At 43.7% G+C, this 144,179-nt stretch overlaps 1 protein-coding gene across 11 annotated transcripts; it reads right to left on the bottom strand.

The window, feature by feature from the left end:
* Window positions 1-57,142: 57,142 nt before the first annotated feature.
* Window positions 57,143-112,711, bottom strand: LOC115586804 (axin-2-like). Of its 11 annotated transcripts, none has more exons than XM_030426184.1 (13): window positions 112,652-112,711; window positions 108,940-109,048; window positions 93,861-93,918; window positions 71,943-72,886; window positions 69,232-69,372; window positions 66,367-66,469; window positions 64,310-64,450; window positions 63,286-63,707; window positions 63,027-63,176; window positions 62,688-62,921; window positions 62,407-62,511; window positions 61,645-61,770; window positions 57,143-59,006 (listed from the first exon to the last, which is right to left on the bottom strand). In XM_030426184.1, exons 4-13 carry the CDS (start codon window positions 72,773-72,775, stop codon window positions 58,880-58,882), a joined length of 2,382 nt encoding a protein of 793 aa, XP_030282044.1. In that variant the 5' UTR covers window positions 72,776-72,886; window positions 93,861-93,918; window positions 108,940-109,048; window positions 112,652-112,711; the 3' UTR covers window positions 57,143-58,879. The 11 variants fall into 11 exon arrangements, with proteins under 11 accessions (XP_030282044.1, XP_030282053.1, XP_030282035.1 ...); XM_030426193.1 differs by lacking the exon at window positions 112,652-112,711 and adding an exon at window positions 109,169-109,383; XM_030426175.1 differs by lacking the exons at window positions 93,861-93,918; window positions 108,940-109,048; window positions 112,652-112,711 and adding an exon at window positions 74,531-75,276.
* Between the last annotated feature and the right edge of the window lie 31,468 nt (window positions 112,712-144,179).

Below are 144,179 nucleotides of genomic sequence, written 5' to 3'. Positions count from 1 at the left end.
TGACTGTATGACTCAAATGCAGTGTTTTGGCCTAAAAAGTACCCAAAAGTAAATATATAGGCTACAATATTACTTTTGTAAAAGTGACAGTCACCAATGCAGTACTCATGTAAAAGTATTTCACATTAAATGTACTCAAGTATAAAAGTAGAGATAACACTAAATTATACACAAATGATGTATAAACTGTATACTATAGCCTATACTAGATCATCAGATTCAATATGCAGCTTAGTTTTCAGCATCAGTGTTTGTTTTCTCTGATAAATAAATTTAATTCATTCTAAAATGTGCTACTTGCTCTTATACGTCAGGTAATCTGCAAAGTAACTAGTAACTAAAGTTATCAAATAAATGTAGTGCAGAAAAAAGTAGCCTACAATATTTGCCTTCATAATGTAGTGTAGTGGAAGTATAAGGTACCTGATAACAGAAATACTCAAGTACAAGTACCTCAAAATCGTACTCAAGTATAGTGCCTGAGTTAATATAGCCTGTCCAGTTACATTCCATCACTGCCTGAGCAGCAGATGTTTTTGGGTGCAGGCTGTCTAACATGGTTTTGAAGTGATCAGAGATGTCCACTATCCCTGATCAGACCTTTGCTCAGTTCATTCTTAAGACCGTTTGTTAATTGTAACACACATGGCCATGGCCAGCGATGAGGTCACTGAGGTCTGGACCTTGGCAACTATTAACTATAAGATATTTTCATAGATACATAAAATTAGAATACACCCCCCCCCCCCCCAAAAAAAAACCAGCGCTAAATGAATATAATCAGGTGCTGTAGCATATGGTCAATCATTTAAGTGTCTGTGTGATAGCACTACTTTTATTCATCTATTGTTTTACAAATCCATGCACATTACGTTCAGAGACTGTTGTCAGCTGGTCCCAGGTCCACTGGAGCCCTGTTATTCTACCACAGCCACGCCTCCACATGACAAAGCAGCATGGCTGAAGCGGTCAGCAGGACTTTGAATCAAGCTAACCGCCAATATTAAATATTTACAGACGAATAAGCAGTGCGCAGTTCAGCAAGCTGCAGCTGTGAAGTCATCAGAGCACCGGGCAGACAGGGAGCAGTGGGTGTGTCTGTTGTGTTACAACTTATAACTTTAATATATACACACTGCTCATCCTTCAAAACTACTATTGATCCTGCTTTCTACTGTAATGTAGCTCATCTAAAGTGTTGATTTAATTATTCTTGTCATTGATTTAGCCCGATGAAGTGAAAGGCAGTGATCAAATTATGCACATTAAAAAAAAAGACAAACTGAGTGATCTGATATGAGCCATTTTCAGAAAGATAACAGACCGATTTTGCCAAATCTCTAATCTTATTGTCTTCATGTGACTGAACAGACCTATAACACACATACACACTAACTGGTACTCATTCTCTGGGTCATAATATACTGTAAGCGCTCACACTTGCTGTGATACAGTGGCGGACCTGGCAGAGGCAATGCAAAGTCCAACATAGATAGATGCTGTACACAGTTGAATAGATCTTGTTACACAATAAAGGGAAAGCAGAAGGAGTATTGAAATCCACCCCTTTATCCTCACTTTCCTCTCACCTAGTATCAAACAATGACCCCTTTACCAGAACCCATTATTCAGACTCACCCGCTCTTCCAAAACAGGTCATCTTAGTTCTTCAACTTGACAATCTCCTGCTGGTCTGGCTTATCCACACCCCATTCCTTTCTCCTTCCCTTGCTCCTAGAAGAAAAGAGAAAGAGACGAGGGGATTTGCCTCACGGTAGGTAGCTGTTTTATGTGAAGCATATGAGAAAAGAGAGAAGAAAGGAGAGAGGTTTTTTGGTGAGGCTTGGCAAAGAGAGCCAGGAGCCCACTCGAGGAGCAGTGGGTCTTAGAGCTGGATGATTTGTTTGGAGAAGCCCTCTCCAGCCAAAAGGGGGATTAGCTGCACACAGGTTCCCATGGAACCAAGACGAGGTGGAGAGGGCTTTTGGAGGTTACCACACCCCAGCACGACTGCATATGCATGAAGGCATGTAGACACACACACACACACACACACACACACACACACACACACACACACACGCATGAACAAAAACACTTTATCAATGATAATCACCACTACAGTGGAGCGTTGGAAACATTTTAAAGCAAAACACGATGAAATCAGTGATCTAGTAGAAGATCTTGACTAATACATCTGGGAATTGCAGCATTGGTTTGTATTTCAGACCGAGTTCATCCTGTGAGGCAAGTTTGTCATTGCCGTATTTGAGATGCTCTCTGAGGGCAACACTTCATCCAGATTAGAGGCTAATCTTGAAGTAAGAACATGAGCTACCTGAAACGGCTGAGGCTGAAACAAAGGTTAAGTTTTAGGTCTCAGTGGGCTCTTTTTTCCTAACTGACGACATGCTGACATGTCACAGCAGGAACTGCCCAGGTGTAAATGATACAGTTAATAATGGCTGAATTCCATTTAGTGTCTTTGGTTTCAGGGTCCTGGTTCTGAGCATGCTGAATCACTGTCAGACTGGGACACTTACTGGAATATAACAGAGCCAGCATAAAAGTTATTAGTGACACCTGTGCTAATATGACAAGGATGGACTGGATAACACGTTATAATCCATGTGTTATAATGCACCTACAGTGCCTATAATCCTAGTTATGAGCATTCATTAATATAAATGAAGCTTTTTCACAACACATTATTACACTGATGTCTCTAATGCATTTTAATCATGAGTTTAATGGACTGTATGTAAGACAGGTTAAGCAAACAATGACCACTCATAATGACTCATAACCACTTTGTTATGTATAACATCTGCCTGTAACACAGGGATTTTATTACTTTATTTATGGCACACAATGGCCACTTACGGTAACTTATTACATTACAATACATTATAATTGTGATGATAATGTGTTTTATGATTCCAGTGTATTACAACAATAATAATTTGAATCATCCTGTCCTCTCATAAATAGTGAGTGACCAGCATTTTTGAAGTATAGATGCTCAACCTTTTAAGTCTGTCATGATTATTGTAATAAGAATTTTGAATTGCTTATAACTATAGGCACTCCATATAAGCATGTTTGTATATAGACATTGGCATTATAATGAGTCTGGATTATTGTTATAAAAATAATTAATATGGGTGTATTATAACGCATTTTAAGTATGTTCATAATGTGTTACAATACAGTGTAGACATGGGCTTTGTAGAAAGTGTTGTCAAAATAATCTACATGTTTGTATTGTCTTCTAGCATATTTTGACCTTTTGACATGAATTTTTAAATTCAAGTATTTAGTACTATTTTATTTACATATTTGACCACTGAAACAAGTCGCATTGACTTAGTACCCCGCATGAAACACATCTACAGTATTACCAAGTGGAGTCCCAGAATAATCAGTCAGCTGTCTATTACAGGTGCACTATGTAGTTTTGGGGATTAAATTATAATCAGAGGAGAAAGATATTTGTTGACTGTTTTTTTTTTCATGCCAAACAAACTAAATTAACAACCTCTCTTCATTTTCGTGACTGAATAAACAAACTGACCTCTAAAGACAACACAATTTCATGCTGTTTTACTTTGTTTATATGTGGCGGACCCTGCCACCTTTCTCGTTTTAAACAGTGTTCCAGGACCTTATTTTCCCGAGAACAGCTTATTTATTCTATTAGTTAATCATATTTTTGAAATGTACTACTACCTTGCTGATATTGTTAATTTAAAATTCTGACTTTATATTATTCTCCAAAACTACATAGTGCTCCATTAATACTGGAACCCTTTCTTTAAAAAAGTTTTCACGTGCCCTCTCTCCATGGTTCCAGTATCTCCACTGTACAAGACGGCTGCCAGTTTATTAGCTACCCCTTTTCTAATACTAATGCAGCATAATTCAACAGTCCCTTCAGGAAATCCTACCTTCATAACATGGATAACTGGATTGAAATGTATATTATATTATCATGTGGCTCAGACTTATTTATTATATATTTAAGTATCACTATACTCCTCTGTAACAAAACACTCAGGGAACTATTAGCTATTATTTTCTGGCATGTAAGGCAGCCTATATGAAACTTCATGCCATTGTCTCCTCATTGTTGCACACTGGGCAACAGTAGAGGGCACTTTATCATGTTTTATCTACCATAGGGGCATCAAAGAGAGTAGAGTACCTAAGATGGAACCAGACGGCCCAACAGTGTTCATGGAGGTTATGATGTTCAGCTTCTATTGAAAATGTTTTGGAGAGTTTCAACTGATCATTTTGCAGGATATACGGATTGAACTGACGCATGTTTCTATTATTCTGACCACCCCATTTCTATCAATGAGAGCAGGCTAAAGTGCAAGGCATCATGAGGAATGTCCCCTCTGCAACCTCACAGCTGTACATTCTCAAAGCCTGCTCACAGTAAGGAGAGGTTGTTGTAGCTGCTGCCATCTGCTGGACCAGCTGCAGAATTGGATCTTTGTGAGTGAGAATGGTCCCATGTTAAAGCGTTTACCACAAAGGGAAGTTTACTATTCACAAAAATAAAAGTAAATGATAGATTGTGCTGAAACGTGCAATTTCTCAATATGTCAATTTGCCCCTGATCAACACTTTTATTGGTCGTACATGTGTTAACAGAATTTGAGATACGTTCCCACTGTCAGTCTCTGTTGTCTTGCTACACACATTTCACCTTTTTCTCTTCAAATACCTGCAAAGTTGTTGAGTAGGTTTGAGATCTGTGAAGAAAATAATGAAAATGTGCTCCTTTCTCTTCCTTGAGCCCTGATCAGCCCCGCTACCAGTGGCTTTGGTGCATCCTTTAGGTGATTGACCGACTGCAGAAGGAAGTCTCCTCCACACAGGGCAGAAGGACCTGCCACTGCAGGAAAGAGTGCAAGTCATGTGCAAGTCACCAAATGAGATATCAGCAAAACGTCCCTACACCAGCATATAACTTGTTGTGCTAGCCAGTCATTAGTTTTTGTTAATGTACTTAAACAAATTGTCCACAGGCTTGTATAGTAGGCAATGGAGAGAAGGTCTAATTTTTACATCACGACACAATCTGCTCATGTATCAAAACGTGATAATATATGTAAATCCCTACAAATTGTTACATAGAGCCCCCTTAATGTTGGCTTATACTTGCATGATGCTTTTATTCTTAACCTGTCATTCTCCCAGAATAAATCCTTCATTAGTAAATGAACAGGTTTCAAACTTGTCTCCCAATATTTCACATCACGTTTTTGTTATTAGCATTCAAGATTTGTTCAGTTAAAGTTAAAGTGTGCTGAAATCCCCCCCCCCCCCCAAAAAAAAGAAAAGGTAGAGTATATTGTATATTGTGTGTTACTGAATCATATGTGAGAAAACCTCCCCAAACATGTGTAAAAAGACATTTAGAGTTGTCACCAGCCCGGCTTTATATCAGTTGTATACACAGGAGCTCTGTTTTTTTTTTCATAAATTCATGCTTCATATCATCTGTGGCTTTACTGATTAAGTTGAAATCTGTCACTTCTTTCAAAAACCTTCTCATCTCAGTGACAGCTAGTACATGGGTTGACTTTATCAAAAAGCTGTGAAGACAAGAAAGAGTTACACACAAGCCTGAAAAACTGCCTATATGGGTCTATGACTGTAATGGTGTAGCTCGCATGTCCATTGCTGGTGGACCCCCATGGTGATACCGCCATCGAAGCAGCTGCCATGACGACTGCCCCTCCCACCGCCGTCTCACCCAGTTGCTGTTGCCATCCACGGCAACCTGGGAAATCTGTGGTGCCTTTTATCTCCCAGTACCACCGCAGCGGAGGATTGAACAACTGGTAGCACTACTGTCAACACCTCCCTGTACATGCCACGGACAGCTCAGCTTAGCCTTGTGGCAAACATAGCGCAGATTAGCATGCCAGCAGTTCTCTTCCCAAACATCTCTGACAGCATTAGCACATGCTAAGTCAAGGGCGTACGTGAGAGCCAGCTGTCAAGTGGAGGGAATTCCTAGTGCTTCACTCAAGGTCGCTCCCACCATTCAAAGCAATGGTGCTCTGTCATGGCACCCACGCTAGGTGTTAACTCGGTATCGCTAACAGTTTAGCTTGGATGTCCTGGCATGTTTGAAAGAAGGTCTTAACTGGTGCTTTACATTCACACAGCTGGGCTGCAGTGTGTGATCGTCACCTGTCACACAACACAGTGTGTGTTATGAGGAGGTCACAGGGAGGGAACTGCGACCATACGGTGCCTATTAACCATGGGAAAATGTCTAAAACTGTTTAAAGAACACAGTTGTAAGAAGTTTAAACACAGAAGGCCTCAAGCAGGTTCAGATGTTGGCAGACTGGACTAAAAGGAGGAAAAACTAAAAGTTGAGGTTTTGACCCTTGAATGCCTGTTCCATACAACTACACCAGAAACACACAAACACATGAATGCATCATATTCTTGTATACTGTGACATGTTGCATTTGTTTTGACTTAGAGATATACTGTGTGACGATATATGATATAATAAAATGTCTCTACCTGGATTTGAAGGACAGTGGTGAAGCATCATCTGCTAGGAAGAAATGTGGTCAGAAGAAAACTTTGAAGTCCAATGCTGCAGCACTGTTTCCCCCTTTGACTAAAACGCTCTGTTTTAGCTCCTGTCTCTTTAAGGCCACCCGCCTCCCAAATTCCCAGTCTGCTCTGATTGGTCAGCTTACACATACCTGAGCCAGTATTGCTAGCTCAGGTATGGGCAGAGCAGCTATGCTAAATCAATTCTTACATGCCAAACAAATGCGTGACATGGGGACTTCAGGAGCAGGGTTTTCTGCGGGAGAGAGGAGCTTCTACTTCTACTTTCACATGCACAAGAAAATGTGTAAAGCACTGGCGGAAAGGAAATAAACACAAAAGCACAAAAGAGGCAAAAACTTTTAATTTGAAAATTTGAAAATGTTTATCAAAACAGCACATTTCAGTTATGAGGGATCATGGAAGCTGTTGTCTACATTGTTTAACAGCCGACATTGCCAATGAAAATCTATCTGATGAGACTCAGACAGAAGTTTTACTCATGTTACATTCACATGCTCACCGACTTCCTTCCTCACTCTCAGACGTGTCGTCTGATGTTTCCTCAGACGCAATGCTGGCAAAATCTTTGCGCAGAAAGGTTACTTTTTTGGTATTCACACAGGTGACATTTATCACTCTGCATGCAAGTCCAACACACACCTGTGCAGTGAGCAGGGCCGGAATAGGATGGGCTGGCTTTAGACAAATTCAACAATTCATGCCGATTTTAATTACAGCCAACAGGGCAGTGCATGCAACATTAAAGGCACAAAACAGGCAGGAGTACGTTTCAGACATGTCTTCCTCTCTCTATCGCCATCCTTTGTCACTCTTTCTAGTCCTCCCACCCTCGGCTGCCCCCTCCTTCACTTTAATCCAGTGGCGGAATTTCACTCGACAAGTGATCAAAGACCAGTCGCACGATGCCAGGTGCGGCTGCAGCTTCAACCGTTGACAACCACCTAGCAATTTTTCCCCCCTTCCTTTTCCCCTCTCCGAAAAAAAAAGAGAAGAACCTAAACAAAGCTTGGCGAACTGCTGTGTGTGTTTGAGTCTGTGAAAAACAGTTTCTTTCCCCACCTCCATTATTTTTTGAGACTTTATTTTTTTTTTTTTTTCCAGAGGGGGAAGGAGGTTTGTTTTTTTTCCCGTCTTTTTGGCACTGATCTGTGCTACCTTGTATCCCGTCCCCCTCAGCGCTCTGTGTGGTGGCCGGTTTGAGGAGTTCTGTGACAGTAAATTACGGCACTCTTGAGACGGACGACCAGCAGGAGTTGCGGAACAGAGAGAGGATGCGCGGCAGGGATTAGGCTTTATTAAGACTCAGCCACCGCGGATGGGCACAACAACACAGCGTGCAGGTGTGTGTGAGTGAATAAGTGAAGGATACAGCACAAAGTATCTCTCTCAATCTATAGGTGGTCCCCCAGTGAAGTAAGATACACATCAGCTCTAATAGGTATCTCATGTCTGAAAGTGTTGCCGTACTTGTTTGGAAAATGTCACCACACTATACTATTATATCTATATAGAGCACTGGCTGTACACATAAAGTTTGTACTGGTGACGTGTTGATGCTGACACTTAAGGGAGCAGACATCCATCAGGCTGGTATGATGGTATCATTTTTAGATTTGTATTGTTTGTGAGTGATATATGCAAATATTTCTGAATAGTGAGCCAGCATTATAGAGTATAATATGATAATAAATAGAATAAACAGTTTTTTTTTGAATTTTTTTTTTAACATGTCTTAACAGCCATATTCAGCAGTTCACAATAAGCGATAGCTCTATAATATATAGATGTAAGACAAGTTAAAGTATTGCTATTATCACACATGTGAGCAGTATATACATACATATATGGGTTGATTACTGTTTCTATTAGTCAGCTGAGTATTTAGCTACATGCTCATGAATTCTGTGTGAAATGGTGAAAGCATCAGGCTGTCTGTCAGAAAACAGCTGAATTAGCAGCTTAATTACTGGATGTAAGTCTGAGCGTATCTGAAGGACTGTTTGGATGCTGCTTTCATCACATCATGACCGCATAGCTAAACACGGTTACTAAATCATCTCATGTCTTTATGATTTAATTAACTCTGTGTGGTAGCTCCTGCTAGTGTAACATACCTGGGGTAGAAGGGGAAACAGCAGAGCTAGGCTGTCAGTGACTGTGCATTTCGTGTTCCTGCCCTTACATGCAAAAGACTTGCAGCACTTGTTGCAACGAGCATTGTCTGCATGGACTCTTGTGAGGTATAACCACTCCGCCATTGCCGCTCGGAGCAGGTCTGTGTGTCTCTGCCTGTGTGTGAGAGTGACGGACACGCAGAGATCTGGTTGGTTAAATTTGTAAGGAAGTTGATTTTTGAGACTCGTTCCCAACTTCCCCTCCTGAGGCTTTGGGAAGGTGACTGACCAGACTTACAATATACACTGTGCTTTCTTTCCAAGTGGGCCTTTGAGATAGTGCTCCTGATTGAACAAACAGTTAGCTTCATAGCCCCATATCCATTTCATTTTAGGTTTAATTACAATGAATGACAGGCTGATGTGGCACATTCGTATGGAACTTGATATAGATATATCATATATCACAGCTGTCTCACTTGTAATTGTGACTTGCATATTGACATGAGACCTTTAATAACTCTGAATTACAGTAACTCCAATACGACATGAATGCATCATAAGCAGGTGGTGGGCTTCCCGAGTCGCCCTGTGCCCTCTGTAATCATTGCATGTGTGTGTGAGTGAGCCAGCTTTGCATATATCTTCATGTTAAACTTGCGTTTTGTTCTGCGTGGGGGGGGGGGGGTTTACTGACAGGTAGGGAGGCGAGTGAACCCCGGTCGGCCCTCCAGCTGTCGTTAAAACCCTCCATAACATAGTTTTTAACGCTCCCACGTCTCCTCTCTCATCTCACCACTGCTCCGTCCAGCTGGAAGCTTTAAACAATGCCAAACACACACAAATCCCTGGGCTTGAGAGAGTTGAATAAGTAGAGGTCACTTAACGTTGATGGGTCGAAACGGTATCAAAAAGAAACTAGTCCATTTTCAATTACAAAGCCTTTCACCACTCTCCCATCCTCTCATGAACTACCAGGAATAAGTGTTTGTGACTTTACTACTTCAGGTGAGGGACGATTAGGGGAAAAGCATGGTCATAGACAAATAGAATAAAATAATACACAAGATGCCCCAGTCTGCTGCATGACGGTCTTTTTAGACATTTATTCAGAAAAATTCCAAGCATTTCATGGGTCCGACTTCTTACATGTCTTGCGGAGTGACAGATAAACAAAGTGGGCACTTTTCACTTTCATTTGTTCCCCTTCCTTAAAAAAATATTTTCGCTCAACCACTTTTCTCCTTCTTCTTGAGAAGGATGGCAAGCCGGGAAACTCCACTGACCACATTGTGTTGTCCCACATTCGACGCCACACAGACAGAAGAAGTAGTCAGACGGACTGGGATGTGTCGACTTTGGGAGAACACACTGTGGGCTGAGGGTCGCCGCTGTTTCAGGTCCAAACCAAACTAAATTAACTCACTGGCCCTCGACGAAGGCACTATCAAAAAAAAAAAAAAAAATCCACATCAGTTTGAGTTTACACTAAGAACATTTTCACCACTTTACCTTGTTATCATAAAGCCCTTTGTGACCGGAAAAAAAGCTATTATATCACTCTCTCCGAAGCCAGCAAGACAACTTTGATAAAACAAAAAAACAAAACAGTAACTGTCACTACCGAGCAGATCATGGGAGCTGCTGATCTACCAGAGCTCTAGCTAGCTGCAACTTAGTTCAGTCTGTGAATCCAAAGTAACTCCTTAAAATACCAAAGTCACTCAATAACACAATCAAACAAGCCAATTGAGGCAGTGGTAGAGCAGCAACTACGTTTTGCTGCTTCCTCGTGCTGTCCGGTTCTGCTCCAGGTTTCTGCCTGTTAAAAGGCAGTTTTTTTCTCATCACTGTCACTCATGGGGGAAATGTTGGGACTCTGTAAATAACTGATCAAGGAGTATGGTTTAGACCTGCTCACTTTGGAAAGTGTTATGAGATGACTTTTGTTGTGAACTGGCATTATTAATCAACAATTCAAACATTGTTTGAATGATTGATTAAAGATGTGTTCTCCCAACTTATCAAGTACAGCAGCTTGGTAAGTGGCCTTAAACTTCAAACTTAGACTTCCACCTACCCCTCTGGCGTCAGATTTACACGTGAAGTGCTCCGTGGTCAAGTTAGCAATAATTCGTATAATATGCAACGTAGTTAAACTTTCAAAATGATGCTGGCTGACAAAATATTATGACTTTTGGACTGTTATTGACTTTGTGAAATGTTTAGCTCAGGTCTAGGCAGAAAAAGTAGACCTGGTTGAGTTTGGGAAAAGATCTTACTTTGTGTTGAAACAACTACATTCAGTCTTGTAATATAAGTTTGCATAAGTGACGCCATGTGCGTATGTTAATTTATGTAATATATCTTAAAAACTAATTACTTTTGGCTCATATTGTCACAACAGTATGACCCACCTAACCACAGCACCCATCCCCTGACCTGACTATTCCCTCTCTTTATACTCCTGCACAAGAGAGATCGACCTATATGGTAACAATACACTGGCTTGCTGTATTTGGCATGTTGGTTGTGAGAACGGGCTGCTCCGTCCACAGCTGAACATTGCTAGCCATGCTGCTACTCCAAACTGGGGTGTGCTGGCCCGCCATCTACATTAGGTATTATCCTGACTATACAGAAGTACAACAGGACGTCAAGCCATCCCTTCAAAATGTCCTGCAGAACCATGACAGTGCGCTTGAAATAAGTGTTCTCCCACCTTCTCTGTAATCTAAAAATGTCATTGTGTTTTGACCCTCGTGGCCACCTTAATTACCCGGTGCATTGACACTGAATGGGGCATTGGACATAAATCGTGAGGTGCAGCGTCATCCAATGGGAACATGTGCAAACCTAACCCTAACCCTCACCCTCATCATCTGCCTGCGACTGACAATTTAATGGAGACCATCTATGCTGTTTGACTCTGCGAAGAAAAACTCATCTGGAGGTGCGTGTGGGTTGAAAGAAACACCAAAAATGATTTTCAATTGCTATTTGAACCAGAAGTTCATAGCGGTTGAAAGGGGACATGTGCTGTAAAATTAAAGGAAAAGTTAAAACAGAGAGAAAAGACAGTGCACAAGGACCGCAGATGGTGTGGTCCTTTAGAGAAATCGCTTCTTTCCCCCCGTTTGAAGAATCGGGTATGAGAGCAATTCTGACATGAAATTACCTTACTAAAAGAATATAACTCCGACACGTTGAGCGACTGGAACAGTGATGATCACATTAGAGAAAATCAAGCAAAAATATTCAGCCACCTCCTTTCAAGTTGATATGAAAATGGATTGTTGCGAAAGAGAAAAAAGGGGGCCAAAGAAGTCTTTTCTGGCTGTTAAATTGGATGTGCATATGACAAATTTCAAAGGCTGTCAAAATAAAAAAAAAAAAAAGGAGGGGGGGGGGGTGAGGAGAAGAAAGGGTTGGAAAAAAATACATTTACATCATAAATGCACAGGTTCCCTTTCAATAGGCCTCTTCAAAACTCTGTCAGGCTTTTAATGGTAGGCAAGTTCAAAGTGGCACTAGACTCCCACTGCTTCCAGAGATAGAAGTAGAACAGTGTGTGTGCATGTGTGTGTGTGTCTGTGTGTGTGTGACTGCATCCGAATGTGGTCTCACACACACAGCAGCATGTGAACTAATACCTCTCTCCTTCTGTCCCAGATCCTCACTCCAAAACCCCTCTCGCTACTTGTGCCATTGTGTGTGTGTGTTTGTACGTGTGTGTGTGTGTGTGTGTGTTTGTGTGTGTGTGATTGAAGGGTGTATACGGAGAACTGATAGCAGCCACTTCTTTGTCACCCTCATTTTTTCCCTCCTCTGCCTCTGTGATCGCTCTTCTTTTAACCGTCCTCTTCCTCTTCCTTATCCACTTATACCACTTTCTCCGCTTCCATCCACTTCTCATTCTCAGCGTTGATTCCTGCTTCTCTACCGCTTCCACAGCTCCGCACTCCCAGTTTGTCCTGGACTGTTGGCGGGGGGATTGCTCGAAATGGTGTCTTGGGGAACGTTGCGAACACACTGAAAGCGCTCCGGATCCCAGTACCAGCCGGCGTCAGCCAACCAGCCATGCCCCACGGTGATATCCCGGCATCAAAGCCACAAATCTTCCCCTTTTTCTTTGCCTCCCTCCCCTTTTTCTCTGTCTCTTTTTCCACGGTGGCACTTCCAGCGGCTCCGAATGTTTAAACTTCATATATCAGCCTCATTACGGAGCCTCAAAGCCTTCCATCGATTCTAAAGGCGCTCATTTGAATTTTTAATCACACGTATGTACGAGTGCTGCGCTCAGCAACTATCCCGACGCGAGCGTGCACACACACACACACACACACACCCCGGCGCTCTCATCTCCGCTCCTTCAGCTCTTTCAAAGTGCTCTGCCTCTGAAGTTTTCAGGAGTTCAAACTTCCAGCCCGGCAAAAAAAAGAGAGAAAAAAAAAAAGTCTCAGCTAATATTGCTCCGATGAGTTTGAATTTGGAGTGATAAACGCGGGCACACTGCTCAGACTCCATTGTGGGCACGGTGACATTGCTTGTGGGCGGCAGGGTGCTTGACTCGAGCTAACAGTAGGATGTGATTGCCTTGCAGAGGTGTTGCTTTAGTGTCACTGTTCTCTTTGATGTCAAAACGTGTAGTTCGAGCGTAGAAAATATTATATATAAAATATACACTTACACGTCACTCAATCCCCTGGGTGGATGTACTGTAGCTATGTAGGGCCTACTCACGCTCATTTACCATGTGCATACAAAGTCCTGGCTAAGCTACAGAGAGACTTTGTCACTCAAGCAATAACAGGGAGAGGGAAAAAGAATCCTTTAGATCTTCCTGCAAGAAGTACACCTTTGAATCTGAATTTCCTTGCAGAAAAAGGCGCTTTGAAAATCTAATGCATAAACATTATCTTCTTTCCCCCACCCTTCTACTTCTTGCTCCCTCCATTCCCTCCCTTCACCTAAAGCGCACAAGCTTCTGAGCGACTTTGGAAGAACTTCCCTTTTTTTAGAGTCCTCAGTAACTTAAATAAGAGGCGGTCGGGGATTTGGATATTGTTATGTCTCATCAAAGGCAGAGATCCTCAGCTATCCTCCCTTGCCTGTTCTCCTGCTGTCTGTCAACGCCCAGTCTTCAAGAAAGATGCTTCTCCTCAAGACTGATGTACTGTAATTTGATATATCCCCCGCTCCATCTCCCCTACTCTTGGGTTTTTTTGAGAATTCTTTGTTAGGGCACAAGCTAGCTCAGGGGAGTGCAGGCGAAGATGTTAGCGCCAGTTCAGTCAGTTAGTTATCCTATTTTAGAACACAGTTACCAATGAAAAAGGTTGCCCTTGGTTACTCTACCTGCAGCCTATTCACATGAAAATACAAATTTTTTGACGAACACCACTGTTTAAAGCAGGAATGTGAAACTTTCTTTGCACAATTTTCAGGGCTCGAGACATCATTCTCTCCAAAAGTCGTTGAATGTCATGCCGGCAGAATTGGGTGCGACACCCTCCGCCAGCAGAAAGGAGAAAGCAGGCAGAGAGACGACTGCTGAGGCCACACGGAGAACACATTTCAGGTAGCGTGAAAGAATTACAGCATGTTGTTTGAAAGCGCCGCACTCACATTCTTCAGCCCGGTCGAAAATGGTTTCTTGATGTGTCTTTCCGATCGACAGCAACTGCCGTCTCCGCCTTTTTACCTGCACACAGTGGGCAACAGACAGCAGAGTGTGCGCCTTCCCGCTGTTGTCAGTGCAGTGTTGTCCAGAGCACCCAAGTTCAATGGATCATAATGAAAAAGTCTCATGGCAGTGCAGAATCAAACGGGGATTCCATTTATTGGAACCCACGCGGGGTCTCCATCTCATTGGCTTATGGGCGCCGAGTTTGATTCAGTGAATGCTACCCATATGTTCCCCCCACCCCACCCACTCCCCCCCCTCACATGCTCTCTTTCTCCTTTCTACAAAACCACTCGCACCCCCCCCCTCCCTCCCTTTGCACCTGCTGCTGTGAACAGCAGGAACCCAGTGTGTGTTTCTGTTCATCCCCCGCTCTTCTCCCTGCTCTCACTACTCCATCCCTCCATCCCTTTCTTTCATGTGTGCTCTGCTGTCAAGCCCAGCTGGATCAGGCCTGCCAGTCTAGTCACATGCAGTCTTTGTTGGTGTGGAAACAAGCAGTCCTAAACTCATGACGGTAAAAAAAAAAAAAAAAAAACCCAAAAAAACTCTGTCAATTTTGCGAGGCCCTTTCATGTCTGCGCAAGATGTAAGCCTTTACGTTAAAATAACATTGAAAGAGCTGAAAGGCACTGAGTTTTATGGTGTAATTCTTTTGCCATAGTGCTGCAGTTACAGTAATATTCTCAATTTTCTATGCATGTCACATGGCATGGTTTTTATAGAGAAGAAATGGGTTCTTATGTTGCTTTTCTCTTCCTGGAAAGTTCCTGGGGAGACGGCTCAGGAGTTATCCTTAATTCCAACCTTAGTTTCAAGAGCTTCTTCATCACTACAGAGTACGAAGCTTCTCGTCTCAGGCTAATGCAGAAATACTTTCCTGTATGTTGAACTGTTGTCGGGCTCTCCTTACTGCTCTGCCCCAAACTACAGCAGAAACATATCAAACCTGTTCAAGCCTTCGTGGGCCTTCTCCAGAGAACTTCTCCAATTACCTCCCCGATGAAGCAGCTTTGCCATGTTGCATTAGATCTGTACGTGCCAAATTTCAGCATCCCAGGGCGAAAACTGTGGCCGCCAAAGGACACGAAAGCTTTTGTTGGCGGACCGATTGACAGAGCGATCCACAGAGCTGCTGGTCACAGCTAAAAAGCTTTTATTTCATGAAACACGTGAAGAGATGACGTAAAGTGACAAAAGACAAACTAGCCACGGCCTCTTGTCACCATGCTGAATGAGCTTTGCTATTGTTACATTGAACTTTTTCACTTCTCACTTTCAACACACGGAGTATTTTAAATTTGATAAGTGTTCATCAGATCAGCCGATATCTTTGCTCATCAAACAATTGTGGCATGCATCGCTCTTACTCATCAGTCAGGACCTAGACTCATCAGCATCTCAGGTACATCTCATAAAACCAACAATATGTGTATTAACATGTGCATGAATATGTACAATACGTGTGTGTTGGGGTCATGCCAGCTGACTTCAGTCCTCAGTCCAAACTCTATTCATGGTTATTCTCCAAAAGAGAAAGGATCATTTCAGCCTTCGTCTTTCCTGACAGGTTTACAGTGCACAGGACCTCGAATGAACCGTAGCTCTCACCATGTCTGACCTACTTTTAGTCATAACGCTGCATTTGCTGATCTCAGCGATAGACCTTTCTCACAGCACACATTTGACTCATCGTAGCGGGAAACGCACAGGTGAAAGACATTTCTGTTGAAGATGGTTCCCTTCCACAAACCAGCAAGCCAGGAGGGTGAGCCACACCAGCACCCTGCAGCCAGTTCACCTCCAGTCAAAGCGCTGGTTCTGAATATCATTTACCACACCTGTCATACTCCTGCCATGACATGTTAAATTGTCCGCTGCAACAGAAGTCTATTACTTTGATGATTTAATGATATCTTTAATCGGAGTTTATTAAGCAAATGTATACCAAAAAAATCACAGAAAATCAACTTTGCGTATATTTATATCACAATTGGTCATGATTTCCTTCTGTTAGACTCAACGCCCTTATGTAAGCTTGTATCAGTTTCAATCAATAATATCATGCCTCCAGTCATTAAGCAATCGTCAACTTTAAGCGGTGAGTAAGTGGCACAGAGCTACGATTTCATGTCAGGAAGACACTGCTGCAGCGGAGGATTTCATTGATTCTGTACAAAGACCGTATAATGGATTGGTGCAGACAGGCTGTTCTCCAGTGATGGGGCAGCATCGTGGCTGTGCTTGACTAGTTTTCAGGTGACTGGCGATCACAAACGGCGCAGCTCGTTCATGTTCACTGGAACAAGGTGTTGATACTAGAACTTTAGAAGGACGTTTTAGCCTCCGCTCTTTGTCCTGACCAGTCCCAGCACTGCCAAGGCAGCGTCTCCTCAATCAGTGATGCTACGAGCATTTACTAAGTGCTGTCTTTGATCACAACTTTGAGGTACGTCAGATGGAAAGATTACATTTCTCCTCCTCTACTGTACAGTCCTCAATCAGCTATAGTTGCTACTTGCTTTTCAGATTAAACAACACATTTACATTGAAATGACAAAGTCCTCTTGTGGCCATAGTCATTATGATGTGGCAACCTTCTTGGCTTCTCACACTTACGTCTCGCAGTCTGTAGTTGGGTTGTCGCGTTTCAGACATCCATTAATTGGCAGCGGTTCCACTACATAGAGATTTCTCCGCCTGAGGATCTCAGATGAGAAAGAGTAAGAGTAAAAACTAAAAGAACTATCTTTCTTCGTCTTTCCCCCACCGTGATTATCTTTCGACCTTTTTCTTGAGGGGACTGAACCCTAGGTTGGGAGCTACTGGGATAAAATACTAACCAGCAAACGTTCTTCATCTTGACCAGCTTCAATATGATGCTGTCTGTTGCTGCCAGGTCTTTTTATGTGCCTCCCACCTCATCTGGGAGGCAGCCTGTCCACTGATGCACGCACATCCATGGAAACAGGCACACGCGCACGCACACACACACACGCACACGCGCACACACACAAACACATTTGCACATTTGCAAACTGTCCTCCTTCAAACTCCAGCTTCATCCTAATTCCTCGCGAAAACATCTGCCACGTTCTTGATGTTTCATTTACATCGGCGGAAAAAAAGAGAAAAACATCAAAGATGAACACTTCAACAATCAGCTATCACTCAATTAGCGCCCGACAATTTCTCTCTCATGCACTCCAAAAGGAATGTGCGGAGGGTGTTGGAGAGGAGCGGCAAAGTCTTTGAAAAATCATACTTTTCCCTTTATCACTTCATCTCATAGCAAAACAATTTCTTCCTATTATCCTCACAGCAGGGGGTCCACTGTCCTGTAAAGGTGTACCGTACCGCTTTATAGGCAGAGAGGAGACGGCTCTCTTTTCTTCTTTGCACCTTGTACCCCGGATACATTAAACAGAATCAAAGACGACATTTACATACCATTTGTGTTTCATGTTTGAGGAGTTGAGACAGAAACAGCGCTCATCCTGTGTGAAAGTAGGGACGCTTTGACTTTCTGAACTTTTCCAGAGAAAGACACAGGAGGGAGGGAGGATCGAGGGGTGGATGGAGAGGGAGGGAGGGACATTAGGAGAGAAAGTGCTCTCGCAAAGTTTTTTCTCTGCAATTTTCTTTTGTCATCTTGTCACCACTTCTCCTCCTTCGTATCCAACTGTACCGCGAGCATGTCGTAAATTAGTGACAACGGCTTTGAATGAGATTCCCCGTTTTCTCCCGTAGCCGTTGCCTGTAATCCAGCATCACTGAACATTCTTCATGTCTGGAGCGCTTCGTTACATACTTGACATGCTACGAGTCACATTAGCACCCGTCTTTGCTTGACTGATGCATGACAGGATGTGACTCCCACAAAATGAAAACAAGATGAACCGATGAGTTTTTTTGTTTGATTCATTTGGTGAACATCTCTCTCACACCTAGTATGGATCTGAGTAAAACGTGCATAGAATTCTTCTACAGTCTGTTGATGATGCATTACTTCCTTCATTTTGACCAATGAACTGAATCACCCCGATGGCGCACTAACAACAGCAGTCATTTCTGGATAGACGACTGGTGGTTTATTTGCATCGTGGAGATATAAGAAATCAGCAAACTTTTTTTTATGTAAAACACGTTGGTCTGACCTGTCTGAAGCACAGATAATATAAGAGAGACAGACCCCTAAAGCATTTTGAACAGAAAAGTCCATAACGCCAGAGGTGGCGGATGTACTACAAATATCCCGCCCCTTCCCCTTAAAAGCCAATTGCCTGCTTTATGGCAGCCGAACCTGGAACGATGTCAGCCAATTGCACTGTTGCATCGACAGGAGCTCACAGATGAGAATTATGACAATCTCAGTCGATTCGGTGCAGCTGCAGATGATCTTTTAAAAGCATTGAGCATTGCCGGAGTCTTTGACAAACCAAATCTACCCTATAGCGACAGCGCAATGAAAGCATTGAACGGATGAATGAGATGTACACATCGCGAAAGAACATAATCAAAAAAGCAAATTAAATTGTATGTTTACTGGTGCGGGAGGCAGCCATTGTCTACACAGAAGTTACTACAAACAAACGTTGAGACAGATTCTATAGAAGTCAAATGACACACTCATCAGTTACTGATGGGATACTTCATTGTAAGCATCACACAGTATATGTATGAAAGCTGCACTGTACTGCTGACAATGAGCCAGTATGATTTTGGTCATTTTAAACACGTTTCACCATGAATAAATACAAAACACAGTACATTTTACACACAGTACATTTTCCAGTAGTTTTTTATTGAGACCATGTAGACCATGGGGGCTGGGTGGGGTCATATACAATCAAAAAATGTAACCAACAACTGAAAAGACGATGGACAGAGGAAATCCAGAGGCACATCAGACCATAATTCAAGACAAAACAACATATTTCATAACCTGTGAGACAACAACTCACATTAACATTCAGCCATTTCTTTATTTTTTCCCGCTGTGTGAATATGGTGCACGTGTATGCGATCACTGCAAAGACCCAGCGATGCTTCTCCTCCATCGCCTTAATGTGCGTGGAATATGTTTGCCTTGGTGTAAAACCTGTTCATTGTCATTACCACTTCGTATCAAACACCCATGGCAGGGTTTGGCTACTCATGAAGAACTGTCTGGGGATTCCATATGATCAAACACAGTCACACCTCTCACAGCAGGAGATGTCCGTGTCTCCTCATAGACGTGACTCGTCTCTTATGATGCCATCACGGCCCGTCCTGTGTTGCTCCCCAGCGGCCTCGCTGTTATTTTAAAGCCTGTCATTTACGAGCTGGTGCTCTACGTTCTCCATATGGAGAGCACCGCTGTGTTTACATCCCTCCGGCTGTTTGTGGATGGTCGTTCAACATCACACAGTTGCACAGGAGTTCCCCCTCAGTCCTGTATTTGCCTTATATAAATAGTGCATTTGAACGGGCGGCGCCACTTTTAAACTTTCACTCGATAGATGAGGTGGCGTGTTTCATGTGATTTAGATAAGGGTGTAGTTCAGGCGTATACTGTAGACATACTTTGCAGATTCAAAGTAGAAAATTGTTCTTCAAGTTTTGGCAGCTACACTCCCTGGCCACTTTAACAAGTTAATGCCGTCCCAGCCCTCAGTGAGGTATGAAGCAACCTCCGGACACAGATGCAGATGAAGTCAGTTTTATTTGTATGGCTAAAAATGCACAAATCACGTTGTGTCAGCTTTACAATCTGTACAGCGGAGGGCACCGTCTGTCCTGAGACCTTTGAATCGAGTGAGGAGAAACTCCCCCCAAAAACCTTTAAGCTGGGGTAACAAGACATTTTTGACAAGTTCCATTATGAAATATTTCTAAGGAATGTGGATCCAGGAGGACAACTGAACAAGTTGAGGTGTCACCGAGTGGCGCCCGACCTCCTCTCCAGCATGGTGACCTGGAAGAGGACATTCAACATGAAAAAACTAATATGGATTTTTATAAGCTAGCTGACCGTGTCTCAACCATTTCTCGTAGCGCTCGTCTTCCTTGAGTCTGAGCTCCTCTTTCTAGCATCTGTGTATTTCTTCGCTTTCTGCCTCTGGTTGTCCAGATTCATCAACCTCTGCCTCTTCTGCTGCCCTCTCTGAGCTCGGGTCGTTGGTCGAGCCACGTGGAAGCTGAACCAGTAGACGAAGTGACCAGAGCAGAGGATTTGTGTGAGTGTGCTCCACAATGAGACATCATAGTTAAATGCTTTACAAAGACTAAAGTGATATACGTTGTTTTCAGTGGAATATGTTACTTCTGTAAATGTGATCGCCCTCCTCCATCTCTCTACTGTATGTTCTGACAATCTTCTTTGTAATGAGGCCTTGTAGCCATTCACTGAGCGATTTCAGAAAGTGCCTATGACTGCTCTTATCTATCTTTGGCTCTTCAAGCTCTTCCATCGTGTCGCCTGCAAGATCTGCAATATCTTCAAATTCATCCAGCCCTCTAGTCTGGAAACGGCGTTTCCATGTTTGGTGCAGGTTTTGCAGTTTCTGCAGATCTTCCTCTGTCTGCTCAGTCTCTTCTTTCTGCAGTGACAGTGTGCACGTCTTCCACTTGTCTTCCTTCAAGTCCATCTCAGCCTTCCCAAAATCAGTTTTAGGAAGGTAAATCTCCACATCAGAGTGCCCAGTGGATATGAGCTTCTTTTTACCAGGTTTCACCTCCCTCGGCATAGAAGAATGGACTCGTTCTTTCTCTTAGATTGCCAAAGAAAGTTCAGCAGGCAGGTACAAATACTGCTTAATACCAAATTGAGGTGTTGTTGTTGGTACTTATTATAATCTAATCATAAATCAGGTCATCCTTGTCAATGGGGTCGTTAGCTTCATTCATTAGCAGAGTTATCCGCTCGCCAAAAGCTAACTTAGGTTTAAAGGGAAATGTGGGTATTTTTAAACCTGGGCCTGACTGACTATTAGATTAATTTAATAAAATGTAACAAATCACCTTGTGAGATTTCAGTGAGAATATATCTATCAATAAATTTCTATTTCCGGAATTGTTTCCATGATGCGGTGAGACACTTATAACACTAGTCACTAAATAACCATCTCAGCCTCTGCAAGCCGCAGAAATATACTGGATTGGTCTCCTAAACTTTTGCTAAGTATGAATCAAACATAAAGGGCTCAGGTTTAAAAATACTGGAAGTTTCCTTTAAGAGATTTTCAACAAATAAATGAATAAAGGTTAAAAAAAAATTTCTCTCAAAGGTCATTTATCATTTATGAAGTACAGAATCAAATACATGTAAGATTTAATTACTGACTTCAATTTGTTTAATAGGAAGTCTTGAAGCTTAAATATGTCTTTTTTAAATTTAGCACATTATGACCACTTCTATATTTAGATACATTTGGCTGGTGAAACAAAATATGTTTTGAAGAGTCTGCAGTCGTGGTTTAAATAGATCTTATGATACCAGTACTGTACATCCATAACCATGGACTGGTTTTACTTGAAATCTGTGTTGATTTATCCCAAATAATAATATAATCCCTTTCATTGAGAAGTAACCTCAAAATAGACTGTTATTGAGATTCACTACTGTCATATAGTATATTTAATATATACTGTACTGTAATGTACTGAAGCTAATGAAGGAAATATATTCTATATTTTCAGAAAATCATATGAAAAGACTAAAGCCAACAATGAATTGATCCTATTAACACCCTTTGCGTTAAGTCTGATATTTGTTTTCCTCTGTGCCATAGACTCATTGTTGTCAGAAAACAATTTTAAAAATACCAATCAGTGTCACACTGTGTGACGTGTTCCTTCATTACTGTTTATTGCATGTCTGAAATTATCAACTAACAGCAAGAACTCTCCTTTATACTTTTTCTCTCACTTTGTTTCTCACTACTAAACTCATGTCTAACTGACACTCGGGATCAAAACTTACCCCTGTGGAACCTCGATGATGTCACAGGCTTTTCTGAACATGGCATAACAACAAATAAAAAAGAGTGTTAAAGTGCATGCAAATGTTACTCATGTATATATGAATGGATGAAAGAAGGGTTTTTCACTGACATCATATGTGGAGATCAATGAAACAAGCCGCAATTTGTTGTTTCTAATAAATGTGCACTTTATTTGCGCTATATCGTTAATGAATATATAAAAATAATATTGGATTTTTTTCAATCGTGTTTCTCCAATTTGAGCTGGCTTATAAAGTAACCTAGTAAACAACACATAGCTACCATTGTTAGCGAACTGTTAGCTACAAGAAATATTTAATTTTGCAGAGCACAATTACCACCTCGTGCTCGTAAGCCTCCACACACATTCATGTAATGTAGCCCTTAAGGAATTCAATTCAAGGTATTAAGTTAGCAGCTCATGGTGTAATGGTGGTGATATTGACATATTATTCCAGTGAATAGTTTGGGTGAGGCCTGAGAGGTATTGAGTATGGGTTGGACTGTGAACATGTTGACGGGTGTTGCGGATGCTGTGATCCCACTGACCGATGGTCTCTAGTGTTAGATAACAGCATTTAACCTTCTTCCAGCACTCACAGGAAATTCCCTCCTGTGATCTGCTTTACCAGGTCTTGCTCCAAGGTACAAACAGTTATAAAAACAGGCAAACCTACAGTGACATTCAGAGACTTAAGAGATATTTCAGGGGCAGTGTCTCAAGGAAAGGAGAGCACTCCACACTTCCACAGTACACCACCGCTTATTAAACCATTACAGTCTATAAGAACATACTTAAACTGGCAATAAATGGTTTTCGGCTACAACGTATCATTATGAGGTAAACATCTACTCCACAATGTAAAGGATACAGAACAATGAAAAAATGTGTTTGCATGTGTTCCCTTTAAACTTCCCACCACTGTACTCTTTTGTCTGGCAGGCGGTCACCAGGGAAAAGGGAGGTCAACTGGCGATCCATTTCTATATTCGACCAAATCATTAATAAACGTACATTTTGTCCTGTGTTGTTATTTATATGACTCTGAGGAAACTGGAAACAATCCAGTTGTCTTTGCAACAGCAGCACCATCAATAGTAGCACTTGGCAATGGTCGGGGGAAAAGTTGTCTGCGTCCAAGATATTTTATCACAAGATGAATTGTGTATTGATGCACCGATGTGTAAGTTGGTAAAACAAACTCCCAGCTGGAGGGCGGCAATATATATTTTCAGAGGAATATTTTAATGATCACTGTTCATTTGAATGTTTATTGTCCAGGTTTGAAGTCCTGTCAACACATACTGTGATCACCACATGCTCTGAGCCTCTCTGAAGTCTCAGATGCTGCAAGACCCAAATCAAGCTGCAGTTTCAACTACAAGCACAATCGTAATGTAACTTTGACAATAATGAATAAAGAATGACGTGCACTGAAATGGCTCACCTACACCATCTGAAACACTTTTCAAGTTTTTGCACAGCAGATATTTTGACTTGTTGTAGCAGGAAAAGCACAGGTGTGACTAATAGTCAAGTGAACTAAGTGGACAGCTGTAAGTAATTACCTCTGTACTTTTACTGCTATGAGCTGTCAATATATCTGTAGCCAATAGGCCTACAAAGGAATACAATTTTTTTTATATCATTTTATGATTAACTGTATAACATTTCAGAACAATGAGTTGAAGTTTAATAATTCTTCTCTACTTTGGAAATTTATTGTTTCATTTATGCATTTCAAATGAATTTTTAATTAATTTGATATTAAACCCTTTGGAGCCCCATAATTAGGCAGCTTGTGGTAACTCTTCAGTCTATTAGAAGTCTACTATCTGCCAGCAAGCACTACACGACAGTTTATCTCATTTTGTATTAATTTTTTTATTTAGATATTTAGGTGTTGTACAGAGGGGTCATGCTATTCAATAAAAAATCGTGCTTACCACCCGCTGGAACACTACTAAAATAATAAACTAGGTAAAATAAATGAATACATTGAAACAGCACCAAGCTTAGTTGGTGGCTGTCCCCAAGATGAAGGCTGGACCAGGCCGGCTCCAACCACACGGCTCCGGCAAGTTCAGGGCAAACGGAGCGGCCATGACGAGCTAGCTGGGTTTACTGGGGTTAAGATACGTCCTTCTTCTGGCCTTCATCCATCCAAATACATTGTCCCTTAGTTCATTACATTTGACTTAACGAGCTGGCAAAATTACCTGATAAATTTGGACATGTTCGATACAACTAAATCCCTTCTTTATTATCTAATTCTATGCTCAACTCTGCTAGAATGAATATGTTTCTATTAACAAGGGATCGGACTCCAACACCTTTTACATTACACGATGTGAAAGGTGTAGGTCATCATGACAAACCAAGCAGCTATCACCCACTATACAGTTCATCTCATTTTGCGCATTTTTACATTTTAGCATCTCTCAACTTGTTTTGGTTTTCAGGACCCAAATCCTTACGTTTTCTGTCTTATCCTATCGTCTTACCTCTTATCACTCACATCATCGTTTGCACCCAGCTGCTCAATGAATGAATTAGTAACTGATACATAAATAAGTGTACAAGGTGATAACACAAATTTACACCTTGTTGTGTTGCCTCCAAGAGGCCGAACAAAATCACTGAATTCACGTCCACAGGAGAAGCCCACGTCACGTTTAATATCTGTGCTGTGGCCTGCACTGTCATCTGATCCTCTCAAGTTTTGCACCACCTCTCCCTCAATGCCGTGCACACGGGGGATGCTTCTTGCTGAGAGCGAGTGGAGGCAAAGTGTTTGTCATGTGCAGCTGCACCTGCTGTGCATCCACAGTCACCTTGACTCCTCTGTCCTCACACACTTACATTAGTCCTCAGTCAACATTAGCTCACTTACAGACTCTAACCCTCCACCCTCCGTTTCCACTTTCCTCAGCCCCCTGCTCCTCCTGGTATTTAGCCTCTCGGTCTTCCTCTCCCCTTCCATCCTCCCATCCACGTTCCTGCACCTTCTTTTTTTTTTTTATCTCTCCCTCCTTCCCTCCATTGCCTCCCTCAGGTTTAATGAAGTCTGCTCTTGTGTAATCTTCCTGCGATCGGGCCCTCTCACCTCCCCTCTCTGACTCAGGTGTGTCCTCCAACAGAGAGCCATTGTTCTCCGGATCCTCCGCTGAAGCCTGCCTGGCACAAGCACACACCTGCAACCAACAATGATACCTTTATTCACCTTACACACACACACACACACACACACACACACAAACACGTGAACTCTTCCAGGACACGCCGACATGCGGGGGAACGAGCTCTCTGACAGCATTTTGAGTGCAGAGGGTTTGAAATCACCTCTCGTTATCTCCGGCGGAGGAATGAAAAGAGAAAAAGTAGCCGGGTGAGGGAGGAAAAGGGAAGGGGGGAGGGAGGGGAGGAAAATATGGCAGATAACATGGCCAAGTTGTTGTTTGCACATGCTGGTGTCATGTTTGATTACGTCGGACAGGGGATCAGCTGGGCCGGTGCACGGAGGAGGCAGCGCGCCGTTGATGTTTAGTACATATCAGTGGCCGAGTCATAACTCTATTAGCATTCTCTGGCTTGTAGTTTGGTTTCACATGCTCTCAGGCGATTCGTCTCAAAAATCAAAGGTGAGCTCCACTGCACAAAAGCAAGACGGGGGGGGATTTCCAATACACCTGCTGCAGTTTATGTTTAGGAAAATGGTCAACTAATCCTCTCTTTCCTGTGTCTACCACCGAAACTTGAAGTCTGCACCTCAGGGCAGAGAGGGGGGAAGGGACGTTGACGACAGAGGCAGAAGGGAGAGAAAAGAGGGGACAGAATGAGGGAAAAGGTGAAAAAAAAATAGGGGGGAAAGGACACTGCACAGGAGCTAGCACAAGATAAAGGGAGAAATAAGGGGTAATAGAAGAAAGGAAGGGGCTCTCTCTCCTGTAGCTGACATGTCACATCGGCATCACCTGTTAACGGGTGCAGGCCTGCAGGCAGGCTTTTCAAGGTCTCAGATATCTGTGTGTGTGTGTGTGTGTGTGTGTGTGTGTGCGCACTTGTGTGTGTCCATGTGTGAAAGAGAAAGACAGAGTCAGCTCCCGTTGTGATAAGATTTCACCTTTACCGTATACAGTAAACACACCGTCTTGCCGGAGGACGACACGCAGACATCAGCCCCTCCGCCCGTCCCTCGGGTTAGACGGTGAGTGTGTGAGGTGTGTTTTTCATGTCACAGCCGCACTGATCTCGAAAGGCAAGACACCGTCCCACAAGGCTGTCGCCGTGTGTGTGGAACAGTGGAGCTACAGTACGCTGGAGTGTGAGGGAGCGACAGGGGTTAAATTAGGAGATTTGCTTCAAACCAAAAGAAGTTCACAACCTCAGCTTTCCAGCTCCAGTTCTTTGCCTGAACTCCAATTTGTGGTGGGAACACTGTAAAGTTGTGAAGTATTTTCAGAATAATCTAAGTGGGTTATATGCACTCTCTGACGTTGGAACATGGGGGAAAGGGGTGGGATATGAGTGAAGAGGAGGGGTATGGGTGGGGGGTGGGTGTGTGGGGGGGGTATAGGAGGCCTTTTGTAATTCTACATGTGACAGGAGCGAAGCGAGGGATGGAAATAGAACAATGGAAGAAATGCTGAGCTTCTGAGGAGGCCCTCAAAGACTTCCAACTCAGAGGCTGATAAAAGCCCTTCTACTTCATATCCCAGCACCCCCTCTTCTGTCTCTCAGACACGCGCGCGTACACACACGCCGACGCACACACACACACACACACACCCATGCACGCAGCTCTCTGAAGAGAATATCTTCAAGCCCTGTGCGCGTGCGGCTGAGCGACAGATCGCCAGGGTGTGACAACGATGACGGTTTCAAGCTGAGGAGACGTCTTGAAACAGAGTCACGGCAGTGTCACATCCTGATCGTGGCGCGATGAAAGTAGAGTAAACATGGTAAACATGCCAGGAAATTTTGGTCAAAACTCTGGGAGTGAGCAATACAACAGGAGGATGCGAGTGTCTGAAAAGTGAAACAGTCTCTATCCACAGTTGGGTTGACAGTGGACTAACTGTACACCGTCTCTGAGGCAGTCTGTGGGTGAACGGGATGCTGATTCATCTGGAATACCGTGTAAGCTGACACCAAAATGATCTTATTAGTGCATACACTGGTGTGCTACTGGCGAAAAAGACTATTTGACTATTCTATTCTCCATACATAGGTACAGTATGTATTCTCTTTCAATATAAACACATAAAGAAATCTGGGCCGTACGTTGACAGTAAAGTAGCGTGAAAGGTGTTGCGCACATTCCTCTCTGGTTCTTAAGAAGTGGATTCAGCTCACAACTTACAAGTACGATTTTGGCAAGTTTATTTTTTTCTTTTGTTTTTGGCAGCATTACCTTTTACCACACCACAACTCAGTTCACGAGGTCCTCAGCTTCATTGAAATGTTGAATTCAAGTCAGAAGTTCTTCACTGTAAACTGGTCACATCACTGTATTCACTTTGTTTTGATTTGCCCTTTTATTAATTGCATTGATTTAGAATGTGTGATAATTTCATTATCAATTCAGTTTTCCGACTCATTAAGCTCACAGCATTTACCAGTGTAGAGCCAATTATTAGTAACATAAGAATAAAAATCAAAAAACACGACATGGACTGAAAACAAGTGTAAGAGGAGTAAATGCTGACATCAGTGCTGAATAAAAATGAATACAACTGACATACATTTAGGCAAACTAAACTAAACTAAACTAAACTAAACTGAAAAGAACGAAATAAAAAAAATTAGGATTGAAAATTATATTAAGAAATAATTAAAGGTATTATTGTACATCGTAGCAGAAGCATTGCACCTGATATTGTAAAAGTAGTTCTGTAAATGATAAAGTGAAAAAGTACGAACGTACATTATACTGATATTAATGTTTTCAAAGTCCAGTGTTTGCATATATATACACGTTACTCCTCAACAGAATAAGTAATTAGTTACATTACTTGTTGCATTTCTTTAAATTACTCAGCCTTTAAAGAAGTCAAGAGTTGCCACACCAACATATCACAGTTTTTGTATTTGACACACGTAGAAATACAAAAAAAATATTCTTGAAAAGGTTATTGAGTTTAAATGATTAATTATTATTTATCATAAGTATATACTGAGGATGGTCTTTAAATCTGTGCATCCCTGTACACCTGACTGATTGACCAGCCCCTGCTGGATGCACAAGGTCAGAAACAAAGGATCTGATGACGTCTCCAACACCCCCCCGAAACCCTGCAGGCAGAAATGCTTCATTCGAGAGCAGCCGGCCGTGCCGTGATGCCACTATCTGGAATTAGCTCGGCCGATCTTCCAGGGAACAGAACATTCTGCAGGCTTTTAAATATGAACTGTCATCCAGAATCCAGTACACAGAAGGCTGAACACACTTTTACATTTTGTAATGTTCTTTATAATAAACCGTATATACTCAGGATTCCCTGGAAATCAGTATTGGTACTGATGTTACCTGAATTTCCTGAATGTAGTGGTAGCGGAGGGTAGAGTGGCCAGGTAGCGACGTACAAAGATACAAAATGCAAATAAGACAATTTAGGAATTGCCAGGAGGAGAATTTCTTCCTCCCCAACCAAAAATGTGCATCAGACTCAACAAAAGATTTTCACAGCAGCTCTTTTTCCCCTAGAAATGTGTGATAGTGTGATGTGCGACTTGTTAGCCTGTTTCATGTGTCTGCTGCCTGACAGTGTATTTAGTGTCTGCACTTCATGCTGTTGCTAAATAACTTTTCCTCTTTATGTCTTTCTCTGTCCCCTCCTTCTGAACCATGTTGAGAGAGGGAAGCTAATTAGAGTTGCACAGCCTTGGAAGTTGAGGAGTAGGGGGGATAGTTAGCTGGCGGACTCATGGCGGCTCCCTGTGACATGATTGATTTGGACTGTCACAGCGCTCAGCTGGGTGTCATTGCATGGCGACAAATAAAGGATTACATCGTTTCACGGTAACGCCTCCCCCCCCTCCACCCCCCCACCAACGCCGCCGCCATTGTTCGCCCCACATCAAAGCACAAAGGAGACACATTAGCATTTTTAATCAGAGGCGAGGCAGGGCGCTGTGCAGGCACCCAGCGCTGGATTGGTTCTTTAATCTCTGGGCACCCCCACTTCTCCTCTTAAAATGATCTCACCCAAAACACTGGGTGCACACACACACACACACACACACACACACAGACCATCACTGCACACACATTTAGACAAACATGCACTTTCACATGTAAAGGGTCAAGCCGGGGGGTTACAGTGTGACACAGTGGTGGAATATTAACGAGACCCATCTGCAGTCAGACTTCAATTAGCACTTGAGAGTTTGCCCTCATTTCACTGGACAAAAAGTCTGCACTTTTTTCCAAATCTTTTTTTCAGCTCAACAAACGAGGGCCAGCAGAAGGCCCAGAATGCGTTTGTCCTCCTCCGCCTTGTGTACGGCCTCCTTCGGAACATGCAGATGGATAATTAGGGCTCTACTCCCGGTGAGAGGACAAAGATGATGCTAATTCCATTCATAAAGGGGTCTTCCGCTAATTACACACAGAGTTGCTCTCTCTACTGAGTGAACAATTGCACAGCTGAGTGGTTAAGGTTAAAGGGAGCAGCGTTCATGTTTGGAATCAAACGAGATTAGCTCTGATTGGTGTGTCCCTTCAGCCCTCTCAGGAATAATTTACCTAATAAAGTACCTGAACCAGCTCTTTTTTTGAAGTCAGCCTGAAAGAGACAAAGTGAAGTAAAATTCTCTGTTGACAATTTTAGATGTCCAGACACAATATCTTTTTTTTTTTTTCTCTCTCTCTCAAAACCTAGATTTAAGCAGAATAGCACAAAGTGGGGGATTTTATTTTTAATTTGGTGCAAATGAAACGCCTCACAGACTCTCTTTTGTCTGTGTTTGGGCCTAAATAATGAGTGACTCATTAATCAGGAGTTGGACGAATAAAAGAGAGGAACACAGGGGAAAGAGAGATTGGAGACTAAAGAGGAAGTGGGCAGAGAAATGTTCTAAAGCCGTTTTCTCTTTCATAAACTGTGGTTTTACATTCAACCTTTTAACAACTAATCATGTACACTGAATATTAATGCCGACTAGTTCCCAGGACACATCGTGGGCTTTAGGACTGACTTCCTGTTATTCACAGGGGCATCAATCAATCAATCAATCAATCAATCAATCAATCAATCAATCATTTCACTACAGTGTAAAAATGTACTTGAAAAGACAACTTACCTGAGATAAGAAAGATGCCCGATACTAATGTGTGATAATACTAACTGCAAGCATGCTATTTCAAAACTCTTCTTGGTGATGCATTCAAGGACACCCTGACTTCCAAGAGTTGCTAGCCATACCGGTACAGACAGGTGTAAGACACCATTCATGAGCAATATCGCAAAATCAAAGGCAATCACTCAGCAAGCATGGACGTTGTCAAGAGTAAAAAAAAAAAACGTGATGGTTCATAGGAGCTGAAAGGAATTAAATAAATGATAATCTTGTCTATATGGAATAATTCCACCTAAAACATTTTCAGAATAACCTAATAAAATATTTTTGAAATGCCCGATATGAAGTTTATCTTGGAGGTTATTCCCACAGTGCATAACAATACATGGCAGTTTACTAAGTGCTAAATAAACTGTTTTGAACATTAAAAATTATCTATCTAGTTCATCTGGTACGATAGCTCATGAAAGCTAATGATAGCTGGTTTAAAAGAACACAGGACTCATTGTTTCACATTGATTGATACTTATCAAGCAGGTTTCAAAAACCTGTCAGTCGGTTTGATAAAAGGTACCAGAGACCAGTGGCTGACTGGAAGGATGTGAAATCATCCCAGAAATGAGTCCAAGAACCCGGAAGTAAGTTAGCATTTTGCAACACTGGTTCCCTTGTCTCAAAATCAATGGGTTTTCAGTCGCATGCCAGAAAATAAGATGCTTTCACATTTTGTTTTTTACAGCACAAAATACATCAGTAAATACACCAGTTTGAATAAAAAAAAACAACAACTTTTTACTGTACAATTCCATTCAGAGGTGCTCTGTGTGACCATCTGTAATAAATTCACATGTAATGATCACTTTTTTTATAGGCTAATGTGAGCGGATAAAAATGTGACATGAAAAATGAGACCATCCCTGTTGCCTACGTGTTGGACTGTGTATTTCTTTGTCGCTAAACATCCAGAATTGAGTTCTTTACAGTCTAACCCCGAATTTCCACTGGATACCTGTCCGCTGCAACCAATCCGCTTTTGCTCCACCGTCCGCCGTCAATCCCCAATCCCCTTTGAGTCTGCCACGGCGCAGTACGGTGGACAGCTGGCGTTGCAAGGCCGAGGAGTTCCCCCGATAATCACATGATCACTCGCGAACGCTGTTATAGGACTGTGTTACAAAAATATCAACACAAAGTGTTCCCGACCACAGGATTAGCAGAAGAACCTGTGTTTGTCTCTTTTTTGAGATTTGTGTGCTGGTGTCAACACGGAGTGTTTTATTTTGAAAAGCAACCGGATGTTATATTGTTGTTTCCGTGCTTGACTTCCTGTCTGCTCGGTGCTAAATTCAGCTTAATTGCTGCGTCGCGCTCCAGCATCGCCAGATATGTTCCAGAGGGCTCCGGACTGCCGGAGCTGGGATGGAGCAGATACGCAGCACACCGGACCTGGTGGAAATGAACAACAGTGAAACCTATCAGCTCTGCTGGCGTGGTGGAGATGTAACGCAGCGGACACGTATCCAGTGGAAATTGGCCGTAAAAGGTATGAGTTTATGCCTCGTCTCAGTGCCTCTCTATGTCGCTAACAGAGAGCTACAGTAGCTAACGTTAGTTTAGAAGTGGAGCCCGCTCGCATAAAATAACAACCGGCCTGCAGTAGAGAAGGTCCAGAGAGCCCCTTTAAACTTCATAAATCATAAAAGTTGGGTTCATCTATGCAGACTATCTTGGTGAACTAAACGTGTCATAAACTGGTGTTTGCCACAGAGATTATTTTCTGAAATAATCCTGAATCGAATGTATAAATCCCACAGGCTTTCTGTCGAGGAATCCATGGCGATGCTAACTTCCCAGTTAGCCTATGAAAAATCCATCAGAGTCAGGTGTAAAGACTTACAAACACGTGGGCTAATGTGCCCGACAGAGGCCGTTTTACATAATGCCTTACTTATTGATGTCTGGCTATCTAATGTCCTCCAGTGTCAACCGTCATGTCGTTCTTCACTTTGGCTCCTGCTCCACACTTGCAATAGAGGCAAAAAAAACGAAGCTCCCGAAACAATAAAAGCAAAGGAGTTTAGTGGGGCGGCTGGAAGAAACAGGCCTAATCTGCATGATCATCACTATGGCACGCGCTAGTGATCAAATACGGAGGGGGCTAAATAATAGATCACAATGGGGCTGTCACTGCCTTTTGTTTTGATGTGTGCACTGTGATGAGGCAGGGAATGTGCCTTGCAGTTTAACTTACAGACTGCGGCTCATCTACAGTAGTGTGGCACATTTGCCCTGTCACCCGCCGCACATGACTCGATTTGGGAAGAGAAAAAGGAGCGGGATAAAGAGGGAGCTGTCACGGGGAGAGGGAGACGATATGATCGCTCCTAAAATTAGATAGTGATAACACTTTCCGGAGAGAGACTGAATGAAAGTGAACACACTGTGGCAAAGGTTGTCTCACCCCGCCGCAACTGGTAAGACGACTTTGAAACTGTGACTATGATGTGCGCGGAAATGAAAGAGACAAAAATACAGGAGGGAGCAAACGGGCGCTGATTAAAATGTTGAGGAAGAAAGAGAGGAGAGGGGGGGGGAGAAAACAAACTCGAGTCATCATCGCTAATCGTGTTATCATACTTTGATGTGTCAGCGGCATACACAATGTATTTCTATCATTTATGACTTTTAGTGAACACATGATGGCAGAGGATTACATTTGTCAGGAGGGGAGGGGGCTTTGAAAGAGATATGCTAATTTAGCCAAGGAGCAAAAGAACAACATCAAATATGTACCAATGAATAGCCAAGGGACTTTCAAGTCTTAATATCCCTCAGAAGTGCTTTATCTTCGTACCACAACCTGCATTTACAGCACAAACAGGAAAAGAGCCAGTTGTAGCTTCAAAGCGCCGCTGGTCCATGAGTTTAATTCCAGATCAGGCTCAATAAAGGTTATCAGCTGGACCACTAATGAAACAAAGGCGAGTGCACATATGCAAACGGTGTAAGCATGTTTTGCGCCGCCCCCTCTTTCTCTTCTCCTCTCCCTTCTCTTCCCCTCTTCCTCTCTCCTTCTTTCATGGCAGACGTTTGATTTCTATTTTTTTTTTTTTTCTTGCCAGCGTTTTAAGTTCTGCATCAAAGTGACTGGAAACAATACGCGACCCGCCTGACTCTGACTCTCTTCTTGCTCTCCCGCAGTCAGCGTTTGGAATCATAGCAGGGTGGTGCTTGTTTGATAGCTTGATAGTCATTTGTTTTGATCTGCGACTCCTTTGTCTCTGTTTGGGTCTGAAACAATAAGAGATTAGAACCCTAGACTGAGGGTGCAAGCGGAGAGAAAGAACAAATGCCTCCTTTCTTGTTTTCCTTTTAAGTTTGCTTCGTTTTCGCCACAAATCTTGCAATCTTTTTTTTTTTTTTCGCCTCCGAGTGACTTGCTGTGCTCTTAAAGCCCCCCAAAAAGCCTCTCTCAGAGGGTTGTTATGAGCTCGAGCAATAATGATTTTGAGCTGTTGCATACGCAAAAGGTTGCCGCGCTAACTTTCCAACACACACTGACAACAGGCAAAATTGGTTCCTGTGGTTCAGTGATGGTATCCCAATTATGAAACCATGAACACAGAGAGAAGGGATGCATCACAGTGAGGAGAGTGGTAATCGAATGGGGACCATATTAAAGATCTTTTTCTCCATCTTCACCATCAAACATCAAGGCATGAGACAAAGCAGAGCAGGAAGAGAGAGAGTGCAGTCTACCAGTAGAGGCCTTGACTGAAGATGAAAGCTTTCTAGGAATCAAAGAAGCCCCATCACTCATTATACCTTGGTGGGATGCCTCAATCTCCATTCACCACAGTCACAGCACAGGATGCCACACGAGAGGTGGACAGAGGATTCAAGGTGAAAGTCAAAACTTATCGGAATCCTTTCTTGGAACGACAGCGGTGAAGCTCAAAGCCCAGACATCTCAAGGTAGAATTTATCACGGTAGAATTCCAGCCTCACTCGGATGGGAATGGTTAAAATGGGAATTAGAATGTCCGAGCTAGAACGGCACTGATGACCATATTCACACAGCGGTACATTTTTCTCTGATGTAACAGAGCTAAAAAAATAGTTTTGCTGAGTTCCACATAGCAAGTCCAGTAAATATAGCAAATCTGACAAATCTGTCTCATTTTACTGCGTCCTGATTGATCAGCAACTGGAAATCGGGCCGTATTTCCAGGTAAAACAACGGCTTAGCAACAGATTAGCTTCGATCAGACAACACATAGCGTTAGCATTTAATTAGCACAAATTAATTCTAAAATATGAACGCACACCTTGGGTACATTTATTTGAACCTGAAATGAAACACACTGATGTAATCAAACAGTATTGCTAGCTAAAGGGGTTACATGCTAACATTAGCTAATGGCCTATCAAATATGTTGTTTTACCTTGAATTTTGGCCCAGTGTCATTCCGGGTTTTTACTATCCATTATCTTTTCAGCTGTTCTTCAGTCAGGATGTGTGTTTGGATTACATGCTACCTGGAACAGAGCAGCATAACATTATCCCAACATTCCAGCTTCCCACCCTTAGCTTGACGGCAGAGGAAAATCGAGTTCATGTGAAAATGATCCAGAGTCCCTTTTTGAACTCACTCATGAATAGATACGCACCTAAATGCGCCTGAATTTTTCATCAATCTCTATGCAATATTCCTTGAGTAATAATAATAAAAAAAAGAGACGAAAAATGCCAATGATAAAGAAAGTGAGAAAAAAATTCCTGTATTCTTCCCTTTATCCGGATCGGCACAAAAAGTAAATGGGGTCTATTTTGGGCCAAAACCCATCCTCCACCCAAGTTTCGTGGAAATATGTTCTGTAGTTTTTGTGTAATCCTGCACACAAACCAACCAACCAACAAATGGACACAGGTGAAAACAAAAAGGCAAAAATAAGTGAAGACATTCAGTGAGTAGATTCTATGGCTGAGACTGGTGGCTGCGGCGAGGCTGAAGCAGCACCTTCCCTCCCCTTCATATGAAAGAATTCAGACTCAGATTTCTCTGTCTCTTTGCACGGAAAGCCCAAAGATAAGACCGTATGGAGAGACAGAGAGCTCCACTGAGGAGAGCAGGAGTTATGGCGGGGTTGGCAGCGAGGTCAGCCATTTTAATAAGCGGGACACGCAATCTGATAAGGACGTGACTCCACATTGACACACTTTGTCTCTTGTCCCGGACAGTCACCTACCCTGCCTCATTTCCTCCCATCATGCCTTCTCCCCACTTCCCCACCTCCTCCCTCCTCCTCTTCCCCCCCCCACGTCCCCTCCCATCCCTCTGTTGTTTCGTTTTATCTCTGTGAAAAATAATGAAAGCAAGCACTTGCAACCGCGTCTCCATTGATGTTCGAATACACAACCAGCAGATTCAAAAACACATTCTGGGATCAAAGTAAAAAAGGGGAGGGGGGGGGGGGGGGGGGGGGGGTGTCTTCTTCTTTCCAATGAAATTATGAGCGCAGAGGAGTCTCGGGTGCAGAGCTCATTTGCTAAGACTGTGAGGCAAATAGTCGTTAAAGAATGGCCTATAAGTAGGCATTAAATGGAAATGCCTGCGATTCCTGTGGATTAGCATAAGAACCTTTTCTTGCCAGGCCAGCTAATAATATTCATTTAAAATAAATACATGAGAAACGAATCTGTTTGAAAAGCGGGGCGATTGCACATATTTACTGAAGGGGCCGTCGAAATGAAAGAATGGAGATTCACAGAGCGCTCGGAGGGATGTGGACTCGCGAACCGTCAGTTCTTTGAAGTTCCAGAGACTGGAAAATTAAAGTCTTTACAAAAAATTAGAGGAGGAGAAAGGTTTTATGATTCAGTAGGCTTGCCAGGGAACACAAGGCTGACGATGTCAAGTGCTCGTAGTCGCGTCCAATGAATTCATTAATCTTATTTGTGGTAATCGTGCCGCACAGCAGACGGTTAACGTGGGATCCGTCACCTTTGGCAGCAGTGACTTCCCGTTCCGAGAACTTTGCCACACTGCTGCGAGTTTGTGTCCCTGATTCAGCGTGTAATGGCATCAAAAGATGTGAAAGTTTTTATTTTGTTAGAAAAAGTCTTAAATCTTTGACACGGAAAAAAGTGACTTCTCAGTAGTCCAAACACATCAGGCCTCTGTTGCTCATAGGTTCTCTGTTGCTCGTAAGTTCGTAGGCCAAGCCAATTAAAATGACCCCCCTACCCCCCTAAAAACAAACACGCGCAACACACACTTCCGCAGGGCCTTGTTTATATACCCTGTGTCAGCAAATGTGTCAATGTGTGTCCTGTGTGCGCCGGCTTCTAATGATGCTGGCCCATCATGATGGCCCAGTCAGACACTGACAGCCAAGCGCTAAAGTGGAGGAACTCCAGCCGTTTCTATAGCTACTGTGGAGTTCAAAGGCGGCCATCTTTTTCTGAGCATAACAAGAGAAGAAAGAGGCCATCACAGAGCCGGAGACCAAAGACGACCTCCAGGGTTACACGTCAAACCTAGCCCCCCCCCGACCCACGGACCCTCGCAGCCCCCCTTACCCCATGGTGTGAAGGCATGGTCCCAGGATCTGTGGCTGGACTGTCAGAAGCCTCAGACAAGGTCAACAGAGCCAGGTAAAGATTCTCCTATCAGTATTATATTAGCCCACTTTCTTAAAGTCAAGGCTTTGAAGTGACACCAAAGTCTGTTGCAAGTATCTCTCATCTTATGTCCTTTTTTCTAAAACACTGCAGTGTCGACATTTCAAGCATCTTTCAGCGTTTAATGTTGAGCCTTTGATTTTTTTTTAAGACACTAATTTTAACATCTTCAAGGGAGAAGCGAAGTCTCTGCATTTGGGTTCCTTTGTCTGCTGTCTTCTGCCCTTTCTCTCTTTATGATATGAAAAGATCTTAAAAGGAGAACTTGTTAAAAGGCGGCTCTCCATCACAAGTAATGCAGAATGCGCTTTTCTGGTGACATTTTTGCTACTTGGCCATTTTAACATGATGCCTGTCATCCTAGGGCTACTTCTTCTGCGCTCCAAAGGAGAATTCTACAAAGCACACAGACACAAAGACTGCATTTCAAGAGGCAAACAAACTTAGATTGGGAAACCTTTGATAAATCATCATACGAAGTTGAACAGCAACCAGCACAGACTAAGACCAAAAACACTCCGCTGTGTTGTGAAATTTGGGGTATTCAGCAACGAGCGTTGAGGCATCTGCCACACATCTGGAAGAGCAATCATTTCTTTTCTTTTCATTTCTCTTCTTTTTTCCTGGGTGCAACTGAAGACTTGGATTTACAAATAGATATTGACGAGAGAGAGAGATAGATGAGTGAATGTTGAAAGAGCAAACTTTCACAGTAAACAGTTTTCGTCATTCTACTGAGTTGCAATGCGAAGCTTGGATGCTTAAAGGATAAGTTCAGCTTTTTCTTTTTCTTCTTGCCGCTCTTATACCTCACACCTCTATAATATAACTCTGATCATTCCTCTTGTCCATATGGGCTGTGGAATCAGAGGCGTTCACACAGTATCCGAATGATGAAGGAGCATGATAACATACAGAGTCAACAGTCTTAAGTTCACAGAACTGAGCCAAAAAAGCACCTAGACAAGTAGACGATTACACATGAAAATGTTTTGAACAGCTGACTCTAACATAAACGTAAAGATACAAGAAGGAATCAAATACACATCTGAGAAATCGAGCTCTGAGATCAGTCAAAGCCAACAAGAGCACACAAACACTCTACAGCACTTACTGTAGTTTGTAGGTTGCAAGCTATCTAAAGCTAACATGTATAAAGTCAACAATGGTTGTAACTTTACAGTGGACAAATATGTGCAAACAAGGCAAATTTTAACTTTGTCTTCTGCCTGTATCTTCCTATGTATATCATCCACCTTACAAATGCATATTACTCGGCACTTTACTGCTTTTTGCACTTTTGCTTGGATACTAAACTGCATTTGGTTGTCTCAGTACTTGCACTCTGTGCAATGACGATAGTATTATATTATATTGAGGGCTATTAGAATTAAACCAATAATAATGTGTTAATGAAAATTCCTCTTAAGACCTACATTTTTTAAATGTGCGAATAGCGCATGCAGGTAATGACCCTTGGTCCACCCCATAGTTTGGGATATAAGGAACCGATGCAGCAGACACTTACCTCCTTGAGCAGAAATGGATACAGAAAAGGATCTTTTGAATGGCAGGTTCAGCTTCACAGGCCTCCTGGATGGTTCTCTCCATAAGAACAAAGTTATTTGCATTTACTGTCAATGTGAACTGAGTTACCACCGGAAGATGTCAGGTCTCAAAAACCACTTGCTGGCCAAGCAAACAGCTGATGCAGAGAGCCCGCCTCCACCTCGCTGAATGCAGACCACATTGGACAGTTTTGAACAGAGATGCCTGAACAACTGTACATGCAACAAGCTCTCAACAGCGATAGCTAAATGGGTGGCTACAGCTTGCAGGCTGATTAACATTGTTCAGTTAACCTTGGCATGCCATTGTGTTAGTACTACATTCAGGTCAATATGTCCATCTGTTGCTGCTTGTTGGGCTTGAGTTTGCAGAACCTTTGTGGTTATTCTGGAGAACATTGTGGACAGTATTCATCATTGTTTTGGATTGTTGCAATAAAAATATACATACATTTGATTGTTAACCAACTAACTTGAAAAAAAATCCCTTTAAGGTACATTAAGAACATATGAAATATGTTTGAGTTACCTATGGATAATCATGCGATTAATTATTTAGTCAACTGACGGCCCCTATTATATTATATTATACATTTTCTGGCAAGGTGGCCAATCAAATACATGCTTATTGTAAGCGCCATATTTCAACTGTTAACTTTGATCATTGCACTGCAAACAAAGATCCACATTCCCACACTTGTAAAATTCTCTATCAAAAACTGCTGTGCGGCGTTTTGGCACCTGATGAGCCTTCAAACTCTTGGATCTGTCACTCCAACTTGACTTCCCGGATCGAATTTCACTTACTTGCCAGCACCTTAACAACTTGCTCACACCACAGCAGCCCTCAGTGTTGTCTTAACACAGGGCTGTTTTCTGTCCAACAGAATTCTGTGACAGATCATAACTCAGGGTATCCTTATTATTACTGGCTTACTAATATGAATATGTGTTTTTTTTTTTTTTATCAACAGTGTTTCCATGTTGAGGGTTAGTACCTCGTAGTAGGATGTAGCTTTGTTGCAATAAACTACCTATCTGATTTGGAAGAAAGGATTTTTGCAGAACAATCATTTGTGTCCCACACTAGTGTAGGCACATTAGTAATGATTGTCTTATGGCTAGTATAGAATGGAATGATTACCACTGATATACTGTATGATATATGATAGTGTCATGTACAGAAGTCTTCTGTTAAGACACACATCTAAAATGTCCTTTGAGTGGTGGTTTGCCTCAACCTCAACAGCACCTTCTGTAACAGGTGTTCTGCACCTCTAATGTCAATCTTGTCCCCTTTCCATCTCCCTCTTCCCCTCTCTGCTCCCTTTCCAGCCAAGGAGACCAGTTTGTATCTATGTATGGAATCATCAAACAAAAGTGAGCTTCACATCACATCAGGTAAAGAAGGCATGCCCGGGCACTTCTAACAGCCTCCCAAAGATGCCTGTTTTAAGTCCTCACAAGAAGGCTGCCTCTCATTGAAGTTCAAATGGATAGCTCTCGGGCACAAGCTTTCCAGGGGGGAGGGAGGGAAGCTCGCTCACCTCTATACCAAACTCACACATCCTACCAGGGAGCTACGTGAGGGGAAGAAAAAAAAAAAAAATTAAAAGAGCAGCTCGTGGGCAAAGCTACTGATTCCTTCTTTTCTGTCTCTCAAGTATCCCCCCATCGCCTTTTATCACCCAGCCGCCCTCGCTGCCCCCATCCCCTCGAGCCACTGCTGCAATGTCAACAAAATTGGGGCTGGGAATGTGGCCGTCTGATGAAAATCAGCTTGCTCAATGGGATCCTCACATGAAAAGAGCAGCGCCTCAGCACAGATTTCCGTATCTTTCATTATGAGCCCCATCTATAGTGAAAATGAACTAATTGTCTAGTTATTGGTGCCTTGTTATCCACAGTGTGCCCCAGCTGTACGGTCTTTCGCCATGAGGACCTGCCAGTGAATAAAGACAATTAAACTACAAAGGGCTCGATTACAACTCTGCCACTTTGATGAGGGAACAATAATTCCACCAATACCAATCCTGATGAGTTCCTCAGGGTTAAACATTTTGGCAGAAACAGTGTTAAGCTGTATCAAATTAAGTCAGAAGGGGGAAGTTCATTTAATAGCTTGGAACTCCCGATCTCCGACTAAGTATCTTTTCCCATGAGCCTTTGCCTGCTGCGCCCCTCCTCCTTCCCTGCAGTGAGGCCTAATTTTTCTGTTTTCACCAAGAAGATTTCACGGTTCACAAGATCAAAAGCTTGCATAAGCTCTGCGTTTGTTTACATCAGCCTACGCCCTGACAAATAAAGCAACGCTGACTATCTCTTTCGCTTCCCCGGCTTTCACTCGTCCGCCATCACACATGACCTCCCACCTCCGCTCACTTGCACATGCTCGGCACTTTCCCTCCTTCCAACGATCCCGGGTGGATGACAGGATAAAGACACCCTTTTTCCCTGGTCCATATTCATGAAGTGATTGCAAAGAGTTAAGCCGAAAGCCAACGCTAAAGTCGGAGCCTCCGAAACCGCCGTCTTAGTCTGTGAAGGCGCTGACAACTTTGTCTCCGTCTCCACATGGTGCATTTTGACACAGCCCAAATGAGGTCCTTTGACATTTGGAATGGATGTGCGTCAAGAGGGACAAAAACAACCACCAAATCAACACATGAATAAATAATCTGTTTGCCTTTTCACTGTCCCATTTTGACAAAACCACAGGCCATCCTTCCTGCAGGACGTCTGTGACTCATTTAGCGCCAAACTGTTTTGAATGAACATGTCCCTTTGATGCTCGCCTGAGGTTTGACATGTCTTTATTGTTCTATTGTTTTATAATTTTTCCACTGATTGCAGCCCCTCAAACAATAAAAATCTAATATATGCGAGCAAACATCTTGAACATCTTGAACAAACTTGAACGAGCTTGAATGTTACATATTGCAATAATCAGTTTGTGTTAAAGTCTGTAACTTTCTGCACATTATCGCCCTCTGACCTCTGTCTGTGTCTGTTTTTTTCCTCCAACACCGACAACTGCTTCTTAATGGAACCAAAAGATTCTTATCAAATGCAGAGTAAACTTTGTTTGGCCACCATAGTTGCCAAATTTGATTGTGCAAAAACAACAAATACAGTGAATCGGGGTAATGACCCAGACCGGAGTGGTTAATGTAACCTGCTCACACAACCTTGTCCCTCATCTTTGCTGTTGTTCGTGAGAGCTGGAGTAGCTGGGTGCTACTTTACAGAACCAGCTGATGGGGAATTACAGAAATATAAAGTATGACTGAGGAGGTCATACAGAGAACTGAGCTTTAAAAGGCTCTCTTAGTTCTGTTTGCTGTGGTTATTTTCTTTGGTTCCTCTGGCAATACTTGAGAATAAGTGCACTCTCTCGGTCTGCAACATTTTATTTGTCACAAAGTCAATATATTACTCACAAAATGCTTGCTTCAAGGTTCACACAGTAAATGAAAATGGACTGAAGGAGTCATACAGCGTCAAGATCCAGATTTATTACAATTGTTGGTACCACATCTGTTAGGACAGTATTTGCTCATCTGTCAACACTAGAACAGTGTTTCTTTCTTCTTGCTAGTGTCTCTCCTGCTCCACTTGTACTCACATTAAGCAATGTCAGATGCTTTAGACCAGATACTCATGAAAAAAAAAAACTCAAGACAGTTAGGAACTCATTTCACAGAAGTGATTTGCTAGCATTACTAGTGCAATGACGCAAATTGTGGAAACATCACATTTTCTAAGTGATTGTTGCATGCAATATGCAGAAACATCTGTGAGTCCTCTAGGCCTGCGGGTCACAACAGCTCGTCCTCTTCATAAAAATGACCATATAAGTTGACTGAGAAAGGAGCTCATTATGACAAAATGTTGTTCTTTTTAGGTGGAGACTTAGAACTATTACGGCAGTAAAGGAGAAGGTCAGTTGATATAGAATCCAGTGTGATACAGTTCACACAGAGAGGAGGTCGGGGACAGCTGCCATTTGTTTCCAGTGTGACTGAAATTCAACCACAAGGTACATTAAATTACTGAACTTGCGCAGGTACATCCATAACTGAAGTTACATAAGTAAATTAGTTATTTAAGCCAAACCACAGTGTTTTCCGGAACCCAACCAGGCACAGTTTCCTTGCCGGAACCAAACAGCGAGTGTACAACAAGGGCTGCCGGTACGTTGCTCAGTCATGTACTTTTGGGAACAGTGATGTACTCTGTCATCCAGGAATGAGGGTGTTTCCATTCTCAAGTAAGGAGTTGATGACCAAAATGGGCAACAGGAAATTATCTCATGCTGCAAATTAAGTGAAATGGGCCTCAGGCTGGTTCCAAATCTGCTCAACAACATTTCACATAATTAAAAAAAACCAAAAAAACATGAAACTATAACATGTAGAAACTACTGTAGATGTTTCAATAACTATTGATTCTAGATTAATAATCCTAGAAATATGGTACACATGGCAACAGTGTATTGCTAATCAGCACTGGCCCACTGATCCTACAACAGAAACACCCAGCGCATTAATTAATAACAGAAACAATTCATTTGCTCAATCAGCGTTGTGTTCTGCATGATTTTCAAAAGCTTTAAAAAGGACTTCAAACGCTGATAAATGTTTGAATCAAAGCAGAACTATTTCACCGAAGGAAGTCCGAGCGGTGACCTGAAGTAAAGGTGTGAAAGAGACACTGCCTGACATTGTGTGTTCTCTCAGAACAACTGACAGATTGTGTGCCACGCTGCGTGATCCTACAACAGGCCGATGAATGTATTAATGACTTGTTAACCACAAACACTTTTTTTGCTCGAGTCATAAAAAAGAAACACGACACGACGCCCTGTTGAGCAACTTGAATAACTGAATACTTTTTAGACGTCAGAACCGTCTTGCAGTGAGATGATTTGGTGTCCGACCCCCCAAGTCAAGAATAAGTGCCTCTTTATGACCTTGTGATTTGTGCTTTGATGTTTAACAATCGAGGGTAAAATCAACTGCAGCGGATAGAGATATTAATTTCAATAAACGCTAACATAAAACAGCTGCAAGGAGAGGTTCCATTTTAAAGGGTAACTCCACCAATTTTACACATCAAAGCGCATTTACAAGTCTTGGGGAGAACTACCATGCCAGTTTTTTGTCGCTTCAGAGGAAGCTGCATGTAATCTGGCAAATTACCTTCTTACTTTCTGGCTAAATTACATTGTGGGTAATGTAGGAACCAGGTTTTGAAAACTGATCTAGCATTGCCCTCCTGTAAAACTGTTGCACTCATGAAGGACCGTATTGCTTCATTAAATATAAGACGTCACGTTTTTATTCCACACATGCGTCCTCTTTTACAAAACTTGCCACCTACATTACCCACAATGCAGCTGAGCCAGAGTGACAGCACTGGAGGCAATTTATCAGGTTACATGCAGCTTCCTCCGGAGCCATAAACACTTTATACAACTGGTTTCACATATGCAGTAGTTCTCCCCAAGTCCTGTAAACACACTTGAATGTGTAAAATTGGTGGAGTTACCCTTTAACCAAGAGATTTGATTTGGTTTAAGGGTCTTGAAGCTTAAATCGTTAATCATTAGCGGATGAAGTACATAATTTTAAGAAGCAGACCAAATAACCTTCAAACTGCTGTTGCATCACAAAGACGTGAACACCTGGAATCAGTGATTGATGGTGTTTTACAGTGTAAGAGTATCAACGGGTGGAGTCCCCTCAATATAAAACCAGTCCGACAGGTCCAGTAAATTCACACAGGACCTGTACCTCCCACAATCTGTGGAAATTATGAGCATCTCTGTCGATAATACTTCCCACAGTGTATGTAAAGATTACAAGCCAAAGGTGTGCGAAGGAGAATGGAATGCCCCCCCCCCTCCCACCCCTACAAGGCAATTGGACAACAACCGACTCATGTGGGTAGAGGCTGGCACACCTCAGAGATAGAAGAGGAAGATGGGGGAGCAGAGTACCTGGTTCTGGTTCTCATGAAGGCTTTATAATGGCGAGGCCGGTGCCAGCAGTTGAGGTGCCCAAGGCGTACAGAGTGAAAGAGCAGCAGGGGAGTGTGCACCACAGAGGGAAACAGTCTGCGAGCGAGGGAGAGTTTGAAGATTTGTTTCTTAAGAAGTAGAAATGTTCACTTCATAAAACCTTCAGTCAATCTGAGTGAGTGTCCTTCAGAGGACCAAAACTGCAATGTGTCTGCATACAGCGTGAGAAGACAGTCTTCATGTATATTTCTGTACATGAAAACAATGTTTTGTGTGTACACTTATGTACATTTCCTGTTTCAAGGAAAAGCCTAACCACTGCCCTGGGGAGGAGTCAAATTTGAAGATGATTACGAGAACGTATTTCCCTCCGCTCATCGCAGGAAACAAACAGTCCGGCTCTGAATTTAACTCAACAAACAAGAACCATATGCTCGTCTTTCCTCTCCCGTCATCCCCTTCCCCCACCCTCTTTTCCATGAGAAACATGTAAATACAAAGACCCAGAAACACATGTGGTTAGTCATAAAGCTGCAAATGTAACCCCCCCCCCCCCACTTGTTTTTTCTCCCTCTCTCTGTTCCGCCCCCAGCCTCGACCTCCTCACCCAAGAAACAAACCCGCAAGAAGGAGGGAGAGAGGGAGAAAAGCTAAGGAACAGGAAAACAACAAAAAACAAGAACAAAGAATGTTGGAGGGGATCACAGCATTGGGAAACTGACTTAATTGCCTGTGTGTGAAAAGCAAAGGAGAAGAGGGACAAGCTGGCGACAGGGAGCCAGGAGGAAAAAAAAAAAAAAGACGGAGCTGCTGTGGGCTCCTGCAGACTGCAAAGCCTTTTTCCTCACAATGGTGGCCTCTTCTCGTGCCAGGGGGGGGCATGTTGGCCCATCAGTAAGTGGCATGTGAGATGAAGAACACAAACAAGGGAAGACAGGCCCACTACAGTCCTCATTAGGCGATGACTGAAATGTGCGGTTGTCCGTTAGCTTGTTCGGAGACGCTCAGTTTCCCTCGGAGGCTGCCGCTTTGCGCCCGCAACTTTCTACCTTCTCATCCAACTTAGTCTCTTCCCATCATCAAGGCCGATTAGCCTAATCGCTTTTGCTTCAGGGGTAGTTATCTTCTTGGGTGTTAGATGAAAATGGCTTGCAGCTGGGTTGTGTACAGCTCAATCTCTAACAGGTGCTGGGCTCTGTGGGTAAAGAGTAAACAATGGTGGCTAAGCCCTGAGCTTTGCCAGGCAGAGCGTCTACGATGGGAAACAGTCAGGCTTGAGGGCTCACACACCCACAACCCAGGTGGTTTGCCGGAGTTCATTTAGGCATGTGTGGACCCTTGGTGTGGTTTAACTTGTTTTGGAAGGGTGAAAATCTATGAAAAAAAACGAGAGGATGGTTTTGATCATTTTTTGCCACTAACTGGTCTGGTTTCCATCTTAGCTGCAAGGCAAAAGAGATGAGATGGAAGACAGAAGAGTTATGGAATCGATGCGTGAGCTATGGAACACATGCACAGTAACATGTCTCATACATCATTAATTTGAGCGAGCTGATGATCCTCTATTCACCCTTAGCCTCTCCTCTCAATGGGATACCAGTTCCGTGAGAGTCACATGACTGCGTCACATGATGGAGGCCAGTTTTTATCCCTGTGGTGCCTGGGAGGCCTCCAAACCCAGAGTGGCCTCACCACACTTCCCACAGCCGTCTGGGGAATGGACTGCGGACCTGAAGGTATGTGTGAGGCACAACACTGAAGCACTGAGGCTGTCTCAGGATAAAAGCACTGAGAAATTCCCCAGTTTCTAAAAAAGAGCTCAGTTCAATACTGTCTGCGGCAGCCACACCCAAGCTAGACAGCATGTATGGATGACAGCGTCTGGTCGCCGCTGCAGGTCCTTTGTGGTTCATGCTGGGGTCTCGGAACATTCAATTATTATTGAAACGGCTCGAGCTGTAATGTGGGGAATATGTTGTATACATAAAAAATATTACTATAACATTGTTTAATTTGTTCTGAGCGATACATTCTTAAAGCTTTCTAGTCAAAAATGTGTTTTTCTTGTTCCTACAGTGGAATGTTTGAGCTTCACTCTGTATAATGGTGTATATACAGAGTTTGATACCAGAAGCCTGATATCACAACCATCTGCTGAAAGTGTACATTTTCTCTGTGCTCATTAGAAATCTGTTTTAAAGGCAGGCCTATGTAAATGATTTGTGGCATCACAAATAGTTTGGCGTACACATGTGTGACGTGGAGAGGCTCCAGTGCTCGTAAACTGAGAATAGACTTCACAGTGAAGTAGGAGACATCTTGTGTCCAGCAGCTGTGTCATTTTAGTTTAAAATATTAAAACATGAACTAACTTTGTCAACAGAGCATGTAAACACATTGCAGACGTTACATCTCAGACATCTGTGTGCTGTAGCTGTATTGCAGAGATATCTGCTGATGTTTGCATGCTGACCGGCCAGCTCCACTTTGGAGAGCAAGAAGCAACAGTCTGATAGTCCCCATCGTTTCAGATGACCGATGTTAAATCAGCAGAGATTGCTACTTAAACAAAGTAACGTCACAAAATATCAAGAAATTACATATTTTTTTATACCTATTTCCCTCACTAATACATCTATCTTCAAAGTGGCTTCTGCCGGTTCTCAGAGGCCGTGTTCAGTCCCAGACTGGTGACCAGCCGTGTTCATCAGGAGGTGGCAGACCCCCGGTCCGCCTGATCCCTGTTGACTGCGGTGACCCTCGCGGTCGTCCTGTCAGATAATAGGGCCACTTAGCTCCACAGCAAACTGAGCTTCATTCTAACGGCAGCTAGTCTCTACAGCCAAAATAGATATAGCAAAGAGTATGGTGAGTAGCAACAGGCAAATGTTTTAGAGCTCCAGATGACACCTTTTTAATTGTTAACAGTCATTTTTTAAGAGTGAGAATGAAAAGGTGCAATTTTAAGGATTTTAATGTTGTAATTATACCTTTTTTTTTTCTTTTTACAAAAATCATGTCAGACACACATTACAGTTTTTTTGGTGTAGAGGGGATCTTTAATTTGCCAAACAAATCACAAATATAGAATATACAAAGTGTAGGTGCACATGTGCACAGTAAAAGCAATACTGAAACAATTGCATCGTGTATTTTAGCAATTTGGGTTGATTCTGTCTAAACTGAAGAGATAATTTTACGATAATCAAACTAAATCACAGATTGCACAGCCAGCTCCATGTCTTCCATCCACACTCAACGAAAAAGGAACAACCACAACAGCAAAAATATAACAAATCTTGTTCCTGCGACAACAATCTGACTGCTCGTTTATTTGAGTGGCTGTTTCGTCTTGTGAGAATTGGGCTCGGCCTTAATTCAAGTTGTTTTTTCCAGATGAGCTTTTGTACTTCTGACACCAAAGTCATATTTTTTAAAGGAGCTGTTTTGCTGCTTGTGACCGGAAAAGGAACCGAAATCACAGAAGCAGCCTTCACCTGTCAGATATTTTAGTTATCCAGATTGTCTTTGCCACCAACATGACCGGACTTCCATGGCTTCAGTGTGGCGGTGGTTTATTGGTCTCATCTGCCCCAGATATAACTTTATGACCGGAGTATGTTTAGCTTCAAAGCCTTTTCTGACCCCAAACTCCAAACCAGTTCTTTGTTTGCATACCATACTGCCCGCAATGTAATGTGGGCCAATGTGTTAACAAGACTCAAGGTTGCAATATCTTGACACATTAACATACTTTGTGTGTGTACAATGGCCCAGAGGGAGTTTGGTTCATGTATTCATGTGAAAAACCACAACGCTTGGTATTTTTAGAAATGCCGCTCCCAATACTCAGGATCATACAAGAAAAGACGAGTCTGATGGATTCAAAATACACCACAAACCCTCCAAACTGAGGCCACAGGCGAAGCCTTTCGAGGGACTGCATTCCGTTGGGTCACTGAGGAATGTGGACAAAGTTGCGTGCCACGACAAACTTGTGTTATCGGATCGTTCGGCCTTTCTTGAGTTCTAAACAATGGCGGTCCGAGTGGTGGTCGGAATAGACCAACTTTGGGCCGCATGGCATAATTCTATCTCTGTTCCTCCTCTTGAGATCTGAGACAGATACCGTCCTGTGGTGTTTACTGACGAAAGAACACTGCTAAATGGAGCTGTGGTTCACCGATCTGTAAATATGGCCCTTGCCAGCCAAATTGTTCCCCTTGTTGACAGTGGTTTGGGCCCGAAGCTCGATCTTGCCCAAAGAACACAGGCTTCCCTTGGGGGTGGTTTGAGACCCGACAGGGGGTAGTTAGACAAAATAGATAATGCCTATCCACTGCTGACACAGAGTTGGCAGAGGTAGAGAGAAAGGGAAAGAGACGGATGGATGCTCCTAAAATAAATGAACAAAAGTTGTCCAAAAAAGAGCACTCTTAAATCAGAGCAGGGAGAGCCTGAGAGCGATACGCTTTCCTTCGTTGAGTTCATGTGGACAGTCTTATAGTTTGATATTGTATGCATAGAACGACTATTGACAGATAATCAGTTCAGTGTTACTCACATTATTCAAGATTGTGGGAAAGTTCATCTGTGACCTTGACAGAAATGAGACCATGTTTAAACAGAGACACAGGTTACGACCCCCCTCCCATCAAATATTTTGACTGTCACATGATGACAACTGAGGTACGTCCATTCACTGATGAAGGATGGCAGATATTTCTCTCCCTCTTCTTCAACTTTTCTTTGTCAAAGCACTCATGATTTCACGTCTTGTGGTTGCCTCACGGCATTTTATTAGATCAGAAGGAGGTATTTTTCTGAACAACAATTTCTTTCATTTTGTTATCGCCACAGACCAACAGTTTAGAGTAAGTGTGGCTTGTGCAGATGTGCAACACAACAGCCAAGTGAAACTGGGATCTGGCATCTTCAACTTGTTGACAGATTTCTTTATGGCCTCTGTATTTTATTTGTTGCAAAATGGATAATCGCTCAATATCCAGGGGACATCTGGCTCTCAATTAACCATGCATGCATCATGATGAATAAGCAGTTTCCGATAACAAGTTCATAGAAAATTCATTTTTATTGACAGTGAAGATTAAGTCCTTTTCAATCGTTGTGTTTTTTTCACACAAAATCTTCCACTGCCAGCCTGGAGTTTCGGGTAAAGCCAGTAAAAAGAGCAGAGTTATGTATTCTCTCAACAGGCATGCATGCTAGTCAAGGTTATGTTGAATCTAGATGTTCCCTCCAGATAATGATACCCCCACAACACCCTCACACCCACATACACATCACCCTCACAACAGAATGACAGAGAAACAAGATAGTTCAGGGAAGCTGGAAAGATAAGTAAACTTGACAACGCAAGAGAAGGGGAGAGTGGGTGAGAGAGACAGACAGCCAGACTGGAGGGTGCGAGAGAGAGAGAGAGAGAGAGAGAGAGAGAAAGAGAGAGATCTCCAGCAGTGCCAGTCGAAAGAGGATCAAGGTGGTTTTGGATGAGTTTCAGAGGTAAGCTGCAGTTAAAGCCCCTAGCTTGGACCGTTCACACGCAAATGCCAAGCCCCACCGCACACATCATGAAACGCGAGACAACATTCAGGTGTTTGGTGACAGGAGAGGGGACAGCATCCACTGTTTGGGGTTCGCTTCAAGAATGCAAATGCTGTATCACACGCAGTGTCCCTCCATCCTGTGGAGGAACTATTCTCATGTTGCACTATGTGTCTTTTCCATCTAGCTGATACTGAAACTACAAAGTAGCTTAAGCGCATGTTAACAGATGATTTCCATTGTATCATTGTTCCTTTGTGTGGCTGCTGGTGACAAAATGTTCCTATATGAAGAAGATAATGGTTAGATGTACAGTATTAAGAGGCAAGGGCGGTATGAGGTAAGGTAAGGTAAGGTAAGGTAAGGTAAGGTAAGGTAACTTTATTTGAACCCGAGGGTAGATTTGGTTGCAGTTAAAAAGAATAATTGGCTGCTTACACACACACATAGACAGCATTTACAACATCAACAGAGACAGTGACATAACAGTGAAAACAGTGAAAACAGTGAAAACAGTGAAAACAGTGCTCCGGACATGGAAACATGGATAAAAAGTATACACAAAGGTATTAATAACACAAAGGTGTTAATAATCATTATTAGTAATATTAATAATATTGTTTTCACATTGATTGCGTGCGTTAAGGATTATTTTCAAAATGTATTTATTTCGGTCCAAAATTGTATGTGTATGTTTAAATTTAAATCCGCACAATAACCATTTGAGGATTTCATTTTAAAAACACCATTTGCAGTACAAACATTTTCTTACTCTGGTGCACAGTCCACAGCCCATTTGGACTTTTTCGTTTCACTTTTAAGTAATAAAAGCAGTTTCTAAACCATCATCAAGAGGATCTTGTTTTACTGTAAACTACAGTGGAAATGTGTCTTGGAACAGAAAATGCATAACAGAACTGCTGGATGCATGGGGACAAAAAATCCACGTTGAATATTTCAAACAATCTGCTCTGAATATTTCTTGGCTGAAAATGTATTTAAACAGACGACCTCGTCAGCATTAAAGGACTTGTGTAATGAAAGGTGTTGCTCGTAATGATGAACCCACAAAGAATGATCGGCAGCTCTGACATTCCTTTCAGATCAGTGGAGCATTTTACCATCTTTCAGCTCAATGTTTCGGTATCACAGACCACAAACTAAAAGTGTTGAGTCACTTTCACTACTCTTAACACTCTGATCCCAGCAGCAGGCAGCTGTTTCCAGTGAAAATCAAATCAATTCAAATCAATTTTATTTATATAGCCCAAAATCACAATCACATTGCCTCAGTGGGCTTTACAATCTGTACAGTGAAAAACATCCTCTGTCCTTAGACCCTCGATTCGAGTGAGGAAAAACTTCACATGTTGATGGAAAAAAAACCTTTTAACAGGGTAAAAAAAACAATGGAAGAAACCTCAGGAAGAGCCACAGAGGAGGGATCCCTCTTCCAGGACGGACAGACATGCAATAGATGTTGCGTGTACAGAAAAGAGCAACAATTCACAGTTTACAAGGTCATCAACAGAAGATCAGATTGAAGATCAAGATTGATTGATCAGAGAAAAGCTCTGATCAATCAATATTATGCTACCTGCCTAGCCCCAAACAGAAGACAGGCAACTTGCTGGTGACCATAGTGGAGCATTTCATCACTAATTAACCCAACATTTCCTTTGGGAGTTGGTGGAGGCCAAAACAGAGAACGGCAAAGTTAAAGGCAAGTTATACACAACCCAAAGTTAATGCTACTGGTGCTCCGTTACTGCTGGATGTGTGACTAAGCAACTGTTCATGTTCAACTTTATAGGATCACTGTTGTGTCTACAGATTGTTGCGGCGCCCCAAGTGGCCAAAAAAATCAATAAATTAAGGCTTAGGTATGTCCAGTTGGCTACTTGCCGATGGATGGAAAAAAGAAAACTAATTACAATTGAATTGATAACACAGAGGTCCAGTTTGAGACATGTTCATAAGGCAAAGATCCAGAACTACACAATTTAAAACTTTTGTTATAATTTAATGCCGTAAAATATTTTATTTCCTGACAGTTTGTTTTTCAGTTGGTATATATGCTCAAAACATACACTGTGCTGTCTAGTGCGCATCACATTCACTCTTTTAATAATCACAGAGGTCTCAGATGTGAGTCACACTGACTTTAAACTGCCAACAGCAAGAATGACCATGTTGGAGTCCATACTTGATTAAAAACTCTGTTGACTGTTGTCTCCTGTTTCCTCTGTCATCTGTGTGTGGTATCTGACTCTAATCACAGTGCTTAATTGAATTAACAATGCATGCCATAGGTCATGAATCTATGGGTTTCTTTGGCCAATAGTGCTCTAAGAGCAAGAAAATAGAAATGCTCTGTCAAAATATAACAAATCTCACTAATTACAGGTTGGGGTCCAGACAGGATGGTACCTTGGTCTGGACCAGGACAGTGGTCTGCCTATTAGACATAGTGATCTCGCCTATTCAATGTACTCGATTTGTCAAAATTTCTTCAACAAGACATCTGATATGTATATATATATATATTTATCTATATATATCTATATATCTATATCTATATCTATATCTATATAGATATATATATATATATACATATATATATATATACATATCAGATGTCTTGTTGAAGACATTTTGACATATATATATATATATATATATATATATATATATATATATATATATACATATATATATATATGTATATAAAATGCTGCTTCCTCAGATGATTCTTCGCATTGATAGTGTTGCTAAATCATTATGTGCTAATTGTTTAAGTTGTGAGGGTGACATACAACCCGATGTACTCTTCCTCGATGTCCATGACACGTCAGACTTCAGACATTCAATATTTTAATCTTCTGGTCTTTTAACCTAAATATTTAAGATGGCGATAGCCTCCTAATCACCGGCAGCCTCCAATCAGGCCATTTGACCCATCTCCTCTCTGTTACTCGCCCTTCGATTGTTACAGGAAATGAAAGTGAACAATCCAACTAGCTTCTCTCGCTCTCACTTTCTTTTTCCCTGCTCAAGCCGTCTATCTGGCACCGGGTTCCAATGTTTATGCATTTACTGAGATTGCTGGCGGGATTGTCAGAGAAAAAGGAGGGTTTATTTTTTTTTCTTTTCTCTCTTTCTTTTTTTTTTTTTCTGTGCAATCTCTTGCCTTCAGAAACCATTAATGCCCATTCAACATCAACATCAAGGCACAGCTTTGATGTCTATTCTGGCAACAGACCTCTTTCTTTCTCTGCTGCCTGCTGCTCTCTCTCTGTCTCTCTTCTTCTCTCTATCCCCCTTTATCCCTTCCTCTTCCCTTCGCTCACTCTTTACGGTTACTGTACAATCAAATAATTAAACGGATTGTCGACAAAATGATTTTACCTGGCAATTAAATATGCAAAGCGAGTCGGCAAGCGGCGTATGAGAAGGCGATTAAAAAGGGGCCCACTGCAAATCTACAAAGGCTTCACCAGCACAATAGGCAGCAGCCCCTGCCTGCCTCGCACACTAGCTTAGCCTGGGGAGTGACTGGTGCCTCTTTATACCAGTCTCACACAGCCATGTTTACAATAGCCCCAACCATGCTATGCCAATTACCACAATGCAAGGAGAAATGAATGCCAGTGTTTGGAGAAAAGACGGGGATGAAGGTAGTGGGTATCAGACATATGGGGTGCACGGGGCGGCGAGAAAGAAAAAACGCATGCTGCCGATGAAATCAAAGGCACACCACAGAAATGTTCGCCGCCGCTGAAAAGATCCTGTGAAACAATTGCGCGTTTCGCATTAGAATGTAAGTTGAAGTCTAGTCTTCCATGAAGGTAGGAACTTTGGAACCTGTGCATAACCTGTACCACGCTTCAACAATACACCTATTAGAACTGGAATACTACAGAAAGGCTGGGAGAAGATGGGGGCCCGAGCTCCTGATGTGCAAGAGAGGGAATGCGACAGTCAATGTCCATCTATCAACGCTTCAGTGGGGAAAAATGCAAGCAATTTTCCTGGATAGGTTTCCCTTCAAAGCCGGAGCCCCAAGAGGCTGTAAAAATAGAGTTGGGGAGAGGCAGGGAGGGTGGAGGGGGGGTAGAAGGGTGGAGGGTTACACCTGCCCCGTTCCAGACAGTTCAACAGAAAGTAGCTGGTTCAGCCCGATTAAACCCTCTTCATTGTAAAGTTAAAGCCATGGAGGAATGGATTTTAAGGTTTGGGGGGTATGTAATGCATTGATTATGTGCTGAAGTTTCACCGCTCTGTGCCTTTGATGAAAAGAGTCTGGGAAATTAATCTGCTATTTGTGGCGTTATGAATACAAACTGTTCAGGGATGGCTGCAGTGAAATGATTTTTAAAGCAAAAAAAAATAAAAAATTGTGTGTGTATGTGCTTTGAGATTGAGAAAACCTACAGTATCTCATAGACGTGACAAGCACTGGTGGCTTGTCTGTGTCTCTTCCTTTTTTTTTTTTTTTTTTGCCATATTGCCAGGAAAAGCTACCGGGGGAGAAAGAAACGAGAAGATCATTTTGTGGGAAGTGAGAGCTTGTCAGTAATGGCTGTTGTTATCTTTGTTACGTGGCTACCTCTGCTTTTTGCCAATTGCAAGTCTCCCTTTATGTCAACAATTTGAATTGAGCCGTAGAAGTGAGTGAGTCTGCACGCGGCCGACGGCACGCGCTCCCCACCGCTGAATTATTTCCTCGTACTAAACGATCTTTCCCCCTACAGCTGAAATAAAGCCAGATAATTGAGGCAAACATGGCTGGGCCCTCTGATAGGGGATGCAGGGTGCTTCATTAATGTTTGTGTTGACTGTCAGAGAGTAAGCGCTGGTGCTCATTGCTCTTTAATAGGACCAATTAGCCCATGCCCCCATTTCCATGCTTAATGTCTCCCATTTAAGTGCTGAATACGGAACGCACACATTTAACCACTGAGGGGCTGTAACGCATCAAAAGGTTACAGGCTTTCAGTGATTCCTGTTTACGCTGGGAATTAGCAGCTCGCAGTCATGAATTTAAACTTCATTCTTTTTTTTGTTCAGCGACGAGAGGCGATGTTCAGGTTTGCAGCCTTTCTGTGAATCTCCTCTCCGTAACGATGGCACGACGTGATTTAAAAAACGAGTTTTATTAATTTCTTCTGTAGATGTGATGTGCAGTGATCGCGGCACTACACAGCCGCGCCTCTTGAATGGTGACGACCGCAGCAACATTTCACGTTCTTCGTTACTGAGAGAGACACGGAGGTTGTACAGAGGGTACGACTGTCAAGCATAATTCTTTGGAGTATTCGACAATAGGTTCCATATACCCGTCCTGCTTAGCCAACTCAGTATATATCATTTTGCCGTAGTGTAGTGTGGAGTGTTAATTACACTATTCAGTATTTCTAATCGTTTAGTTATTGTTGCATTTTAAATTGTACAGCCAATACTGATGTTTCCTTTATGGATTTAAGACCTAAGACAAGATATTTTTCTTTTGGCTTTTTTGACCAGCATAGTGGAGTAGACATGCAGCAAAGGTGTCTGGCCAGAATCACGCCGGGGACGTTCCAATTATACGGTACGTGTCTTAAATCACTGGGCCGCTCGGACACCCTGAGTCTCCGTGTTAAACACTTGATTGGGTTAATAATACCACCAGGAGCTGAATCCGTCATTTTTGCTTTGCTAGATCTGACTAAAGAACCACCGTCTCTAAACATGTTTGTCCCAGACGAACTTGTTGCTTGAAGTGGACACAAAAGCCCAGTCCGTTCAGGTCTCCTCTGTATAGCTGTCAGAAAAAAAGAAAAAAAAAAATCTTAATTCTGAGACGTTTGCTGTGCAGTATGAACTGGCCATGATACGTTGCGATAGCTTGATGTGTGCAATTGTTTTCAGTGACAGGGTTCGTACACATTTTTCAAGGTCAAATTCAAGCACTTTTCAAGCATTTTTAAGGGTCATTTTCAAGATTTTCCAGCAACTTATGCGGGGGTAAAATACGTATCTACAGGAATATGTATTCTCATGATTTTTTTTCTTCACTTTTTTATCACAATTATGTACAGTGTATTATGCTGTAAACATCTAAAATTATGTTTCATAATAGCAAAAACTTCAGAAATTAATTATCCAGTCTGATCCCAATTTTGTGAAAGACACAGAGTTATAATGTCAAGCACTTTCAAGCACTTAAACTAAAATCCAAGCACTTTTCAGACCTTAAAAACGCAACATTGAAATTCAAGCACTTTTCAAGGATTTCAAGCACCCGTACGAACCCTGCAGTGAGAATTGCTGTTGTGAAATGGTTTAACTCTGTCAACGTCATAGCAAATGAGGGATACCTCTTATTTCTGAGGCTCAAGCAAAGGTCTGAATGAATGAATATGACAAAAGAAGCGATTTCGGGCACAAGATCTTTCATTTGAAAAATATAAAACTTTAATAAAGGCTACATCTCTCAATAATTACAATAATTATAGGTCCATGTAAATCTTTAAATGAAACTCTTTATATAATGTATAATTTACAGTTTAGATAGAATGAAACAAAACAAAACAAAAAGGCCGTGGTGTAAAAAAAAAAAACAACAACAAAATAAAAACATGATTACAGGATATTATTAAAAGCATAAAAATATCTTTTCAACATAAAACCCTTCTGAAAACCAAGGGATATATATTAAAACCCTGAAACAGGGTAGCACATGGTATGGCATCCATGTAGGCACAGGTGCTGTACTCATAAAACACCAGCGATAGTGTGTGTGTGTGTGTGTGTATTGTTTATGAGCGTGTGTGTGTGTGTGTGTACTCTATGTGTGCATCACATGTGTCAGTATCCATACTTCAGAATGCATAATTACAATGTATACAGGAGCTCTGCTATATACGATGTTACTGTAACAACATTCAAAGGATATCGGAGCCATAATTCTTCAACGTTTACATTTTTTTCATTTTTTCTGTTTTTTTTGACACGCTAGCTGACTTCCTTTTTTCGAGAAGTCATTCTCGGTGACCCAAACTGGTTCTTGTTAGCGCAAGTTATTTTGGTGTGCGGGCTGTAAACACTGCCATTATTAGATGGTACAACTTGTGCTCCAGGTCTCCTCTCTCTGTGTGTGTGTCTGCAACTGTTTTCATCCCCCCCTGTGCAATGCCTGGTTTACAAACAAAGGCACAACAAAAAAGATTGAGCTCTGTCGACAGACTGAGAGAAATAGGGAGGGAGGGGGACAACGAGAGAGAGAGAGAGGACATACTAGTGTGACAAACTTAACATTACAAACTATCAGCAGCATATAAGACTGGGATTGACCATTAGAATAGTGGAGGGAGTGCGCCTCAGACAAGACCACTGCTAAGGTTGTTAGTTCGGGTCAGACGGGGCTAACAAGGCTATGGGAGGTGCTAGGCTAGTGTCACGTCCGTCGTGTAAAGTAAAAAACAAACAGAAACAAACACTAAACAATATCACCACAGTATTCTCCCAACATTCAAAGCAGCTTGCCCATTGGCTAGAAATAGGGAGGGGGGGAGGAACACAGGTTTAAGAGGACTCAGGAAGGGACAACGGGGAAAAGAGTGGGTCTGTTTTTTTTTCAATAAATACTCAATAAAAACTTTCAACTCATTACAAAAGCATCTATATATATAATACATGTATATATACATATATGCATGTATGTATATGCACATGTACAGACGTTTTTGTAACGATGTTAGAGTGGAACATTAAGAGCAGGTTGGTGGCACTGTGTTCAGCACCTGCTAGATCGTCTCACTCGGCCCGGGAGGCCGGCGTGAATGCACCATCAGTCTCGCATTACATCACAACAAAACAGTCGTCTACATCTTCAGTGGTTATATTCAAGAAGAGGCGGGCTCCCCCCCCCCCCCACTGTCCTCCAATCATCATCATCATCATCATCATCATCATCTTCATCCTTGTATTGGTCTTTTTAAAGTCTCTCATTTCATTCCCTTGTGTTTCTAAGGCTGATTGGTTGATAAAGTCAGGGAGGGGCGGCACCTCCTCTGGGTTCGGCATACTTCATTGGCTCGTCTTCCTTCAATCACTCCTCTTGTGCTGGATATATTAACTCTGTTTAGCTTAATATTAAGAAATAGGAAAAAAAACCAAAAAACAATAAAACAAAAACAAAAAAAAGGAGTCCAGAGTGTTTTTTGTTAATTACAAAGAGTCTCTTGCTCAAAGGTTTTAGGGACAGTTTAGCTTTTGGTTGGGCGAGGAAGGGCATTGGTTGGTTGGTTGGTTTGTTGGTTGGCTGGCTGGCAACAAAGTGGCTTTTTAGTCCATCCTCTCCACCTTGCCCAGGACCTTGCCCTCATACATGGGCAACACGGTGGCATCCTCCCACACCTCTTCAAACACGGCACCACACTCAAACTCATCGCTGGCTTTCTTGAAGTAGTACCTGAGGAGGAGAAACAACGAGAGAGGTCTGTGATTAGAAAACGCTGAGCGTAGGTGTGCGTGGAAAAAAAGGAAGAGAGAACCAGAAATTGAACTCAAACGAAAACTGACAAGAATGGCAGCAGGAGTGCATCTGATACATTTCATCATGTTTTAAACCGCTTTGAGGCACCTACACGACTACTTCCATATACAGGCTCGCGCACAACTCCCTTTAGTCCAAATCAAACACAAACACACACACTCTGAGAGCCAGAAATGGATCCTGCTCAAAACAACTTAGTCATAGCCTTCAATGCCATCCCTGCACACTTCAAAGGCAGAGCCTGACTCCACATCACACCGCTGCACAAACAGAGCTGAACCCTCCGTTTAAACACTCCCTGTGATAATTCAAGCTGCTAGAAACAGCCTGTTTGTGTGTGTGTGTGTGTGTTCATCCATGTGTGCCCGTCTCCTCATCCACTTGTTCATCTTGACTGCTGGCCATTCTACAGATGCCTATCTGTCCTGCAAGGTCTTATTAAAGTTGAAGGGTTAATTAGAGGCTGTCTTAAGGCCCCCCTCAGTAGTGCACCCCCCCCCCCCCCGCTCTGTGTCTCCATGGCTTCTAATTGGGCTGGCTGTCAAATGAAGGGCCTTTCTGTCACACAGGTTGACATTTCAGGTGCCTGAGAGTCTGCCTGCGACTGCAAGAGCACACTCCGCTGCTTGCACATAAACACGGACATGTCCAATGCTTCTCTCCTACACACACTCGTCATCACAGTCACACACACACTCTTTGGGCAGTTTTCCGATCACCAACGGAGAACAGAGGAAAAAAAGAGGGAACAGGAAGGGAAGAAAGCTGGGGGAAGCGGAGCGCAGGCCTTCCCTGGCCCACTGAGTGGGTGTGATAGGTTGGACGCGGGCCGAGCCCGAGGGGCTTTATCCGGGGAGGGGGGAGGGTGGTGACCGCTCAGACGGTCTCCTGGAGGTCACAGGTCACCTAGCTAGCCCACTCTTCTTCTTCTCTCAAGCAGAGATAACTCCCAGGGTTAGCTTGGTCCCGGTGACTGTGAAGTCTCCTGGAGCTCCTAATGATTTCTCCTCTCTACTTTAAACCCAGCAAAAGATCAGCGGGAGGGGATTTAATGATAAGCTTTGTAATGGAAAAATGCCTCATTTTGCCCATGTGTGTCGGTGTTCAGAATACAAAAAAAAAAAAAAAAGCTCTCTGTTTTATGAGCAATCGCACAGCTTAGAGTCATTCAAACAACACATGTAAGGAGGGGCGTCCCGAAACATACATATACAGTTTTATTTTCCTTGTTGATTGTAATTACACAACAATGAAGAAAGGTTGCACTACGGCAGCTGCAAGACTTTCTACTCAAGTTTGCAGCGCTGTGACAGAGAACTGATGGCTTACTTTACTCTTATGGCATTTTCAGCAAAGTGTTTCTGCGTTCTCTGAGCTTGCTCGGCAGGATTTTTGCCTTTTCATTTTCATTAGTAAAAAAAAAAACAAATAAATGCATCACGCATCTCAAGTTAATTGGCCGAATTTTTTTTTTTTTTTTTTTCCAGGAGAAAATGCAACATTTTCACTCACAAATAGTTCAAAGTCATCACTTTGTTTCAGAGAGTGAGACAGAGGGAGACAGAAGGAGTCTTTCCATTGGAACATGTTTTATGTGGCAGGATTTTTCTCTCTTCGCAACATCTGGCACCAATATCGTCTGGCAGAGCCGCGGCATACTGTTCTCCACTGTACCGCTGCCATCTCCAAATTAACCAACTCCACACATTCTGCTGCCATTGAAGCCAGACGCTTCATCCCCCCCCCCCCACCTTTTTTTTTTTGCGCGATGAAGAGTTATGGGATAGCAGGGGTGCAGTGACTTGTTTGCAGGCCTTCTTCTCTCTTGCCTAACAAGCAGATGTGGCTGTAACCTAATGTTGATGTCATGGGCATGCAGGCTTTGTGTATTTTCACTGGAATAAAACCTGTGCAGAACTGAAACGGTTACTTGATAAAGCAAACCTGGATTTAAAATAGAATGGCCAGTCGCTCCGAACACACTGAACTCAGCAGCGTCTTCAGACTGACTTGCCATTTTATTTTAAATGACTTATACACTCTTACATTCCTTTGAAAATTCCCCCTCATCATTGATAGGAGGCAATTTTGCTCTTTCAACGCCGATCAGTCATTAACAGAAGAAGGTGCTTGAAGCGTTTGATTTTAATGTCTGATGCAACAGTGTGGAGGAGGAATTTGAAGGCCTCGCAATGGTCTTTGTGCACAAAATAAAATGTCCCAGGCTTCAAAGCCATATTTATTAAGGCTGCCTTACCATGGAAATCAGTACCAGATGTGAGAAAAAATTCGCTCCAGAACCCCCCCCTCCTCTTCCCTCTCTCTGTAAGCCCTGAATACAGTGGATCAGCCCATTTTTTTTTCTTCCAACTATTGAGCTCTAGTATTTCACACTCCCACTCACTAGACAAGCACATACAGGTCCAATAACAAATGCACACACATACGACACAACTAACCCTGCTGCAGTACCAAACAGCTTGGAATAAACATCTATCCAAGTGTGTGCTAGTGTACTGTGATCCGTGTGCTGTCGTCAGTGGTTCATATTTACCGGTAGTTGCCTTTCTTGCTGAGCTGTTCCTTGAAGTGTCCCAGGGTGAGGCAGTGGGTCTTCATCATGCTGCGATAAGGAATCTCCTCACCGCAGAAGAAGTAGGTGACCACGAGCTCCTTCGACCTGAAAATGCAAAATGAAAAAACTGCTTTTAAAACAACTGTACTTGGAGAAGAAGGAGCCTGACTGCTGAATGCGGACAAAGAACCTTTGGAGCATTATTAATTAAGGGTGCCAACAGACAGCTGGCTCGCCGAGGGTCAAACAATTAAAACGAAAAGAGGCCTCTCAGTCAGGTGGCTGTAGCTTAACATCAAACGCTCCCACCCATTCAACAACAAATGTACGAAGGGGGCAGATAAATTCGAGTTACCAGGGGCTACTTAACACATCTTTGTTGGGTTCCAGTGGTGAGAGTGTGTGTGTGTGTGTGTGTGTTGGGAGACGGGTGGGTAGTTAGGATTCGGTATTAAAGCATGTTTAATCTTAAATGATTAAAAGGCGAGAGAAGAGGAGTTCAAAGACATAGCTCTGCTGACTCATAACATCTCTCTTTGAAGGGAAGAGCGAGAAACTCTGCGAGGAAGCGGGTGAAAACACGAGCCTTGGAAAGAGAGGGAACGCTCGAAAAAAGCGTCGAAGTGTAAGAAAAGCTGCAGAAAGCTAGAAAGCGACTGAGAAGGATTCTAAAAAAAAAAAAAAAAATTGGGCTATAGAAATAAAGAAAACGAAAAACCTAAAAAAAGGAGAGACACATACTCGTCTGCTTGGAGTCCAGAGCTGGCTTGAGGACTGCCTCCGGTGGGAAAGGCAGCTGCTGGATGGCTCCTGTCTCTCTGAAGGCTGCTGGCTGCTGCTGATTGCCTGTCAAAATCACAGAGATCAATGGCTAATTAATACTCGCATCAATACGAAGAGAAACCACTGGGCAGCATTTTCAGTCCGTTCTGATGCGTTCAATCAAACGTGGGAGAGGAAGATATGGAATATGTGTGAATGCCAGTTTTGGTTTAAATGTAAAAAGGTGAACGTGTGCCTACCTCTGTTTCGGTGGCTTGGACACCTCTTCTAGCCGGCGACAGGCCTCCTCTAGCTGTGCCAGGGTGTTTGGCGGGGGCAGGGGTGGCATGGCCGGGTCCTGGATGAATGGATGGCCCGGGTGGTGGCCGCGGAGGTGAGCCCCGCTGCCGATGCCACCTCCACCCCAAGAGGAGTGCGTCCGACTTGTCAGAGTCTTGACGTCGAGGGGGTTGGACTTCTTTAGACCTTGAGTGCTGTGAGGATGAAAAGGGTCAGTATATACCATGAGCTGGTAACTCAAAACACTAGTGATTCTTGGTACAGTTCATTTTTGGGGGGAATTCCTGACCCACACTCACCTGTGTGGCTTGTGCTTGCCCTGCCTCTCACTTTCGAGGATCCACTGCCAAACATTCTGAGAGCGGTCGGTGGCATCTAGGGGAAGGCGCGGTGAAGAAACGCCCTCATCGGTGGCCTTGACTGACCGCCTTGACAAAGTGCTGCAGCGACTGGGGGAAAAAAAGAACAGGCAGGTTGAAATCAGAGACAGAGCAGCTTTACCACTGTGAAAATTGAAGAAATAAGGTACTATGGGCACAACACTGAGGTTACACTCACGCAGGGGTGAAGTCGGAATAATTGGCGCCCCCTGGAGGGCAGAGGCACTGCACGCGCTGAGCCGCCTCAGCCTCAATCTGCTCCTTGGTCTTGGGCCCAGCGTGGTGATGGTGGATGTAGTGGTGGTGGATGTGCTTTGTGGACTGCCTGCCTGTCACCAGAGCCTTGGTGGCCCCAGGATAAGCACCGAAGAAAGGCCCGTGGCCAGCGGACAGCGTTGCAACAGTCCGATCTGGGGAGCTCGAACGTGGTGAGTGACGGGCCACACCTGGTGACTGGCAGCCAGGTGTCTTCAAGACACGGGATAGGTGCTCATCTAGGATAGCCTGAGGGTCTTCCTCGCATTGGCTGCCGGACGGGAGCAGAGGGTGATGGAGGGCGGTGCTGCCGGCGAGGTCGCTGCTCTCCTCCCTTTCCTCCTCCTTGACAGGCAAAGGAAAAAAAGTTAAGGCAATTGACAAAACATATACAGTCACATGTGGGAAAGGCAGCAAAAGGAGGAATTTATGTCTCAACTTACACCAACTTATATCTATCGTCCTCTGAAGTCAGTGAGAGCACACGCCTGGATAACTTGATTTGAGTTTCCTTTTTGCCGCACTGTTATCTTCACTAACAGGCTTTGCGTGCGCTTCATCTATAATGCAGAGTGTGCCTGTGCTTCACAAAGAGACTGGCACTACACATACTCAGCAAACGTGCCACTGGAGAGTAGCTAAGTGCTAACTATTTGAAGGAACTTCAAGTGTGCCTAGAAACATAAGTTTGAAAGTTCCTCCAGATGAAGCAGTGTAGGACAGAGAGGAAAAGGAAAGTAGCAGCTAAACCAAGACAGACTTTCAAATCCCTTGGTCTTTTCCCTGTTCTTCGACATGCTAAAACTGGCATAAAGGCTTTTGTAGTGCAATATGGAGCCATCGTCTCAAGTTAACTTGGATACAAGTTAGAATTTCTCAGTGGGAGCTGTGCTTACTGTTGGGTAGAAGTGTCGGATTGTTTCGAACAGGTTTATGTGATTCCGTACCTCCTGGATCTGCTGCAGTCTCTCCTCCAATGAACTCATGGTGTCCTGCTCTCGCTTTAGCTTCTCCAGCCGGGCGATGAGCTGGGCAGCAAAGGCTGAAGGCTCGACGGGGGTCATCTCCTTAGGCAGCCGGTGTGTCCTCTGCAGGGTAAACAACACAACGGGAAGGACACTTTAGTGTGTGTGCGAGTGCAACTGTGTAGCGTTTCTGACGGATGCAATATGTTGCATTAATCCACTGCCCTTGCCCTAATCCTATCTTGTTCCAAAAAGCCTGCTACTATTCCAAAAGGCCTAATCCAGATGCCCTTGCCCTCGAGCTAACCTGAACCTTCTCCCGCCGCCCATCCCTACCCAGATCTTCTCATGCCCAGTGCCCTTGGCAGTGCCAGGCTGCTGGGCGAGGGGGAGAGAAGGGGGTAGTGATGGCGGGGTAGCAGTTGGTCTCGCTCGGAGGGGAGGCCCCCTGCCTGCACCCTCTGTAGCCCGACCAAGCCATCAGCTAGGCAGCCTCTGAAGTCAGCACACTTCAAAGGGCCCTTGTCAAACATCAAACGCACACTAGGGGTGGGAGGGACACGCAGCTTTAAATCTCCGAATAAAAGCCAGATATCGACAGAGAAGAGAGAGTGAGGAGAGGAGAGGGGAGGAAAAAAGGGAGAGGGGGACAAAATTAACAGCATGAAAAAAGAGGAAGAGGATTGAGATGTGCGTTAGTGAAGTGGCAATGGTGGCAGAAAGAGAGCGAGACAGAGAAGGAGGGAAAAGAGGGAGGGAGAGGATAGAGGAGTCAAATACTGGGAAGATCTAAGGGGAAGTAGTAATTTATTTCCCGGCTGCATGCAGGGCAGCTCAGAGGTACTCTAGTCACATTATCCTCCTTTTTCTTTAACTATATGCACCGGCTTCTCGCTCTCCCTTTCTTACTTTTTTGTTATTTGGCACACTGGCTTTCTTGATTTTGACTCTTTTTTTTGTTGTTCCTCTCATCTCTTTGTAGACACGATGAAGGGAGGAAGAAGAAAGGCAAGCAGAGCTGCTGGCAAAGGAGCGCCAGCCCTGCACGGGGCCCCCGCTGCCTGGGGCTGGTGCATCATGGGAGACAGAGCCATCTCCAAATCAGGAGGGAGACATTAAAGGAGCGCAAGTGGGAAAGGAAAAGAGAGAGAGAGAGATTGAGAGAGAGAGAGAGAAAAGACAGAGAGGAAGAGAGAAAAAAGGGGGAACAGACAACACTGTCAAACGCATGCACAAACACACAGACACACACACACACACAACTCTTCCACATACACATACCCGTGTTTGGATATTGAGACAAAAGAATCCCAAGTTTCTTTTCTTGTCTCAAACAAATCCATCACCTAACCGGTGTCAATCTGCTCTAACCCACTTCCTTAAACCTTCCCACAACAACGTCAGCAGGTCAACAGAGTCTTGAATTTAAAGCACTTCTGTGTATGACCCAAATACTAATGGGACCAGATATCAGGGTGGGAGTAGAGGAAAGTGGAATTGCATAGTGATGTTCCTCCAACTACATCTGCTAGGATGTAGAGTCGCTCATCGGTTATTTACTTAAAAGAGTCATTTAAAAGTTGAATTTAACAATTACAATTAACACTGTTGTGATGTCTGTTACCTATGTTAAAATCACAGCTACCACTGATGCATATAATTGATGGAGCCATGACACACTGTGACATGCTACAGATACTGAGATGGAATACAAAGATGACAACACAAGTTTATATTTGCAGCCCTACTGAAGCCACTGGGAATGGGGAAGAAGGGGGTTTGAAAAAGCGGAAGAAGAAGTGAAGCGGTATGCAAATCCTGCCTTTCATTTACTCTGACTTTTATATAAAAAACGAGCGGGGGAATGAAATATAGTATTCTGACACAACATGAGCTCGGGAAAAAAATAAAATAAAGCACAACTCCTCAAGGGAATCAGGACCCAGTTGTCTGTCAGTGTGTAAAAGTTTGAGTTTAGCAGATTAGAAAAAAAAGGAAACACTGAGACAGGAAGTAGAACTTAAGGAAGCAGGACTTACAGGAAAGTGGGGTAGCGTTATCTGGCCATTGATCTTGACACTGCGATGCATCTCACGCTGGAGCTGCTTCTTTGTGCCCAGTTTGTATGGAGGGATTCCATCTCTGTGAAAAAAAAAAAGAGTTATCACACATTTATAAAGGGAACTCCTTAAATGTTAGCAGCACACATCGAGTGGTTGTTATGTTTTAGCAATCTACCGCCGCCAATAATCATGCAGGTCACAGAACCTTCACGCCAACCGTCGGTGCATTAGCGTCATTAGGCGATCTTTGTGGAGAGGAGCCCTCAGGAGGCCGTTCATTATTGAAGTGACCGACACAACACCACCCGGTAACCACCCACCAGGCACATTACAGCTAAATCAAAAGGCTGCGGAGCCCTTGAAGCCAAGGCAACAAAAACACACATAACAAAACACACCAGGACAATGGGAGAGATATGCTAAACATCCCACTGTGGGCTTCAAAAGAAAAGCCCCACTGATAAGATTACATCAGTCCCTGTCAACTCTGGCAGTTGTTTAAAAAGCAGAAGAATTAGCGCTAACCTCGGCAGCTGGTCGGAGTAGGAAACTACAACAGGCTAAAGCAGGCTAATGCTGCTTAAGCGCCGCTAGCTTTGTAGCTCTGACATATTAATATGAAAAATAGAGATGTAGCTAGGAACACCAGAAGTCTCAGGACAATTAAGCATTTATTCTGGGAATCTTTTTCTCCCTTTTTCATTCTGTGTCTGCTAGCTTTTCCAGTCAGCTGCCACTTAAGCTGGGCCAATTATCTCGGCCGTTTTGGCTGCTCAGAAGTGTCTGACCTAGCCCAAACGCTACTTTTTCTGCTGCCTCTTTGAAATCTCACACTCATGCACATATGCACCCGCTGCCATCTTCGTTTGGCAAGCGCTGTGCTGTGAGCCTCTGATCTCAGCAACATCAAAAGGCTGGTTTGTAAGATAAGGTAATGTTTGAAGTTGGTGCAGCAGCATTCCCCAGCGTCCAAGTAAATCCATAAATAAGATATAAGCAAAAAGAGAAAAAAAAAAATCCCCCCCCCCGCCCCTTCTTCCACCCCCCCCTTCCCAAATCCTCTTCTTCTTGTTCTTTATCTGGGAAATGAGATTCAAATGTGCAGTGTGCCTTTTAACCACTGTAAAAGGACATAATAATCAAATTGTTCCCTCGAATGGGAGAGGAAGAGGCTGCGTTTTTCACTCAAATCAGTTAGAGGTGGAGAGAGATGAGAGCTGGGGACAAGGACAGGCGAGATCCCCCGTGTCAAAGACCTTGGTGAGAAACCGCTAAAAGAATATGACTTTGACACATGACGTGGTTCAACAATCGATCCTTTTTCGTCTTTATTCATCTAAACAAGTTCTGCGAGTCACATTTCAAAGTGACATTGTCGAGAAGAATAGGCAATGAAGCCAAGCTGCCGATATCACCCGAGTTGAAGCGAGCTCCTTGTGAGTGAGGCCTACTACCAAAATCAATGCATCGCAAACTGTACCCTTGAGACTACGAGCCATCGTCCCTCGAGGCGCAGGAAGTAACACGGGAAACTCTTCAAAAGTTTAACTCAACAGCCCAGAGGAACCTGTGCGCTAACAAGCACCCCAAACTTAGCTGCGAAACATCATTCCTGCGCAAAGCTCGCCAACTTCCCCGTCACTAGCTATGCTTTTATCAACCCAAACTGTCCCCGCCCTGGCGAAACATGTGATGGTTGGCCGCTTTGTCCTGGTTGGGGAAGGGAAAACAGTCGTGGACGCTTTCATGGTTTCGTGGGCCCTTACTTTATGGGGATCTCCTATTCAGTTGTGCAAGTCATTTTCAAAGCAGTCAGCCACCCTCTTATCCCCCTAAGCTCCCCTCACCTAACAATAGGCTGAAAGCGATTCAGTTAAGCCCTTTATACTCCATGCACTTTATTTTCTCACTCCCTTGCACTTCGAGCCTAACCACTCCTGCTATTGGCTCTGGAGGGTGGAGGAGAGGAGCTGTGGCGGGTTGGGTGGGTGGAGGTGATTTTTTTTTTTGGGGGGTGCCCTAGTCTGGCCAGGGGTAGTTCCTCATGCCCCGTCCCAAGGTCTAGAAATGAGTAACCCCTGTGAAAGCCTCACAGACACATGATCTCAGCACGCCGCAGAGGCCAGTGGCAGGAAACCGACCCACCATGTGAGTAAGCCTCCTTTCATTTGGTGCCAACATTTTTTCAATGAGTTTGTCTTGAGGCCCGAATGGCCATTTCCCTCCCCCTCTCCTCCAGCTCTTCAAAGGGAAAAAGCGATTAGATAATATGAAAAAAACAAGTCTGTTGTGGCAGAAGGGTGGGTGGGATGGATACATTTCAACTTTGAGGAAAATGAGGCAACGCCCCCACCCACATCAAGACGTTCTAATTTTTTTTTCTTCTCCCTTCTCTCCAGCCTCTAACACATCAGAATAAACTTCAAAAGGTCTTCAGTCATAATGACTTTCCCAGAGTTATCTCCCTGGAGGCCACAGTAACAACTACACATTAATAGAGTTACCTGGAGTCAATCATAGACGATAATTAAAATGTATTATGGCCCATTATTTTGCAACAGTGCAGTCCCCTGGCCCTGGGAAAAGCTGAGTCTGTTGAACTACAAGGCCAAATATTTTTCTTCACACCCCTGGACTTTTTCCTGGAAAGGTGTTGACTCGGATCCAAGCACGTTTGGATTCTATGGAAACAATAAAATTCACAAAGCTTTGGCCGGGCTCAGCTGAATGGAAATGAGCCGTTTGAAGTTGCTACATTATCTTCAAAGCAAGCTGGGTCGAGATGAAGCTAAAAAAAAAAAAAAAAAAAGAAGACGTTTTGGTATCAATAAAATCACTTACACACTACTGTCCGTCATGGACATGGAATCGTCTGTCGTGGCATCACTGGAGATCTCGCTGTCGTTGGCACTGGTGGCGGGGGCAAAAATGTAGCCAGAGTTGACGAAGTAGGGGCTGGCAGGGTCTCCTCGACGATGAGACCTGCAAAAGATCCAAGTTTTAAAGTGATGTCTCTCTTGGTTGCGGCGTGAACTGAAGAAAGTGTGACGAGGTATGGGAAGTGCGTTTGCTCTGTGTTTCCTTCTCTTGTTCATTTTTATCAGATTTTTAAAAGCAGTCTTGACAGCTTGGTGTTTGTTTTGTTGACGTCCTCTGCAGATTTCTGCAATTAGAGTCTCTTTCATGAGACTCCGGGGCCTGAGGAATGTGACAATTAGAAATGAGGGTATTGGTTCTCTTTTCCTTACTCTCTTTCATGTCCATCCTCCCCAACGTACAGGGATTGTGTGTCTGGTGGGGTTGAGGGGTGATGGTTGGAGTGGGTGAAGTGAGCAGCCCAGCCGTGTGCAAATGAACGACAGCATTTCCCTCCGTTTTCTCTCCTCCGCTATCTGTAAACCATTTTACTTGGCCCAGGCCCATACTCCTGCACTTTTCCACAGTGAAACTCCACTCTCTCTTTCCTCGGAGTGTGTTCTCCTCCATGCTATCCCACTTCTACCCTTCCCTCTCTATATCATCCAGTCTGGGGGCCCCCTCCTTTACCCACTCTCCCCTGCTTTCCTTTCTAAAGTCTCTCGCTCTGTCTTTCTACTCTCTCCTGCTGTGTTGCATTCCTGTTTCGGTTGTGAAGGGGGTGGACAAGGAAGAGGGAGGGAAGAAGAGGAAGGGGGAACTTGAGCTTTACAGAGGGGAGGGAGAGGGAGAGAGGGAAAGGGGGAAGGAGGGCCCCTTTCTTTATGAGAATGCCTTCTGCCGGGAGTGCTGAGAGGAGAACCCCAGCATGACTAAAGCTGTAGGCCCCAAGCACAAACCTGACCTTTGGAAGGTCCGCGCAAAGAGTCAGGTATTTAGCACAGCTGGGCTCTCTGCCCCCCTCTCTCTTTCTCCATCTCTTTCTTTCTTTCATGATCCCCCCCTTCCTGTCTTCCCCCCTTCCCCTCCTCTTGTCTCTCCCTGTCTCCTTCCAAAGCATGCTTAGTCTCTGTCAGACAGATTTTTTTTTTCTTTTTTTTTCCAAAAGGAGAGATAAAAGTGCTGGATAGAAAAGAAAGAGGAAGGAAAACACTGAGACACACACAATCTATTGCAAAGTGGGATCAGTGGTTGAAGCTGTGGAACTGAGCTGGGGATGTTTTGTTGTTGTGTTTTTCTATCACTTTGGAGTTGAGGATTGGAGGTTTCTCAAAAAAAAAGAGGGGAAAAAAGGAATCTGTGCACTGGCAAAATTAGTTCCACATGTTTGAGATGGAAATTGGTTGACCTAAAGAGATGGTGAGGGGCAGGGGAAAGGGGGAGAACGCGAGTGACGGAAGGGAGAAAAAAAAAAAGGGGGCTCTCTCCCTCTCGCTCGTCTTTGAAAAGAAAAACAAGAATGCAGGGGATCACACCAGGAAACCGGGAGATGCCCACATGTCAACAAACCGCGTGCGTATTGGTTCCTGAATCAACATGGCCACTTTCGAGCAAATGAGCAACCGTGCTATGATGTGATTCGACATCTGCTCACGCGGAGGATACAATCCTCAGGGGAGTGTTTAAGTTGAGTTATCAGACTTAATCAATTAGCCTTATACACAGTTATTGAAAAAAAGGAGACACGTTTTAATTTCGAGCCACACTAAATGTTTAGTTAACCTGACAGGGAAAGTGCGGATTATCTTAAAAATGACACTTTTCCTTCCAAACCAAACTGCGAAGACACTGACAAACCTTCAAAGTAACAACTGCGTCCAGATGTGAGGACAAACTAGTCTGAGTGAAAAAAACTTTTTGAAGTGCCCTTTGATGCAGGCTCATGCATAAAATCCAGTTTTTTTGAAAATGTTCCTGGCTTGAAAAGATTTTCAGCTGTTGGACAATGTGTGGGACGAGCTCTTAAGATAAAAGCCCGAATGCTTTCCACAAACAGCTCTGCTTTCATCTCTGACCAACACAACAATATCGCCGCTTGGCATAAGACCGACTGCACAAGTTCTTTTTTAACTCTCTATTAGCATTTCTTTGGGTTGGGGAGATTTTGCAACAGCATAACAGTTGCTATATGGCTTAGTGGGCAGAATAAAAAAAGAAAAAAAAAAAGAAAATCTAGCAGAACTTTACAATAGCATCGCACTGTTTCATGTCGCTGTAACAGTCGTGAGGCTTGGTGTCTGAATTTGTGCCTGAACCGGAGGAAGGGTTTCAAAGCACAGGAAACTTGAGCAAGCCAGCAGAGGGCTGCCTGCAAGACACCATTTACTTAAAAGGAAGGCTCAGATCCATTGATGTTTTGTATCCACCCCGCCCCTCCACCCCTCCAACCCCTTGACTAACTGCAAGGCAGGAGGGCACAAATATACAGGCATGTTCCTCTGAGACCCTTTGATCAAGTGCCTTTATCTCTCTCTCAGGCATTTGTGAAATAACTGCCAACTGCCACATATTCACTGCGGTTTATCTAATGAAGGAATACTGAATCGCGAGGAGAATGAGCAATGCTGAAACATCAACGTGCACTAAAAAGATAATAACACAGGCATGCCCGCTCCAGGTCGGGGCGCTGCTCTTACCTGCAAGTGTTCTCCAGCACCTCAGCTGCTGTCCGGATGGTAGCAGTAGCCCTCAGGGTTTTCGCAGACAGTCCAACCACAGACCCTAACGTTTTCGCCTTCAGGTCATTACAACTCCACTCCTCTTCCTCCATGAGGGGAGGAAGGTATCCACACATCAGCTTGAGGCTGCCGAGGCTGCCGTGGTTCATGTACGCTGCGTTCTCGCAGCCGGTGCGCACATATTCGAGGTATATGTCAGAGGTCAGAAACATCTGGTATGCATTGTCTTCCATGTTGGACTGAATTTCTGTCTGTGCCTGGTCAAACATGGCAGAATCGATCTGTTGCTTCTTAATACTATCCCTTATGAAGGTCTTGGTGGCGGGTTTCAGCTGCTTGGCGACGATGCTGTTGTTCTCGATGTACCGCTTGAAAATAACTTTGGCAACTCGCAAAGTTTTGGTATCCTTTAAGTCCATTTGCCTGAAGCCGTTGCAGGCGAACCAAAAGTCCAAAGTGTCCACGCAATTCTCCCGCTCCAAAAAGGTCCTGAAGAGGTGAGCGCCGTCTTGGTCGCCCAGGAGAAAATGCAGAGACTTTGTCCACCGGACTAGTGGCGAGTCCGGGGACGCGCTGCCCTCTGGCTCCCCGAGACCATCCTCGTTCCTCCGCGGTGTGGAGCCGGGAGGCGCGGCGGCGGCGGGGGTATCTTTAACCTTGCTCAGGGCTCTCATTTTGGCAGCTCTGCTGGGGTTGTAGCATGACGCCTCTCCCTCCTCCCCCGGTACCGGAGGACGAGGAGCATCTTCTCGGAAGCTACTGCTGATGTGCTCCGTAAGCGCCCTGCTCATGGCTCCAGCTCCGGTTGCCGTGTGAGAGTGCCGTCGTGCCTCCACTGAGCTCCAGCCTAATCCTCCTCACTCTCTAAAAGCAGCGGGGGAGCTTCTCAGCTCCTCTTCACTCTGAAACACAAAGTATTGATCTAATCAAAGCCAGATCCTGCTGAACTTCAAAGAAAGACATCAAGTAAACAGTCCCTTTCAAAAAAAAAAAAAAAAAAACCCTCGCCGGGTTCACAGAGAAAGGAAATATGAAAGGCTTTTTTTTCCGTTTCATTTATCTATTTATAATCTAAATGAGAGATCAACTGCAGCCTACATTCTCTACGTGTATTGATCTGTCACATCAAAAAACATTTTTACAAGAATAATCATCTCACACAGCGCTCACTCCTCACCGAAACCGTATTCTCACAACTGTGGCTTACACGTGTTTTCCTAACGAGTCCATGTCACAGGCTTCAACTCCAATTAATTCCCAATCTGTTTCGGACGACCGTACCCTACCCCTGTCTGCATCACACACACACATACACGCGCACACACGCACACACACACTCGTTTCCACTCGGAGCCCACACTTGTCCTCACCATCCCAGAAATGCACAGACGACTGGAGATGCATCTGATCTGCACTACAATGACCTTAAACGTCGCAATGTACGAGGGGTAAAAAGCCCCCGCGGGAAAAGCCAAGCCGCTCACGCGTAAATGCGAGCGATCAATCTCCCTAATATCAGCCCAAGCAGGCTATTACAGCACATTATTAAAGCCACAGCCCCGGCAACGTGTCTGAACTACCAACACGACAGAAAGGACTTGATGTATTTGGAGTCGAACCTCAGTCTGAAGCTCGGCGATTTGATCGGAGTCTCAGCGCCAAATCTAAAGCGACTTGTTACATTGAGCGATAAACTGCTTAGAACGACAGAACCCTGCCTGAGTGGCTGGCTCGTACAAATGCCTCGCGATCGCGCACACAGTCTCAACAGGCGGTGCAAACACCACATCATAACATGATCTAAACTCCTAAAGGATGAAGGTCTGAGGAAACGTGCGTAAAAAAAAACAAAAAACAAAAAACATACCATCGCAAGAGCAGATCCAACCCGAGTGAAGCCCGATTAAAAAAAGAAAAAGAAAAAGTTGAACAATTACTCCATACACAGTAGAGTCTAATACAGTCCCAAAAAAACTCTCCAGAGATAGTAATCCAGCACCCAAAAAAACGCCGACGTGCGATTAAAAGCCTGCGCCGTGCCACATGTGTCCTATCGGCTGCGAAAAAACAAGCGCTGTAGTTTGCTGCTGTACCCTGTCCCATTCAACAACTGACCTCAGAGTAGGCAGGCTCAGTCCCTATGTAGATCAACCAGGGGTGTCAAAATCTGGAGGAGGTAAAAAGGGGGAGGTGGAGGGAGAGGGGGAGAGGGGGGGGGGGCTCTGATTGAAGAATACATCCCACTTTTTCCCAGCTAAAAGACGCACCACCCGACAAATATTCGGTTTCTTTTTCTTTTTTTTTTCTCTCTCTCTTTTAATCTGGGCTACACATTCATACGGGCGCGCACGCAAACACGCACGCACGCACACACACACACACACACACACACACACACACACACACATAAGCTTCTTATCTATCTCACCGTATTTCTCGCCCACAAACAAGAAACACAGCCCGCATTTCTCAACTTCAAAGCTCAGCAGCAGCACATCAAAGCGGCCAAGAGAGGGGGCCTGTGGAACAGCTTTCCTACAACTTACCATCCATGTACCCGAGTAGCCTCCCTTTTTTTTCTCTCTCTCTCTTTTTTTTGTTGTTGAAAAAACGTTAAAGTAAAGTAGTCCAACAACAGGCTGAGCCTACAACCGCACTGCTTCTCTGTCCTGTAATGTCCTATCACATTGGGCAATCTTCTCAACGCAGCCGCGGATGAACAAACGAAGAGGAGCGTTTTCTCCTCCTCTCGACTTTTTCCTCCCCAGGTAGTGTTTCAAGGAGTCATGGCAGGCGGTAGAAATCCTCCGGGCTGTTTCTACACCAACTGGGGCTGAAGGTTTAACTGCGGACTTCAAAGTGAGGAACCGCTGGCCTGGTCCCGGAAGATACATAAAAAAAAAAACACAGCGTCTCATCTTCGCGTCGGCCGATGAAATGAGACAAAATAATAAAAACGAACCGCGATGGAGACGAATGAGCCCAGCAGCCACAAGTCGCGGGCACACCTCCCGCTCGAAGCCTCCCCGGTAGAAAACCCGCGCGTTAAGACGTCCACCCGCGTTTAATGAACTTTTCTAGACACGGGAAGGTTTTTACACGTATGCCAGGACCTTATCAAAGACAGGCAATCTAGAGCCAACTCCCCGAGGCTCTGGAGCGTCACAAGTAAGTGATGTGCCGCGCCAATAGCGTTATTCTCCCAGCCCGTCTGTTACTACACAAAGTTTCAACAGACACACAAAGCGAACAAAAGCGAGACTATTGTTGCCCGTGGCCCCTTCAAGTGACAGGAGAGACCGCAGCGTGCTCACCTAGCTGGGGAGCGGCCACGTGACAGGGCTTTTACCGTCATTTCACATGTCATCACTGAATGAGTAGATGTTTTTCTCCTTCATGTCCATATTCCCACGTTGGTATATAATGTATAGGGGAGTCTGGGCACATTATACTTATGCCATTCCAGTAATATTCCCTATTTAATACAGAATTACAGGATTGAGGGGGAGTGACATGAAAGCATTTGTGGTTAAAAATCGTTTTTTTTTTTTTTTTTTTTAAACAAAGTCCACAACTATTTAAAACATATTCCTCAAGTTATAGCCCTGATTTGATAATCCTATAGAGTGTAACTGTCATATATTTTACATATTAGTCACACGCTTTTGGCCACGAAGATGTCAACCTAACACACTTGCCAGTTCCACGTTCAGGGAAAATGGCACAGCATGACATTTTGATTGAAATTGGACAGAGAGCAAAGGCAAGAGCTGTTCTCTAGTCTTTTAATTCACATGACTCTCCTAATGTCATTGTGACAGAATCTTAAAGAGTGGGTTAGACAGTGATCCAATCCCATGGTACTTCAAAGGCTATATTGTCCCTTTGATGTTGGAAATCAACTTTAAAGGAGAATATAATTATATAAGTCAGAGGATTCAAATTCACAAAACTCTCATGACGGTACAGGACAAGAGAACTAATGAAATCCAACTTCTCCGAGGTCCCCGAGTGATGATTAATTCATGTTGCGCTACGGATAAATAAGCCCGCTGTGCTTTCAGCTCCCGTGTGGATCGTGTCAGCATCTTTGTCCATTCGTCCAGATCTTTTACGCACGATGCATGGGTGAGGATGACATGTTATCGTATCCAGCACAGATCGGCTACGACTATTCGACTGCGAGTACGACTGTCCTATATATCTTTATCATTTTCAGTGTAGAGGTTCACCGCCTCCTCACGGCATCTTGCCGCCTAACTGGATACAACTCTCCAACTTTGTGTATTTCAGTTGCGACACACGCTGCCGTGTAATCTCAACATAATCTCGCTCTCTTACAAAATGTGTGCGAGAGCGAGCCTTTCTTGTTGTCTCGGTAAAGCAAGAGGAGTCCAGTTGATTACATTGACATCCCGCCAGCCACTTCCTGCATGCTGCGAGCTTGTCTGATGACTGAGTCCAGCTTATTTCAAATGTGATCTTTTGAAAAATGTTCACTGCGAGGTGTTATCACAAAGCCGCGTGATAGCGGACGGCACGGTCTCCTTCTGCCGTCTGTCTGTCTCTGTTTGCGTGCACGTGTGTGTGACAGTGTGAATATGAAGGGGTCATTCATAGTCACTGTTTATACTGGAGGGCTCCGCAAAACAAACATTTCTGCCACAAATCCAAACAACCCAGCACCCAAAATGCACAAAAAAAGCTTCCAACGCCTCGCAAAGGGAAGTGCCCGCTGTCTGCGAGATGGAACACGAAGTCACAAAATGGGTCGGCAGCGTTGGCACTGCGATGTTCAAGGGGCACTCGGCTGATCAGCGAGGCCCAAATTAAAGCCATGAAATATGTCGCCATACTGTTATCTGTGCGCTAACTTCTTTAAAGCCCCCTTTGAAAAGGGAATTGAGATATAGAGGGGTTATAAAATGTAATTTTTTGAAGTGCAGGACAATCTTAAAAGTGGGATATTCACATTTAGGATAAGATGTTATCGTCACTCTAATTAAATTAGGCTCAAACGTCGCGTCAAAAAGAAAAAGTCCGACAGACTGGTCTGATTTCTGCTGACGGGCGCTCTTTGCTCAGTCTGCTTTTAGTGACATGTAAAGTTCAGACCATTCAACCGTTCAGGATGCCTTTTAACGCTTTTCTACAAACAAAACCGCTTTCACCAAAGATGCCGCAAAAAAAAAAAAAAAAAAATACAAGCTGCTGACTTTTTAAATTCATTTGGGAAGTCACGAGACGCTAAACCCAAGAGACCACACCTGTTGACCCTTGAATGCCCACTCTTGTGTTTAGCAGCGACAATGGAGAGAGGGTGCTGTAAAGTAGCCACAAGAAGCCCCCTTTTTGATGTTGACCCTGCCCTGACCCCTTTGTTGGGGCCCTAACCATTTCACAGGAAGATCCAAACGCTTTAAAAGCACAATACAGGACGAGAGTGCCGCCACTGACTTGCTATGAGGCCCCAATAAAACGGGGTGACCTGGAGGCTAATTGAGAGCTCTCGGTTGGGACGAAATAAAAGGCATCTGGTTGTATCACCAAAGATTGGAAATGAAGCTGCTCTTTAATTAGAACCTGCATTCAAGGCGCGGAGAAAGTATGGATTTCACTGCCGTCTGTACAGGTGTCACGTCAGAATACATGGAAGCAGACAGAGGACTTTAATCAAACTTGTGTCTGGATGGTTTGTTAGAAAGCTGTTTCTTTCTTTCTTTCTTTCTTTCTTTCGTTCTTTCTTTCTTTCTTACTTTCTTTCGTTCTTTCGTTCTCCGTACTGTACTGCGGAAGTCTTTGATGGTGTATCATTAGTTGCATCAGTCAAACAACAAGCCTGTGTTCTCATTTTTTTGTCGCCTTTTTTTCATAAGAAGTTCTGGATTTGCATCATATCGCAGCCCACAGTATATGCTCCCACAATGCGAACAATAAATTCCGCACAATCCATCTTATTGCGCGTCCCCCCCCCCCCCCCCCCTGTCCCGCTCAAATCCTACACTTGTTCTAAAATAGCTACGGAAAACCGAAGATAGGGTGGCTAATTGCAAATAACCCAATATTTTGGAGTTCAAAGGCTGTGGTGGGCTTGAGTGATAATTTTGGCTGAAGCATCACCATAAACACTAATAAAATTAAGTGCGTCGGAGGGAGGAGGGGGCGTGGCCAGGCGTCCCTTTGAACAGACCCTGTGATCAGTTCCCCCTCTCAATTAGCGTATTGTCCACTTGTCCTTTCAGCTGGGAGGGAGGGGGCAGTCTCCCCCCTAGCTTCCCTTTGAAGTGATTATCCCTTTATCTCAAGCCTGAGCGAGGAATATCTTGGGGGACAATGGCAAATTAAAGCCCATATGGAGAGAAGCGTGAATGTCTGTTTGTAGGCTCAGAGAGAAATAGAAAAGAAAAAAAAAAAAAAATAGGAACGATAGAGAAATAAATAGAGTGTGGAGAGAGAGAGGGAAAGGAAAAAGAGGGGCAAATAGCGTCATTCTGTTTGCATGAGCTGAAGGGTGAGTGGTAGATGTCAACACTCATCCAAAAAAGTAATTTGGGGCTCGTGCCTGAGTTGACACTTGTAGCAGAGTGACTTTAGAAGAGCTAAAGGAAAGAAGGCGAAGAGGGGGGGGGGGGGGTGTATCTGTCATGACAGATGGAGAAAGACGGAGAGGGAGGAATGGAGAGATAGACGGATGAGCATTGAGACGAGAGAGGAGTGCAGTTGTCAGCAGAATCAGATGGCGGTCAGGCAGACAGGCTTGAAGAAGATACAATTAAAGTGTGGAGTTAAGACGGGCTTTGAAGTTGGACATGGTGCATAACACCCTTAAAGTTTGAGAAGCCAGCCATTCATCCGCTTGTTATGGCTTGTTAAGACCATTCCCTTTAAAAGGCCCAATTTGAGAAAATAAGAACTTTAATTTCAACTTCGGGGAAAAGTCTTCAAAAAAAAAAAAAAATTTAAAAAATCAGGAGTGGCAACAATCAGGTGAGGTTTCCAGTGAGGTTAAAAACAACCGAACGCTTATCTTTCAGAAACTTGAAGTGAGGGATTTGCTGGAGAAGGTGTGGGGGGGATGCGTGTGAGCACCGAGGATGAATAATTGCTTTCTCTTCCCACTCTCCCTCTTTTTTCTTCCAATCCTGTTTTTCGGTGGCTTAAAAGTTTAATAATGTATAGAAACAATGTCTGTGATGCTTAGCCTAATCCGTTTGGGCTTGGCAAACCTTTGTGGTAACCGAAGCCCTATCTGATGTGAGCAAATGTTTGCCAAGGCAGCGTGTACAGACGGACAGTCTGTCTTCCCTCTGTACAGCTGAAAAATAACACAAAAACAACAACTTTCTGCACATTACGCCAACAAGAACAATAGAAATCTTTTTTTCATACATTACATCTAAAGTGTAATGACTTTTTTTTTTTACCAAACCGTACATAATCTAATATGCACTGTCCTCCTGCAGTGAAGGCTCTGTATCACTGTGTCAATTGCTCCTGCAGTAATTCCGCTAACACAATTTCATGTGTATTAATGATGTTTGTTAGTGCATCATGCTCAACAAATCAAGTTGATTCTTCCTCTGATTATGAAAGCGAGAGAAATGTGTGAGTGTTCACTTTGAGCTCAGTTCGCCATCCTTAATGAGCATCAGACAAATGATGTAGAAAAATGCTTGATATAAAGCATCAGTCAGGCCTATTAGAGGCTGAACAAAACTTGTTACAGACCAGCGCTGGTTTTAACTGAGACTCAGCCTGACAGCAAATCCATGCTCTGATAAGGCGAATGAAATGGTCTTTTTTTTTTCGAACGATCAAATGTTCCCCTGTTTGACGTCTGGACAAGACAGCAGCGAGAGGCAACAGTGAGACCGTAAAACCACCAGACGTGACAGTGACTCATTGTTTAATTGACAATCTTTACAGCCAGCCATTGTAATATCAACATATCCACATCTCCGTCACGCTCCAACAAAAAGCGTGAGGGTGATTAGTATGTCCGCACACAGTGTCAGATTCTGTGGCCAAAAAACAAATTCAGTGTTCGGTTCGTATTTTATCACCAGTGTGAATTGATGCAAAGGATTTATTGTCGCTGTCAAACCTGCTCTCTATCCACGTGTAGCTCCGCTCGCCTGGAGCTGCTCCCTGCCGTTTGTCACAAAGCATTTCACAGGGCAACACAACAAAAACTCACAATCACAGGATTTGAAGTTGATGTGAGAACGAATCCCAAAGCGTGGACAAAATAATGCAAACACCACGTGCAAAAGAAAACCCCAACTTTGAAGTGGACCACTATTACAAAGGCAGCTACACGGGCAAATTAAGCTGAACGCCAGTTAGCTGTGTGTCAGCTTCTAAAGAGAACTGATGACTGGCGCTTTTATATGTGAGTTTTAAAAGCAGCTCTCAGGTACAAAGGCGCAAAACAAAAGTTGATGTCTATATTACAAATGCAGCTGTTAAAACTTTAAAAATGCCCCAATTAGAAAGAGGCTGGAAGAGTCATATATCATATTGCCAGAATCCAGAATTAGAAAAGCAGCTCCTATGATGAGGGACAATGGTCACAAGTCTCAGCAACAGAAACACAAGGAAGTGATAGTATATATAGGCGTACTATAGAACCCTATCACGACAAGCCTTGGATTATGTTGAGCAACAACGTTTTTGACATTTAATTTGAACTCATGGAAACTACATTATGTTTTGTCGATAAAAAATGCTCAAAGGTGCAATATTTAAGAATTGGCCACCTGTTGAATTCATACTCAGCATATCATCAGAGTAACTGCGAACTGCTGCCAATTAGCTCGTTAGCTCAGTTAGCAGTCCAGCTAGCAGTCTGAACTAGGAGCTCAGAGCCCCAAGGAATTGTTTGTGTTTACACTGCTGACGTAGGAGCTGGTGAACACATTACATATACATCATGATGTCAAGACTGTAATTCTTCATTTTCTGTGTATATTTTTGACCAGACTTCTTAAATATTGCGCCTTTCAAGTTAGGCAACTAAAGCAAACAAGATCAGGAAAGGATTGTGGTTATGGTAATGAGAAGTTTCATCAGTTGCAGTTTCGACATAGCACACAGCACCGTCTTCCACACACCATTCACTAATCCAACCTGCACATCCTTACTTTCCACCTTGCTATGTAAAGGGCCCACTGCTTCCTGCTTTGGCAATATACAAGGCATTGGACATACATTTTGAGGTGCAGATTTCAAATCCAATGTGAATGAAATTCTTAAGGATATTTGCTGGTACAGCAAAACTAAAACAAACATTTTTCCAAAGTTAAACATTTTTCTTTTTAGTGTCCAAACCGCCTGTTTACAGGACAATGTCCTCAAGCAGGAGACACAGCAATGAGTAATACTCCCCCATCCCTCAACAGCTACTATTATTGAGAAAGGTATTTATTCACTATTGTTTCTACTAGATTTGGTTTATTAGCTGTCCCCTCACTTGGCAAATTCCACTTTGTATATTGCTCCCGTTTGTATTTGTTTTGTTTGTTCAGCAAAGTTCTTTGAATAAAAAGAAAAACTTAAATGATCTGGTCTATAAGAGCTCAGAAACGTGGAAACAAGAGTCTCTGTTTACCACGCATGCAGATGTCCTTAATGAACAGAGCATAATAATTGTACCTGTCAGATGGTTGTTTTGGCATATGAGATGATGACCTGCTAATCATGCATGGTGATGGTGGTTTGTGTTAATCATCCTAAATGTTACAGAATGTGTATGACAGAATGACTCGCTATTCTCCACCAGCTCCTAACTGGTTATATTTGAGAATGGCTCTCCTATTGATAGTTTAAAACATGGCTCACTTACATCAACATGCATATTCATACACATGAGCTATTTTTCATTTTCTACTATGCACGAATATAGCGTGTGCATCTCTAAAGGTCAGTTTGTTCATTTTTTCCCCCCATAGCTAGTTAGCTCAATTAGCAGTGCAGCTAGCATACTGGATCTGGACTGGGAGTTCTGACTACCAGGGGAGTGATGATGTTGAGCTTCTGATGGTTGAGAGGATTAGGTTTTCAGGCCCACCTGGGGGACCTGGTGGGGAATACTGGCAGGGAATGAATCCATTGACATGATTTCAAACTATTATTATAACATTCATCCTTACATGCTGATCATAATTAAGTGATTTTTGGAATGTTTTCAACTAAAACTGAACTGACATTATTGTACCTTTAAAAAGTAGGGAACAACACTATAATATAAGTGTGAGTAGGCTATATCACTATCAACTGTGAATATTTATTATCTTACAATGCTATGCTTAATAAGCTAAATTCCTGTCAGAGTGTTAGCTAGCTAGCATACATGCCGTGCATTAGCAGTCAGCTTTCAAAACAGACCAATATTACACACTAAACACACTAATACGCTTTTCCAACTAAATTAGCGGGTCTATTTTATCCGCATTCAAGTTAGCTGGTTGCTAAAACAGAAGTTAGCCAACTTGGTTGGTGATTCAGGTATTTTCAGAACCGAGAAGTCAAGCTTTTGGCTTCAAAACACCACTGAGCAGCATTCACAGGAATGAACGGGGCTCTGCCTCTAGCACTGTGTCCAGTAGTAAGACGTCCTTGAATAGATCGCATACCAAATTCCTTCCTTATTTACGCGCCACCACTGGATAGTGATAATGTGTCATCACTTCACTTGGCGGAATTTAGCGTGTTCACCTGGGTCTTTACGTTTAGATCAGACCTGAGCCGAGGTGATAAAAACCCGGTTCTACTGCAGAGTAAGTTGACCTGGGTGTAAATGCAGAGTGTACACATTCCCATTGCACACAAAAGCCAGATCTTAGCGGGTTTAAGTGGGATTTTTGACCAGCAGTGAAAGGAGTAAAACACCCCACCCCCCCTTGTCGACTCCATGGCAGAGGCCCTGAACTTAGCAAACCTAAGTGTTAGTTCAAAGACAAAAAAAACAACAGGAAGTTCACCAGTACTACTTGTATTACCCAGAAAGTAACTCATACTAAATCATATACTGCTATTTCAATGGTAAGCAGCATCAAAGTGAAATACATTTGTGATTTTTCATTTTGTGCAAAGTTGTTGGTGAAAAACAAACACCACATCTTGTAGCTCATTCCCAGACGCAGGCAGTCATCTTCTCAGGTTTTCAGTCTGTTGACGGTGTAGGACTTCAGATCAGCTCATGACTTGTTTTGTTAATGGACTGTGTATGTTTTGTATGTTCACGGCAAAACGAACGAAGATAGGAACACCAATTTATTTTTCTCAGTCACAGTCTCACACCTCAAGGTTAAAATTAAAAGAGTGGCCACGAACCTGCAACTGTAGACAGGGACACAGTTTCTATAAGGAGCGTACATGCATATGATACTGAGTAATGCACACGATACTGCCCACGCATATGTAAAGTGCGCACATATAACCTACTGTATCTCTGTTTGCTCTTATGCAGCTCCAAACATATATGTTGCTGAATGTATTGTGTAAGGCTAAAATATTTTTACAAGTTGAAGAGTTAAACCCACCTACTGTGAATAAAGGAAGTCCCGGATACAGCAACAGAGAGCAACCATCCAGGTCCTCGGCTCTGGCCAGCTGCATATTGTTCGCTTATTCCTGAGAGAGTTTCTAAATCCATAACTAAAACTAAGATAAAAGTGTTTTGACCCTGTTGTGGGATGTTTCCCAGTGTCATGCAGCTACCCAGCAGGTGTGCAGAGGGAGGGTGAGTTTCAAAACACACTGCACAGCAGATAGGCAAAGAGGAACGTCAACAAAGCACTGCTGCTATGCACCTCACTGACTGCTCTGACAACCGACAGGGAAAACATTCCCACAGAGAGAGAAAAAAGAGGGAGAGAGGGTGGAGAGGAAGAGAAGAGAGATGTAAAGTTAAGACGGAAAGAGAAGAGAGGTGAAGAGGGTCACAGAAGAGAGAGGAAGACACAGACTGACAATAAGGATGGATGAGAAGGAGAGAGAAAAAACATTTCTTCGTCTGTTTCTTTTATTCATGTATTATTTCTTCTCTATATGCTTTAACACCGAGGCTACACTCACAATTTTTACACCTCATGCCAGAGACAAGACAAGTGAAATTTGAGGTGCCATAAGACGGGAACAGCAGAGAAAGGGAGGAGAAGTACGGGCAAAAACAAAAAGATATGGTTGTGCAACAACAATGGAAACACCTGTACAATCTGTTGTTATCAGGTGAAGCCGCTGCACAACAAATACTACACTGGTGAAGCCTGTGTGCTCAGGTTTCGTTCAGGTTGGTAACTTTAATGCCATAATTTGCGCTTTTAATTTGAATTACTGTGAAGAAGAATTTGAAGAACTGCACTAATTTATACTTAAAACCCCTGAAGATTTTCAAATATTAAGTATTTCTCTGTGACATTAAATACTCACGACTAACTAAAGTAAACTAGCTTAAGTTGATAGCGCCACTACGTATGTTTTCTTCTACGTTTATTCGCAACAAGCAAGACTCTTGATACCATGTGATACCAGCGGCATTAGGCCATATTTTCGTTTCACAAACCTTGTTAGAGGTTGTTTCCAACTGTTAGAGTCCTTACAGACATAAATGAAACAGTCAATGAAATGAAAAAGCTGTGCCTAATACTGTATGCCTCTGCCCAGTTCGCAATAGTTAGACCTTGTCCACATGTACCAAAACGATCTTTTTTCCTCCGTCTTCCTCGGCATCGTCTCAAGAATATTTGCGTCCAAACAGATCCACTGAAAATGACTCAAAACGCTGTAGTTCATATTCCAGGCCTATAGGTGGCGCTCGAAATTCACCAAAAACAGAGAAGAAGAGACGGCGCATGCGCATAAAGCTTGCGCGCTGTATACCAACAGACAGTAGACGGAAAAAACGAACACAACACGAAGAAGACGAAAATGGCTAGAACAAGGAAACCAGAATCGTTTGTGTGGACCGGTAATGAGGTCAAACTGCAGCTGCGACTCACACTCAACTACAAGGCGAGTAAGTTGCAAGAAACACGAACACAAGCAGTAGTCCGCCATTGTTGTTGTTCTTGTAATGAGACGTCACGGGGTTCAGAGGTCGAAGGCTAGGGGTCGAGGGGTGGGGCGATGGCGTCAGCGATACGGAAAGTTTGCGGATTCGCCATCCACGAAAACGCAACGGCAGCGTTTTCGGATTTTTCCACCTTGAGAACCGGTTTCAAAAAAGTGCGTTTTCAGGATCTATGTGAAATCGGCCAAAACGATACAAAAAATATGCGTTTACGCACAAGAGCGTTTCCATGTGAATGGCCCCTTAATGATTGTGGGCTGTAAAGATGGCTACAGTATAAAATGACAGTAGAGTCAAAACATTCAAAGGTCTGTCTGGACAACATAGCCAACATGAGTCCCAAAGTGGTTTTGCTGTAATGTCTGGTAACTCTAAAGTACTCTATTGTGTTACGTTCAGGGTTTGGGCAGAAGTGGCAATATGCGAAAATAACTGCCCAATCACACTGAGGCTGAGGGGATGGTCACGTTACACTTCCGTCCTACAAGTATTAACCCTTCATTATTGAAACCTGAGTGTTGAAAAACTTCAAGCGTGTGTTGCCGATGTTGATACAACCTCCAGCTGGCTACTGATACCGCTATCAGTTTGTTTTTGTTTGATCTGATTTGACCAATCGGCCAATAGAAACACGGATGTGTACTGATGTGTTTTTATTTTCGCACTTTCCTTCGCTTAAAGTACATTATAACATCACCAGACTTCGATATGTGGTGTCCTTAATAAATTCCCTGTATTAGTAACACATACTAAAACCTTCCTTTCGGTAATATCAGCTAACAATGAAACATCTAATCTAAGAATGTGAGTATTTCAACCACTGGGAAGTCCCAGAGCCAGGCCAGGAGACTAACAAAGACTGTGGGAGTGAAAAGGTCAACAGAGTTTGCCAAAGCCTTGTATTAATGAGTAGCACCACCTCGGAGTGGAGCAGAGGGAGAGGCCGCCAATCATCACCGCTCCTCCAGCACTGCTGAAATGTGTCAACAAAGCAGAGTGAGAGGAGCATGCTCCACTGTTTGCCCTCCCACCCCTGAAGATGATGGGATAGGTGGGAGCAAAGAAAAAGGGTGTAGAAGGAGAGGGGTGACGGAAAAGCAGGAGAACAAGTCCTCCCCCCACACCACCACCACCACCACCACCACTCGCCCTCCCACCACTCACCCTCCACCCCCTCCTCCTTCCCCTCAGAATAAAATCCGGTGCCATAAAATGTAAGAGCGGGCAAACAGCTCCTCCCCAGCTTGTCGGGGAGTTTGTTTTAAAGTGGAAATGAGGCTGATGGCGCACTTGGCGATTAGCCCCGCGGCTAACATGAAAGGAGAGGAAAAGACAGCTGCTAATTTTCTCCTTTGACCTTTGGCTCCCGCTGGTATTTCATACAAACGCTGATTTATGGAGGAGCCTAACAGCTCACTGCTACTGGAGGGATTACCGTAAGAGAAAGAGGGAGAGGAGGGGAGAGAGAGAAAAAAAGAAGCTGACCCCCAGGACTCACAGTATCTCAATTCATTCATTTCATCTTTTTGTTTCTATCTCTGTCCTCTTTGCTTTATATGTCCTTCGCCTCACTCCCATATATCTCTTTGTCGATTTTCCTTTGTTTCTGTCTGTATGCCCTGGTGGACTTCCAACTCTTTATCTTTTTCCATCTTTATTTGCAGTCTGGTTCTGTTTGTCCTTCATCATATCCACCCTTCCTCCCCCACCTCTTGTGTTCTTTTTATAAATCAACAGTGAAATAAGCATTCACAGCACATTAGGTATAGGTGTGAGGCTCGTCTGTGCTGTGTCACACTCTTTTCTGAGATTACCATTAAAAAACTGGCCGTCCGAAAACAAGCCCAGACATCCCGACGCCCTGTGGTGCAGAAATGAGAAAGATGACACCCTTTTCTGAACGGAAGCTCCCTCTCATCCTCCGTGCAGTGTCCAGTTGTGAATATGAATCCGCGTTGCGTTCCAGCGCTTTAGCTGCAGGGAGATCCCATCAAAGTCAGTTTCATGCAAATCCCATGTATGGATGGCTCCTGTGTAAGGAGGCCCTGAAATGCCTCTGGGGCAGCGGGGACCCAGGAAATGTAGATCCTGCTGCACATTCCCTTTTTCCCCTTCTGTCTCTCCACCATTGCCCCTCTATTGTTCTCTCAGTTTGCCGAAGGGGAGAGAGAGAATCACTGGAAAACCCCACTTCAAACATTCATGCTGAATATTAGCTTGGAAATCAAAGAATGACTTGTTCCTGTTTTGCATTCAGTGGAGTCATTACGTCCCTCTAAGATAAACACGTATTAGAGCTGCTGTAAGTGATTTATTTTTATGTCACATCATAGTGTTTGGTCTGTAGTCCATGTCTCTCCTCCCTCTGCCCACGCAGTTTAAGAGAAAATAATTTTTTCTGGTATCCCTGCCCACTTTATCCAATCCAGAGAACTCCATAAAGAGGCAGTCCTGTCTAGGGATGTGCCAAAATATCAATACTACAATATATCGCGATATTTCGTCTTGAGGTACGTTATCGATACACTGGTTCCAAATATCGATATTTAAAAATGTTAAAAAAAATGAGAAATAAATAAAAAATATGTATTTATTTTTGGCCCACCACCACCACCCCTCTTCGGAGGACAGCTTTACAGCTTTTACAACCAAATAAAATTTAAAAAAGGGTTTAAGTAGCTCTGAAACCCACACATATAGATATTTAATGATAGTTGTAGTCAGTGTGTGTGTTAAGAAGAGACACTGTGCAATATTCTCTTTGTTTACTTGGCTGTCATTCATGTGAAATTGATTGACAATGTTTTGTAATTCCTGTGAAATGGATTCAGTGCAGTCAATAAATTCTGAATTTATTCAGTGACACAGATATCGTGATGTATCGTGGATAAAATTTCTTGCAATATATCGATTATCGCAGAATCGCTGTATTGTGACATTATCGTTATCGTGGGCAAAATATCGTGATAGTATCGTATCGCGAGGTACCTGGTGATACCCAGCACTAGTCCTGTCTGCCTGTGAACGTGCAGAGAGCAGGATCCTCTTGTTTGCCGCTATGTCTGCTATAACAGCTGAGTGTTTATGTGACACAGAGAGGAGGGAGCCATGTAATGGTATAAGGATATTTATCATTCTATTTATCAGCATAGATACATCATTTTGTAACAGGTTGTTAACAATGACTTAACATTTCTGAGCATCAGATAAGTGTATCTTGGTTAAAGCTAGTGCCGTCTAACCAGAATGAATATGCTGTTACACACTTTACCCTCAACTATTTTATTCTAACCATCTGCATCCTTTGTTAAAGATGCAACAGACACCGTTTTCCCCATCCTCTTTCCAAGTGCTATTATTGTTGGTGCCACAAGAAACTCTAATCATTTTTCTTGTTTTTGATGGTGACCGGCTGAGATTGATATGTCATTGTTGTTTGATTGATTTTGAAGTCTGTGGCAACAAACAAATAAGCACTTTTAGTGGACATAAGCAGCAGGAAGAGAAGAGCCATGGGTTGCTGACCAAACACTCATTTCCACTAAAGGACTTTCAGTATATAGTACCCCTTAAATCCTACATAACCACTGTCAAATTCAGCTATACGCCGGATCTACTTTGTCTTTCCACTACAGACAGTACCAATAAATGTAGACGTGGTTGTTACCAGCCGGCTTTGGGGTAACCGCTCTGACTTTTCCTACAGTAGGAAAACAACAAGGGAGACTGATCTTAAAGAGGTCATATTGTGCCAATTTTGAGGTTCATACTTTCATTTGGGTGATTTGATTGTATTAGAATAGGTTTACGTACTTTAATTTTCAAAAAACACATTATTTTTTCTCATGTGATGCATTGCTGCAGCAAAACCCTTTCACACTGTTTCTTGAACGCACCGCTTTAGCTACGGCATGAAACATCTCACCAGTGTTCAATCTTTGGTGAGAGTTGCACATGCGCATTACTTAATAGGAAGGATGTAACCAATCAGAGGCAGAGTTGGATGGGTCATGTGGAGCAAGGTAGTGTGATCTAAAATAACGCTGCTACAGTTGCATGTATGTCTGCTGACTGACTACAGTGTATATACTGTATTTTATCATATATATACATTTATAGATTTATATAACGGCTGTTACATAGTGATGCTCATTAGTTATGGAAGAAAGGGCTTGACTCCAAACCAGGCATTTCAGGCAAGCAGGAGCAGTGTTTTCTGTGGGAGAGAGTAACTCCCTTTGCTGTGGACTTTGGGCTCTTTCACTTTGCAGGCCTGTTACATGCACAACAATGCTATATAGCACAATAAAGGAAAGGCAAAAACCCTCTTTAACTCTTGAGAAGCTGCTAGATTTCTGTAACTGACACACTGTGACCGAGGGTGTTTTCACATATAGTCCTGTTTGAATGAACCCAGTTCCCTTGAAGCGGACCAAAAAGTGGACCAACAGAAAAGGGACACAGTTCTCTTTCTATTCCAGCTCTTATGGGGCCTCAGTCCTATTTCTGTTCACACTATAGCTCCTATAGCTGCTGGAGACCTTTACTGCTTTGAGTTATGTGTATTTTTAATGATGGCTACTGCTATACTTGTCTTATCCACACCAGCTGTTCAGATTTACTTTAAATGTATGTTTTAGATGAATGTATATTTCATTTCGAATATTAAAATATAAAAACACCACATTATGTTAAACGGTAATTTCAAGGGATATATTTGAATTCAAGCACATTCCTAACCTTGAAAACCATTAAAATTAAGCACTTTTCCAAAATCTCAACACAGATGTTTACAAGATGTTTTTCACAGATCTCTTTAAATTCAAGATAACAACTTACTTGATGCGATTAACATTTTAAAATAAAAAGACTGCATGCCATTTATCTTATCTGCCAGTTATGTTTCATATTGTATTCCAGTGCACAAGGGACACCAGTGAATGATCTCGCCCACAGTAAACAGAGCAAAACACTGAACATAGTGCCTCAATTTTTCATTCAAACTAGAATTGGCTTCGAATGAAGATTCCAAATTTAATTGGTATCCAAGTATCGTGATAGTATTTTAACAGTTAAGATGCTGGGCAGCTAGGTTGGAAACAAAGATATAATGGAGAACCCACCAGCAACATCTGTTCATTTCGACAATGGGCTCTTGTCAGGAAAAGACACTTGGTTGTCAATCTGCACCGTGTCACTGTGTCACAATACCATTTCAAAAGCACCAGCTTTTCTGGGGGAAACCCTGAAGAGAGACGGAGCAGCATATTGTGTTACACACTAATCTGGGCCTACAATAATGTGTAGGGTGGCCTTTAGTGCCATAAATGTATATTGGCAGAAGTTGTGGCACCGCTAATGTTAAGGCTGATGACTCAGTTACCATATTTGTAATCACATGACCTGAATGATGTCATGCCAGTAGGCAGAAAAGCTGTTGCCACCTGCTGCAATGTGTGGTTTAAGAAGGTTATACCAAGAAGAAAACCAGAGATCATTTTGCGATGGATTCACACCAGCCGTGACGCCCATCAAAATGTTCACGCTCTGACCCATGACTACTCAGTAGTTGGTACTACATTATGACATACAGTACTCAGTAGTCATGGGTCAGGCTGCACCCGTTTTCACACTCAGCTTTTGTTTTTATCTCAACTACACACCTGACGTAAGGTTTATGACTGCATCATGCATGGTTTCTGTCATCAGACAGACAGACAGACAGACATATAAACACCCGGCAAAATTCTCAAAATTGCTTCTGTGTTAGTTCCCACTACAATAGGTGACAACAGGATCATATTGTGCCATTGTGACACACACACAGAGTCACAAACTGAAAAACATTACTAGCCGGTTGCTGCCGGTAACTTTTGTAATAGCAATAGATGGAATGCCTCGGTGACATTGAGGTATGCTAGTTGAAAGAATGATTTATTGCTCCCATACAAACAAATTCCTCCAACAGTCAGTTTTCCGAGGCAAAACGTAGCAGTAACATACAAAATAAATAATACCAGGAAGTGAAAGAGTCACAACAAGAAGAGCCAGACACAACAAGCATGACACGACTTGGAGGCAGATGTGCAGCACGCTGAACGAATTAAAAATCAGATTGGATGCAACTACTCTACGGGCAGAGAGAAAAAGAACTGTTTTCCTGAGACTTTCCAAAAGCTGGCTAACAGAGGGCCAGAACCGTGTCGTTAACACACTGAAGCTCTGTCAGCGAACAGGAGAAAAGTTTAAAGGACAGTGGCAGACTCACTCTGCACTGGTCTGCTACATCTCCTGCTCTTTGACTTTCACATTGCAGGAAAGTCACTAACTCATTAGCACAATTTGGTTCACTCATATAACCATAACTGTTTCCAGACGGGGGAATTTTCACAAATACTAATCATAACAACAAATATCATGATATTCATAGGGAATTTAATTTCTGGTGGGAATTTGTTCTCTAAGATAAAAGAGGCAGTGTGTTGACCCCCAAATGAATAAGATAAATACAAATGATTTAATGTTACTGTTACTAACAACCTCAACACATTATAACCAGTATATTAGGGTAATGACAGTGTGCCAAAATTAATCTTTGCGGCTATGCTCTCTCACTGCATGGTTTCTACTGTATCTCTCTCTCTCTCCCTCCACCTTTTGTTCTCACCCTCTGGGTTTCATTCAGAGTTCAAGCAGGTCATTAGCAGAGTGATTACAGTGGGAGAGAGGGCAACCATTAAGAAATGCAAGTGTGTGCGTGAGTGTGTGTGTGCATGTGCACATGTGCCAGCCTGTGATCACCATGTGAATGTGTGCACGCATGTGTGTGCCTAACTGTGATCCTAGTGTGTGTAGCATGTGTGTGTGTATGTGTGTGTGTGTGTGTGTGTGTGTATCAATCACTCCAGTGTGGGTGACGACGAGGAGCTGTTTGTCTTTCTCATAAAAGGGAAAGGGATCAAAAGGGCTGGTCTACCAGCTGGACCTTCAATCACACTGGGACAACATGACTTTAGAGCCCTGGGCAGCTGGAGCTCTGGGGACTAATGGCGTGTGTGTGTGTGTGTGTGTGTGTGTGTGTGTGTGTCTTAAACCCTTTTAATCAGGGCCCCTGCACATTTTCCATCTCCAAAATTCATGTTCATCATATACTTTAAAGTTTAGATTTGTAGTTTTTGCCATCATTTTTGTCAGTTATGATTTCAGTTACCAAAGCAATTGCTGAGATCTGGTGACGCGGCCAGTTAATGGTTTTGTCTGACCAGCAGCGGAAGAAGTATACAGATCCTTTACTTAAACTTACAAAAGATACTTTTTTTTGCCTTGACTTATCATTCTGAAGTCAATACTGATCACACAGAGAAATGGCAGTAGAAAAATGACACCATCCATGTGTGGATTGGTTCCCTGTAAATCTTGCTCTTGGTATTGCGGTTCTGTCTGCCACAGGGCTCGTTTGTTCCCGTAAAAATGGAGGTCGAATTACGGCACAAAGGAAGCCAGTCTGCCATTGCATTGCAAAACAGGAAGCGGCATTGTTTTCCCTGGTTGCCCTCCTCAGGTAACTGGAAGTAGTACTGCAAAATAAAAAGAACATCGCTGATGGAGGAGGTAAAGAAGGTGAAGAGGGAGAGTAATAGAAACCGAGGTAAAACAAAAGGGAACAGATGGGCAGTCACGCGATGGACAATCCCCTGTTGATATGTGTTTCCCCTTAACACCGGTTCATGAGATGGTACGTAACTTTCTACTAGATCAGTAAGTTTCAAAACCTGCATACTCATTAATAAAACTGGGTGTTTTCCTCTGCCTTTTCATAGCACTGACATCAGGGTTTCTTGTTTTTTGCTTTGGACAGACAGTAGCCAGGCTGCTAGTGGTAGGCATGTTTCGATAAAGTAGAAACCCCATAGTCTAAAACTAGTAGTGGTAGTAAAACTAATCCAATAGAAGTCCAGAATTTTAAAGCCACTGTAGTCCCCATTTCATCATAGTTAATAAATGTAGAATTTTGGATACTTTACACTGGGCAGATTTGTAGTATTGCGCAATACTTTCCACTGAAATGTAGAGAAATAGAAATATAAAGCCGGGTAGAATGGAAATTGAAGTACATACGAAAGTACAGTGTTCGCTTACATTTACATAGTGTGGCTACATTCCACCACTGCTGACCAGCTGTTCTCAGACCTGAAGACGTCATTTACTATCACATATACGTCAAAGAAAAGCATCATCCTCACTATGAGAAGCTGGAATCAGTACGTTTCTGACCTTTTGCTTCAAAAAACTACTGAAATGATTCACCGGTTTTCAAAATAGCTGCGCATGAATTTTCTCTTCGTCAACAAGTTGTTGCAGCTGTCGGTCAAAGTTAGACAGGAAGTCTGGGTGGATGTTTACGATGGACGGGTTTGTAATCATTTTAATTCCATTCTTATTTCATACTGTTTTGTGTCTTTCAAATAGGTATGCTGAACCTGGGAGGTTGTCATGATATAACCTGTGTGCCGACCCGACAATTTGTGATTATTGCTCAAACGTGCCCGTATCACAGCACAAATCCTGGTCGTTACAATGTTGTTGCAAGCCAAAACTGTGGAGAAGTAGACCCAAGTTGAAATAAGTGGAATCATCCTTTTATCACAGATTCTGTATAGTGCTTGAAGAATGGAGTGACAACGCAGATGATTTGTGTGAAAGCCGGCCTGACATTATATTGCAATCGAATTACGACAAACTGATCACCAAACCTTCAACTACGATCTTCTCGGTGCACCTTAAAACCATGAACATGCACTCACCCACTGCTGCATGTAAGCTCTTCTCTTATGATGCGTCCTCCACAGTGTCCTTCGCCACCTGTCCGGAACAAACACGAAAGCGTTATTTTTTACAAGTGAACATATACGAACAGCTACATACGAACAAACTACAAATTTCAAGTCCTCTCAGGTTTTTATAACTTTCAGCAAGTTGTATCATCGTCTTGTGCCAGCAAAGGTTGCTCCCACGCTCAAGCTCATTTGTTGCTGGCTCTGCAGTGCACCCAGTGAACTGAGGGATAATCTGTGATAAGGCACAGACTTGGTGGTGTTTAAGAAAATATTACTATCTGCATGTTGTCAAATGAATGGGAATGCACAAGCTACTGTGACCGGAGTTCAGCAGCTACACAGACGAGGTGAAAGCTCAAAATCCTTGCACATTCTTGCCAAGACATTCCACAGACATAACTGAATATATTTCCTTTCAAAGCCCTCTCCGAGCGCCAAAGCTCCAAAATGTCACCCTACTTGCTTTTCTGCTCTATATAAATCACCTCCCCGCTTCACAAAAGAGAGAGGATATCAACTGGGTGTGTGTAAGTGCGTGTATGTGGGAGTGTGCGAGAGTGTGTGTGTATGTGTGTGCATACGTCTAGGCGGAAAGATCAAGGCTGCAGGAGAGGCATGTCTGCAGAGTTTTAAGATCTGAACATCCCTGTTGTGCCTGTCATGTTGACAGTTTTCAACTGAGAGCCTTGTCCAGGCCGTCCCTTATTCTAAGTAGATCATTTGGATTTTTGGTAAAGCTTTGTGTGAGACATTTAGTGAACGTTCATTAAACCACTGTGGTCTCCCCAAGTGGTGAATAACACACCATCGTCTCGAGTCATCTGGCACGTTATCACGATGCTTTTTTCTTTTTTTTTTCATGAAGCCCTTTGCATTTCAGTTCAGGGAGCGAGCGTCATAGAGAAAAACTGTGTGATGACGTAGTGTCAAGAGCAAGAAAGGGTCCAGGCTGGAGTGGAGAGACACACCAACAGGACCTTCAGTAGACTGGTGTTTGTGTCGCGTGTGAAACTGAAAGTCGCCCACGTACCTCCGTGAGATTACTTACATAACATATTTAACCTACATCATGTATGTAAACTAAGCTAACTCATTTGAACCCAAGTCAGGATCGTCACCTAAACCTCACTAAGTAGTTTTGGTGCCTAAAGCCAAACCAAACAACGGCCATCTCGCCACGTAAAATGACGACGGAGGGTCACCTGTCCTTTCCTGCACATCCAGAGCTCATAAATGTCCAAACACAGTTGTACAAAAAAAAAGGAAAAACACGCACAATATCTGCATTACCATTATTGTTTTATCCTCCTCACACAAATAGTCAGGAGAATTCAAATTTCAGCTCGACCTTCACTTGATAGAGATCAAATATAACCCTAACATCTGAATTTATTCCCGTCTATTTCCTTTTCAGCAGATTGGTGTCAACTGGAAAATTCCAAACGTGTGTCAGTACCAACATCAGGACATGTCTGAGGTGTAGCTGACTGAGCTAATGAGTAAAGTATGCTCGAGGAGGGAACTACAAAGGCAAAACCGACTAATTGTTGGGACACCTGTGTCTGTCTGTTAGGGCCTGTGGCTTACTCAAGGCAACATAACCTGTTGAGGATGCGAGGCGTGGGCGCATCAGTTTATCCATCTCTTTGTATATGTGTGTCGTGACATCACCGAGTGTGTCCCGAGTCAGTTAAACACTCAGCGGGTAAACAGGTTGTGAGACAAGGTTTCAAAACCGCACATCAAAGGAGGAGGTGTGTTACAAATGAGGTGAATTACAGTGTAGGAAGGAGATAACCGGTGTGGCGACTGCGCTCCTGCCAAGAGCCTTTCTTATAAACTCCTTCAAAGGCTGAGGAGAGGTTGACGCAACATCTAAATATGTTCCACGGTGTGTTTAGAAGCCGCTCTGTTGATACCTTGTATGTCCAGTTTTAGTGGAGGATTGAGGGATTATAATATATCTTCTGTGGATTTAGGAAAAAAAAGTTTCAAGTCAAGACTCAGACAAACCTTTTCAAAGCCGGTTGTGTAATTTTCAAAAGTGCATGGTCACCAAAGCAAAACTCAGAATAGTGAGAAGCTGGTGGAAGGTTTTTGACCTCGCAGCAGCGATAGCTAAACGCATGGAAGCAGCTTGGGAATGGTTTCAGACACATTCTTTAGCCTTTTTTTAGGCGCTTTGGAATCCGAACGATATTTCAGTCAAAAGGCGAGAGCAAAAGCCTGTGGTTGTGTGGGTGAAATTCGGATACCGTCCAATGTTCAAAGCCTTGAAATACATATGCCACACAATGTTAAAGCATTCCTTTTCACAATTTACAATGCATAAACATGATGGTTTACAGAGGCCCAGGGTGATTATTTGCACAGAGGTCTAGTTTCAGCTATTTCAGGCTTTCTTGAGGCCGCCCCACGATGCCGCCCCACAAAGTGATTCTTGAAAAGTGTTAAACCACGGGCCCCCCAGCCTCGGTGAACACAAAACACTGACTGTTTAGACTTCAGATATCCAACACAGATTGTCCAGACGGCACCAACTACAAACAGAAACTCACACCTGTATGAAGAGACAATAAACAATTTGGCCGTTTTTACTGTTCTATATCGTCCGCTCTTCTAACATGACAGCATTTCACACATTTCTGATTTTTATGAATGAGAGAGGCCTGCTTAATATATAAAAGGTGAGCACCTGACAGCAATAAGATGCTCCTCACAAAAGGGATGACATGCAAATGGCACTCTCTGTAAGGTAATGTCTGACAAGTTGCACTTTAAAACTCGACTTGCTCTGGGTCATGTATTCATGGCAATCGTCTCTCTGCACGTACGGAACATGAACTTACTGTCAGCAGCTCTGATAGCACAAGAGAGAATGCACCAATTTCTCATTTTTCAAAAGTTGTGAAAAAAAAAAAAAAAACCTAAGCAGAGCAGCATCTCCACAAGGGCCCCACTGATGTATCATGAAAGACTGTGACTTCTCAGTTTGCATTTGATACGGTGTCTTTTTAGCAGCCACGCGAGAAAGCCAGTTATGGGAAAACTGCAAAAGGGAGAGACAGGACGAGCTCCTGGGCCTTCAGAAGTCTTGTCAAAAGCCTTTCCTTGCTATGCTTTGTCCCACCGATATTCATCTTGCCAGTTGAAAAGTGGAGACGGCAAAAACTTCGGGCTTGAAAAGAACTTTTCAACTTCTAAGAGACACCTAGCAACAGGACTGAGTGTTTGAAAAAAAAGGGGAAAAAAAATAAAAAATCTGAAACAGTAGGAATGGAAGGGACTTCCAGACTGAGAGGCATGTTAAAGAATCAGATACCGCGTTTGGAAAACGTAGCAAAGATGAATATGGCATTGTACTCCAGTGAAAAGAGGAACCAGGCACATACAGAGTGTGTTCTGGCTTGCTTTGTGTGCCCACATCCATAAAATCAATTTCACGTATCACAGTAAACATATACTTAAGCTTTCTTTATATTCTCAGTGTGACTGGGCCCGAGTGTGTGTGCATGCACCAGACAGACAGAGATAGAGACAATAGAAAGAGAGAGATTGTGTGTGTGTGTGTGTGTGTGTGTGTGTGTGTGTGTGTGTGGTGATGGGCATATGTTTATGTATTAGCTACAACCATCAGTAACACCTTGTTAGACAGAATTCTCCTCAGAACTGTCGTCCTGTGGCGCGCCGTTAAAAGAAAAGTTTAATAAAGTTTGATCACCATTTATTTCATCTCGGAGATCAGTGGGGCCTTTCAAAATTTGCAGCGCAGAAAACTTTCGCTCCACATCCTTTTGCCTCAACCCGGCTCGTCTCTCAAAAGAAAGCTGACTTCATCACCGCACCTCGAGAGTTTGACGAAAATGAACGCTAAGCTCTTGAATCCTTTCTTTCTTTCGCTCAATGGCAAAATGAATAAATGATACTCCTCCCTTTAATCGACGCACTCAGCGATAACAAAGAGACTTTGAGACACTTTGAGGACACCTAACGATCAGAAGCATCAGGAGGTGCTCTTCGTTTTCGTTGACGGACAGGCAGATCAAAAAGCAAGCCCCTTAAACGCTTCTACCCACTTTAGAATAATCTCGCTTCTTCCCTCTCTCAAGCACAAAGTGGGAAGAGAGAATGATCGTTTCATCTTTACTCTTCTCTCCAGTTTCAAAGTTATTTTGCCCGTGATAAAGCGCTCTGTATTGACGACTTCGAAGGTGCCTTGTCGCTTGAAAGAAGTGACATTTTATCTATATATAGTGTTAGAGTGTGCTTCAATTTAACTTCGTCTGGCGCAGAGCGTGTCTAGCGTTGATGTGGCTGACAGCTGCTTCTTGAAAGACACGGGGAAAGTACTGAAGATTCAAATGAAGTTTTGCCATGACGACAGGGGCTTGATGTATGCTAATCAATCGATGGGGTAGAAAATATGCATGCTGGTGGGGAGAGAAAAAGGGAAAAAAGTGTGAGTGACAGAAACTTGTCAGACGGCACTCACCGAGATATCAAAAAGTCACAAAGTTTGCGTCGCCACACAAGAGCCCAAATCGCATGTGGTATATGCTACAAAAGGTTCGACTTGAAACGCACTGCATTTGATATAAAGGAAAAGAAATTGGGACAATTCTCCATATGCTGTGGCAGCAAGAAAGACTCTTCTTTTTTTTTTTTTTTGACGAGGGAGGGGGGGCAGGCTTTGTCTCTGTGACACCTACGGTGAATTCCTGAGAAAATTCTCCGTCTAGGTCTGTCGAAGCCTCTTCCATCGTTCAAAGGACACGGGCCATAGGATGTTGAATTTACATCACAAAAGAGCCTGAACTGTCTCGGGGAAGTGAAAGTATAACAGATGATCAAAAAGACACATCGCATCAAATATATCAAACATCAGTATCTAATAGAGCGGATTGTGAAAGATGGACGAGACGTCTGCTGTAAAAGAGCTAAAAATATGATTTCTCTCTATCAGACCTGTTTAGGAGCTCAGTAATATCGCAGCCAGATGCTTGCGAGTTTACCACCGTGAAGCCGCTCTCCAGGCTACCTGACGTGGAGATCTTGGGTAAAAAAAAAAAAAAAACCCCACAACATCTGAGCTGCTGCTGTTCATTTTTTTTACCTTTTCGCCCAGCATAAGCATGAGCTTTTCATAACGCAGTGAGAAATCCATTCCAGATGTGGATCCCAGCGGAATTCCAGGAAACACACGTTGTCTGCACCGATCCACATGTACGCCTCATACGTGTCAGAAACAACAGGTAAAGACGACTGAGACAGCAACGCCAGACGCTGCGTATCGAAGGCAAAGACGCCACTCTTGACTTGCTCGCTTCGTCTCTCAAGTGTGGATTTGTCAAAGTATTTCTGGGCTCGACTCTGCGTGGAGGGTCTTAATTGCGTGTTGTTAAGCCACTACATGTGAAGATTTAATCGCCCGCCTCTGTGTTAACCAGAGGAGACCCACATCATTAAGACAAAACAAACATGGGAGTGTCATAAAAAAACGTAAGGGCTGTACCCAGGAACGTCAGAGCCACGGCCCCTCTCTCAAACTCAACAACGATAAATCCTCACATACTAACAGTCGTGCTCATGTATACAACGCCTGACTCCAATTTACACATGCAGATGTGTTCCTGTTGTCGCCAACAACACACACACACACACACACACACACACACACCCACACACACACACAAGGAGCTATGTTATCACCAAATGTGATTAACGCTGTAAAACGATTAACATCGGGGTATTTATTCAAATCTAGACATCAAACACATTCTTTCTTCTTTTTTATCTCCACAGATCACAGAAGTTACTGTCAGGGGAGAAAGGCGCCTTCCGATCAGCTCAGCGGCCAGCTCGGCCAAACAAGGCCCGCGCTTTCAGCACAACTCCCTCGCTCTCTTTCATCATTTACAGAGGGAGCGTGCCGCGCCAGCGCTGTCCTCCGCCAGGACAAGGCCGCTCACTGTCAGGCGGACAATGGACAGTAGAGCTGGAGGTGGCAGTGGACTCATTGCGACGGATGATGTCACCGGCATCAGACCCTGACACAGCCAGACACCGAGCAGGGGGTCGGCGGGTCAAGAGCTGAGGGCGGACTGCGAAATGGTGACAGCGACGAGGGGCTGTAGAGTCGAGGGGCTGGGGGGGGGGCATGAATGGAGAGTGTGTGTCGGAGTGTGTGTTCATGGCACATCTGAAAGAAACACTCCAAGCAAAATATATACAGTCGTGCATAGAACAAGGAATGAAGAAGCTCCAGACACGAGAAACAAAAGATGAGCTTTTGTGCTGCTGCAGAGGGCTGATGCCATCTGATAACACAGTCATGTGAACTGTGCACATTCTGTTAATGCACAGAGCAACAGCTACAGAGGAGCCAGTATACACCTCCAAGCAACATATTCACTACACTACACCAATAACTTAGCAATGATCAACTAATACTGATCAACATCTACATTATGATACTGTATATTTTCATATTTTTGCCTCTTGTCCCTACCATGGCTACCATATCTATATATATATATATATATATATGTGTGTGTGTGTGTGTGTGTGTGTACACACTACGAGGCAGGAGGAGTTCAAAATGTATTTTCCTTTCCACAGTTCATCTGAGAGCATAATGTTGGAGGTTTCAGAGCGGGCTCAAATCAAAGTGTCTGATGCTCTCTAGTATCCACAAAAAGCATTTTAAATGAGTCTATCAGGGGCCTTGCCTCAGATTCAGGCCCCCTAGTGGCATTTTACTGTACTTTAACTGTGATTTTGAGGAAGTACTGACCTAAAACCATTTAAATATTTGGATGTTTGACTCAAAGTTACAGGAAAGTGTTTTCTAGTTTCTATTTGATGAGATGGGATAATCATCGGTGTCTGCAGTTTCACTCTTACTTAAATATGCATTGCACCGTGTAATCTACTTGGTTATTATCATGATTAAGTTCAGTTTCAATTAAATTCCAAACATTTCTGAATTTTTGTAGCCAATAAGTCTGATCTGATCACAAATGGGCGACCATGACCGCTGAGCAGAACGACACAGTGAAGATTTGGAGAAACAGAAACCTCTTTGATTGAAAGCCTGCTGTTGATAATGCATTAAAGGGGCACTATGTAGTTTTGGAGAACAAAAGGTCCGAATTTTTAATATCTACAATGTTAATGAGGTAATAATTCAAACTCAGCTGTTTTCAGAGGAAAGTAAGGTCCCTGAAACACTGTTTGAAGCTAGAAAGGTGGCAGGGTCCGCCACATATAAACAGGTAAAACATTATGAAACTGTGTTGTCCTTTAAGGTCAGTCTGTTTATATTATATCATATTGATTGATTTTTGATTGATTAAAAGTTCTTCCCCAAAATTAAATAGTGCACCTTTAAACATCAAACTAACCAATGCTCTGAGTAGTGTTTGATTAGAATAATTTGTAGTTTTACTTAAGTATATATATACATATACTTCTAATTGAGTAATATTTCAGTAATGTAATTGCACTCATACTTGAGAACAGATCTTCTGTACTCTTTCCACCACTTCAGTGAGAGGGTAGGATCACAGCGTTCATACATTTTTTTTTTTTTTTTACAGTTTTGTAAAACATTGTAACATTGTTATGATGTAGTCAGTTTTGATCGTAGTTAGCAGCTACAAGTTGTTACAGACCGGGGATCTGTTTTTACGACAATGGTGTTGCACTCAGATACTGTGGGGGGGGCGCCAAATCGTACAACAAGCAGATTTCTACGCAATGTTGCTTTAACACTTTGGAAGTTTTACTCCAAGTTACAGTACATTTTTCCTCCTTACCCTTTCATAATTGGTAACCCCTTTTTGACCCCCCCCCCCCCCCCCCAGAAGGGAAATTAGGGTGATGCATCAACACAAGTATATGAAACACAAATATGATTAGAATAACAAGAAAGCTACACAGAAAAATTCAACGCTGCATTGAAAACAAAGCAAAGGAGCAACGCAGTTGTCACGCGGCATAAGGTATTTCAGCCATGGAGACGCTGTGTGTGAGAGTGTATGAGTGGGAACATCAAAACAGTTTAAATTGTGGCTAATCCCGGACTAAGATTATTCCTGATGGGAAATCTTCAGTGGAGATGCTGCGCCTCAGTTTCCATCTGGGATTATTGAACTCTTTCATTCACAGGCTTACATCTCACTGTGGCTAATCAGTCTTTAGTGTCTTAGCTTGCCGTTTAAAAAAAAAAAAGGGGGGGAAAAAAGAGGAGAAACGGAAATACGATATACATGGTGTAAACACACATGCCGGTGCGCGCCCCCCACATGCACACGCGCACGCACATGCGCTTGTTGATCTACTGTAATGCGGTGATACTGTAACCTTGCTGGATGTAGCTTAGTGCGAATTTGAGATGTGTTCCTTTGCTTTTTTGCTTTTTGGAAGGGAACATGAGGCCTAGGACGCCCATGTAGGTCAAAAACAAATCCTGCGCCTCAAGCTGGGAAGCCAGAAACTTCTTTGAGCATCTGAGAGGGAAGGGGAGCAGGAGCACTGAGTTTCTTCCAGGTGCTGCTTTTCACAGTGGTAATCCTGCCACGGCGTGACTGTGATTTTTTTTTTTTTTTTTTTTTTACAGAAAATCTCTCCAAACAGGGCCCAGATGGTGGGAGGTAAGAGGCGCGCACACATGCACAGAAAAACACGTTCATTCACACACACACACACACACACACACACACACACAGGCCTGTATACAGACACGGGCGTACACTTGAGCTTATAAAGTACAAAGCTCGCGTGTGCACACACACACACACACAAACACACTCAGACTGAAGGTGAGAGCTGACTTGTTGCTCCTGGGTGGTCTCTGTGTAAAGATAAGGCCAGCAGGAATAAGAGGGAGAGGAAGAGGAACAAGGCGAAACGGTCCCAGAACCTGTGCCTCGTCGATGGCACAGGTTCTGGGACCGTTGTGCCGTGTTCCTCTTTGATACACATGTGGAATGTCTGCGGCGGAGTGAGAGCTCCCTCCTTTTTCTAAGTTTAGCTCCGATTACAGAGAGCTCTCTTAATGACAATGAGTCAGGACCGACGGCGTGTCAACCTCCTCCTCTGCCCCTTTTTCCTCCTCTCATCAGCTCCGTCCGTGGAGGAGATCTACGCATCCTGACGGAGGAGAAACACCTCTGCTTTGCAGCGGCTGCCGGTCAGGCATGTCGGCCCCGACGAGCGCGTTAGCATGTGGAGGCCGCGGATACGGAGGACGTTTGAAATGAAGAGATAAAAGAGTTAATCTTCCACCGTTTCTAAACCGATTCCCTCCGTAGCTCCCTATTTATGTACGGAGGAGAGAAAGGGAAAAAAAAAAAAAAAAACTTGCTCCATCTCTCCCAGCCTTTCTCCATCGCTCCCTTTCTGTTTCATGTGGTTACTGGAACAACAATGTACATTCTGAGTGCCGGGGCCCTTTGATGTCGTTGCATTCACCGAGCCGTCTTAAACCGGAGGAGAAAAGAGAGGGCGAAAAAGACGCAGGAGAGATTCTGTGGTGTGCTTTTTCTCTCCCTCTTTCCATCTCCCTCTCTCTCTCTCTCTCTCTCACTGGCAAGGCATCTGACATCTCCCGGCAAAAGACAAATTCGGTTTCGCCTGTTAAGTCGTCAGTCAAAGCTGCGCAAGAGTTTTTTTTTTTTTCCTCCTCTTTCTTGCTCTCTCTCTCTGCCTCTTTCTCTCCGTCTCTCTCTCTTTCTCTCTTTCTCGCTCTCTGTCTTTGCTTCATTTCCGTGGATGCGGTGTTGTGAAGGCCGCTTACACGCTTTTCAAACAATAACAGTTCACCCCCCCTACCACAAGTTTCCTCTCTGCCAGAGCCCTACACATGCCAGCACATCCTTTAGAGAGCCTTGAACCGACAACAAACGCTAAGCATTTTCACCGCCGAGAGAAAAGAGGGGCCCATCCGCAAGCCCCTGTGTAATTAAACTAGATCTAATACTGTTATATGTTTCTCTTAGTGAGAGGGAGCGTTTCAGGGGCCGCTTTCTCACAGCGCTGAATGGCCGTTTCCAGGTCAACACAATGCCCTGCAAAGGGAGGAATAAAGCTATAGAAGAAGGACGTTGCACGTTTTTTTAAACTTGCTTTCGCAGGCTTTAGAGGACAGGGTCTCTGAAGACTGTCTTTGGGCTTCACAACTGCCTGAACTACACATGCACGCACTAATATTCTATATTTTCTGACTGTCAGTGAATCTCATTATAACGCCAAAACCCGGGTGCTCTCAATGCTCTCCGACTTCTGCAGCCTGTCTGTGGCACGCAGCCCGTTCACTGATGCCGAAGACTTCCTTCTTTAGTAGTAAGCCACAGATTTGTTCATTTATTTTTTAAGAAAAGGGGGATATACAGGGGGAAATGGAACGTTTGTTGGGGACTATTTTCTGCTTTTTGCCGTGCTGTTGTTCTTCCAATGTCATATCATATTCCAGGACCATCACTGCATCAAACCAATCGTATTTTTGCAATGCCACAACTTTGCAACGAGGGAAACAGATCACGATCTTTCCCTAAATTCGAGCCAAGTGGGTTTGTTGCCTAAACCTGACCAAACTGCGACCGAAAAAACTTTGTGAAAAAAAAGCACATTTAAACTGGGAGAGCCATTAGTACAGTGAGTACCTGCGCCAAGACCAGCAATCCCATTTATCTAAATCAAATTGTACTCACTCATAGATACCAGCCAATTAAATACAGCTATTTTTTTTCACATGGCACACAAACCCTGGACTCCTGGGTGGAAGCTTTGCACATGACCCGTTCAACCATAACTAACTCACCGTGTGCACTTTCTGGTCAGCTGCGATGACGTTCCTGGTGCAAATTAATCAAGGACTCGAGGTTCATCTGTTTGTGAGTCTCCAACTCAGGATTGTACAGCAAAATGTTAAGTTGGAGTCTCTTTATGCGGCTCAAGAAAAAACTCTTTTTTAATGGTGGATTGTTGAACGTCAGTTCAGCAGTGTAACAGCCCGTGGAAAGAAGCAGCTCTGTAGTCTGTTGGCATGGCAGCGGCTACTTCTGCATCTTTTGCCGGACTACTAGTGAGGTTGGAGGAACAACACCAACATGGCGAGATGAGGTAAACCCAGATTCTGCCATCTGGCAAGAGTATTTACTGCCGTACCACCAGATCATAGATCATCTTATTTCCTCAGGCTGTGAGACTCCTGAGCTACTCAGAACATCCTCAACACTCACAAACCATGAAAATAATCTTTTTTTTTCTCCTTGTGTTGCAAAACGGTACAACAACTTGCATTTTGTTGTGTAATGCCCTGTTATAGAATGATGTTTAAGTGAAACTTGACTCAAAATTCAAAATTAAGTGTTCTTAATAATTTTTGGATAGCAGTGTAGCTCTGTGGCACAAAGGGACGAGCTACATCAGGTTTTGGCCACACAGACTTTATTGCTTTGTTTGGTCTTTCATGCGATCTGTTGACAAAAAGGAAAACATAGACTATCCCCAGCCATAACTAATTAGTAATCTGATTATTCCATCATGAAACTGTCTTCCTCCAATAGGTTATTGGTTAAGAACTACCCTCATAGTGAGCCAGCTCTTTTCAGCACATCCACCATCCCTCCACAAGAACCCTGTCATGATGCTAATTGCACCTGACGTAGTTTTACCGCCAGGGCCTTTTGCAACTCTCTGCTACATATAAGAGACAGCCCGGAGTGTCTAAAAACCAACATCCTTCCAGTGCCCCTGTCCATCACCTTGGCAGAGAAGCATCACATCTCAATCTCTCTCCGCCGCGGTAGTCCGCTCGCCATCCGTTCACCTCCACCCCGGCCTCGCTGCCTATACTGAAGGCGGAAAGGAGAACATGAAAGAGCCAATCAAACACGAGGCATCAGAGCTGTCACTGGTGCCTGCAGAATGCAAAGTGTTATCAGAAATACAGCTGAACCTGATCCTCTGGTGCTCTGTCCTTCCCACAGGCAAAGTTATCCTTTCAACTCGCTGTGGCTTTCAATAACACACAAACAACAAAATAACGCCTGCGTCGTCAACTTCAGAGCGTTTGAATATGCAGAAAACATCCGAACACTGCTAATGGTGTGATAGTTAATATCTGTTCTGAGTCACGCCGCTCAGGGAGAAGAGGAACAGAACTTAAAGCCGATAAAGTTATGTATACGACTGTATTTTTTTATTTAAAGCGTCCCGACGTCCCCGTGCTTTTTGGTGTGTCCTTGTTAACTTCACCTCGCAGAAGCCTCTAAGTCGCGGCAACACTCCGACACGACAATCATCGGAGCCGAAGTTGCTCGCAGTGCGGCGGGCCTACAGCCTCTTCGACACGCTGAACACAGTGGCGCTATTGTCACAATGAGGGGAGGTGTGAGGATGTGCAGAGAGAATACCCAGAAGCCTCAAATACCCCACTGTCGGTGCAGATGAAAGGACGCCACCAAGCCAAATCACTTTATCAGCCCAAACAGCCCCTCTTATTGTCAGATGCCTCTCAGACGCTGGGTGCTGAGATGTCACACCACTAATTGAGAGTCACAACAAGGACTCTTGTTTGGCCCGCTCCGCCGGTTGTGTACAGCTACTGTAATCACCACAATAATTTGGCTCCCTGAAACATCAAATGGCGGCGTGGAAGCTGCAGGAATTTGCATCGCACCCTTTGATCTGGGAGATTTAAACAAAGCGAGCGCTCGCTCTGCGAAGGGCGTGAAGGTTGCGACGTCCTGCCCTTCCTCCCTTGTCTGCCTGTCAGTCCCGCTCCTGTCTGAACCACCTCTATTGTCGTTGTTATTTTGGCTACAAAAGCGGCGGAGCAATAAGAATCACGCATTAAAGACGAATATAACCCGGGGTTGACCAGGGGCCTTGTTTGTCTATTACACACCAACGGAGACAGACATCATTTTGGCAACACACCTGCAACAGTCTGATTGTTTACACCGCACCGGAGTCGGAACCTTGGGTCTGTAAGTCAGCGTGAATCTGTGCACATCAAAGCATCAGTTGACTTGATGTCAGACTACGTGACTTTTCTGCATTAAAAAGCTTGAGAACGAGCAAATCTTTGTCGTATGTTTTGTACAGTTGTGTACTGACATCGCCCCAAGTGCTTCGAACCCAGAGACATTTTAACCATATTTATTCTACGGTTATTTTATTCAAGCCAACAGTGTGTTCATTTGGTCATGTGTCGCTAAAACTTTCAAAGGAATCACTGAGCGATGGTTGAATGAGACTAAACTTAATGTAAACAAAATGTTTTAAAAAACGTGAAAGTGACGTAGATAGATCTGACTCAGCAATGGTTTACTGATGAAGACAACAACTCCCATGATTAAATGCATCTTAGATCTTTTGTTTTGATTGTCAGACATCACATACTATAAGTATAATAAGTATATATAGTTATATTCTACAGAATATGTTTGTGGTTGGGTTAAGTTGGACTTTAGCACGATTGCAAGATAGCCATTTGATCAGAATCTCTTTGTAAGTCTAGGCAAAAAGAGGCTTTTATAGACATGCTAACATCAGCATGCTAACCACGACAAAGCTAACCTGCAGTTGTTAAGCATCAGCGAAAGGTTCAGCACGTTCAACATCTTTGTTTAGCATTCTAACATTTGCAATTTAGCTCTAAACACAAAGTTAAGCGAGGCTGATGAGGATGTAGTTAGTTAGATATTTAGTGCAAGACCAACTGAAATTGCGACCACATGATGACCCCATAAAGTCACGGGATCACCTTCAGGAGAATCACACCAACAAAATGTATCTTCCTGCAGAAAGATAGCAGACTGTAGAGTCTCATCCCCAACTCGTCAAATACTGAAGCTTTGGGTTTGCAGCTCGGGCCGGACGCCAACCTGAAGCGTCAATATTAGCTGACCTGAGGATGAGACTCAACAATCAGCTACCCCTCTCCAGGAAGTTACATTTTATTGCTTTAATGTTTGTACCACATTCCAATATTGGTTTATTGGTTTTAAACCAAAAAAACATGCACTGCACTTATGTGATCCTGATGGAAAGGCAGGGGATCATCAGAGCCATTAGGATTCATCCTTTGTGGACCATGAATGTCGGTGCTTCATTTTGTGTAAATCCATTGAGCAGACTTTAAAATGTTCATGTTTGACCTGGTGGCGGCGCTAGAGGAAAAGTCAGGAGATCAACAAGCTCGTTAGCGTTCGTCCTCTGGGCCCCGTGGAGCACTTCCTTTTTCACGGCAGTCCATTTAATGTTTCATTTAATGTTCTGACCAAAGAAACGGACGGACCAAGAGAGCATCAGACCAACATAAACTCAATGGGCTATTGATCTCCGAATGAATGATGAACTCAGACACATCAAACGCAAAGATAATCAGCACGTTAGATTATTTGATCGCCATGGTTACAGTCTTTTTCCGTGACTTGAAAACCTAAATTCTGAGAACAATTGCTCGTTTCTGCGGATAAAATGCATCTCTGTGTCGCCCCGTCTGCGTTCCTTATCTGCCTCCCGCGCAGCCAAACCCACAGAGGAGGAACACTTGACACTGATTCCACATCATTGTCTGTGAGCGACCTCATCCTTTCCCTCGTCTCCCTCTGTGGCCCCCTCAGTGAGATCTGTGGGCTCACTCAGCCATGCGTACTGACGTCTAATCAACAGCAATTAACCCTGGCCTCGTTCACCGGGCTGCGGAGCTCGGAGATAATGAAGACACCACAGTGTTTTTTTGTTTTTTTTTCACACTCTGCTTTTGTCACACTCTGCTTTTGTCACCCGGACGCTCCCCTCACGGCTGACTGACAACGGAATGTGATCGGCCGACTCGGGGAAAGTGGACCTCCGATATTGCTGTGCCTGCTGGGTCAGCGCATGCAAGGCTGCGATGTAGGAAATGAGATACTGTACAAAGAGGGGGGGGGGGGGGGGGGGGGGGGGGGGTGTTCTGACTTTCAGGGTGGATTTTGTGTAGCATAAGATGTTATGCACATGGGAGGATAGGTGCTGCTGATGTGCGACAGACCTCATTTTAATTCCATTTCTCGTTCCTCGTGGCAGAGATAATGGAGTTCCTGGCCAATTCCTCCGCCGCATCTCTTTGTCTCACTCCAATCTCAGCGCGAGAGGCCGACCTGCACAACAAATAGGCACAGGACACATCCACACACAGCGTTATGGTCTTTTGTTCGAGACAAAGGCACTTTGCATAACAGAGCTGGCGAGCAGATCTCAGATGGAGTTTTGGAAAGCACCTTGTAATCTTGAGCAGAAGGACGATTCAAGTGTCAGTCAATCTCCCTTGCGAAAAAAAAGCAGGCGGGCTGGTCGGAGCCTTGGATGCAAAAATAGCATGGGAGATGGAGGACACCCCTGCTCTACCCCCACAACTGACCTTTGAAGAAAGATGTCTACATGAAACACTCTGAATTATCTATTCAAATGCCTGGAAACAATCTTTAGACAATGACACATCAATCAAACGCTCCCTGAACCGGGGATGGTTGGTTTATATAAACGCTGTCCATCTGGGGGAGAGATCTCAGCAAACGTTACATCTCCTTTTCTGTGGGGAGATGGCAGAGAAAAGAAAGACGGAAGTTCATAGAAAAAACTTAAAAATTCTGCTCTTTTTTTTTCTCTCTCCTCTCCTCTACTCTCCCTTTTTTTTTTTTTTTTTTTTCTTCTTTTTTCAAATCCCAGCGTGAATGTGTCGGCGAGCTCGTGGTATGCACCAAGATGAAAAGTAGAGGCCATCCCTTTGAAATCCTCCTCAAGTCAAAATTACCATTTCATTTCAACTCCAGCCAGGAAACGGAGAGCGGGGCCACTGCTAACTGCTTTGGGCATATCGTTATTTATTGTGTGTAAACTTTGGAGGAACATTGTTGCCTGGGAAAATGTGTTGTGTGGGTGGTGGAAGTGAGCAGTTGGAGCAACCACAAAGGGAGAGATCAGGCCTATTTTCTCTGTAGGAGGAACACATAAAAGTGAAAATAATGCCCATTATTACAGAAAAACAACATCAGACTTCTTTGCTCATAATTTTTCTCACAGCCAAGAAGTTACCACTGAAGCTAAACAACCAACCAGTTGACCCTATTTAGGTAACTGTATTATAATTCCCCCACCCCCTCTGCTCTTTTAATTACTAAGCTTTCTGTGTTAAATGGGCCATTATCTGAGCTGGAAGTAACTGTTTGTTTTCCATAATGGTCACATTAAGTCTGTCATGTCGTTTTATATAGTTGGCTTTATTTACCTCCTCACAGCAGGGGGTTAGCATCGCCTGAACTACAGTGGACCTACTTACAGAGACCTATACATTTAACACTAAGTCTTCTGAAAGGAAGGCTCAATTTGAGCCAGATTAATGATGAGGATGGTTTTCATATCTCTGATCACCGCTATCTTATTGTTTTTTTTGTCTTTTGCATTTCCTCGATGATATTAGACCTATCTGTTACAGTTATGTAGGCTAGTAACGATCAGATTATTAAAGAAATTGATGTCAGTAGCGAAATTTGACTCATGATTGTTAAAATGAATTCTATCAATGTTGTAACAACAGGACCAGGAGCCTCTGCTTAATTCACGGTAATAGCTCTGTGAGGCTGCACTGAGCTAAATGCTAACATGCTAAAGTGCATATAAAGACAAAGCTAGAATGATCGTGTTTGGCAGGCGTCATTTTTACCACGTTCTCTGTATTAGTTTAGTCTATTAGCATGCTAACACCTAGCGCTTAACTGAAGAGCAGAGGGTTGATGGGTGGGTGTTTCTTGTATGTGCCTTCTCACAGGCTCACATGGGTCATGCCTTTGGATTGAGGTTGTAGCAGTGTTTCTCGCCATATTTTGAAAATATAAATATAAAAAAAGTAATAATAGCAGCAGATAAGTGGGTCATGCTGCTGGGGTGGTAGCTTTGATACCTTTTCCCCCCCGAGAACCTGTCACTACTGGAATCCAAACTCAGCACTGCCTCTTCTCTATGATGGAGGAAACTGATAACCTTCTGCAGAAGGTGGGTGTTTACTTAAACGACCCAATCGAGACAAAGTATCACTTTAAGGCTACACTGATAAATTTTTTTTATATAAATAGTTGATCAAAAGACTGAATGTGATATCAAAGGGGTCCCCTTGATAGAAAGCACTGATTATTACCACTATATCTGTCATCCTGCTTAACTCTCAGCTTTGAGTTTTTTTAGTTTTGCATATTTGTATGGGGTTTCAACTTTCTTTATGCAGCGGCATGCAGTTAGTTTCAGCCGGAAAGGTTCTGATAACCTGCCTCAATACTACCTCTCCAGCACCCAGCACGGGACAGACAAAGTTAGCCGCTAGCTGGTGACAAGAGTCAGATATTTTATGTTGTAAATTGACCAAATCAGAGCTGACAGGAGAGTGAATGTTTGACCTGTCATGCGTAGACGGAAACACGAATGCTATGAGATATAATAATGTGTGTTTCAAAATTGCTCTGCTGCCCCCTGGTAGTCAAACAAATCTATTATTGCAGCTCTTATGTTTGGATAATTCAGCGTAACTTTGTTATTTTTGCGTACACTACATTTTTACCTCATCTCTGTTCTTCTCAGGTTATCAGAGAGACTAAAAACACACGTGAACAACAACACTACTATAATACTGCAAGGCAGTTAACATGAGGGAGAATATGATTCATACCATCAATCATGTTGTGACATTCTTCACACATATGATGGCTGTTATCACAGCATTTAATAGCATTAAGATCCCAAAGAGAGGGTGTGGACGGAGCCCAGTTGATTCATGACCAGCGGGGAAGCAGCAGAACTTTGTTGACTGTGTTCTCGTCTAACAAAAAAGTACATCTAATCTTAAACATATGGCTGAAGCCGGGGATTCATGCATGACAGCATGCGGAGCGTGGAAAAATACTGCTGTTGTCTTTTTTTTTTCTCTTCCCCTCAAATGTTACGTCTGCTCCTTGTACGTCCTGGATGTTTTTAACTGGTTTTCAGTAGACGTTTGGACGCGATGGTCCGAAAACTGCGCTCTTCATGAGGCTAAACGAGTGAAGAACCTGAACAAAAACAGGACGTTTGTTAAAGAACTAATACAATGCAGACTGTTTGATTCCCTAAAGACTTTGCAAGGCCTGATAAAGGGAAAAGCTGGTGCGCTCAAGGACGCAGAAAGGCTGTATGGGTGTATACTGTGTGTTCCTAGGTCTATATAACGCGACTTCCCCACTGTAATACAGATGAGAACTGTATTGGACATTTATGAGCGAAGTTCTCACAGAGAGGATGTTTTCTTGGCGTGCGCGGTGAGAGGAGGGGGTTCTCACTCTGGTCTTTTCACATGGCTTGTTACGATTTAATGAAGTGAATCACAATTGGTCTGTAATTCAAGAGTCCAACAAGCCTGTTCTGACTCGGTAACATCATCCCGGCTCTCCGCAGAGAGAAATTCCGCAAACGTGTCAGTTGAAGGAGTTGAAAAGCAAGCTGGGTGTTGCATATATATTTGGACTGCGAGGGCTTGTTCATTTGTTTTATCTATCCCACTTTTTTGTGTCCTCCACCTCGATTTATTTGTTCTGGCCTCACAGACATCGGACTTGGCCGTAGCGCTTATATATTTAAACAAGGGGCTGTTGAGGGGAGAGGGAAGTGTTCGACTAAACTCTAGTCGGGTCTCCTTAAACATTTAGACACAGCTCCGTCCGTGGGGGCAAGATGTTTACCTCAGCTGGTTCTTTTTCTTCGCTGCACTGGCCGCCAGTCTTTCTCCCTCGCTCTGCGCCCTGGAACGGCAGAGAAGGACACGGAAAGTCAGACGAGAAGAAACAAAGGCGGTCGCAGGAAGTAAACAAACCAATTGAGAGGAGCGCGAGGAAAAGACAGATGGAAACAAAAGGGAGTCAGTCGCACAGGACTGGATCGTCTTACAGGAAGCGCACACTCTGATACTTTAGCCACTGACCTCTCGTACACGGGGGGGGGGGGGGGGGGGGGGGGGGGGGAGGAGGGCTCTGCAGGCCCCATCTGCATGGCTTGTCCCTGGCTATGTGGCCATGTGCAGCACCTGGCCCACCGCCAGCGCCCAACGCCCCTTTGTGGTGGCCAGAGTGGCCGGTTGGGGTCTGCCTTTGATCCGGGGCCAAGTATTCATCTCTAAAGGAAGAGGAAGAGCAAAAAAAGAGAGAGAGAGGGGGAGAGGGAGAAAAGATAAACAGAGAAAAGAGGAAGGGGGGGGGGGAAAAGTCAACCTCTGCTGCCAATTATTGGAAAAACATCAAGGTCTTTTCTGTCTGTGTAAAGAGAAAGAAGAGAAAAGAGGGTAGGGGAGGTAGAAGACGAGATCGCCGTTTGATGGCTGGGCTCTGTGTTAGTTGGAGGATTGTGGCGAGGCGAGGCAGAAGCTGACCTGCAGGAGGTGATTACAGGTGGAGGGAGGTGTTTGTCTGGCTGCTAAGACTTGTTTTTTTTTTTTTTTTTGGTGTCTTCTCTTTCTTTCCTGTGTGCCCTTTTTTTTTTTTATCTCTCTACCTCTTCTTTCACTATCTCTCTCAGACTCCGTCTTCCTCTTGTTGTTGCCATCCTTATCGCTGTCTTTCTTTCCGTTACCACCGTGTGCTGTTAAACCACTTCACAAGGACGAATAAAGGTCATGTCTTTGTCTCCGTTGAGGTATTTCTGTCCATATGTCTGTCTGCACCTCTCTTTCTCTCTTTTTCTCTCTCTCTCTCTCTAGACTTGAACCTCTCACCGCGCACACACACACACACACACATTAACCGTGTCACCAAAGCAGGAAGCGACCGTGAATGACAGCCTGTATACCGAAGGAGCATGTCATACAAATGATGAGGATGTCATGACAACAAACAGAGGAGAGGATTACAGTGTTGTCAGTAAGCAAGACACATTTTAAAGCCCGTGAAGAGCAGAAATAATCACATAAATGATGCAGGTTACACTTCCACAGCTACTCTAACTTGGCCTAACAGGCTCAAGGCTCCCGCTTTGATTCCTTTTATTTTTGTTATTCAGGCTCTGCATACATGTGCTTTATCCCCCGAAAAAAAGAACAAAAAATCCTGCTTCTCATCACTAGTCAAAGCACATTTGCTAAGTACAACTATAACCTTTCACTATAGGATCAAATAACAGGGTTAAATTACTTGTTCGGTGTAGTTTTTGTTACGGGAGACGAGAGCTTCACTCTTGGCACAACCTTTTAACCTCTTTAGGCTGTCATCACCTCCAGACAGCACAGAGTCATGAACGGAGGAACAGCTTCAAATCTGCAATTTGACAAGGAACATATTGGTTTATTACAATGTTGTACTCTTAATGGTTTTTCCATGTTTAACACTTTTAATCAGACACGCTGCGCTTTCCATTACAAAGTTCCATGCGTTTCCTATATCGTCAAGCAGACCTATTTATTTATTTAGATTTTCAAAAAAGTTAAAAACGCCTCTCTCCCACAAAAAAACAGGGCTCCTGAAGTGCCTGAAACACCTCGTCAGTAGTCCCGCCTTCGGTCCATCACACTGTGTCACCATGTGTCACTTTCACATTACTTATGCCTAGTTCTTGGTTTGACACGTAGAAATAGATTTAGCACAGCTGCTCTGTTGTTGTTAGCGGTTGCAGGCTCAGGCGTGTGTGAACTGACGAATCAGAGCAGAGCTGGGTATTCAGTTGGGGGGGGGGGGGCCCTTGAGGGGTCCCGAGCAGAAAATTTGGGAATGTATTCACACTATAATTCCATCCATTAGCCAAATAATGACATTTCTGGTCATGGGTTTCATACATTTTCTGTGATAAATCATCTAAAAACGAGGTTACTGGTCAAATTTGATTCAGTTTATGCATCCTTGATGTTAAATAGTCAGAGAGCCCCTGATCTAAACTACAGCCTGGATGATACTGGTTATTTAAGGCCGATACCAATAATGATATATGGGACATGTTTTGTTTCTTGAATGTGAGCCCATAATATAGAATCACAATGTTAGCTGATGATGGCTTCCAAGTAGAAAACCCCTTTTTTGTCGGGATTCTGTTTCAAAGTGTTGTTTGAATTCATCCCAAACCAGCGGTTAGGTCAAGATGTGCTGTTGGATAGATATCAAAGACGCCGGCAAAGTAACGCAGTACATTAAATAAGCACGGCTGAAACATCAGAAAGGCTGAAGCACCATGTTTTACTACATATCGTTAAATGTTACAGTTATGGATGAAAGTGACGACACAGTTAAAGTTTGCACATTTCTCGTATCGCCACAGTGCAAATCAGCAGGCAGTTTTCTACCCAGAAGTAACTGCTGTTGTTAACACCACTTCATGGAGACTCGGTCAGTAGAGATACAACTGCGATGAGGGTTCTCTCTGTTTTGGTTATTTAAGTATTGTGAGGTGTACTTTGTGTTGAGCAGGACACAGATGCAAGATGAAGTTGTCAGTGGTCTTATTATCTATCAATACCGTGTCTGTAATAAGGTAATACTGACCGATCATTTCCACCAACGAATTTCTCACCAGCTGCTTTTATTCGAAAGATAATCCACAGGTGAGTGCAACTGACATATGCAGTAATTGTGGTGACACTTCATTTTAGAGTGTACTTATAAGCTCAATGCTTCGTATCAAATGAGACAAAAACTAAAAAAATAATATGTTCCTTATTAGACAGCAAACAAACACAGTCATGCCCTATTTATAAACCACACACCCAACTTACAAACTAAGCCTTTGTGTGTACAGCTGTGTATAACTGTGTTTATTTACTGTCTATATGCAATAGAAGACTGCGCAGCTAGAGGAAGTGCAGTAGGATGATGAACAAGATGGATGATTTAACTCAGATGTGGATTTCCTAGTGAGGAAGGCAGCGCTCTTAAAGGTTAATATGGCACACTGATTAAGAAGAAGAATTTAAAATGGCACTCCATATCAAAAAGGCTGCCGTCCGCTAGTACATATTATGTCCTGTAGTGTATGTACGACACACAGCCGCTGCTACATGCTAAGCAGGAGTGCAGTTACTTTCATCCCCAGCTTGTGGTCAGACATCTGGCATAAGGGGCCCAAACACTGTTCATGTGCATCACTTGCCTTCTCTCGTCTGCCTTCGCCCTTGTGGACAAAGAAACCGAACAGACAATAGCACTCGCATTGATCAGCAAGGACGAGTTTCCATCGCTCTCTCTCCCTCGGCCTCTCCCTCTCTCTCCCCCTGTCTCTCTCTGTAATTTCCCTTTCATGGCTGTTTTTCCTGCCGTCTCCCGAGACCTTCTCAGTCGACGCGAGAAAGCACAAACTAAACATTAAAACGCCCCGCGGCCCTTTAAACACTTGTCATTTGTCCTTTGTACGAATCGTGGCGAGAGTTACTATAGAGACCGCTCTTTCTTCAGCATTTTCTTTCAACAATTTTTTTAATTTATTTTTTTGTTACCAACGCTTGTTTCATTAAGTTTGCTGGTGAGACTGAGTGAAAGGGGGAGAGGAAAACAGACAGCGAGAGGGATAGAGAGAGAGAGAACCACAGTCAATTACGAGTGCGGAGGAATGATCAAAAACGAGCCGTTTAAAAATCCAATTTGCCACGGGGGTGTAAGATGAGAGATGAGTGAAGGACAGTCAATGTACTGCGGATCTCTGTGGACGTTGACCAACATACAGCCCTTTTTCCGAGAGATGAAAGGTAGGAGAGTCCGCTTGGATGTTTAGTCCACACTTTAATCACGACTATCATTTTTCAGTTATTAGGCCCAGTTTTTTCAGCTCCGTTTTCTAACATGTAAGTATGTTTCCCCATATGTTCCCGCATCTTGTTTCATTGTTTAAGTGGGTGTTCTGTGCATGAATGCCTGTGCGAGCGCGTGTTCATTAGACGCTGTGTACCTGCGCCCAGCCATGGGCGTTTAATTCAGCGAGCAGGCAGGGGCATTATCACACACTACCATCACTAATCCCCGTGGAATGAAACACCGACACTTTGATGTCTGCCAAAGAACACTGCTGTAGTATTTGGAGGCAAGACCGGGCATCACGTACAAACCATAATTAACAATCTATAGCTGGACTGGAGCCAGGCAGAGCGGTGGAGGTGCAAGGAGGGCGGGAGAAGAGAGAAAGACACTGGTGGTATAGAGCCAGAGGCAGCACGGTACAGCTTGAAAGGGTGTGCTATATATGTGTGTGTGTGTGTGTGTGTGTGTGTGTATAAATGGGCTTATGTGGGGTTGAGGTCAGTGGTGCCATGTAACTGAGTACTTTTACTCAAATACTGTACTTAAGTACATTTTTTTGGCTCCTTAAACTTTACATGGGTATATCCATTTAATGCTGTATGCTTTTGTATATATATGGATTTAGCCAATATTTAATTTAGTCAATATTACCAGCTTTAGCGTCAGTGAAGCTTACACAATTATGAAAAAACAATTATAATACATATATTATTATATCATATTACACATAGTATCATAAAATGATCCATTCTGCACAATACATCATTTAAATCATTACTTTAAAGCAACATTATGTCACATACAAACATATAAATAACAGCTTATGAATCAGTTTGATGGTACCGTGTCTTGTAATAGGGTGAATGGTGTCTCTGTCACAGCCACTCCGCTCCCTATCACTTGTTTGCGCACTGCACTGTATGTAATGTAACTTCAGTGAGAGCGAAGGATCACAGCCTTACACACATGTTTATGACTTCTCATTAGACTTGCATTATGTCTGTCTGTTGTTACAGACCTGGGACTTGTATTTATGACGTTGCACTGTGGGGGGCGCTAAATCGCACAAAATACCAATTTCTACACAATGCTGCTTTAAATACATTTAGATGCTTATAGTTATATATATTTAAAATGTTACACTGTTGGGAAGTGCTACTGCATATGTGAAAATACTAGTACGTGGCTCCAGAGGAAGTTATATGTAATCTGATGAATTGCCTTCTGTGATGGCACTCAGTGGCGAAGTTGCATTGTGGGTAATGTAGGCGCAAGGAAGAAGAACGTATGAGGAAAAAAACTGTCTGGTTCGGCTGTATTGATTTTGGTCATTTGTTTTTAAAGCGTCTCTAACGATTCCGACAGCGTTACAGGAGGGCAACACCAGACCAGTGGACTGCTTTCAAAACCTGGAGCCTACATTGACTACATTACACCACCTTGTGTTTTGGATACTTCCACTCGCCATCCTGTTGACAAGGGAAGCGGGAAAACAGCACAACCAACATGCACCTTACAACGTCGCAACAACCAGGCGCGCTTTCAAGTTCAAAACGACAGCATAAGTAGGTCGACATTAGATAGGAAAAGGTCGCATCACAGGAGGGATCAGAGAGCGTCTCCGCCCCTCTCTCTCTCTCTTTGCTGGGCGTTTGTGATTGACAGTAGCTGGAATGGCGGCGGGCAAGGCTAGATCGTCGACTAGTTCATTGATTGCAGATGCCATAGTTCTCTGGACTGGATAAAATATATATATATATATATATATATATTTTAAATGTTAAAATAGATCTGCAAATATAACTGGACCACCCAAGTAAAGTATAAATATGGGAAACACTCTCAGACTGTTTCATAGCCTGTTTAAAACCCCTTGTAGTATGTCTAAGTCAGATTTGATTGAATGTACGATTTAATCTTTTTTCGCAGTGTAGATGGGCTGTTTGTGCTCATGTCAGGATCTGAGCACTTCTTCCAGCTCAAAGACATACAGCACTATCCATGTGTAAGAGTGTGTTTCTTCAGTGATCAATGCTGGAACTCAAGCTGACACACACACACACACACACACACACACACACACACACACACTGTAAGAACTGTGTTGTTGTGTCAGTAACAACCTGCCCAGAGCTCAAAGAACACAGAGCGGTGAAGTAAATCCTGCACAACAAAACGAAGCGGAGAGGCTAGTGGGCAGAACTCAAACCCCTGGACTTCTTGTACTTGATGAGGGAGCAGAACGAAAAATTCAGGCCCTCAAACGCCAAACGGTGCCGGGAAAAAGTCCCTCAAACACACGCGCACGGAGCAAGATTCCTCGAGCCACCTACACACATTCTGCCCAGAAAAAACGATATCACCGCGTGCCAGGGCTCATCGTAACACGTGTGAGCGCGCGTGCCTGCGCGACACGCACGCACACCCCCTAGACTATAATACATACACCTCCTGTAAGAGGATAAAACACACACAAAACCAAAGACTTTCATCAAAGCAAGTGAGAGAGGATGTCAGAGATTTTTTCTAAAGATGAAAGCGAGGGATATTCTCTCATTTCAGCTCATCTCTCCCTCTCTCGCTTTCTCAAAATCCTTCAAGTATCATCCATGTTTCTACGACAAAGAGAGAGACACAGAGAGAGAGAGAGAGATGGAGAGAGAGAGAGAGAGAGAGAGAGAGAGAGACTAAGGGGGGTAAAAGTTATTTACGTCTGTGTTATGTGGTCTGTCACTTCTCATTTTCTCCCAGGGCTGTCCAACTGGAAGACTTCAGTCAACTCTCTCCAAGCCTGTATTTGCTGAGGTAATTACAAAGTGACAGCTTCAAATCCTCTGCCACACACACCGACACCCACACACACACACACACACACACACACACACACAGCCAAATATGGGTAAATATGGGAATGTTGTTCAGTAGCCTGTGCTCAGTGAGGTAAAACCTGAGGCATGCATCTCTCGTTTCATTCAATCAACAGCTAACGCGACTGATGACCTTAAAATGTTCCATAGTGGATGCAGCAGAAGTGTCTGAAGTGTATCTCATGATTAATAGTCTGGATAATTATATAATATTGGGAGGAAACTGAGCAAAATGTCTTTTATTTGGCATTTATTTATTTTTTTATTTATTTTTTGGGGCTCTCTGCATCTCCCATAAAACATATGTGGGATGCGAACACACACACACACACACACACACACACACGTCCACCTCCCATATTCACTTAGAGTTGATTGTAAGAAACATCTTTGATCTTTTTTTCCCCCTTTCTTCTTCGAGGAGATGCATTGCCTGTACACGTAATCCATGACAGACATAATGTGATTTGGTAGTATCTCTAAGTGGCAGGGAAAACCAGCTGACAGAAATTAATAAGTTACCGCGGCGATGCAGCAACCGGAGGAGGAGGGGTCGGGAGGAGACGGTGGAGGTGGTGGGCTAACCTGGCAGCAAAACACACAGATCGTCGAATTATCTTTTGAGGCATATCGTCATGGTAGAAGTCGCGCGCACGCGGAGCTCAACCTGCCCTATCTGCAGCTGCACACGACGCCGGTCTGTCGCCTCCTGTTTGGATCATTACTCCAAAAAAAACCCCACAAGGACTGTAGAAGTCACAGGCGGCGTGTTATAATCAATCCGGAGACCTGTGGGGTCCTGTGTGCCTCGTTTGTGTCAGTTCAGTCAGTTGGATGGGTCATACAGTGGACGTTCCCTCTGGAGATTGAAGTTTGTGTTCTGTTTATGACCAAGAGTCAAGAGTGATTTGTAAGTGACACACTTCTGTTTTTTTCACATGTAATTTTGTGCTCTACTGTACAACAACCACGACCTGGGCCTTGTCACTGGTCCGTCTGGTGTACGCTTTCTTCTGTAACGCAATGTTGATAAGTCAGAGCACAAGGAACAAAAAAATAATCATAAACGGGTTCATGGCTTCAGATTTGAAAAAAAAAAGTGTGGCTGAAACTGATCAGATTGCAAATCATTGATGTTCAGTGTTGCAATCAGCGAATCAAAGAATCCTCCGAAGGCTCCAAGTCCCCGGGGGAAAGTTGCAACTTGCAACGTGAAAATGCAACTTGCAGCCATCGGACAGGACTGGAGCTGTGACAAACACATTTCCACAGGATAACTCTACTTACCGCCAAATTACTGACCAGAGCATTCTGACTGGGCACGAAATCCACGAGTAGTTTGCCTAAAAACTGCGAAACACGAATGTTTTCTCCGAGCGGATGTCTGCTGGAACAAGCTTGCCTGAGATCTGTTCCAGTCAGACTGTTACGCAGTCTGTCTGGCGTAACAATGTAATCCACGCTCCGACTTGAAGATGTCTAATTTTCCCGTGTCACAACAACATCATTAGCGGCGCTCTTGTAGATGATAAGCAGAGGGGAAGCCTTCAAGCTCGACTTGATGCCCTGTTTGTTTTTTTTTTTGTTTTTTTTTGCTCGGACCGCAGACAATGTCACTTCTTTGCAGGCCATCCGGATGGGTACACTCCCATCAGTCATGCTCATTTCCCTGCGTAGGCCAAAATCGTTTCCTGGCAACAGGGGTAAACAGCTGCACTTTGATGGGGAAAGCATTACGTAAATGTACCACAAAACGGAACTACAGTAAACAAGTGTGAAAGCACAGCAGTGTGGTCACAGGGAGGGGGGGGGGGACAGTGGAGCTCTGGTATTTACGACATACGTACACTCTTCTGCATTAACTATCACACTTTATCTGCATTTATGGGCCACATTTACCTGCGCATGTGTGTGCGCGTATGTGCTCCCGTGTGCGTGTGTTACATGAAGGCCCTCTGCACTAGCCACAGCATCTGGATTTGATTTGCAGTCCGACACGTACAGAAGAAACACAAATAAACAAACTAATGATGGGCCAGACTTTACCTCACAATTGGAGCATTTCCACAAAATAGGAGGAAAGAAAGAAAAAGAGGACATATTTGGATCTGGAGCACTGACACTAAAGTGACCTCACCGTCAAAAATACCACAGATAGAGAAGAGGATTTTCAAGGTGGCAGTGTTGTTCATGTCCAGTGGGGAGATGTCGGCCAGGTGTGGCTTTCTGGGTTTGCTGTTGGCTCGTGTGAGAGCGCGAGGAGGCCCAAACGGACAGACAGACAGACAGAGGAGGAGAGAAGGCAGAAAGAGAGAGTGTGAGGGAGGGAGGTATGTCACGCTCGCCAAACCACTCAGCGAGACTCGGATTTATTTGGCAACTGCTCGATGGTGGTCCGGTGTACAAGAGGCCGCCTACACCAGCGTCCGACCTCCGACCCGCTTCGACTCCTGAAACGAACTCAGCTGTCCTTGCTATATCTACAGGCAGACGGGAGGGATGAGCTGTTATCGGGGGTAGAACACGCACACAAAGACACACATGCTTTCATTTAGGCCACGGCAAAGACACGTACAGGTGTGTGTGTGTGTGTGTGCATGTAACCAGTCCCCCACATACAGTATGTGAATGCAACACATGGATGTCTTCAGATAAGGAAGGAAGAAGATTTCACAGGATGGAGAACAAAGACAAGAGGAGATGCCAGTGAGCCTATTTCAAGTTGACATTGTTTGTGGTTATATAGCTCCTGTAAACTGGATTTTTCTATAACATCAAATATTCTTGAAAATATAAATATGGAAGTTAAAGTTTGGGACTAAAAGAGGTCAAACTCAAAGTGCAGTTAATTAGTGGTAGTAATTTGCCTTCTTTGACGTCCCCCAGTGACTAAGTTGCTTTGCAGGTAACGTTTAAAAAGCAGTCCACTGGTCTGGTGCTGCACTCCTATAACACTGTTGGACTCACGGGTAGTTTAAAAATAATTGATCAGAAAAGGAAAAACACAAACATGGAAATCTGTCGCGTTGAATCATCCAAACTATTCTATCTTTGGCAGAAGATTGTGTTTTCACTAAAAAAAAAGGAAAGTCAGTTTAACCAGGCTATATCAACATGAAAACTTGTTTTCTCACCAATATTTAGCCATGCAGCCAGTTTTGGTTTGATTTGGACACGTTTTGAGACATCTGCTGCTGAGATTTATGCATCAGTACAAAGATGAATGGTGTTTCATCTGAGGGTCTCACAGTATAGAAAATGTTCATATGAATAGCTCACCAGCAGCTGTTTTTTCAGAAGAACATACTGTCAACAGGTTTGACCTGAATAAGCATTCCTGTTCACAGTCAGGTCAGTGGCCTAGTCAGAATAAGAGGAACACGGTTTCTTTTTTCAAAAGTGAATTTGCAATGATCGCACCTTAAACAAACTTCATGTATCTCCATTATAAGTGGGACATCTCAAAACCTGGAAGAATAAAGCCAAAACTAGCTACATGTAGAGATACCTCTAGAGCAGGGCTGTCCGAGCTTTTTCAGTCAAATGGCCAAAACTGAAACTCAATAATGGCCCAAGAACATGTGCCTGTTGTATTGTATAGTTAAAGATATAGTTTGGGTCCTTTAATGTGGGGTCATATGAGGTTTCTAACCCCTGGTCAGTGATATTTTACATTATAGGCGCTTTCTATCACTGTCGAACAGCTGACCTGCGGAGTAACTCAGTGTGCAGCAGGCACAGCTAACATTAGGTGAGTGTAGGAAAACAACAGTGTTGGCGTAACATCAAACATGTCTTGTGTCCTGGGTTGCAGAGATGCCTACTGAAGCATGCTAACCGGCTAGCCCCGGCCCATTCCCTAGCTTCACAGCTAACTGAGCTAAGTTGCTAAAAAGCAGCTACAGTCAGCAACGGTTACTGTTTACTTTGGTGATATTCACCTATATGAGCACCTCACAAAAAATATTTTTGCATCACATTTTTTAAAGTAATCTTTTATTAAATTTTGCCAGAAACATGCCCTGCGAGTCAAATTGAAAATAATGGCTGGCCAAATTGCAATTTGGGTGAAAGGACCCTTTAATATGTGCAAAGCCTTGTCCTCCTACTTTTACCCTCAGTCCTTCATTCTCCTCTACAGACATACAGATGATTCTGAGCTGTGACCTTGGACAGACACACACACACACACATAGACACACACTCGTCCACACAGTCACACGTCCATCTGCTTGCACTTAGAATGGACTTACTCTCGTTCTCTCTCTCTCACTCTTTCCCTCTATCTCCCCTCTCTCCCCCAGTCTCGTCTCTTCCTCCCTTTGTCGTCCCTATTGTTGTTTCCATGCCTTTGAAACTTAAAAATATCCCACCCCGATTGTGTTCTGTACATTTTGTTACCATGGTGATTGCCATGTAGAGCAAGCAAAATGAGCGTGTGTGTGTGTGTGTGTGTGTGTGTGTGCATGTATAATGTGTGTTCGTGTGCCAGTAGCAGTACTATCAGCCAAGCCCAGATTCTAAAGCTATTTTCTGAGGAAACAACAATAAAAGGAGAAACACCCACCATCCCCTTTCTTTAGTCTTTCTCCCCCTATTTTCTCTCTTCTTCTCATCTCTCTCATTCGCAATCTTTTTTTCTGGCCCTCCTCGCTCTCCTTCATCCCTATCTCTCTCCACTGCCCCATTCCTTTATCTCACTCGTGCCCTTCCATCCAGCCCCTCCCTCTCTGCGCCAGCCTTCAAACACCCTCCATCGCCCACCTGCACCCCATGGCAACAGCCAAGAGAGGGAGCGAGGAGGAGAAAGTCAGAGGGAGATTGACAGGCGGTGTTACAGAAGGTCTTGCGGGAGTTGTTCTGGTAGCAGTGATACTGAGCGTATGGCCAGCCTCAACTGGCCCACACACTGCAGCCCACTGATGACAGCAGCATCAATATGTCGGCTTATGCCTCAGCACCGCCAGTGGCCTGAGAAAGCCACACACAGCATAGTGTGGAACCAGTTTAATGAGGGTGTACCCCTCTGAACTCATTTTTTTTTTTTTTCTGTGTGTGTTTATTTGCGCGCCGGTCATGAACGAGGATTCATATTTTATGATTTGATGATGCCTCCTTTTGAAATATGTACATGTGTAACTACTTGGCGATGAGTTCGCACACACGCCTCAGTAAATGCGTACACACATTTGGTGATGGATGGATATTTCAATCTGTGTGTATTCTTGTGTGTCATCAAATTAAATTCATATTTTTTTGCCCTGTGATGTTCCCTCCTGTTTTGTGTACGTGTAATCACGCACATATGCTGTTCTGTGAGTGTTTGTCTGTGTTTAAAAACCATGCAAGAGTTCATTCCCGCTGATCAAGGGAGCAATAGCCTCTTTTAATGCAGGGGTGGTCCCCATGTGCATCCACCACCCTGGGCTGATCAAGGGCACAGCAGCAAGGGAGGAGCAGCCAAAAAGGCCTGGTGGGTCTGTTCATCTCACTGAGTCAGCTTGTAGAAAAAAATGGATCTCAGCAGCCTATTACACTTAGGCGGGGATTACCGAAACCACAAAATGATATTGATTGATACATTTCTTCCTGGTTTCAGTCTGTTAGGTGATAATATAGACCCTCGGGGAGTTATTTGAGACACGCAAGAAACTGCTGAAACAGAGAGAGAGAGAGGAGCATCTGCCAAAATACAGGATCTGATGTTACTGCCCAACGTAGACACCTGGATCAGGTGTTGAATATTTATTTATTTATTGTTAAGACTTAGGCCTTTTTTTTTTTTGTAGCTTTGGCTTTTGTTTTTGTCAGTTCTGCAAAAGAATTTGCTCACAAAAGCAACTGCTGAGACCCACGAACACACAGACTTCACTATGACAGTCCACCAGGGCAAAAAACAGCGGTGAGGGGTGAGACGATCAGGCTTGTTGACAAACCAACAGTTAAAACATATTCATTTGGAAGTAAACGCGGAATCGTAATTGCGATGCATGTTAAAAACAAGATGTTAATAATCGATAAATGATTGATGATAATAATTTGACTATTTGAATGTTAGTAACCATAACCGTCATTTTCTTTTGGTTTTCACTGCAAAGCCAGGAAGCAGTAACGGTGCCCCTTCAAAAAAGTGTGGGGGAACTTATTTTGGTGGAACACAAAAAAAGAATAACAGCAGCTAGCTTGTTAAAGTTTGTACGTGTTTACGACCAGGTCAGAGTTAGAGTAACTTGCCATCTTAAACATGAAGGCTGCTAGCTTGGAGGTTATTGTTTCCAATAATGACATGTTTATTATGGACCCTGCTGTTTTTTTTCTTGCAAGAACCGTCATACCATCTCTCTATAAAAGCAAGGAATCTCTGTCTGTCTGTGTGTGTGTGTGTCTGTTCCTCAAATATCTCTGCAGATCAGGATCAGACTGACCTGAGAGTTTCAACATGGCTGCCGCTTGGTTTAAGGGTGTGCGACGTCGGATTTGTTTGGACTGCAATGATACTGTTAATAAATCATTTCATAAATGCTTTACAAATTCCGCGAGCATTGTCCACCGGAGCCACCACAGTCACGTGCGCACCAGAGCCAATCACTGCAGAGCTCAAACCCACGACATACCTGAAGAAACAAGCGGATTTATACCTGCAGCTGCGCAAGCTGGACCGGGATTTTTGCCGGCGGTTCGGTCCCGTTCTGTTCTGTTCTGTTCTGTGCATCTAAACTGACTGTTGTGGATTAATGAGACTAAACAAGTCCGGACCGAGTCTGTTCGGGTCTGAGGAGATCCGGAGATGCGTGGACAACAAAGTGGAATCAGAATCTGTGGATGTTCGTGTGTAGCTAGCTGCTAGCTCACCCACACGGCCCACCTCCTGAGTCGACGGACCAGACGCACCGGCACGTCCAAAACCGGACTTAGGGTAAATAATGTCCGCCACGCTTTTTCGCGAACATTGCCGTCACGTTTGCTTTGTGTCTGGTGCAGAAAGAAACGCTAAAACAGGCTTTTGTCACGAAAGTGTCCAAACAGCAAGTTTGGTTGTTCAGGAAAAGGAAGTTGTGGGAGGGACGGAGGTGGATGAATGACAGGCAACGACGGTCAGTGTAGAGACAGCGATAGAGACAGCGATATTGACAGTTGAGAGATTTGTGACATTTAGCGTGTTTGGAGTGTATAGTTAGTGTGTTATGTAGTGTTTAGTGTAGTGTGTTTAGTGTGTAGTGGAGTCTACATTTTTTTGTGATTTTAGGTCCATTGTGTTAATACAGTATGTCAAAATAAAAAAACAACGGTACAATCAGACATGTGAGGTTGTGCTGAAAATAATGACACCAAGTAAATAGTTTTTAAGGTGAAATACAATGGCAAAATCAAAAATAATCAAAAACGGCCAATTATACTCTGGGATATCAGATTTCACAACAAACCTAAATTTCCCTAACGTCCCACCTTTAAACACAGCCTCATTTGGCCATCCATGAAAAAGCTACTTAACCTCCCACTTTTCTATAGGAATACATATTAACTACGGGCACTGCACTAGTATCATTTAAAAATGATAGCCACAAGCCGATCAGAGTAGGAATAGGCCGGGCTTTGCAAGAAAACCAGTGGGATCCATAATAATGAGTAGACATGTATTTTAAAAAAAAAAAAAAAGCAAAGCAATTGACGACAGGAGAATGGCGACTGAAATTGTCAGCCAATGCTAGGCTAATACAAGCAGCCAACATGAGTCAGAACTCCTCCGAATGAGCTTTGTTACTCTGTTTGAATTAAATCTGTATGACTTGTTGTGGTTCACTGTCAAACTTCTCAGTAAGACTGATGATCAAAACTGCTAAAATAGGACCCAAATTATGGTAAATTATAATTTATTCTTCATTTGATGTTAACTGATGGTTTGTCCATTTGTGGCGAGTGCAGCTTAGCCGCCAACTGCTCCACTGTGTTCACCAGCTAGTGTGGTCTCGATATCACACAGTGCATTTATCAGAGCAATCCCCCTGAATATAGCTGCGTGCTGCTGCTGGAAACAAGGATGTTAAGAACGGTGAAGAACAGGGAACTGTAGAGTAGGGTTTGTCCCTATAGCAACACCTTTCACAGTAAACGCAGCTATTTCCCTCCCTGTTAACATCATAATATTGACTAGTGCAGCTTTAAGGGAAAAGGCAGGTTAAAGTGAGAAAAATAAACCATGTCCATGCCTTTTTTTGTGTGTGTATCAAGAGAGAAAACCAGGTACCCAACTGTAGCAGAATGGAGGGGCGATAATGTAGCTCAGTGCTGTCAGTCCCAGCGCGCCAGTCACATTTAAGACAGTGGATATTGTGTGTATTCCGATAAGCTTCTTCCAGGAAGTCCTGTGTTTCCTCGGTTAGTAATTACCTCTCCTGGAGACTGACCAGGGCAAGAAATAAATCTAGACGTGTGTGGACTGGATAATGGGAGATGTAGAAGGATGATGGCTTTAGCTTGTGGTAGAGGTGGCTCACACACATGCGGGCACACACACGTAGAAACAATATTCCTCGATCTACCGAAACAGGGATTTGAGACAGGAGCTTACTCCTTGGCTGACTGATAAACTCCTGTTAGCAAGTCCCGCAGCCAAATACAGCCTCCGACAGCCTCCAGCCTGCCTCCAACCTATGTGTGCGCCGCAGATATAATGTATCTCCATTCTCTGCTCCTCTAATACTTGTACAGTAGCACTGCGCAGCCATTGAGCTATTGAGCCTGATCACTTCTGATACTGCCTCTCTCTCTCCTGCACCTTCCCAATCCCTTCAAACAAACTTGTTTTAATGAAAATACATTCCTGAGTTTGGTGGATTTAGCGGATTTTCCTCCCACTCTCATCTCTCCTCCTCGCTCCAGGATTTTTGTGGGGGTTGGACGGGGGAAAGTGCTGAAGGTCCAGCTGGAGCGGCAGTGGCAACAGCCCATTTTAAGAAGTGCTGACGCCAAAGCGCCGAGCATTGCTATGTGCATTCGAGCAATGTGGAATGCATCGGCTCAGAGAGGAGAAGAAAGATGCGTGATTCGAATTTGAAAGTTGATTTGTTTTCCTTCCACTGATCAACACTCATTCAAGGCTGAAACTTTCTCACTGAGGCGTGCTGTGTTCAAGTCCAGCTGTATTTAATGTACTATGTTTTCCACATTCATGCACGTTTGTTCTCGTGGTCATGACACAGAGGATGAAGTCCCTCGAGTACAATCATTTTAAGCGTACAGTACAGTTCCCATCTGGCTTCATGAGGTTGCTGCTAATTGCTGATGTTTCATTACAGGAGTTTCCTGACCCACCTGCTTGTTATCCAGTTATTAGTCAGACCCCATGTATTTACAGGGAAACAGAGATAACATTAACAAAAAGGCTTTATTTTATTTTGCCGTAGAACATAAATGCACTTTGATAATATCTTTTATTTTGTTGGTAACTGTTATATAACGGCAATGTTACACGTTTGAGTTTTACCTTCATCAGTGGCACGTCATGATGCGGTCAGGACCAAGGCGCCTGCGCTGAGGCTCATAAGCATCACTCTCTGTATTATTGTAAGCATGTAGGGTGTCAGGCTATATTTTCTCGGAGTGAAGAATGGGTTGTTGCACTGAGGCCAACACAAATTTGAATACTATGAATCCCTATTTTGTTTCAGAATACAGTGCAGAAAGAAAAGAGTTTTTTGTCAACCGAAATTCATACTTGGTGGTTTATGCACATCGATGCAATTATTCAAAAAGCCTATAAGCGGTGACATATGGTGACAAAATGGTGGGGACCGGATCAACCCACAGACATTCCGAGACCACAATAATCCACTGCAGATGATGCCTGACACACACATGTGCTCCATGAGGACAGTGGCTTTGATGGAAACCCTCACCGCCACACGGCCATGATCATGATTTCTTGCACTTTGATTTATTATACATTCATTCTCGACTTTTTGCTCATTTCTGACATCATGGACGTGACGGGAAACCCTTCCTGAATATACCTTAAAATCATGTGAATGCAGCAAGTGAGTATTTATGATTTCAACTCAGACAAACAAAAAGTCACACCATAAGCCAACTGGCAGCGACGTGCCTTCTGGTCGGTTAATGTGAGGAGTGACAGCAGCTCCGGAAACGGCGACGCGCATTGGCCAAGCCACAACTTTCTCCTTCCCGTGGCTGCTACACACAGATCCTCAAACTCTACAAATTTCCCAGCATCCATCTATCAATCCATGCATCCATCCATCCGTGCGTCAACTCGCCAAACCCTCAAACCTCATTCGCAGGGAACGACTTGTTAAAGCGTTGACCTCCTACACAGTTGTGAGCGGCGGTGGAATCCCCTTTCCTGAAGATTTGTGAGGTAAGCCTGACAGGCCAGAGATCTGTTGGGAAACCACTGGCATGAGGACGGGAAGGGGGGAGCTGTCACTGATGAGACCGGATGCACTAATTGAAAGCAAAAGGTTCACAAAAAGGGGAATACTGTGGAATCAGTGTCCTGAGTTAGAATTATATGAAAGCATGGACACTTAAAGAAAAAGGTGAGAAGCTGGAATGAAAAAGAACATAAGGCACTCGCTGTAAACACTTCATACGTACATAAATCAAATCTAATGCAAACACAAACTTGTGTGAGTCCTATGGGGGCTTGGTGATTGAACAAATGGGTGAGGCGAAGACACTGAACATCAATTGGTGTCTCTCACTGTTGACTGCCGTCCATAGTGTCTGCTCAGAGAGTGAAGAGTCCTCCGCTTCTCCAGCTGTCCCTTGTCATCCTCCAGCGTCCTTGACTCTCCACTTCAGGCAGCTCTCGGCCCCACGGGAGCCCTGGGCACTGCCAGCTGAGCCACCCTGTCGACAGCTCTCTCCCGCGGTTCGCCATTGACGCCTCCCTTTGTACCCTGGAACAGACAGGAAGAACACATCACCCCTGAAGATAAGCATGGGAACATTTCATCATGGGGAGCACAGGTGACAGCGCTGGTCGCAGACAGGTAGATGTATTCTATTATTCACAGCCCAGCAAGGGCGTCAGATCTCCCTGGCGATCGCTACAGAGGCCGGTGTCAGGGGTGACATCAAAAAGACAAGGGCTCGGTGACAGCCGCCGACTACGCTGCTGTCGAGGTAATTCCCAGGTGCCCCGGCAAGGGTCCCTCCTCTGGAGGCACCAGTGGGATCAGGGAAGGTCACTTGGCAACACAGGTCAAAGCTTTGATCCAATCAGAGGAAAACCCAGCAGGGAAGGGCTTTTATGAGGGAGGGGTGGAGGGAAATGGTCGGCTGTCATTTTGTATTTCAGAAGCAAAACATGCGAGCCAAAGGAAGGCAGGCAGCAGCACCATCATTATTTAATACACAGCTCACTTTTAGATGCTTCTGGACTAAAACACAGGGTGGAAACAAAAAAGGACCCATGATAACCGTTATTATTAAACTGCATATTTTATGAGGCCCCTCCCGATTAGAAAGTCAATTGCCGGTTATGTATTCACACAGGCAGTGAAAAGGCACTGAGAAAGTGACCCTCAAGCTTGACCTCACACGCTTTGAACTTTTTCTCCTCACCCCCTCCTCCCTCCTGTCTCTCTCTTTCCTCCCTCTATTTCTCCCTGCACTTGGTCCCCGGGAATGAATGCTTTGATTCGGGCCGTCCAGCTGCATAAGTAAACCACATTACATTTTAGGAATGTAAATAGCAGAAAGTGCTTTTGTGAAAAATTCATTGGATGCTCCCGGCTGGACCACATAATTATTTAGAGAGCATATTTAAATACCTCTTACGATTATGGAGGAATGCACGCAATTTCCCTTTCAATGTCCTAACCGGTCATTTGGTCTTGGAGATAGGAGGTCACGGAGACAGAGCGGGAAACTATAGAAATGCCGGCAGCGAACCGTGGCGAGGGAGATGATCTGTTCAAGAGTTCCAAAATGCTCTTTGGACCCCAAACGAGAGCCGGTGTCTGTTACTGGAGGATCGTATACATCCACACAGCACCCGACGAGAGCTCCAGGCTGACGCAGCTGCAGACGAGCTGTGATATCACTGCAACTGAATATCACCCATCAGGGATTTTAGACACAGTTTGCCAGGACCGTCAGCAGAATGCAGCGTCATCCCTCCCATTGGCTAAACGGGCACGTTTAGCTGGAAAACACACATGCGCTTGTGCAATGATTCCCCGACATGATAACTCTGGTACGCGTGATATGCTGAGCCGTGTGTATTTTCACAAAGATCAAGTGTACGCTTCGCGCCGCACTCCACATCTGCCACATGCAGGCGCTTCGCTGTGCTCAGATCGGCTGCCATCGCACATCACTTCCTCCTCTCTGCGAGCTTCGCACACAGAGACAGGGCTGACTTCCTGTCTGTCTGGGAGGTTGTCTGTCTCAGGGGGAAGGGGACACGCATCTGGAATGACAGGATTCCTCCGTGTGTTTGCGTGCGCGCGTGAGAAGGTATGTGGATTCGCATAGCCACAGCTAAACACACAGCGATTCCGATTTGGAGGATACAATCACCTTCAAACATGGAGCTGCATCTCTCCTCATGTCCTCCTCGTGTCCTCTACCATATATCCTGTTGTTGTGCAGACTAACAAAGGTACAGACTCTGAAGCACCCCCCCCCCTCCAAGATCAAATGCAGCAACACTGACAAGCAAACATCTCGGGCGGCGAACACAAAACATCCCCAAAGGTAGAAGGATAAGATATGAGTGAATATGTGGATAACTGTGATCTCCTTCTCTGTCAAACATCAGTGTCCTCTCCCAAGACATAGAGATTGGTGACAAGACACAAAAACACACTCAGACAATAAACGCCGTTATTGAGGAGGCGACTGAGGGATGATAATTAATGGCGAGCGTGCAGCAGGACAACGATGCTCTCCAAAGACTAGCCCGCTGTCCCCCAGGGGACAGGATGGGGCTTCAATTAACTGACAGGCGGACGTATTAGAATTTCTATCATGGGCCTTGGTGGGCTGGTGAGATGCAGGACTACAGTGCTTTGAAAACCAGTGTGGTTTCCCCCATCAAACACGTCCTCTAGGTCCTTTGATCTGCTGGGTGGTATGTGTCCTTGGAGATACGTGTCTGCTTCCTCAAAGCTCTTTGTTGCCAGCACCTCATTTTCCTGCACTGAGTTTCAGTGCTACAGCAGCAGCAGGCTCAGCTGCATTCATTCTTACACAACAGAAAGAGCAAGTCCACATCATGTGGCACCAGGTGATTTAAACATGCATGATGAATACACCAGTGGTATGTGTGTGTGTGTGTGTGCGCGCGCACTGCAGGTGATATCATACAAAAACATACAGTAGCTACTTTTTTGGGATGTACACGTCAAATCTCACTTGAATGAAGCCACAGTCAAATAGAAATCCACGCCATATTTTACAGGCCAAGTGAGCCTGCTAATACCACTTACCTGGACCGGCTCCAGGCCTCTGAATTGCCGCCCACATCTCTAATTTGTTTAGCATCTCACAGAATTCCTGGTGTCGTGCCCACTGCCGGCTTTTCAGCCAGTTGTAGAAGCAGTTGACTAATCAGAGCTTCGTGTGCAGGATTAAGAACAGATATGTCAGCAGTGTGACCTGCCTAGCTACATCCAATAAAAACAGCAAAAGAGACATTGCCACAAAAATTGGGACCAATCCGGAAGACACTGGCACAACTGTACAGGTTGCTCACATCTCTATTAACAGATATCTGCATATGAAGGCAGAATCTGTAGGCAAGATTTTGGTATTGGAAGCACTCTAGTTTCTGTTTGAAGTCTGTTAGTAGTCTGAGTAGTATTGACCCATCATGTTGTGAGTGGAGAGCAAACTGGAATTGGAAGACAGTTTGTTTTTTATTAGCTCTTTTTTTAATTGTATGCATTAATATGCAAATATCTGTTTATAGAGATTGGCTGAAGTGTCCTATAACAACGCAAACTGTCGTGTTTCAAGTTGCTAATCAGACTGCAAGCTACTGTATGACCAAAACAAAACAAAATAACCCCCCCCCCCCCCTCAACAAGCAACTGGCTACGATGAACACAGTGTCAGACCGAATGAATGATGTGAAATCATCAGGCTACCACTACACATGCTTTGAAAAAAAAAAAAAAAAGCCATAAGTGTTACAATGCACCACATGGAGCAAGGACTTAAGTGGGAAAGTGTGATTGTTTCTAACAAGATGTTCAGATTCCTTGCCACAACGAGTACTACTAAGCTTGTGAAAACATTGTCTTCTGTGCCTCCAGAAGAAGCTTCCTAAAGTTCCCAAAATGACCATGGATGGCCTTTGGACTGTTGGTATACGTCTGTCATTGGCTGGATATTTCAGTCAGCATTCTCCTCCCTCCTGATGTCTGTGTGTTACTGCTCTCAAAATCCAAGTCTTTACAGGGAACAACAACAACAACCTCCAAGTTGGCAAACTGAAAATGTCCAGTTACCCTTCGCTAACCTGGTCACTAACTGCACGAACCTGAACAATGTAGCGGTTGTTACCTTTTCCCGCCACATGCATATTATGTCATGTCATAACATTATTTTGCAGGGGCAATGTAGCTGGATCCTGGAGCCACCCATGACGGTTGTGATTGTTTTTTAAAAAACACTAACAAGCCAGAGCGTATTATTTTTATCAGAGTGGGATTTTGTACAGCGCGACCTGTCCTCAGAGCTGACACTGTTCTGATATGTCCTAAAAGACAACTTCTGACCATTGTTTGTTTTGTTTTCGTCTCTCTTGAATCCGCCAACTTTAAGCAAGTGCATAATACATAATTGCTGCAATTTGCAGATTTATCCTTTTAGTGGATAGTTTGGCTTTTTCTTTCCACCATGTTTTGCAGCTAAATATGAACTAAACTGAACTGATATGTAGCCATCCACGATGCACGTGCAATGGTTGAACGGCTGTTCCATTTTTGTGTGTCTCTGAATTTAGAGACTTCTGTAACCACACTCACTGCTTAATGAGTTAATGAGAGAGGATGGAGATAACACGGCAGAAAATTAATTTCTGACTATTCACGTTCCATCGTAATCCGCAGCGCAGCTAGCTGCTTTGTAAGATGGGCTTGCATCATGCACGGCGCCTCAGTCTACGCTCTGCATCGAGCAGCTCGCACAGTGCATGCTTACGTATTTGATGTTGTGAGACCTGCTAGAATCAACTGTAAAGTATCAGGAGTGATGCCTTGTGGGGTAAAAGCCAAGCGGCCTCCTTGCCTCTGCCAGAATCCCCCCACATGATCGCTGACGTCAGCAGGCATTCTCACCAGCCGGCTCTCCCTTGAACTGCTGGGTCAGTTTCCTGTTAGGCCCTGACACAATATGCATGAATGCTCCATCTCACAGTGCTGCCTCCCTGTGAAGTGGTGTTCAGGTTACATTCCTCCCAGCTAAAGCCCTTAGCCCTCCCCAGCCACAGCAGATCTGTAAACTGTTTACACTTCACTTCCCACACCTGGACGAGGGCCAAGGCAAACCTGGAACGGGGCCCAAGAGAAGGAACCGGCAGATAGGGCCTTAGATTTCAGCAGGAGCGGACTGATTGTGTCCTGGGCTGGAGTGGAGTATTGACTCACCACAACCACCAACACCACCCCACTCTCTCCTTTCCCTCTCCTAAAGGAAGAATAGAAAAGGAAATTTGGAGTGGAAACAGATCCATGTGTTCAACAGTCTGCTGGCCCGAAAAAACTAAGACAAAGTGTTCCCTCATCACATGAATATCTCCTCACAGAGAATGCCTCTGATCTGCAGTGACTAAACACAGGTTATTCCCTTTTTTTTTCTTTTCGCGATGTGTCATTTGGATGCATTAAATGAAAAGTTTGTATTTGCGCATGACGCTTACTTTCCTCTCTCGGCGCTCTATCTCTCTCTGAATGCGATTACCGTTTCCTTGAAATCACGGTAGCAAATCCGCCGCTGATGCACAGGTGCTCCGGCGTACGTCACCGCTCGAGCCCCAGTGGGGATATCACTGCTAAGTTGCGCTTAAGCCACACACCACTTCTGCCATGTCAGTTTTCATGCGCGCCACACCTCATGTAAATGCTAGTCCAATCCCTGACATATTGTGCAAGCGTGATGTAAGTCGAAGACAGCAAGAAATCCTCCGTTCCCCTGGTGCTCGCTGTGAGGCTCTAAGAACGAGGAAAACAGGCAGGAGAAAGAATGAGGGAGGACCAGCTGTATGTACTTTATGATAAAAAAAAAAAAAAAAAAAAAACTGAATTACTTAGTGTAGGAAGAGCAGGGGACTTCAGAGAGGAGGACAGAGATATACACTGTGGCAAACACTTCAATAGAGGGATAATATGCAAAAGTGTGCCATCTGAATTGCAATTACTATGTTTGATTACTATATTTACAACTGTAGCTGTGTGAGAGCGCAGTATATGAACCAAATATAGTGGGGGAGGGGTTTGACATTTAAGAGAGACCTACATTTTGTGTAAAGCTCCCATGTTTTCAATAAAGTCATCCATAAAACATACTGTAGCCGTTTACAAAGCAGTGAGGGGAGGGGACACATCCAAATGTAGTGGACTCTCTCAAAGCCACGCTACTTAATACAACACAAGAGGGAAAAAAATATGTCAGCCACATTGCCAGTACAAGCCTGGCCCGGCCGATTAATTGCCCCTGTGTCCAATTTGCTGTCTTCTATGTAAGTGACAGAGGCAAAGAAAGGCATTTTCTACGACTGGAATTAGGAGAGGATGAGAGAGGGAGACACGGAGCAAGAGAGAGAGAGAGAGAGTGTAAACCCGTAGCCCCAAACTAGCATGTCCTGCAGTGACATGTATATTGAATACCAATCAGAGACATGGGGCTTGCCAGCCCCGGCGCAGCACTCATTTCCAATGCACACACTGTAGCTCAATCAGTAGGGCCCTGGCGGATAAAAAGAGATCGCTTGCCTGGCTCTCTGAATATTAGCTAATGCCACATTTGCAAGTCTTCAAGAGCAAAGGGAGAGTGGGTGAGTGGGGGGCAAAAAGAGAGATGAGGGAGATATAGAGGGATGAAGAAACAGAGGGGTGTGAAGAGGGGGCGATAAAGATAGAAATAGAGAGAAAGCAAGAGAAGGAGGAGAGAAAAGTAAAAAAAAAACAAAAAAAAAAAACTATGCTGTGTTTGGGACCGTGGAGAAAAAAAAAGAGATTATTTCTCGCAATAAAAAAAAAAGCTGTGAATGGCTTTGTAGTGCACGAGCGATGGAAGTGATGCCTGGATGGGGATTACGCTCTTTTCATCATAAAGCCCCATCTGGTATACTAGCAAGACCACGTCTGTCCAGGCCTCTCGCCCTTTAAAGTCCCGGCTTGGGTTACACATCAATCCAGTCCAATTGCAGCTGTGCCGGGAAAATAAGGCAGAGCAGTTCTGCGCATACCGGGGCAAAGCACACGCTAACGTGCACACACACAGACGCAGGAGGAACACACCAAAAGTGCTCATCAATTGCAGAACTGTGAGCACATATGCAAATAGACAGATGGATGAACAGGAAGGCGGACTGAAGGAATAAGCAGACATAGAGATCTCTCTCTCTCTCACACACTCACACACACACACACACACACACACACACACACACATACCCTCTTGTCCCCATGTGCAAAGTCCCACAGAAACAATGGTAAAACACAAAAAGGACAGCTCTGTTTTTGAAGCATGCCTATTTCTAACTTGAAAGAGCCAACCATAATTAAAACCAATGGGCAGCAATGCGAGATAAATGAATAGCAGAGTGCTCACCAGACCCCTCCTCATCTTTTAACTAAACCACTGGTCCGGTGTCTGACAGATGTTCCGGCTCCATTTGATGTGAGCATGTGCATGCTTGTGTGTGTGTGTGTGTGTGTGTGTGTATTTCTATGAGTCTGACGGGCAGGACAATACCATTTGTCATTTCCCCTCAACTCTTTTCTGCTGAGAACCATCATGGCCGCTCACATACATAAACCCATCGTGGTCATGATAAGAACCAGATTTGCTTTCCACAGTGGCTGCATGTACAACACATACAGGCATACGGTACAGTAAAAGTCCGGTAAGATATATTCTACTTCACTAAAGGCTGGCTTTGCGGTGATGATATCATAGCTACTGTAGTTAGGAGTTTTAGTATCTGGTATTCTATCTAGAGATCTAATTAAAAACATACATAATATACACTATATTGGGTCTTTTATCAGCTGAATATTAGGCTGTTGGTGCATTAAACCGTACATGTGTTTTGGGAATCCATGAATTGGATTCATTAATTATTCAAACACTAAGAATATTTAAAGAGTAATTCGATAATTCTACGGTGATTCATGCGAGGTGGAGAGCTGAAAAATAGATAAAGTAGTAAATCATTAAAATTGTTTCAGAGCTTAACTCGAGACAATAATGGAGATGGATTTAAATCACACTACACCGACAAATCCTCCTTTTTTTACACTTATTCTTTAAAGGGATGAGATTGGACTGATAGGTCACATTCCTCCTGCAGATGTACAATTAATCTTTTTAGAAGAGACATCTGCCTTTCAGCCACAAATGATATTCGATGTCACACATTAACTTGAAGGACGTGATTCACTTTCTAGCTATGCTAGACCTTTAATTCTCCTGTCTAAATTGGCTGGGGAGGACGGTTCTTCATCTTTAGACCGTGTCATCCTCACATTGGGTCTCATCACTGGAAGAAAGGCCCACCGTCATTATCTCACGATCTGCCTATTTCTAGGCGTCCCTAGACCAATAGGATATGAACAAAGAGGATAATATTACAGCTGGATAAAGATAAATTAAACTCAATTTCACTGGAATTAAAACAAGCTTTTGATTCGTTTGAAACAAGAAAACGATAATAAGGAATTCAATTGGATTGGTTGGGCATTAAAGGTAGTTTGGGCTCTCCTTTGACCATTCTGGATGAAGAAATTAATGCAGCTTCTCTCTCAGTGCCTTCAAATAATGAACAATGGAGGAAGAGAGACAGAGAGAGAGAGAGAGAGAGATTGAGATAGGGAGGGGTGGTAACGTTATGACTCTATTGAAAATTGTGCTGTTAACAAATTGGTGGGTCTCAGCTGCTTTCTGAGACTCCAGCCTCCAGGTGCATTTGTCTGCCTGTTTGTCTGTCTCCTGCTTCATTGTAGTGCTCCTTTCAATGCCGGACCTTCAGTTGTATCCGGACAGCCCAAATGACAACGCTGCCGGCAAGAGAGAGGTAGTTGACGGGAGAGGAGTGAATAAAAGGAGCACAAATCACCGCTCCACCCCCCTTTCCCCTCCTCCCCTGTCAGCCGGTCTGGACAGCCCGGGGGAGATCAAACCTGTTTGTAATCCCGCTCTTCCTCTTCATGTCTGTGTGTTTACAACCTGACCACAACTCTGCTGTACGCGCTCTCACAGCTCTGTCTGTGGTCCACGTCCCTCTCTATTAAATCAGATGGAGCAAGGTGGGAAAGAAATGGGATGCATTCATTGTCCTTGGCTGACAGCTTCTCAGAGAGACAGATGCACAGTGCTAGTTTTCCTGCCCTGCACTGACAACTGATGGGCAATTAATTTGCAACCACTACTTCCCCCATCTTCACATGGTCATAATAGACGTTTCCAGGCGGGGTTGTGTATGAACAGTGAAGTGTCTGCTGTATGACTGTCATCAGATGGTTTGTTCTAGCTCTGGTTACTTCTTCTGAGGAATGCAGGCTAACTGTGAGGAATGACATTTTCCTCTGGAGCAGTCTGGGGGCCATGTTTCTTTTTCGTCCATGCTTGGGTTCTTTTCAAATGCAGTAATTTGCGGAAGGGGACCCCAGTCATAGATCACAGGATCTGGATTTGTGGGGTTGGTGGGCAGGGGGAATGGCCTTTGGGGGGGGTGCAACCCTGAAACGTCTCCAATGAAAACCGCATGGCTTTTAATGGGCAACCTCTGGGTGGTCCAATCAACCTCAAGATGACATTTAGTGACACATGTGTCTCTGGAGATTGATTTCAGCCCTTGATACATCAGTTTATTATGGCTCTTTCTTAGGATGTTTAAAATTTGTGATTTATCTGGACAACGGTTGATTACATGATGATGTATATGAAATCCAAGCAGGTTGTGTTGGGTTTCCCAAGGGCCTTTGTGGCTTCTTTGACATCTTCATCAAACCAGCTTGGGTCGCACATTGGATCTTTGGAAAAGGTGTTGAAAAGACAAAAACAAGCATCTAATAAATGCCTAAGACATTTGTAAGAAAGACTTAATCCTGCACGTAAACACGTCTCTAATTCTTTCCTCACAACACATTACTCACGTTCAAACTCCACCATTCACTGCGAACACAATGCTCATCACATCGTCCCGAACCTCAAGGTCAGAAAGTAAACAGGATGGCGCAGAGCTCACCACATCTGACCCCAGTCGCCAAAATGTTACTAATCTGCATCACAAGAACAGCAATCATCTCACTTCAGCGGTTTTCCTGCTACAAACCCTCTCACCCTGCAACAATCTGACATCATTGTCCGCAGACTCCCCAGAACATTAGTGGTGTGTACTTTCAAAGAAATGGGAAAACCCCTTCCCTCCAACTTGGAATTGACCGTGAATAAGCAACTTTTCATTGGTAAGGTGGTTTCACATGTGAGTGACTGGTTTTTTGAGCAAAATGACATCCACACCCATCGAGATGCTTCAGTCCATGAAGTCAGGCTCACCCTAACCCTAACCCTAGGGTAGATGTTAAGCATGGGTGAAAAAATATAGTATTGTAAGTCTATTTGGAGTCTTTGTTTGAGTTAAACTCTTAAGGTAACAGTCAGAAGGTCATTCAACTTTTTTCACTTTGGTTGGCATCAGCTTGGATTGTAGTTGACTTGGGGTTGCATGAAGGTTGAACAAGTAAGGCTGTAATGCTGATTGCCATTGCAAATGTTTTAATAGTCCAGCAATCAGGTTGCAGTGATGAGCTGCTATTTGTATCTTCTCCTAAATCCAGTTTCCCATCATTCAGCAGAAACACACAGTACCTGCTCCAGGCAAAATGGCTCCAGTATCACACATCTGTCTGACAAGGCCGCATGAAGAGATGTTTTAATGTAAAGTATGTAATCCAAGAAGTATGTTCACTTCTTGGATTACAAATGCTGAGGCGGTGGAAAAAGTGACAGCCTGTCTTTGTCTTACTTAAAGCCTGTGACCTGAGACCAAGTTCCAAACTCTGACAGCTCTGAATTCACTCCTTTACCTTAAATATGGAATCAGAAAAGGGGGTCATGTACAAGTAATACATAGCCTGCTATTATTCCATAAATGACTTCAAAACCATCATTGTCTCATGTTTTATTCCATTGTTAGTGGCTGAAATATCAATCCACAACATAATAAACAACATTGAATAAAACGTTAAGTCAGTTGTGCTCACTGTCATTGAGGCCCCAACTCACCACTGATTTAAATTTCTCTGCATTGTGACAAACCAACAGCTTGTTGTAAATTACCCAAACACAATTAAATAACAAAAACAGACAAAAACATGGGACCTCGCCTCGAAATGACAAAACTATTGGTTTGAACAGTCTTTGGAACAAGACAATGACCCTAAGACCAGCTCACTGGGCTGATAATCTCACGGTGGAGCTATCATTAGCAAAATTGTTCGACTAAAGAGAACATTTCAAAAGAAAAAAAACATGCTGATATCCATCCAGGACTTAATAAATGTGGTTTTGCCATGCTGACAACCTGCATTTAATTCTCAAGTTTGAAGAGTCAAACACAACCACAACTGGGGGTCAGTCTGTCGAATGGTGTCCCACAGAGACCCCATGATAGAGGGACTGGAGTGAGCAAGGGAGGGGTAAGAAAGGGTATGAAAAGGTCTGGTGCTCAAATCAACTGCTATTACATATAAATGCAAATCATGATCATCTAATGAACAGCCCAGCAGAAAAATGTAGTATTAATCGTAGACAGCTACAATTTGATGGGTTGAAATAATAAGCTTAAGAGTACGCTGACCATAATAGCTACCTGCAGTGCTTGGAAAAAAACCAGAGTGCGCCCCCACCAAGCCCTCCATCTTTCATGGAGCTACAAACAGCCCCGGCTTCTCCTTTGGTCAGCCAGCCGCAAAAAGAAAAGAAAAATCCTCCCCTGGGTTTGAAATAAAAGGCCTGAATCAAACTAACACCGGGAGAGTTTTTCATTCACTTTGCTACCTGCAGTTTCTGTGTATCAGCCCCTTCTACTCCTGGTCCACATCCCGCAGTGAAATGAATACAAAATTACATTTAAGTTAATGCTAAATGACATTTCCCCTCTTTTCACTATATTTCCTTTGCTTTTCGTTGTGGTTCTCGCGACTGTTGCCCATTAGTAAAAACCACCTGCAGGAGTGATTTGCCAATTTGGTAAAGTGCACCTGAATTGACCGATAGCTTTGAACAACAACCCGAAACACAGTATAATGCCATATATTAATGGCAATGTTCAATAACTGCGTGCCAACAGCGAGGATAAATAATGCATTATTACTTTGTATTGATAGCAGCAAAGAATTGCGGCTCTAACAGCATCAGACATGACGGAGACCCCCTACCTGGCAGCCCCTGTATCCACGACCCCCGCTGTTTGTGTATTGTCGAACCATGGCAGCCCATTGACAGCCTCCCCCGGATTGCCAATTTCCCGTTGGTGGTCCATGGTTTCGCCTGTCCTTTCTCAGCATTGTGCAACTGGAATAGGTGCGTCCTCCCCTGTTCACGCTGCGGTTGTAGCTCCACGATCTGATTGGACAGCGCTAAGCGAGACTTCATCAGGAGAACATCCCTGTCGTCATGACAACTTGCCAATATCCCAACAGGGGTGTGTTTGTGGGAGGGTGGGGTGGCGGAGCATGGTTGCATTCTTGCCTCCGACTGGAACACGACAACGATTCATTTTACATCATCGTTACCTCACTGCTCGCTTCCCTCTCGTAGTCCTAGCGGGCTAAGCTAATCTGTTCAGTTAGCGATCTCCGAGAGTGTATGGGCCACTCTGCCACAATCTGTGAGTCTCCAACCAGCTGTCCCATCAGGGTTTCTCAGCCCAATGTCTCGCACCACGGGATACCAAATCAGCTTAAAACGATGGCCATAATCACTACTCCGTCACACGAGATTCAGGATTCCGGTAGCAGATACAAAGACTTCTTACTCGTACAAAAAGTTTGTTCTTCAAATATCTGAGACGAATACTGCATAATCTTCTTTCATCTCAAAAAAGAAAAAAGATTTTTACAAAGGGGACTGCAGTTTGGTAACTTGAGAGAAACTTTTGAAAAAGACATTTCACTCTCTATCCTCAAATGGCCTTTGTCATTGTACCCCAACACTTCTCACCCACATCCTTCCAATGAAAGTCTGAGGACAAGTTAAAGACTGAAGACTAAAAAGACCATTGTTCGAGCTTATCGTCCTGCTAACTCAACATACAGTTTAGTTCAAAGAAAGAAAGCAAATCCCACAGAATGAGGCTGGAACAGAGCAAAAGAGATCAACAAAAGATGGAAAAAAGAGAGTAAAGAGGGGGAAAGTGAGAGGAAAGTAAAAGCAAGGCATTATCTTGTTGTCAGCCATGCTATCAGCCGCACAAACAGATGAATGTTTGGCGGGTGAGACACCTGCTGTGCTGCTAGCCTGCTAGCGCGCGATTAGCCCAGAGCAGGCGGCTGGTTCCCAGGGTTCTTTCCCAGTTACCTCCTGCCGAGCTGGAGACGTTGACCTTGGCCAATGCTGGAGCTCTCCTCCCCTGCTAGGAGTGAATGGCAGGCTGGGACGGAGGGCCCAAGCCTCCATACTCCTTTGATTGCTAATCCCCCAAACATTGTGCACCACCCGGCACCCTACCTGGCCTTCTAGCCGGAGGCGGCTTGGTGGTGGCCATTGAAAGCAGGTGATGAATGGAGTATAGCTGCTGGAAGCCAGGCTCCCCGGGTAGCAGAGGAGCTCTGCAGGCCAACAAAGCTGCTTAAAACAGTCCAGTGTGGTTCTCATCTGTTTTGGTGGATTTCCGAAGAAAGAAGGATGCCCCCGCTTAGTCCTTGGTATTCTAAGTCTTGATCAGTGGATAGCGTTTTCCAAAAATAGCCATCGTAAAGAGTATTGGGTATTCACAAAACGTAAACAAGTGTGTGACACAGGATACCAGTCAGCAGATTCTCATAAACTATTACATGGAAGGACAAGTAGGGAAACACAAAAGCTGACACTGAAAAAAAAATCATAATACTGCTGCTAACCAGGGGGAGCCGGCAAAAATTGATCAAGCGTGGTTTAAGGAAGACATGGAACTCTTAAAGCGATAGCAGCCTTTTTAGTCTAACCACCGCCCAGCATGGGTTAGAGCGTGAGTATAAACCCATGTCAGTGTATTGATAGTGTGTAAGTCCTTAGTCTTTTATTCTGTGTGTAGAGTCACTGACAGTGCCTTGACCGTTTCGATGGCGACTATCGCACGGATATAATCTGTAGAAATTCTTAATGGCATTCATAAAAAAAAAACGATTTCTCGTGAAAACTTTACAAAAATATTCCTCAGGACAGACTAACAACAGCTA

Source organism: Sparus aurata, chromosome 1 (genome assembly GCF_900880675.1).
Source record: "Sparus aurata chromosome 1, fSpaAur1.1, whole genome shotgun sequence".
In the NCBI taxonomy this organism is placed as follows: domain Eukaryota; kingdom Metazoa; phylum Chordata; class Actinopteri; order Spariformes; family Sparidae; genus Sparus; species Sparus aurata.
Note: the sequence above shows the minus strand (reverse complement) of the source record. Positions and strands in the feature narration are given on the sequence as shown.

Coding starts and splice junctions, on each gene's coding strand:
- LOC115586804 (XM_030426184.1), bottom strand. CDS start 72,775: ATGAGCAGGGCGCTTACGGAGCACATCAGCAGTAGCTTCCGAGAAGAT. Junction 63,177..63,285: donor TATTCCGACTTCACCCCTGC/GTGAGTGTAACC, acceptor TTTTTCCCCCAG/TCGCTGCAGCACTTTGTCAA. Junction 59,007..61,644: donor AGCAAGAAAGGCAACTACCG/GTAAATATGAAC, acceptor TCTCCTCCTCAG/GTACTACTTCAAGAAAGCCA.